The sequence below is a fragment of the Nannobrachium achirus genome, assembly GCF_963921795.1.
Source record: "Nannobrachium achirus genome assembly, chromosome: 6".
Classification (NCBI taxonomy): domain Eukaryota; kingdom Metazoa; phylum Chordata; class Actinopteri; order Myctophiformes; family Myctophidae; genus Nannobrachium; species Nannobrachium achirus.
The window spans coordinates 71,605,150-71,749,328 of record NC_137815.1 but is presented as its reverse complement, the minus strand read 5'-3'; the positions used below and the strand labels follow the sequence as shown (position 1 = coordinate 71,749,328).

Here is a 144,179-nt window from a genome sequence, read left to right as displayed (position 1 = left end):
TGTGTCTTTCATTCCTCCATATTAATCTGGCCTATCCTGACCTTTAGGCTAGACAGACCAACAGACCAATAACTTATTTGCGTAATCACTATTGGTGGCCCTGAAACATAACAGACCGTAATGTTTCACATGGCTATCACTTGGGCAAGTTACTTTTTCACAGAGCACTTCCTGAATATGTCATTATAAATCATAACTTTAAGGTCTCTTTTCACTTCAAGTGAAAAATAACTTCAAGTTAGCACAATATTAAAAATGATGTGGGAAATATATTAATGTAATTACCTCTGATAGAAACCTTAAGGTATTAAAGCAGAATGATTATTTTCTTTTTATAAAGTGTCAAGATTTGTGCAAATGAAAAATGATTTAGGTGATAGTGAAATGTCCATTTTCTTTAGCCCACTTAAGCCCACATGCATTCTATATAACAAAAAAAGAGAACATACCTTCCCCAATCAATTATCCTGGTAGAAAACACACTTTAACGCCTCTAAAGTGGGTAAGGATTCTAACTGTTTAGCTGCCTTAGCATTAGTGTGGAAAGCCCTCTTTCCACAATCTGATGTGCAACACACTCTCCGACAGAAGTTACACGAAGGTGTGTGCAGTGCACTGCAAACTTATATTGTAAGTAAACACAGAATCTATAATCTGTCTCGTCGTCCGTTGCTGCTCGTCTAGTAGAGGTGGGACGTTCGCGTACGAATCGAGTCTTTTGAACGGCTCTTTGAAATGAACGATAGGATTCGGTTCGCAGTAGGGAGCCGTTCATTTTGTAAATGAACAGTTGTGGAATTTACGTAAGTAAACATTCTTTACTTATGTAAAAGTATCAATACTGCAACGTGGAAATACTCTGCCACAAGTAGAAGTTTGGAATTAAAATGTAGGCCTACTTGAGTAAAAGTACAAAAGTATAGGTATCAAAATGCACTTAAAATACCAATAGTAGTAGAAAATAGTCATTATGCAGAATGTCCCATTTCACAGTTTTTCCAATGTAGAAACGTAGACAAAAATAATTTGAAAATAGCAGATCTACAAGCTCAGCATTGTGAGCTTGTAGATCGGCTATTTTCAAATGGCAGAAATGTAGCCTAATATATATGGCTGAAATGTATAGGGTTGAAGTGAATTTGTAATTATAATGAAAATCTACAAAGTAACCTGTAACTAGAATGAGCCAGTCTTTTGAACGGCTCTTTGAAAGGAACGGATGCCAGAGATCCGGCTCACTTCAAAGAACCATAAATCCCATCTGTGTTTCACCCCGGAAGAGAAAGAAGGACGGAAACGGCACTCGGCCGTCTATTTTGTCCGGCTTGAAACACACACTGCTTCCGCAGTTCCCCGCATACTGTAAGTACATTTCCAGACTTTTACTTGTAACAGAGTGTTGCTACTTTTGAAATGTCTGTACTTTTCCCACGACTGGTGTCTCACTCCTCAGTGTGCAGGGGCGTCACACCAAATTCTGGGCCCTGGGTACAAGGATTCACTGCGGGCCCCCCATGAATGTTAATATTGAAAAATAGCAGATCTACAAGCTCACAGCACGGCACCAAGTGCCGCGTTACGAGATTGTAGATCTGCTATTTTTGAAATTTTTTGAACATGTGTGCAAGAAACCTTTGTTACTTTCCATATCAGTGGTGCTCAAACTGTCAAGGACCCCCAAGATGATATGTATTTGGCCACGGACCCCCATCTCAAAATATTTAGCTCAGGGGACCCCCCGAAGCAAAATTTTAGTTACAAAATGTTCGCTTAAAAAATACACAGGGGCCTATATTCAATATTTGCACACATTTTCACAACTTTTCAAAAATAGCAGATCTACAAGCTCGCAGCGTGGCACTCAGTGCCGCGCTGTGAGCTTTTATATTTGCTATTTTTCAATAGCTAAAGTTACTAGGGCCCCTCCACCTTGGGCCCTAGTAAGTAAGCATTTGTTTTGCACAAAAAACATTCCTTGGGCTATAAGTGGCCCAAGAAAACCCCCACAAAACGGTGAAAAGTGATGACTCACTTTTCATCACTAAACCATCGTTTTCTGGGGCCAAACTGATGGGGAGATGGAGCAGGGACCCCCTATCTCGTAGGGTGGGGCTACAACACTGTCAAGTCCCCACAGTTTTAGCTCCAAATGACAGAGAACTCAATTTTTCAACTCATTCAACTTCTTTATTTTCCAACTTTTCATTTCATTGTTGGCTTTGTTGAGAGTTGATTATCGTCAGGTTGTAAACCTTCGAACAGAGAAACAAAGAAAGGTTAACAACATTGTATTTCAACAAATAAAGCATCTCTAACTCACTATTTTTAAACAATGATTCAAAGTAAGCGTCTTCAAATAAGTAAGCTTTTAAACGGTAAGTATTCAAAAGGTAAGTAATTTAAGGTTTTAAAGGTAAGTAAAGTATTTAAGGTAAGTATTTAAAGTAAGTCATTTATTTAAAGGTAAGTAAAGTATTTAAAGTAAGTAATTTATTTAAAAGTAAGTAAATGTTGTAAAACATTAACTCAATTCAATGTTTTCAGGCAAATGTTTTCAAACATTAAAGCAACAAACTGTTTTATAAACTGTTTTCAAATCACTTAAATGTTTAGACTAAATAATAACAGTTGACTAAATCAATCAAATGTTTAAACATTCATGATTAAACATTTTAAGTTATATCAGCCATTTCAGCCCTTTAAATTGAACATAGGAAAAGCCCTTTAAATGGAGCAGAAAAAATCTTAAGAGAAAAAGATAGCTGATCTGAGCTGATCTGAGCTTAAAGATCAGACTTTGTCAATGACATTTACTAACTTAACTTACATTTTAAATGTTAAACGTTTTAACTTTTTACCCTTTAAACTGTAAATATAGTTGAACCCCATGAAATGTGTTACATTCTAGTAGTTCTTTAAATATTTAACATTTTTCTTTTAACTTTGCCAAACTTAAATTAGGCTTTTAACTTAAGAATATGTGTCCCAATCTCCCTGAGAGCCAGTCATTGCAATTTTTTTCATTTTCATGTTTTCATTTCATTTGAAAGCTGGGGATCATAGCTACAAAATGATATATTGGTTGTGGAGATTGACCCAACAGTTTTGAAGATATGGCTTATAGAATGATGCCATGCTGAAATAGTACTTTTGAGATATTCAAGTTTTAAATAAATTTCTAACCTGCAATGACCTGACTCCGCCACATGGGGAGCAATCTTCAATTCAATCTTCAATTCAAAGAAGCTTTATTGGCATGAGAACACAAACGTTTACACAGTGGTGGAAAAAGTACCAACATTTTATAATAAAGTAAAGTATCAATTCTGCAATGTAGAATCACTCTGTTACAAGTAAAAGTCCAGAATAAAAAATGTACTTGAGTAAAAGTACAAAAGTATTGGTATCCAAATGTACTTAAAGTACCAAAAGTAAAAAATGTTTGAAAATAGCAGATCTACAAGCTCACAACGCGTCGCACCGCAATGCGTTGTGAGCTTGTAGATCGTCTATTTTCAAATAGCCTTGGTATAACATAGGGCTAAAGTGGTTTATGTATGTTTTAAACTTTAGTTATTGCTCTCTAAAAAGATAATGCCACAACAGCATCTCAAGCATTATTGGGCTAAATGTAAAGACGCTACAGTGCGCCAACCGTGAAGCAGTTTAACCAATTTGCTACATACGTCTACACAAACGGTCAGATTACAAAGATAAATTGCTTAGTGAAGGCTCACAGATGTCACCATAGGGTACGCTCCAGCAGAATGTCCCGTAATGATCGTATTATTTAATGAGGAGCATTTTAATCCGATCGGTCGTCGTTTCCTTAAAAAGGTATTAATGTATCTAAGTGCAGTACACCTTGCAACCGATGGGGTCGCATGGCTGAAAAACAACAGAAAATGGCATCTGATCGGATTAAAATGCAGTTTATTAAACAATACGAAAGATACGGGTAATTCTGCTTGAGCGTACCATACTGTGACATCTGTGAGACTTCAGTAAGCACGTTATCTTTGAAATATGAAGGTTTTTGTAGACGTACGTAGCAAATAGGATTAACTGCTCAACACGAGGTTGAAGTGAATTTATTACGTGTGCAACAGGGCTAACTGTGCTAAATGTAGCATAATCAGTGTTTGTGTAACTTCAGTCAGGATTATTTGACCTGATAATAAAACACAATCTACAGGCTTAACCGCCTCGCGTTGTGAGCTTGTAGAAGAGAGCAACAATAGAGTTGGGTCACGTTTTATTTGTTTATAGCCTGCAGCTAGCGCTGCAGCTAGCGCTAGCTAGCGTTAGCCGTTAGCCACTCATAGCCAGTCAACCAGAATAGTCTACTCTAAAGTCAACTTTCCGACGGCGAGTGAACGATTGCATTCCATCCATGTTTTCTTGGCTGTCAATTTATTGTCCAAAAAAACAAACACCCTGAACGTTAGAATTAGATAGTTTAGGACGACACTGATCTATTCAATGCTAAGCTAACTCAGTGACAAAGGAAGCTTCCGCACCGGAGCTTCACAGAAGACAAACGCATACGTCACAGACGCCTCCAGGCAGGAACGGATCATTTCACCAGCGTAGAAGAAGAAACAGCGGAAGAACGGCGGAAGAATAATAAATAATAATACACAAAATCATACATTAAGTGGTTAATAATTGTTCATTTGGAACACACGTGGCATTAAATTAATGGGATAAATACTGTGGGTTGCATCGCTAAGTAATGGAGTCCCGATATTACCGCATTTGGCTACAAACGGCTAACAAAGGCTGGCTAGTTAGCATTTTAGCTAATATAAACTGGGAGGACTAACAGAATTATGTACCGATCTCTCACATTAATTAAAAAAAGTCTTATTTACATGCAGAGTTAAGCTCTGGCGTTTAAGTGAAATGTAGCCTAGATATTATGAGATGCTGTTGTGGCATTAAAAAAAAAAGAGCAAAAAAAAAAAAAAATCATTTTGGCTGCAGGGAATAATGACAGTCCCCGAGATGACTGGCTCTCAGGGGTGCTGGGACACATATGTCAATGGCTTTTACAAATAAAGCAGTCAAACAAATAACTTCAATTCCAGAACTTAGTTAACAGGTGTTAACACTTGTTGGCTGCAGTGATTACTAAAGCCAAAGTTTTAACTTTTTAACCATAATATAAACAACGCATTAAGCAGCTTTTTAAACACATTAAATAAATAAACATTTACAGACCATTGGTGCCTTGGAAACTAATTCAGTTGGTGTGGAACTTGGATCAGCAGTTGTTCTGGAGCTTCTCCTCTTGGTGTTGTTAGCTCACTGACTGAATGAGCAGCACCATTCCTTTTCAGGTGAATTCAACTGCAAATCAGCCAACGCCCAAACGAGCAGCCATCTTTGCTAGCTGCTGCATTTTGGGAAATGCAGTTCTTTCCTCAGAGTGGTTGAGCTGACCATACTGTGTACAGAGCTGAGATTTGAGCTGAGATTTGGGATTTGACCCAACAAACACATAGGACCTATTGTATATTTATGTATACAATTGTGTTTCATGTGCAAACATACCATGTTATTGTGTATTCAAGACTGCTATTAAAATAATAGATTCATATATTCATGCTTTTATTTTAAACTTGCATGTACAAGTGGTCGTACTACTGCCATTTATAAACATACCTTCAACTGAGAACCAATGTCAATCTATCTATTAAACCAGCAAACTCACACTCTAACGCTCCAGCCAACACTCTAACTCACTCACGCTCTAACGCTCACGCTTATCTACGTTTATCTATTCACTCGCTTCAGCAACTGATCCCAAAGTTCACATGGTATTGGCCATTAGCATTATACCAACAGTGACGGAGCCCGAATTTAATTTCTCCCAAATTAAAGCTGTTTATTAGCGTTTTCTTAGCCTGTTGTCAGGGTTACGGTCCGTTCCTCCTGGCCATGGGATCTGTAGCCCCACACACACACACACACACACACACACACACACACAAACACACACACACACACACACACACACACACACACACACACACACACACACACACACACACACACACACACACACACACACACACACAATTGCAGGCCAAGTGCAGGCCATATGGAGATGTAGTGTATCGCAGGGGTGGGTGCACCCCTCTCATCTCTGCAGGCGTTTGAGTGTTTGCAGGGATGGGAGGGGTGTACTCACTCCTGTGAGGCACGTCAGTAAGGTACTCACTTCTGTGAGATACTGTATTTGTATTAAGCTGTTGGTGGAATGCACACTGGAATGTTGTTTTGTTGGTTATACGTACAGTATGTATTTGATGTGTCTGATAATCCCATGTGGGATGGGTCAAATATTGTCCAGACACGAAAATAAAATATTCATTCATTCATTCATTCACACACACACACACACACACACACACACACACACACACACACACACACACACACACACACACACACACACACACACACACACACACCTCTCTCTCAGTTAGGAATGTGCATTCTCTCTCTCTCTCTCTATCTCTCTCTCTCTCTCTCTCTCTCTCTCTCTCTCTCTCTCTCTCTCTCTCTCTCTCTCTCTCTCTCTCCCCCTCTCTCTCTCTCTTTCTCTCTCTCTCTTCTCTCGCTTTCACCAGGTGTGTTGATGTGTCTTCCAACGGGTATGAAAAAACTATGTGGAGCAAGCGCATTCATCCCCATACTTCTATTCACCTAAATTTGCTGTTAAATTATGACAAATTATATATATTCTTTTCTTTTTTTCCCTTTTTCTCAAACAATTTCGGGGACCCCCTGCTGTATCCCCGCGGACCCCCTGTTGAAGACCCCTGCGCTAGACCCCTGGGAAATGGATTGCTGAGGTGGAGCCACACCTACAGTACCATCAGGTCCCAGTATTTGCTGCACAACTTGCTGTACCCAAACCGTGCTTGACTTAAGCTTTCTTGTGGTGTTTATCCTTTTAGATTACCTTGTACTAGTGAACTGTAGGCCTACTGTCATGTACCTTTTTCCTATGCAAACCTAGAATAAAGTCTTCTATCAATCAATGTTTAAATTCAACAGTCTTTATCGCCCTCGTGTGGACAACATGAACAAATGCAAGTGGACGTTGTCAACAAATCCAGTTTTCACTCAGTCAATAAAGTAAGAACAAGAAGATGATTCATTATGGCGCTAGTTTCTTCAAAATCTACAAGCTCACAGTGAGACGCGTTGTGAACTTGTAGATCTGCTATTTTCAGCGAGGGACACCTTCATAGAACAGACTACAGAGCATTATGTTGACATGCTGGCTAGATCAAAGGTATTTCCTAATACAGGTTGATGTGATTGTATTGGGAAATACTTTAGGAACTTACAAATGCTCTACTGCAGGGGTTCCCAAACCTTTTTGTCTCAGGGCACCCCATGAATATTTTTTAATCCGAGGCACCCCTGGGCTCTACATTATAATTTTCACTCCCAGTACTTTATATTTATAGCATATCGTCGTTGTCGATAGAGTGGAAACCTTGTACCGGTATGTCCAAAACCGTTAGTTTTGTATTTATCATCTATCAAATGTACTAAACTAGTGAAAACAGCAGATCTCCAAGCACACAACGCCTCGCGATGCAAGGCGTTGTGTGCTTGTAGATCTGCTGTTTTTACTAGTTTTATGCGACAGTCTTGTATGATGAAGCAGGGCTTTGCTTTAACAAAAGACGTACACATTTGAAACTTGGAGATACGAGGTTTCTGCCGGAAAGTGACGATATTTTAGTGATTATGTTGCGAGGAAAAACGTTGAGATAACAGAGCATGTCAACATGATGCTCTGTAGTCTGTTCTATGAAGGTGTCCCTCACTGAAAATAGCAGATCTACAAGTTCACAACGCTTCTCACTTTGAGCTTGTAGATTTTGGAGAAACTAGCGCCATAATGTGTCATCTTCTTGTTCTTACTTTATTGACTGAGTGAAAACTGGATTTGTTAACAACGTCCACTTGCATTTGTTCATGTTGTCCACACGAGGGCGACAAAGACTGTTGAATTTAAACATTGATTGATTGAAGACTTTATTCTAGTTTTGCATAGAAAAGGGTACATGACAGTAGGCCTACAGTTCACTAGTACAAGGCAACACCCTAAAACAAACTCACCCTCCGGCACGGAAATCTCACCCTAGAAATGTAGGAAATCTCACCGCCAGTCGTGGAAATCTAACCCTCATTATAATAGCCACACTGGTTTTACTTTTATTTGTTTTTGTTTGTATTACCAATTATTCCATGAATACAATGATTGTTGTCAGTTTCCCAGCTAATGAGTATAAGAATATAGCCTAATGTTTATATTCGGTATGTTGGTATTAAGTGAATGATTGCAAGATTATATTGATCTGAGCAGCTGTAATAACTACTGTATATTTCATTATTACCAACAACTCTGATAGTAGGGCCTATACAAATGTAACCAAAGGAACCCAAACGTTTAAGAAACACAATAGCATGTTTATACACACAACCAACTTGTTAAGATACACAACCAACTTGTTAAGATACTAACAGTAAGATACTTTTAGAGAATATTGTTGTACTGTATTATTGTACTATATTGTATTATATTGTATTGGAAAGGACCATAATGGAAATAAGCCTACCAGCTTTCTTATGTTCATCCTTTTGGCTATTTGTATGCTTATATGCTAATATGTCAATAAAGAAATCAATCAATCAATTATACGGTACTCGTACAACATTAAATGAAAGACAAATGAAAAGCAGTGCTATGCAGAAAATATCAGAAGACAGTCAGAAAACTAAATAACAAATAAATGGTATTTACAGTAGAAAGGTCAGGGGGAGGTAAGGATAGGCTTTGTCTTTTTTACCAGTTTCGAGTTGCAGCCGCCTGTAAGTGGCTTTTCAAAGCGGTTTTAAAGGAGGGTAAGGATTTACGCTGCTTTAAGGCCGTTGGTAGGGCGTTCCACATTTTTGTTTGCATGGGTTGGATTTGTGGAGCTGCCTCTGGTGTTGTAATTGTGAACACCTTTTTGATGTTTTGGAAGTATTTTGTCAGGTACATGGGTATCTTATAGTGGTGTAGGGTATCTTGTACACCAGGCCCATTGCAGGATGTTGTTTTGGGCTGTTTGGAGCCTTGTTTGTTTATAGGGCTTTTGAGGCGTTGCGATACCATACGTGGACCCCAAGTCACCCCATAGTCAAAGTGGCTCTTGCTAGAGCAGGGGTGGGCAACTGGGCCACAATGCCTATAGGCCTACAGTCAAAAATAGCAGATCTACAAGCTCAAAAGGTGTCGCAGCTATTTTTGCTATTTCTTTTTATTAGAATCCTGAAAAGTAATTTTCAAATGCATGTACAGGTTCTTAACTTCTTAAGTAACTTAGTTCTTACTTTATGAACTTATATACAAAGTTATTGGACATAAGAAAAGACTAGTAGTAGGATATCAAGATACTAATATACAGTAGACTGAAATAATTAAAGCTGGTCATGTTAGTACGTTTGGAATTATAACAGCTGAAACCAATAATATGTCAGTATTCCTGCGGGCCGCATTAAGTGAAGATGGGGGGCCGCATGTGGCCCCCGGGCCGCCAGTTGCCCATGTATGTGCTAGAGTCTTTTGTGTATTTTTACTGACCAGAGGGGCGATCCTCTGTAAAAAATAAAACAAACAAAAAAACAAGTTTGTTGGTTTGTTTTTTTGATTACCTTAGTATTTTCATTATCATTATTTTCATATATATTTCTTTCACTGGAAGGATTAGCCTCAAAGGATGCAACCCAAGTAAGTATTTTCTTCCTTGTCACCCACTTTGACTGTGAAGTGATGGACCTGGCTGAGGGTTAGGATTTGACCCAAAGAGGATGGATTCAGCCGCGGTCAACATAAATAAATATATTAATAGATAAATGAATACATGGTGATTCTCAGGTCGTAATCTGAGTTTTCTATTCTCTATTCAAAACACAAGAACATAAATTGGAAAATTAGTCCTTTTCCTTCATTTAAAATTTTCCATTCTGAATGGATTTTTGAAAAAATACAGTGAATTATTTCTGGTAGCATTCAGAACCAGAAAATGAAAAATATACTAAATGAAAAATAGACATTGGGGCTCCAAAATGCCTTACATTTTCTTTCTCTTTTTTAATATTGAAAAAGGGCCATTTTTAGACTGTTCAGTTAATCTCATTAAAATACTAGAAAAGAAAATTTCTAAGAAATTTTAAGTGTGCCTGCAGCTCGCTAAGTCTGTGCAACCTTGTGTGAGAGAAAAAAAAATTGAGAAAAAAAAAATTTGAGAAAAAAGAAATTGAGAGAAAAAAAAATTGAGAAAAAAAAACTTTTTGAGAAAAAAGAATTTTGAGAAAAAAAATGTTGAGGAAAAAAAAATTGAGAAAAAAAATTTGAGAAAAAAAAAATTGAGAAAAAAAATGTTTGAGAAAAAAATATTTTGAGAAAAAAAAAATTTTGAGAAAAAAAAAAATTGAGAAAAAAAAATTGAGAAAAAAGAAATTGAGAAAAAAAAATTGAGAAAAAAATTTTTTGAGAAAAAAAAATTTTTAGAAAAAAAAATATTTAAAAAAAAAATTTTTTTGAGAAAAAAAAATTGAGAAAAAAAATTGAGAAAAAAAAATTTGAAAAAAAAAAATTGAGAAAAAAAAATTTGAGAAAAAAAAATTTGAGAAAAAAAAATTTGAGAAAAAAAAATTGAGAAAAAAAAATTTGAGAAAAAAAAATTATGACACCAGCCGCGAGTCTGTACGATAAACGGTTCATGAGATGTAGAGGCACTTCCTGTTTGGCAAAGGGCACTTCCTGTTATAGTGGGGGCGGGGCTTAATCAATTACAGCTCATCCCTATTGGCTGGAAAAAGACCAAAGTTGTGTGTGCATTTTAAAGTTTAAATCACGTTGCTAGGCAAAAGTATGGCAGAGTTATGTGGCGCCAAAGTTTCTAGTTTTTTTTCAGAGTCCCCCATTCTAAGTCAATGGGGTTTTTGGGCGTCGTTTTTTGCGAATTACATCGCAATCGTATCGCGGATCGGAAAGAAAAGTAATAGCACACCATTCCCGGCCGAGCCGCACATTTTGATGTATATATTGCGGGGGTGGCGTAAATCGTGCGGCAGTTATTACGTGCCGAAATTTCCCCCATTCTAAGTGAATGGGGTTTTTTGGCGTCGTTTTTTGCGAATTACGTCGCAATGGTAACGCGGATCGGAAAGAAAAGTAATAGCACACCATTCCCGGCCGAGCCGCACGTTTTGATGTATATATTGCGGCGGTGGCGTAAATTGTGCGGCAGTTATTACGGCTCCAAATTTGTGGCGTGATTATCATTAAGTATGGCGGATTACAACTAGAAGAGAAAATTTCTAAGAAATTTTAAGTGTGCCTGCAGCTCGCTAAGTCTGGAGCCTTACCTGATTGCAGGCCACGGCACGGGGCGGAGTGACCGCGGCAAGGGGCGTAGTGAACGCGGCGGTTATCGTGGGCTTCGGTGACGTGTGCAGTGGGGCAACGGTGAGATTCGAACTAGTGATCTCTGGCACTCAAGTCGGCGACGCTATCCATTCAGCCATCAATGCTGATGTTTATCGTGGGCTTGCCCAGGCCTTACGGCCTGGGCATAAATATAACGATTGCATTCACCACGGCTTCGTAACTCGCGCGGCGCTCCGCCGGCCGCGCGGCCCTGGCCCGCTCTTCGCGGCCACTCGCGCCTGCGGCGCTCGGGGGCGAAGAGCAGGACCAAGGTCCGCTGGCCTGCGCGCCGCTTGCAGTGTCGTGGACAATAATCAAACGCCTCCGCCCCTTGCCGCGTTCACTACGCCCCTTGCCGCGTTCACTCCCCTTGCCGCGTTCACTCCGCCCCGTGCTCCGGTCTGCAATCAGGTATACTACTAAGTCTGTGCAACCTTGTGTAGCGGTTGGTGTTAGCATTAGCGTTATTTCATTTGACGCAACCCGCGTGTCTGTATGACAAACGGTTCACGAGATCAAGGGTCACTTCCTGTTTGGTGAGGGGCACTTCCTGTTTGGCGAAATAGGCCCCAATTAAGGTCATGGACGATTAATGAATTAAAGCTGCAAGCAGCGATGACCAGGCCCTCGCAGCTCTACCCACGTCACAAGGCCAGCAGCCAATCAGAAACCAAACAGGAAGTCAGCCATTTCGACTAATTAGTGGCGTTTTGGAGCATTTTTGGCCGTTATCACGGGTCGCACTTTAACGACAGTTTTTTGAGAAAAAATTGTTTTGTGAGAAAAAAAATTTGAGAAAAAAACTTTTGAGAAAAAGACATTTTGAAAAAAAAAATTGAGAAAAAAAAATTTTGAGAAAAAAAAAATTGAGAAAAAATTTTTTTGAGAAAAAAAAATTTTGAGAAAAAAAAATTTTGAGAAAAAAATTTTGAGAAAAAAAATTTTTTGAGAAAAAAAAATTTGAGAAAAAAAATTTGAGAAAAAAAAATTTTGAGAAAAAAAATTTGAGAAAAAAAAATTTTTGAGAAAAAAAAAATTTGAGAAAAAAAATTTTTGAGAAAAAAAAATTTTGAGAAAAAAAAATTTGAGAAAAAAAAAAATTGAGAAAAAAAAATTTGAGAAAAAAGAATTTGAGAAAAAAAGAAAAGGTATGACACCAGCCGCAAGTCTGTACGACAAACGGTTCATGAGTTATAGAGGCACTTCCTGTTTGGTGAAGGGCACTTCCTGTTAAAGAGGGGGCGAGGCTTAATCAATTACAGCTCATCCCTATTGGTCGGAAAAAGACCAAAGTTGTGTGAGCTTTTTACATTTTAAATGACGTTGCTAGGCAAAAGTATGGCAGAGTTATGTCGCGCCAAAGTTTCTGGTTTTTTTTCGGAGTCCCCCATTCAAAGTCAATGGAGTTTTTGGGCGTTGTTTTTTGCGAATTACATTGCAATCGTAAAGCGGATCGGAAAGAAAAGTAATAGCACACCATTCCCGGCCGAGCCGCACATTTTGATGTATATATTGCGGGGGTGGCGTAAATCGTGCGGCAGTTATTACGTGCCGAAGTTTCCCCCATTCTAAGTCAATGGGGTTTTTTGGCGTCGTTTTTTGCGAATTACGTCGCAATGGTAACGCGGATCGGAAAGAAAAGTAATAGCACACCATTCCCGGCCGAGCCGCACGTTTTGATGTATATATTGCGGCGGTGGCGTAAATTGTGCGGCAGTTATTACGTGCAGAAATTCGTGGCGAAAGACTTAATTAATTAAGTATGGCGGATTACAATAAGTGTTTTGCCATTGCATTGCATGGCAGGCACACTTAATAAGTGTTTTGCCATTGCTTTGCATGGGCACACTTAAAAAAGGCTCTGAACTTTAGTACACAGATTCTTGCTGAACAGAAGTCAGCAATTAGGCAAGCAGACATTTTTTCAGTCTCTGAGTCTGAAATGTGTCCAGGATCCAGCTCAACTAGTACTTTTTGGAACATCTCAAGACCATATCTGAGGTTCTTGGGGTATCTCAGATTAAAGGCATAGAACAGTCCCAAAAGATAGCAGCAGATCCCAAAGATTGTTGAGGGCAGTGATGCCCTTAATCACAATACCCTTAATCACAATACCTACATCAGTAGGTTCATTCATTGAGTCCTCTTGGTTCTGCAGCAGGTAGATCTTCATCACCTCCTCTGTCAACTTCTCTTCTACTCTGACAGGTGCACCAGCAGCTTCCTGCACACATTGTGAAGATAATTGTTTAGAGCTCACTTTCAGGCTAAATGTCACAAGACACACAGACACACATTGAGCAATCCTAGCAGTTTCCACACATGCAGCCCTGGGCATAATCTTGAATCAGTTGGACCAGACATCCAATGGATGCAACAGCCAACAGCTGATTCTCTGGACATCACTATGCTGTTCCTTTGCATGTGATGGTCTCATCCATGATGACATTAAAACGTCAAAACAACATTTATTTTACTAACTTGAAAGTCCTTGATCATGACACTATCTTCTCCCAGCTGGTTGATGAGAGACATCGGATGATGACCTCTCGTGTTGGTTGATTGGGGATTCCTCTCTGCAGAATAGAAACATAATTATTTGAACAATAAAGAAAAAGTATGACTGCACTTTCAAGAATTTGTTTTACTTGAATTAACATAGACTTTGGCAATACAATTGTTTCCACAACCCAGTTTTAGCAACGGAAGCTGGGAGACCGTCCTTAGTAGCTATTAAGACATACATTTAGTTTAGAAAGGAATAAGCAGGAGAGCGAGTTGCAGGGGATAAAGATGAGTTTAGCATAAATTAATATAGTAATTATTGTCATTAGCCAGGTGAAATTATAACTAGAAAAGAAAATTTCTAAGAAATTTTAAGTGTGCCTGCAGCTCGCTAAGTCTGTGCAACCTTGTGTAGCGGTTGGTGTTAGCATTAGCGTTATTAACATTAGCATTTTTGTGCATAAACTTTAACATTATTGTTCTTCATATGACACCACCCACATGTCTGTACGACAAATGGTTCACGAGAAAACGGGTCACTTCCTGTTTGGTGAGGGGCACTTCCTGAAAAAAAAATTGAGAAAAAAATTTTTTTTGAGAAAAAAAAATTGTGAGAAAAAAAATATTGTGAGAAAAAAAAATTTTGAAAAAAAATTTTGAAAAAAAAAAATTGAGAAAAAAAAAATTTGTGAAAAATAAAATTTGAGGAAAAAAAAAATGTTTTAGAAAAAAAAAATTGAGAAAAAAAAATGAGAAAAAAAAATTTGAGAAAAGAAATTTGGGAAAAAAAAATTTGAGAAAAAAATTTTTTTTAGAAAAAAAAATTTGAGAAAAAAAAAATTTGAGAAAAAAAAATTTTGAGAAAAAAAATTTGTGAGAAAAAAAAATTGAGAAAAAAAAAATTGAGAAAAAAAAATTTGAGAAAAAAAAAAATTTGAGAAAAAAAAATTTTGAGAAAAAAAATTTGTGAGAAAAAAAATTTGAGAAAAAAAAATTTGAGAAAAAAAAAATTGAGAAAAAAAAATTGAGAAAAATGACACCAGCCGCGAGTCTGTACGACAAACGGTTCATGAGTTATAGAGGCACTTCCTGTTTGGCGAAGGACACTTCCTGTTACAGAGGGGGCGGGGCTTAATCAATCATCCCTATTGGCCGGAAAAAGACCAAAGTTGTGTGTGCATTTTAAAGTTTAAATCACGTTGCTAGGCAAAAGAATGGCAGAGTTATGGAGATATGTGGCGCCAAAGTTTCTGGGTTTTTTTTCGGAGTCCCCCATTCTAAGTCAATGGGGTTTTTGGGCGTCGTTTTTTGCGAATTACGTCGCAATGGTAACGCGGATCGGAAAGAAAAGTAATAGCACACCATTCCCGGCCGAGCCGCACGTTTTGATGTATATATTGCGGCGGTGGCGTAAATCGTGCGGCAGTTATTACGTGCCGAAATTTCCCCCATTCTAAGTGAATGGGGTTTTTTGGCGTTGTTTTTTGCGAATTACGTCGCAATGGTAACGCGGATCGGAAAGAAAAGTAATAGCACACCATTCCCGGCCGAGCCGCACGTTTTGATGTATATATTGCGGCGGTGGCGTAAATTGTGCGGCACTTATTACGTGCCGAAATTTGTGGGATCATTATTATTATTATTATTATTATTAAGTATGGCGGATTACAATAAGTGTTTTGCTATTGCATAGCAGGCACACTTAATTAAAGCAGTTGGAGTAAATGAAAGTTTCATACATGAAGTAGAATTTGTGCTAGACTGCCCTTCTTGGACTGGAACGGGATTCTGTATTATATGTATTAACTAGAAAAGAAAATTTCTAAGAAATTTTAAGTGTGCCTGCAGCTCGCTAAGTCTGTGCAACCTTGTGTAGCGGTTGGTGTTAGCATTAGCGTTATTAACATTAGCATTTTTGTGCATAAACTTTAACATTATTGTTCTTCATATGACACCACCCACATGTCTGTACGACAAACGGTTCACGAGAAAACGGGTCACTTCCTGTTTGGTGAGGGGCACTTCCTGAAAAAAAAAATTGAGAAAAAAAAATTGAGAAAAAAAAAATTGAGAAAAAAAATATTGTGAGAAAAAAAATATTGTGAGAAAAAAAAATTGAGAAAAAAAAAATGAAAAAAAAAAATTGAGGAAAAAAAAATTGGAGAAAAAATTTTTTTTGAGAAAAAAAAAAAATTTTAGAAAAAAAAAATTGAGAAAAAAAAAATTCGAGAAAAAAAAATTTGAGAAAAAAAATTTGAGAAAAAAAATTTGGGAAAAAAAAATTTGAGAAAAAAAATTTTTTAGAAAAAAAAATTTGAGAAAAAAAAATTTGAGAAAAAAAAATTTTGAGAAAAAAAATTTGAGAAAAAAAAAATTGAGAAAAAAAAATTTGAGAAAAAAAAATTGAGAAAAAGAAATTTTGAGAAAAAAAATTTGAGAAAAAAAAATTGAGAAAAAAAAAATTTGAGAAAAAAAAATTGAGAAAAATGACACCAGCCGCGAGTCTGTACGACAAACGGTTCATGAGTTATAGAGGCACTTCCTGTTTGGCGAAGGACACTTCCTGTTACAGAGGGGGCGGGGCTTAATCAATCATCCCTATTGGCCGGAAAAAGACCAAAGTTGTGTGTGCATTTTAAAGTTTAAATCACGTTGCTAGGCAAAAGAATGGCAGAGTTATGTGGCGCCAAAGTTTCTGTTTTTTTTTCGGAGTCCCCCATTCTAAGTCAATGGGGTTTTTGGGCATCGTTTTTTGCGAATTACGTCGCAATGGTAACGCGGATCGGAAAGAAAAGTAATAGCACACCATTCCCGGCCGAGCCGCACGTTTTGATGTATATATTGCGGCGGTGGCGTAAATCGTGCGGCAGTTATTACGTGCCGAAATTTCCCCCATTCTAAGTGAATGGGGTTTTTTGGCGTCGTTTTTTGCGAATTACGTCGCAATGGTAACGCGGATCGGAAAGAAAAGTAATAGCACACCATTCCCGGCCGAGCCGCACGTTTTGATGTATATATTGCGGCGGTGGCGTAAATTGTGCGGCACTTATTACGTGCCGAAATTTGTGGGATCATTATTATTATTATTATTATTATTAAGTATGGCGGATTACAATAAGTGTTTTGCTATTGCATAGCAGGCACACTTAAATATACATTCAGAAAACAGTCCAAAGCGGCCCCATTTCTGAATACTGTTTGGAAGTGGGAAAACAAAACATGCGGATGGGCCTATGGAACATATGATGACTCCATAGATCTATAGAACATGCGGATGGCCCCCCTGTAGGCCTGAAAACATATGGATGACTCCATAGATCTATAGGACACGGGGATGGGCATGTAGATCTGTAAAACATATGGTTGACTCCATAGATCTATAGAATGTATGGGTAAATCTGTAGATCTGTAGGATATAGTGATGGGCCATAGTGTGGGGATTTAAGGGGAGCAAATGCTAATTTCGTGCAAATTTGTCTTAAAGGTGATACAAAAAGTATTTATGTCATATTGTTTATGTCCCAAAAACGTTTTTCAAAAGGTTTGAGGCTAAATTACCACTCTTGAATAGAGAGCCTCTCTCATTTTTGAATGGCTCTCAGAGCATTTTCAGCTGCAGTACCACCTTTGGCCTGAACTGCGCCACCCCCCAAAAAAATCTTTTTGAAAAAAAATCTTAAAAAAAAAAAAAAATCTTTTTGAAAAACCTTTTTTTTGGAAAAAAAAGTTTTTTTCTTCAAAAACGGCCGTCGATGACATCATCGACGGCAGCAAATCTGGACAGCCTGTTTTGAGAACCCGTGGGATGCTTTTAACCTCCACCTTCCCAAAACCAGAGAAAGACACAACGGTCTGAAATGGGACTTTGTGAGGATAGAAGGTGCTAGTGGGACCCCAAAAAAAGGTTTTAAAATAGGAAAAGTGAAATTTCATGGTGTAGGCCTATCACCTTTAAAGCGCAAAATTTTGCACAGATGTAGCCCAGGGCTTTCTCTAATGATTTTGCTAGGTCGCCTGAGCAGACGACCTTCGGCGTCGCCACAGCGGCCAAATCAAGTTGGGCTCCCATTGACTTTCTATCCACGAGTTTCCAACGCCCCATAGTGCATTGCGCAAACGTCTGCATCGAGGTTCCGCCGCCGATTTACAAGCTCACAACGGGTTGCATCTGCGACGCGACGTGAGCTTGTATGTCTGCTGTTAAACCCGGAAGTTTGGTCCTGATAGTCTCCAGTAAACCCCCGGGGAAACTTGTGGATACAGGAGGAAAATAACCAGAAAAAAAAAACTATTTTCTGGGTATTTAAGTAGGATCTGAGGGGTCTAACTAGGGGTTTGTCATGATGCTGAATCCATTGCAGGCATTTGTAATGCACAAAAAACATTCCTTGGGCTAGAAATGGCCTCAGAAAACGATGCATGTATGGGTGAGCATTCATGTTAGTCGGAGGCCTTAGGGTTTTTTTTTTTTGTCTAAAAGTGCAGAATTTTGCACAGATGTAGCTCAGGGCATGCTCTAACGATTTAGCTAGGGCGCCCGAGTCTGCCACAGATAGTTGGCAGAATGTTCCAGTAGAATTTTCCCATGAACCCTTTTTTTCCCACGGCACGAACCCTTGTGTACACTTTTGAATCTTAGTCATATCTACAAAATTTTTTATGTTGTTGTCAGAGATGAAAGAATATTGAGTTGGAATGAATAATAATTAAGGGTCTTTTTAAATTGATCCAAGTACTCCATACTCAAATATTATGAAGGAAAATTACCAAAACACATTGAGTATAATTCATGAATAAAATCAGTTGGTCAAATACTAATTTATTCTCACGAAATTAACTCAAATAATATAAGTACATCTAACCCAAGACGAACAGTTGGATTTCTACTCATTTAGTTTGGTGTGACCTACTCAAACAAGAGCCCAGGATTACATTAGATGTGTCCCAGCAGTCATTGGATTTTTATTCATTTTCATGTTTTCATTTCAAAAATACTACTTCTGAGATATTTACCTTTTAAATATAATTCTAACCTGCAATGACGTGACTCCGCCACATGGGGAAGTAGAGAGGCACAATTCAATTCAAAAAGCTTTATTGGCATGAGAACACAAACGTTTACATACACTCTAACTTAGAGAACTTGGCTATTTCTACTTTACTTTAGTAAATCCAATTTCCAATACTTTTACTTCTACTCCACTACATCTCGGTTCCAAATATTGTACTTTTACTCCACTACAATTTTTGAAAACTTTAGTTACTAATTACTTTGCAGATATAAATTATTATATTATAAAACATGCACGGACCACTTTAGCCCTATTTTATACCTTGGTAATTTGAAAATAGCAGATCTACAAGCTCAAAACGTGTCGCGATGCGACGCGTTGTGAGCATGTAGATCGGCTATTTTTTCCACCACTGGTATATCAATAAACGAGGCGCTCTATCCTCGGTATTAAAACTACTATTCTATCTCTCTCATAATGCCCAAATGTAATCCTTTGTTCTGCTGTCATAACCCCACGTTTGCCAATAGTCTTCAGGTGTTAATGGTCAGTTACGAAATAATTCACACACAGTTACTGCGTGTGAATTATTTCGTAACCGTAGCCCTTTGTAGCCAAATGCGGTAATATCGGAACTCCATTACTTAGCGATGCAAACCACAGTATTTATCCCGTTCATTCAATGCCACGTGTGTTCCAAATGAACAATTATTAACCACGTAATGTTGTTATACATCTAACATCTAACAATAGATAACTGTAGCTATGCTAATTGCTACCGGAAGTGACACAACATTCTATAGGGCACCCAGTCCCACGTTGCTCTGTGGGAATGCGCTTCTATATACGTGTGCGACACCAGAACTCGTGCCCTATCGAAATTGTTCATCTAACTAAGCTAACTAAGTGCTTCATGTTACATGAGTGTTTGTGTAACTTCAGTCAGAAGGATAATCTGACCTGATAATAAAACACAATCTACAGGCTTAACCGCCTCGCGTTGTGAGCTTGTAGAAGAGCAACAATAGAGTTGGGTCACGTTTTATTTGTTTATACGATGCCTGCGTTAGCCTGCAGCTAGCGCTAGCTAACGCTAGCTAGCGTTAGCCGTTAGCCACTCATAGCCAGTCATCCAGAATAGTCTACTCTAAAGTCAACTTTCCGACGGCGAGTGAACGATTGCATTCCATCCATGTTTTCTTGGCTGTCAATTTATTGTCAAAAAAAAAACAAACGCTCTGAACGTTAAAACTAGATAGTTTACGGCGACATGTTCTATTCAATGCTAAGCTAACTCAGTGACAAAGGGTTAGGATACATCGCATACGTCACAGACGCCTCCAGGCAGGAACGGATCATTTTCACCCGCGTAGAAGAAGAAACAGCGGAAGTGAACGGCGGAAGAATAATAATTAAAATAATACACTAAATCATTATAACAACATTACGTGGTTAATAATTGTTCATTTGGAACACACGTGGCATTAAATGAATGGGATAAATACTGTGGTTTGCATCGCTAAGTAATGGAGTCCCGATATTACCGCATTTGGCTATAAACGGCTAACAAAAGCTGGCTAGTTAGCATTTTAGCTAATATCAACTGGGAGGACTCTCACATGAATTAAAAAAAGTCTTATTTACATGCAGAGTTAAGGGGATTCCAGACGGTACGCGGTCACCGCCTGCTAGTAATTCATTTTCAATGAGAGGCGGGCGGCTATTTCGTCCGCGCAGCGAAGTTTAGAGGCGGCGAGGCGAGCGGGCGCAGTCCCGTGAAAATCCCCGCGAGCGTGCTCGTTTGTGCATGCGTACGCGGGCGGTGAGAGATGGATTGTGTTCATCTTTGTGAAATACCGCGCAGCGTTTACTCAAAGAGCGAGTGTGTTTGTGTATCACCGCGGCGTGTTCCTCGCAGATCCAAGCGGGAGCCCCGGCGGCAACCGCTGTCCGTCTGTAGAGCGCCTTAAGCTCTGGCGTTTAAGTGAAATGTAGCCTAGATATTATGAGATGCTGTTGTGGCATTATCTTTTTAGAGAGAAAAAAATCACACCCGTGTGAACTGAGCGGTGGGGGGGGGGGGGGGGGGCTGTGTGTGTGTGTGTGTGTGTGTGTGTGTGTGTGTGTGTGTGTGTGTGTGTGTGTGTGTATTGCAGTTGATGCACAGGCCAGGCTAGACTCAACAGCACCTCTCTGGTCACCCAGGGTACTACTCAGGCTACATACACCAGAGGCTACATACAGACAGACACACACACAGACAGACACGGATACACACACGGCCACGCTATGGAGACGGTGTGACCACCGCTCAAAAAAAAAAACGTCATATTGGCTGTAGGGAATAATGACACTTCCCGAAATGACTGGCTCCCAGCCAAATTGGGACATAGATAATTGACACCGGGTGAAAACATGGGTTACAAAAATGGTGGGATAAAAAATCTATAAAGGAAAAAAAGTGTAGGCTTTATCAAACATATAATTATCCAAATGTCTGTCTGAGTTCAGTCACAACGTTTCTCTTCGGTGGCTGGAACAATTGATCTGAATCACATCACCATTAGCATAATGAACACACCTGACATAACTGCAAAGACCTTTTGGTGTATCTATTCTGCATCTAGCATGAGGCACTCTAACCTAACGCGGACAGTTTAGTGTAGGCAGATGGGCGGGCGCGGTGAGTCTCTCCGCAAGTCTCCAGCCAATAGCATGTGTTCTCCTCCCCCCACTCCCCTCTGCTCCTCTGCTCAGCGCAGAGAACGCTGTTGCGTCATGACGTCAACACATTTGGTGCGACGCTCTCTGCACTCTGATTGGTTAGGGAAATTCTACACTTCCTACAACAGTGATCATAACGCGATCGCCCGGGCTTCTTTTTCTTCCGATCGCCTAAAGAAGTCTGGGTTTCCGAGGCTAGGGTGTGAGGGATGTCAGGAGGGGGCACACCTGCTGGACTGTAACTGTAGGAGAGAGAAGAGGATTCTGAAGCTGGAGCTGGCTTTCATGATGTCCATGAAGACCAGGCGGCCTCCTGGCCAGAAGGCTTCAGTCCTGATGGTGGCTAGAGCAGTATTTGGAATCTTCAGGGTGTTTCTCTTCATCACATTCTCCTCAGCCATGGTCTCAGCTGTAGCTTCAGTGTTCTGTTCCTGCAGCAAGAGCTCTGCCTCAGCACCCCTCCTGTCATCTAACTCCTTCTGGTGTTCCTTTTCCTTCTCTGCAGTAGCCTTCTTTATCTTGTCAGCCTTTTCTTTCCGTTCATTTTGCCTCTTAGTCTCCTTTATATCAGGTCCCACCATCATCATGGAAGCCTTCTGGCTCTGAGCAGGGGAGGATCTCATGACTACAGGAGGCGATGTTGAAGAGGGAGTCCAGATTGTCTAGGAAGTTCTTCCTGTCCTCCTCTCTCTTCATGCCCCCTCTGTTCCAGGCGAAGTTCTCCAGAGCAGTCCAGGCCACCGTTCTATGGAGCTGTCTTTGAATATGACTGGGGGTCTGAACTGAGCATTGGCCCTCTGCCAGCAGCTCACCACCTCCATCATGACATCCATACTCAGCTGCTTGATGCTGTAGTTCCTCCTATTCACCCCTTCCTCCAACAGCTTCTTCTCCTGCAGGTAGATGCCGTGCCTCAGGACGCCCCAGAGGGTAGGTAGCTCGGTCTGTGCCATGGGTTCTCCTGGACCTGACACATCAGCAAGCTAGTCCCAGCCTCATGCCTGGTCTTGGGACCCATCCTAATGTGTGAGTTGCCTCAATTTAATTCAAATAGCAGGTTGTGAAAGGTGAGAAACCAGTCCAGTGTACAGAGTGTACTCTCAATCAGTTGTGATGGCTGGTAGCAACTTGTTGGCTGTCGTCTTTGCAGGTCAGAAGATTAAAGGCTTTATTGGAAAGTAAATAAAGGTTTTATTTTTAAAATGACCATTTCCAAGTGCTGTAAATATTTGGTTTTGAATGGTGATAATAAAAATTGCCAAACAAATTACAAATAAGAACAATTTTGATTTAGGCGGAAATGGTCAAAATCCACCAAAAACGCCTAAAAATGCAATTTTTCAATCAAAAAAGGGGGTAGGTAAATAAAGTCAAACTCACTTTTTTGCTTTTGATTATGGTTCATTATATCATAATACAACTTGAAACCATAGGTAAAACCCTGATTTCTCAATTTTTCATTTCATGACACACCCTACTGCTCACTCCTCATGCATTGAAGGAAGCATGAGCTCAGTTCGGGGCCCTCCCCAGGTTGGCAGAGGGAGAGTAGAGCCCAGGATCACAGCTTAGGCAATTGGCACCGGGTGAAAAAATGGGCTACAAAAATCATGGGATAAAAATTTAAACAAAAAAAAAAAAAAAAGAAAAAAAAAAAAAAGAAAAAGAAATGAATAGCGAACACGACTAATAGATTTATACGACTATGAAAAGCTGACACCAGGAAAACATTTATATGACTATGAATAGCTGACATCTCTAAACAACAATAAACGGCTAAAAAAATATGACAGATAAATTCTCACTCACCAACCAAATGGAACTCTGATGATCTCCGCAATGGGTCCCTGACAACCATCTCAGCGTGCCTTATTGCGACCGTCAGGTCGCATTTACTACCAAAACCTCCACCGGCTGTCCGTCCGTCCGTCCCTGAGTCAGTCAGTCAGTCACACGTCACACGTCACACTTTTGCCCTGCTCATATCTCCACAACCGTTGCCCCCATCCATGCCAAATTTTGCACACACACTCCTTACCTGCCAAACTACAACCTCCAAGGACCCCCACAGCTCCAGGGACCCCCAGGTCCCTGGGGGACCCCCAGGTGTAAAAAAATGTCCGTCCGTGACTCACACATCACACGTCACACTTTTGCCCTGCTCATATCTCCACAACCGTTGCCCCCATCCATGCCACATTTTGCACACACACTCCTTACCTGCCAAACTACAACCTCCAAGGACCCCCGGAGCTCCAGGGACCCCCAGGTCCCTGGGGAACGGATGCAAAAGTGGTGGCGCCCCCAGTGGAGGACCCCCTGCCACTGCAGCGCACATAAAATGCCGTAACTCGGGCTAGGAGCCACCGGGAGAGCCGGGGCCGGTACCTATTCGTCCGCCTCGGCGGCGCGGAGACCCCACCCCTCATTTCTCACATGGCCCTCTTCTAGCGCCACCATGAGGCCGATTCTTGCAAAACACATTTTTGGACACTGCTCCTACAATTTTTGCCCTAAAATCACTGACATCGCTACACAGTATGTCTACACTCATGTCATCAACATGGATCTGTCCCATATAGCGCCACCTTCAGGCCGATTTTTTAAAACACATTTTTGGACACTGCTCCTACAACTTTTGCCCTAAAATCACACAAATCGGTACACAGTATGTCTACACTCATCTCATCAATATGGATGTCCCATATAGCGCCACCATCAGGCCGATCTTTTTCAACCACATTTTTGGACACTGCTCCTACACATTTTGCCCTAAAATCACGCTGCGACCTGACGGTCGCTTATCTCCCGATTAGGGAGTCTTACTGGTATTAGGTGTTCTTTGCATGCTATGCAGAAAGTAAAAGTAGGAACTGCCTTTCAAGGTCCTTTAATTCCTGTTGACATTGCAATAGTATCAACATGGTAATGCTTCTTGGCTAAGTGTTTTATGTCCTGTCCAGGCCAGTGCCATGGTATAAAAATAGTACAAATGGCAGGGTTATTTACTTGTATGCTACTTCTTACTCCACACCATTTGAGGAGAATCACTTCACTAAATCTGACACTTCACTAAATCTGACAGCTTTAGTTACGTCTTGGGCAGAGATGGGTGAAAATACAATAAAAAAGTATTTGAAATACAAATTAAAAATACAATGTGAAATACTTACAAGGATATCCTGGTGACACTATCCTGGTCAGTATTTGACCATGTGCTGACCAAGTATTTAGATTTTATTTATTTATTTATTTGAAATACCTTTTATGTATTTTTGCCCATCTCTGTTTTTTTGGGGGGTTGGACTTTAGTCATGTCACAGTTGAGATGTTTATGAATAGTCTGGCACTGGTTGTCTCCACCGTCCGTCCGTCCGTCCGTCCGTCCGTCCGTGCGTCCTCGCAGTTTGTGAGCACCTAATCTCAGTCGCCGTTGGCCCGGTCGCTGCCAAAGTGAGCACACACATTCCCTGGATGCCAATCTAGAACCTCTGCCCTAAATTTTTCAAATGGGCCTTTTCTAGCGCCACCTAGTGGCCGATGTTCGCAAAACACATTTCTGTGCACTACTCTTACAGATTTTGTCCAAAAATCCTACAAATCGGTAGGCAGTATCTCGACAGTCATGTGATCGACACGGATCTGTCCGATTTTGCATATTCCATCCTGATTGGCTAAGATTGGCTTCCAAAGTTTGTAGGATTGAGCCGTTTTGAACAAAATGCCTCAAATCACAAACGCAAAGTGCAATTATCATGAAATCGCGCACACACGTTCCCACTAGGCCGAGGAAGAAATGCCACTTAATTATTTTTAAATCAGCCTCATGGTGGCGCTATAACAGGCCGATTTGTGGTTTTACCTATAACTCCACCGATCAGTTTCAAACTTTGTAAGCGCACTCCCTAGAAGCTAAGGATAAACCTTTGCCCTGCATTTTTCCACATAAGCCTTTTATAGCGCCACCTTTGGGCCGACTTATGTAAAACACATTTTTGGATATTACTCCTTGAGATTTTATCCAAAAATCACGCAAATCGGTACACAGTATCTCTATAGTCATGTGATCAAGTCCGATCCGTCTGATATTTCATATGCCATCCTGATTGGCTAATATTAGCTTCCAAAGTTTGCAGGATTGCACCACCAGGACGCACAGCCTGGTGGAGACCTGTGCTCGGAAGAGCACTGCTTCTAGTTTAACATGGAATGACTTTCCTGTGGGGACACTACTGTCTCTTAATCCTTGACTGGCCCATAAAAAAGTGTATCTCCTAACGTTATTTCCATTCCTTGTACAGTACAAGGAATGGAAATGCTGAAATGAAATGTGATGAGTACAAGTTGTACTCATCACATTTCATTTCAGCATTACATTTCACTATAAATACATTCATTAACAGACTCTGTAATGTAAAAATTGCACACACAAGCTGATACAGTCCAAGGTTTGCTGTCACAGCACAGGCAAGCGAGCCCTACTGCCAAGGGGTAGTTAACCCCAAAACAACCCTGATCCAATATTCCAGGGCAGCAGTGGCAGTGGCCGCTTAGGAACCAAAAGGTTCCCTTTTTAATCCCGGGGTCCCCCAGAGTTAGTGTCGAAGTGTCCTTGAGCAAGACGCTGAACCCCTAATCGCTCCCGATAAGCAGGTTGGTGCCTTGCATGGGTGAATGTAATGTGAATACATTTTGGATTATTGGTCAATGGATCAGAAATGCAACAAAAACAAATTCTCCCTGATTTTATGGGGTGAGCAATTGATAGAAGAAAAATAGGGAGTGTTTCGCTGTTTCTATGTGTCATATTTTCAACACCCAAACCTAACCCTTACCCTAACCCTAACCTCCGTGGGGTGACTCGCTAACCCTCCCGATACTCGGTTGTCGAAATGATGGTCGTTCGAAAGAGCGAGATTTCACTGAAAAATATGTGGGTGACCTACCTCTTAAAGCTGGCTTCAGGTTTTATCTGCCTTTATTGATAGACGAACAGTAGACTGAGAGGATACGGGGAGAGATATGGGGGGGTAACACGCAGCAAAGGTCGTCGGGTTCGGAACTCGAACCCGCAACACCAGCCTATACTATAGGTGCCCAGATGGCTACACCAGCCGCCCGGGCAAGGAGTTTTACATTCCTAATACATTTGGAAATCTTTTTGCCTCACACACTACAGGAAAAAACGTATCAGATTATTTTATAGGATTAATGCAAGCACAGCACCTCCGCATAAACAACGCACGCACCGACACACACGCTGTGTGTGTGTGTGTGTGTGTGTGTGTGTGTGTGCCTGCCCCACCATAGATTAGACATAGAAAGGTATAGATGCCTCCTCCGGCTCTGGGGCGTTTGTAAAAAAGTATTGGCAATTTTTAAGGCAAGCTTCTGGAATTCTGAAGCACGATTCCGCGTGCCGCACAGAAGGGGACGTTCGGTAGGCCAATCAGAGGCGGTACTCCCTCTGTCCCAGAGGCACTTGCTTTGGAAATGTAAACATTTGTTTTCTCATGCTAATAAACAGTGTTGCAGTGCTGATTCAATGTTTGGGGGTACGCGGTTTTCAAGAAGTCACGCGCACGTCGCTTAACACCTACTATACAGGTCTATTGATATGCATACTGGCTTGTTTCTTTGTTAAAACACCCTGTTGTGACAATAAAGCTTTCGTTGTTGTGGTGTGAACTTGGGGGTTTTTGGCATCAATGCATGTCCGTTTGCGTGAGAGGCGTGACCCTAGGGTGACCATATTCTGAAAATCCAAAAAGAGGACACTCTACCCCGCGCATATATATATATATATGTATATATATATATATATATATATATATATATATATATATATATATATATATATATGTATATATATATATATATATATATATATATATATATATATATATATGTCACAGTTAGTTTGAGATTCAGTTAGATTGAGAACAGGAGCGCCCGGACTATTTCAACACTGCCAATGACGCTCTTTTGAATTGAATTGAAGTCCCGGAAAAGATGTTCTGTGATTGGCCATCAGTCACTTTGAGTGGCAGCGTGCTTTCCACACTTCCACACTTAAACGCCAATATTTTTTTACAGGTCGTGCCATTGAAATGAGGTATCTAGCTTTTAATATCTATGTGCCCCACCTGGTCAGAATTTGTATCCCTGTCTGTGGCAGACAGACAGGGCAAGACATTTTTTGCCAGGTTCTGTGTATATTCTTCTGTCATTTAATGTCACTATGAATTGAGTACAAAAGGACCCCAATGTAAACAAGCCATTGTGCTTTCTTGGGTCTAAATCCTATTATTGTGGGCTCGCCTATAAGGCGAGCACACTTTAGATATTGTCATTATTGTGGGCTCGCCTATAAGGCGAGCACACTCTAGATATTGTCATTATTTATTGTGGGCTCGCCTGTAAGGCGAGCACACTTTAGATATTGTCATTATTTATTAGTGTGGTTGCCCTTACAGGGCAACACACTATAGTTCTAGGGAAACTTTATTTTTTTTCTTCTTCTTCTTATAGATAAACTTTATTTTGACGCGTTTCACCGCCCACAGTTTTTGCGCCAGACACTCGCGCCATATGTCAAATCGACCGGCTTCATCGGGAATCGTGTGCTATTATTTCGCTAAGAGAAAAGTTGTATCGTTTAATTGATATTAATTTATTAGTGAATTAAATTTCCCCATTGACTTATAATGGGAATTGCAAAAACTCACATTCAATTATTTTTCTCTCGCAAACCATAGGGGCTACAGTTTCAAGACTTGGAGGGAAGGTTCATAATGCAAACAAGGATTAACTGAAAAATAATTACATCATTCGGCCTCATGGTGGCGCTATAACAGCCCACTTTACCTTTCGGCCTGTAACTCTTGAACCGTAGGTCGGAAAATTAAAATTCTTTTTTCCCTGGATTCCTTGGGTCATGACACATCTCCCCATATAGGCCACGCCCATTTGCGTCAGGATAGATTTTCCGCCATTTTGAATTTTCTTCAAAACACACTTTTTGCTCCTTTTCCCACATATTTTCTCCAAATGTCACAAAAATCGGTACAGATGATCTCTGGACCCATGCGATAAACATATTCAAGCGATATTTCGATAGTCCATACCGTTCGTCCGTAACAGGCTTCCAAATTTAGCGGGAGGGGCCCGTTTTGCAAAAATCAGCCATAAATCACAAACGAAACATCCAGTCAACACAAAAAACACAAAAAGTCGCGGGTGGGATATTCAACAAATCCCCAAAAGCATTTCCACTTCGACCCATAGGGGGCGGCAGGGCAGGCAACCACACTCGCAATTTCCCAAATTGCACATTTTCTAGTTGTGGGCTCGCCTATAAGGCGAGCACACTTTAGATATTGTCATTATTGTGGGCTCGCCTGTAAGGCGAGCACACTTTAGATATTGTCATTATTAAGTGTGCCTGCCATGCAATGCAATGGCAAAACACTTATTGTAATCCGCCATACTTAATTAATTAAGTCTTTCGCCACGAATTTCTGCACGTAGTAACTGCCGCACAATTTACGCCACCGCCGCAATATATACATCAAAACGTGCGGCTCGGCCGGGAATGGTGTGCTATTACTTTTCTTTCCGATCCGCGTTACCATTGCGACGTAATTCGCAAAAAACGACGCCAAAAAACCCCATTGACTTAGAATGGGGGAAACTTCGGCACGTAATAACTGCCGCACGATTTACGCCACCCCCGCAATATATACATCAAAATGTGCGGCTCGGCCGGGAATGGTGTGCTATTACTTTTCTTTCCGATCCGCTTTCCGATTGCGATGTAATTCGCAAAAAACAACGCCCAAAAACTCCATTGACTTTGAATGGGGGACTCCGAAAAAAAAACCAGAAACTTTGGCGCCACATAACTCTGCCATACTTTTGCCTAGCAACGTCATTTAAAATGTAAAATGCTCACACAACTTTGGTCTTTTTCCGACCAATAGGGATGAGCTGTAATTGATTAAGCCTCGCCCCCTCTTTAACAGGAAGTGCCCTTCACCAAACAGGAAGTGCCTCTATAACTCATGAACCGTTTGTCGTACAGACTTGCGGCTGGTGTCATACCTTTTCTTTTTTTCTCAATTTTTTTTTTCTCAATTTTTTTTTTCTCAAATTTTTTTTTCTCAAATTTTTTTTTCTCAAAAATTTTTTTTTCTCAAAAATTTTTTTTCTCAAATTTTTTTTTCTCAAATTTTTTTTTTCTCAAATTTTTTTTCTCAAAAATTTTTTTTTCTCAAATTTTTTTTTTCTCAAATTTTTTTTTCTCAAATTTTTTTTTTCTCAAATTTTTTTTCTCAAAAATTTTTTTTTCTCAAATTTTTTTTTTCTCAAATTTTTTTTTTCTCAAATTTTTTTTCTCAAATTTTTTTTTTCTCAATTTTTTTCTCAAAATTTTTTTTTTCTCAAAAATTTTTTTTTCTCAATTTTTTTCTCTAATTTTTTTTTCTCAAAAAAATTTTTTCTCAATTTTTTTTTTCTCAAAATTTTTTTTTCGCAAAATTGTTTTCTCAAAATTATTTTTTTCTCAAAATCTTTTTTTCTCACATTTTTTTTTCTCAAGATTTTTTTTTCTCACAATTTTTTTTTCAAAATTTCTTTTTCTCAAAAAAGTTTTTTTCTCAAATTTTTTTTCTCACAAAACAATTTTTTCTCAAAAAACTGTCGTTAAAGTGCGACCCGTGATAACGGCCAAAAATGCTCCAAAACGCCACTAATTAGTCGAAATGGCTGACTTCCTGTTTGGTTTCTGATTGGCTGCTGGCCTTGTGACGTGGGTAGAGCTGCGAGGGCCTGGTCATCGCTGCTTGCAGCTTTAATTCATTAATCGTCCATGACCTTAATTGGGGCCTATTTCGCCAAACAGGAAGTGCCCCTCACCAAACAGGAAGTGACCCTTGATCTCGTGAACCGTTTGTCATACAGACACGCGGGTTGCGTCAAATGAAATAACGCTAATGCTAACACCAACCGCTACACAAGGCTGCACAGACTTAGCGAGCTGCAGGCACACTTAAAATTTCTTAGAAATTTTCTCTTCTAGTTTATCTATCAGTCAACAGTAGACGGGAACTTTGTCCGCTAACAACTCCTACATACTTAGTGAGAAAATGAAAATAAAAACATCAATGTGTTCAGCTTACTGTGGCGACGTGTGCTATTACTTTTTACAGCAATCGGCCAAATGGTGGCGCTGCAGGAAGCCTTCGAAAGTGCGAACTTTGAACAGGTATAGCTCATGCTGTGTTATACATACAGCCATGAAACCTGTATACACTTATGCGTCTCCTCATGCCAAACAACTTTTACCCTCTAACTGTTGACCTCTGACCTTTAGGTCTCCCACAATTCGGAATAATATGAAAAACAGTAAAAATCTATCTCCTCCTGGGTTTTTTTCGTTACGCGCACGAAACTTTTTTCACATGAACTTTGGACCAATACGGTCAAACTAGTCTCGGCGGATTTCTTTTAAAGTGAAATATAATTTTTTAATAATTCAATCAATATTGCGGTTTTATGCAAATTATTCTTCGGCCTCTAAATCATACATACAAAGTTACACGTTCATGGCATTTGGCAAAGATGTGGAGGGTTAGTCAAAGTATCACTGAAACCAATTTTATTCCAATCGGCCAAAGGGGGGCGCTATACGAAGCGTTTGAAAATTCAAACTTCAAACGGGCATAAGTCATGACTCGTTTCGTTTGAAGACATGCAACTTGTTACACGCGTGCTTTGACTCAAGCGGAAGACATCTGTGTCGTTGTTAAGTAAGCTCCGCCCTTCGATTTTCCGCCATATTGAGCAGTTTGTAAAACGCGTAAACCCGCTTTTATTCTGGAATTTTCGCTCCACGTGCACAAAACTTTTTTTACGTGAACTTTGGACCGATATCTAAAGATCTGTCAGATCGGATTTCTTTAACATTGAAACATGCTTTTTTAAATAATTCAAACAATATTGCATTTTTATGCAAATTATTCTTCTGCCTCTAAAACATACATGCAAAGTCACATTTTCATGACAAAATAGTGTAGAGGGTTAGTTCAAATATCACTGAAACCAATCTTACCCCAAATGGCCAAAGGGGGGGCTCACACAACTTTGGTCTTTTTCCGACCAATAGGGATTGATTAAGCCTCGCCCCCTCTTTAACAGGAAGTGCCCTTCACCAAACAGGAAGTGCCTCTATAACTCATGAACCGTTTGTCGAAAAGACTTGCGGCTGGTGTCATACCTTTTCTTTTTTTCTCAATTTTTTTTTTCTCAATTTTTTTTTTCTCAATTTTTTTTTTCAAAAAATTTTTTTTTCTCAAAAATTTTTTTTTCTCAAAAATTTTTTTTCTCAATTTTTTTTTCTCAAATTTTTTTTTTCTCAAATTTTTTTTCTCAAAATTTTTTTTTTCTCAAAATTTTTTTTTCTCAAATTTTTTTTTTTCTCAAATTTTTTTTTTCTCAATTTTTTTCTCAAAATTTTTTTTTTCTCAAAAATTTTTTTTTCTCAATTTTTTTCTCTAATTTTTTTTCTCAAAAAAAATTTTTCTCAATTTTTTTTTTCTCAAAAATTTTTTTTCTCAAAATTGTTTTCTCAAAATTATTTTTTTCTCAAAAAATTTTTTTCTCACATTTTTTTTTCTCAAGATTTTTTTTTCTCACAATTTTTTTTTCAAAATTTCTTTTTCTCAAAAAAGTTTTTTTCTCAAATTTTTTTTCTCACAAAACAATTTTTTCTCAAAAAACTGTCGTTAAAGTGCGACCCGTGATAACGGCCAAAAATGCTCCAAAACGCCACTAATTAGTCGAAATGGCTGACTTCCTGTTTGGTTTCTGATTGGCTGCTGGCCTTGTGACGTGGGTAGAGCTGCGAGGGCCTGGTCATCGCTGCTTGCAGCTTTAATTCATTAATCGTCCATGACCTTAATTGGGGCCTATTTCGCCAAACAGGAAGTGCCCCTCACCAAACAGGAAGTGACCCTTGATCTCGTGAACCGTTTGTCATACAGACACGCGGGTTGCGTCAAATGAAATAACGCTAATGCTAACACCAACCGCTACACAAGGCTGCACAGACTTAGCGAGCTGCAGGCACACTTAAAATTTCTTAGAAATTTTCTCTTCTAGTTTATCTATCAGTCAACAGTAGACGGGAACTTTGTCCGCTAACAACTCCTACATACTTAGTGAGAAAATGAAAATAAAAACATCAATGTGTTCAGCTTACTGTGGCGACGTGTGCTATTACTTTTTACAGCAATCGGCCAAATGGTGGCGCTGCAGGAAGCCTTCGAAAGTGCGAACTTTGAACAGGTATAGCTCATGCTGTGTTATACATACAGCCATGAAACCTGTATACACTTATGCGTCTCCTCATGCCAAACAACTTTTACCCTCTAACTGTTGACCTCTGACCTTTAGGTCTCCCACAATTCGGAATAATATGAAAAACAGTAAAAATCTATCTCCTCCTGGGTTTTTTTCGTTACGCGCACGAAACTTTTTTCACATGAACTTTGGACCAATACGGTCAAACTAGTCTCGGCGGATTTCTTTTAAAGTGAAATATATTTTTTTAATAATTCAATCAATATTGCGGTTTTATGCAAATTATTCTTCGGCCTCTAAATCATACATACAAAGTTACACGTTCATGGCATTTGGCAAAGATGTGGAGGGTTAGTCAAAGTATCACTGAAACCAATTTTATTCCAATCGGCCAAAGGGGGGCGCTATACGAAGCGTTTGAAAATTCAAACTTCAAACGGGCATAAGTCATGACTCGTTTCGTTTGAAGACATGCAACTTGTTACACGCGTGCTTTGACTCAAGCGGAAGACATCTGTGTCGTTGTTAAGTAAGCTCCGCCCTTCGATTTTCCGCCATATTGAGCAGTTTGTAAAACGCGTAAACCCGCTTTTATTCTGGAATTTTCGCTCCACGTGCACAAAACTTTTTTTACGTGAACTTTGGACCGATATCTAAAGATCTGTCAGATCGGATTTCTTTAACATTGAAACATGCTTTTTTAAATAATTCAAACAATATTGCATTTTTATGCAAATTATTCTTCTGCCTCTAAAACATACATGCAAAGTCACATTTTCATGACAAAATAGTGTAGAGGGTTAGTTCAAATATCACTGAAACCAATCTTACCCCAAATGGCCAAAGGGGGGCGCTATATAATTTTGAGCAGTTTGTAAAACGCTTAAACCCGTTTTTATTCTAGGATGTTTTTTGCAATTTGCATGAAACATTCTACACGCAATCTAAGGACCTTTATCTAACATGCCTATGAAGTGCACACAAAAAAATTATAAAATAATAATAATAAATATAGCTGCAAGCAGCGATAAAGTGTCCAAAGCCAAAAACACCTCAAATCATGAACACAGCCTGGGATGTGCGTGAAATCTTGCAAGCACATTCCCAATAGGTCAAGGAACAGATACCAACCTTCTCACATTGGCCTGTTATAGCGCCACCAGCGGGTCAACTTTTGCATAACACATTTTTGGAACAAAATGGACCAATCTTTGACGTCAGTAACGTCAAAGAGAGCACTGCCTGCGATCTTGACATTTTGTGCTTTTATAGCCATTGTTTTCTGGCTTGAAGCGAGCCCACAATTGTTTCGAAGGAACAATATTTTCTAGTTGTGGGCTCGCCTATAAGGCGAGCACACTTTAGATATTGTCATTATTTATTCCTATACTATATCAAGTTCTCCTCAAAACTTCGGTTCCTTTCTACTCCTACATACTTAGTGAGAAAATGAAAATAAAAACATCAATGTGTTCAGCTTACTGTGGCGACGCGTGCTATTACTTTTTATAGCAATCGGCCAAATGGTGGCGCTGTAGGAAGCCTTCGAAAGTGCGATCTTTGAACAGGTATAGCTCATGCTGTGTTATACATACAGCCATGAAACCTGTATACACTTATGCGTCTCCTCATGCCGAACAACTTTTACCCTCTAACTTTTGACCTCTGACCTTTAGGTCTCCCACAATTCGGAATTATATGAAAAACAGTAACAATCTATCTCCTCCTGGGTTTTTTTTGATACGCGCACGAAACTTTTTTCACATGAACTTTGGACCAATACGGTCAAACTAGTCTCGGCGGATTTCTTTTAAAGTGAAATATAATTTTTTAATAATTCAATCAATATTGCGGTTTTATGCAAATTATTCTTCGGCCTCTAAATCATACATGCAAAGTTACACGTTCATGGCATTTGGCAAAGATGTGGAGGGTTAGTCAAAGTATCACTGAAACCAATTTTATTCCAATCGGCCAAAGGGGGGCGCTATACGAAGCGTTTGAAAATTCAAACTTCAAACGGGCATAAGTCTTGACTCATTTCGTTTGAAGACATGCAACTTGTTACACCCGTGCTTTGACTCAAGCGGAAGACATCTGTGTCGTTGTTAAGTAAGCTCCGCCCTTAGATTTTCTGCCAATTTGAGCAGTTTGTAAAACGCGTAAACCCGCTTTTATTCTGAAATTTTCGCGTCACGTGCACAAAACTTTTTTTACGTGAACTTTGGACCGATATCTAAAGATCTGTCAGATCGGATTTCTTTAAAATTGAAACATGCTTTTTTAAATAATTCAATGAATATTGCATTTTTATGCAAATTATTCTTCTGCCTCTAAATCATACATACAACGTAGCATGTTCATGGCATTTGGCAAAGATGTAGAGTGTTATTCCAAATATCACTAAAACCAATCATACCCCAATTGGCCAAAGGGGGGCGCTATATCATTTTGAGCAGTTTGTGAAACGCTTAAAACCGTTTTTATTCTAGGATTTCTTTTTAGCAATTTGCATGAAACATTCTACACGCAATCTAAGGACCTTTATCTAACATGCCTATGAAGTGCATACAATAAAATAATAAAATAATAATAATAAATATAGCTGCAAGCAGCGATAAAGTGGCCAAAGCCAAAAACACCTCAAATCATGAACACAGCCTGGGATGTGCGTGAAATCTTGCAAACACATTCCCAATAGGTCAAGGAACAGATACCACCCTTCTATCATTGGCCTGTTATAGCGCCACCAGCGGGTCAACTTTTGCATAACATTTTTGGAAAAAATGGACCAATCTTTGACGTCAGTAACGTCAAAGAGAGCACTGCCTGCGATCTTGACATTTTGTACTTTTATAGCCATTGTTTTCTGGCTAGAAGCGAGCCCACAATTGTTTCGAAGGAACAATATTTTTCTAGTTTCTATACTATATCAAGTATCAAAAAAACTTCGGTTCCTTTCTACTCCTACATACTTAGTGAGAAACTGAAAATAAAAACATCAATGTGTTCAGTTTACAGTGGCGAAGTGTGCTATTATTTTTTATAGCAATCGGCCAAATGGTGGCGCTGTAGGAAGCCTTCGAAAGTGCGATCTTTGAACAGGTATAGCTCATGCTGTGTTATACATACAGCCATGAAACCTGTATACACTTATGCGTCTCCTCATGCCGAACAACTTTTACCCTCTAACTTTTAACCTCTGACCTTTAGGTCTCCCACAATTTGGAATTATATGAAAAACAGTAAAAATCTATCTCCTCCTGGGATTTTCGCGTCAAGTGCACAAAACTTTTTTCACATGAACGTTGGACCAATACGGTCAAACTAGTCTCGGCGGATTTCTTTTAAAGTGAAATATATATTTTTTTAATAATTCAATCAATATTGCGGTTTTATGCAAATTATTCTTCGGCCTCTAAATCATACATGCAAAGTTACACGTTCATGGCATTTGGCAAAGATGTGGAGGGTTAGTCAAAGTATCACTGAAACCAATTTCATTCCAATCGGCCAAAGGGGGGCGCTATACGAAGCGTTTGAAAATTCAAACTTCAAACGGGCATAAGTCATGACTCGTTTCGTTTGAAGACATGCAACTTGTTACACGCGTGCTTTGACTCAAGCGGAAGACATCTGTGTCGTTGTTAAGTAAGCTCCGCCCTTCGATTTTCCGCCATTTTGAGCAGTTTGTAAAACGCGTAAACCCGCTTTTATTCTGGAATTTACGCTCCACGTGCACAAAACTTTTTTTACGTGAACTTTGGACCGATATCTAAAGATCTGTCAGATCGGATTTCTTTAAAATTGAAACATGCTTTTTAAAATAAATTCAATGAATATTGCAGTTTTATGCAAATTATTCTTCTGCCTCTAAATCATCCATGCAAAGTAACATGTTCATGGCATTTGGCAAAGATGTAGAGTGTTAGTCCAAATATCACTAAAACCAATCTTACCCCAATTGGCCAAAGGGGGGCGCTATATCATTTTGAGCAGTTTGTGAAACGCTTAAACCCGTTAGGATTGTTTTTTGCAATTTGCATGAAACATTCTACACACAATCTAAGGACCTTTATCTAATATGCCTATGAAGTGCACACACACAAAAAATAATAATAATGAATATAGCTGCAAGCAGCGATAAAGTGGCCAAAGCCAAAAACACCTCAAATCATGAAAACAGCCTGCAATGTGCGTGCAATCTTGCAAGCACATTCCCAATAGGTCAAGGAACAGATACCACCCTTCTCACATTGGCCTGTTATAGCGCCACCAGCGGGTCAACTTTTGCACAACACATTTTTGGAAGAAAATGGACCAATCTTTGACGTCAGTAACGTCAAAGAGAGCACCGCCTGCGAACTTGAAATTTGGTACTTTTATAGCCATTGTTTTCTGGCTTGAAGCGAGCCCACAATTGTTTCGAAGGAACAATATTTTTCTAGTTTATCTATCAGGCAGTCATACTATATCAAGTATCAAAAAACTTCGGTTCCTTTCTACTCCTACATACTTAGTGAGAAAATGAAAATAAAAACATCAATGTGTTCAGTTTACAGTGGCGAAGTGTGCTATTATTTTTTATAGCAATCGGCCAAATGGTGGCGCTGTAGGAAGCCTTCGAAAGTGCGATCTTTGAACAGGTATAGCTCATGCTGTGTTATACATACAGCCATGAAACCTGTATACACTTATGTGTCTCCTCATGCCGAACAACTTTTACCCTCTAACTTTTGACCTCTGACCTTTAGGTCTCCCACAATTCCGAATTATATGAAAAACAGTAAAAATCTATCTCCTCCTGGGATTTTCGCGTCAAGTGCACAAAACTTTTTTCACATGAACGTTGAACCTATATCTACACAGGCTATGTGGTGAGAAGTTTGTACGTTAAATAATGATTTTTTAATAATTCAATATATATTGCGGTTTTATGCAAATTATTCTTCGGCCTCTAAATCATACATGCAAAGTTACACGTTCATGGCATTTGGCAAAGATGTGGAGGGTTAGTCAAAGTATCACTGAAACCAATTTTATTCCAATCGGCCAAAGGGGGGCGCTATACGAAGCGTCTGAAAATTCAAACTTCAAACGGGCATAAGTCATGACTCGTTTCGTTTGAAGACATGCAACTTGTTACACGCGTGCTTTGACTCAAGCGGAAGACATCTGTGTCGCTGTTAAGTAAGCTCCGCCCTTCGATTTTCCGCCATTTTGAGCAGTTTGTAAAACGCGTAAACCCGCTTTTATTCTGGAATTTTCGCGTCACGTGCACAAAACCTTTTTTACGTGAACTTTGGACCGATATCTAAAGATCTGTCAGATTGGATTTCTTTAACATTGAAACATGCTTTTTTAAATAATTCAAACAATATTGCATTTTTATGCAAATTATTCTTCTGCCTCTAAAACATACATGCAAAGTCACATTTTCATGACAAAATAGTGTAGAGGGTTAGTTCAAATATCACTGAAACCAATCTTACCCCAAATGGCCAAAGGGGGGCGCTATATAATTTTGAGCAGTTTGTAAAACGCTTAAACCCGTTTTTATTCTAGGATTTTTTTTGCAATTTGCATGAAACATTCTACACGCAATCTAAGGACCTTTATCTAACATGCCTATGAAGTGCACACAAAACAATTATAAAATAATAATAATAAATATAGCTGCAAGCAGCGATAAAGTGTCCAAAGCCAAAAACACCTCAAATCATGAACACAGCCTGGGATGTGCATGAAATCTTGCAAGCACATTCCCAATAGGTCAAGGAACAGATACCAACCTTCTCACATTGGCCTGTTATAGCGCCACCAGCGGGTCAACTTTTGCATAACACATTTTTGGAACAAAATGGACCAATCTTTGACGTCAGTAACGTCAAAGAGAGCACTGCCTGCGATCTTGACATTTTGTGCTTTTATAGCCATTGTTTTCTGGCTTGAAGCGAGCCCACAATTGTTTCGAAGGAACAATATTTTTCTAGTTTATCTATCAGTCAGTCATATAGTAGACGGGAACTTCGGTTCCTTTCTACTCCTACATACTTAGTGAGAAAATGAAAATAAAAACATCAATGTGTTCAGTTTACAGTGGCGAAGTGTGCTATTATTTTCTATAGCAATCGGCCAAATGGTGGCGCTGTAGGAAGCCTTCGAAAGTGCGAACTTTGAACAGGTATAGCTCATGCTGTGTTTGAGGTACAGGCATGAAACCTGTATACACGTATGCGTCTCCTCATGCCGAACAACTTTTAGCCTCTGACTTTTGACCTCTGACCTTTAGATCTCCCACAATTTGGAATTATATGATAAACAGTAAAAATCTATCTCCTCCTGGAATTTTTGCGTTAAGCGTACAAAACTTTTTTCACATGAAATTTGAACCTATATCTACACAGGCTATGTGGTGAGAAGTTTGTACGTTAAATAAGGATTTTTTAATAATTCAATCAATATTGCGGTTTAATGCAAATTATTCTTCGGCCTCTAAATCATACATGCAAAGTTACACGTTCATGGCATTTGGCAAAGATGTGGAGGGTTAGTCAAAGTATCACTGAAACCAATTTTATTCCAATCGGCCAAAGGGGGGCGCTATACGAAGCGTTTGAAAATTCAAACTTCAAACGGGCATAAGTCATGACTCGTTTCGTTTGAAGACATGCAACTTGTTACACGCGTGCTTTGACTCAAGCGGAAGACATCTGTGTCATTGTTAAGTAAGCTCCGCCCTTCGATTTTCCGCCATTTTGAGCAGTTTGTAAAACGCGTAAACCCGCTTTTATTCTGGAATGTTCGCGTCACGTGCACAAAACTTTTTTTATGTGAACTTTGGACCGATATCTAAAGATCTGTCAGATCGGATTTTTTTTAAATTGAAACATGCTTTTTTAATAAATTAAATCAATATTGCAGTTTTATGCAAATTATTCTTCTGCCTCTAAATCATCTATGCAAAGTAACATATTCATGTCATTTGGCAAAGATGTAGAGTGTTATTCCAAATATCACTAAAACCAATCTTACCCCAATTGGCCAAAGGGGGGGTGCTATATTTGCAGAGGTCAAAAGTCAGAGGCTAAAAGTTGTTCGGCATGAGGAGACGCATACGTGTATACTGGTTTCATGCCTGTACCTCAAACACAGCATGAGCTATACCTGTTCAAAGTTCGCACTTTCGAAGGCTTCCTACAGTGCCACCATTTGGCCATTTGGCCATTTTTGGAACAAAATGGACCAATCTTTGACGTTACTGACGTCAACTGTTTTAATTTCAAGAGCACTGCCTGCGATCTTGACATTTTGTACTTTTATAACCATTGTTTTCTGGCTTGAAGCGAGCCCACAATTGTTTCGAAGGAACAATATTTTCTAGTTTATCTATCAGTCAGTCAGTCAGTCAGACAGTAGACGGGAACTTCGGTTCCTTTCTACTCCTACATACTTAGTGAGAAAATGAAAATAAAAACATCAATGTGTTCAGCCTACAGTGGCGAAGTGTGCTATTATTTTTTACAGCAATCGGCCAAATGGTGGCGCTGTAGGAAGCCTTCGAAAGTGCGAACTTTGAACAGGTATAGCTCATGCTGTGTTTTAGGTACAGCCATGAAACCTGTATACACGTATGCGTCTCCTCATGCCGAACAACTTTTACGCTCTGACTTTTGACCTCTGACCTTTAGGTCTCCCACAATTTGGAATTATATGAAAAACAGTAAAAATCTATCTCCTCCTGGGATTTTCGCGTTACGCGCATGAAACTTTTTTCACATGAAATTTGAACCTATATATTCACAGTCTATGTGGTGAGAAGTTTGTAGGTTAAATAAAGATTTTTTTAATAATTCAATGTATATTGCGGTTTTATGGAAATTATTCTTCTGCCTCTAAATCATACATGCAAAGTTACACATTCATGGCATTTGGCAAAGATGTAGAGGGTTAGTCAAAGTATCACTGAAACCAATTTTATTCCAATCGGCCAAAGGGGGGCGCTATACGAAGCATTTGAAAATTCAAACTTCAAACGGGCATAAGTCATGACTCGTTTCGTTTGAAGACATGCAACTTGTTACACGCGTGCTTTGACTCAAGCAGAAGACATCTGTGTTGTTAAGTAAGCTCCGCCCTAAGATTTTCCGCCATTTTGAGCAGTTTGTAAAACGCGTAAACCCACTTTTATTCTGGAATTGTCGCGTCACGTGCACAAAACTTTTTTTACGTGAACTTTGGACGGATATCTAAAGATCTGTCTGATCGGATTTCTTTAAAATTGAAACATGCTTTTTTAATAATTCAATCAATATTGCATTTTTATGCAAATTATTCTTCTGCCTCTAAATCATACTTGCAAAGTAACATGTTCATGGCATTTGGCAAAGATGTAGAGTGTTGGTCCAAATATCACTAAAACCAATCTTACCCCAATTGGCCAAAGGGGGGCGCAATATCATTTTGAGCATTTGTGAAACGCTTAAACCCGTTTTTATTCTAGGATTTATTTTTAGCAATTTGCATGAAACATTCTACACGCAATCTAAGGACCTTTATCTAACATGCCTATGAAGTGCACACAAAAAATAATAATAATAATAATAATAATAATAATAAATATAGCTGCAAGCAGCGATAAAGTGGCCAAAAACACCTCAAATCATGAACACAGCCTGCGATGTGCGTGAAATCTTGCAAGCACATTCCCACTAGGTCAAGGAACAGATGCCACCCTTCTCACATTGGCCTGTTATAGCGCCACCAGCGGGTCAACTTTTGCATAACACATTTTTGGAACAAAATGCCTCAAATCATGCATGCAGCGTCCGATTGCGTCAGTAACGTCAAAGAGAGCACTGCTTGCGATCTTGACATTTTGTCCTTTTATAGCCATTGTTTTCTGGCTTGAAGCGAGCCCACAATTTTTTCGAAGGAACAATATTTTCTAGTTAGACCTTGTATCTGAACTGTACTGTCTTGTGCTTTTCCTATGCAAACTTCTAATAAAGTATTCAATCAATCAATCAATCAATCAATCAGACAGACAGACAGACAGACAGACAGACAGACAGACAGACAGACAGACAGACAGACAGACAGACAGACAGACAGACAGACAGACAAGTATTTGCCTTACTGTTTCCCTTATATATTTTAATTAAAAACATGCATGTTCCAGAAAGCATTACTGTAACCTTTTCTTTGTTTTGTTACCTTTTACTCATTTGTATAAGGTCACTTTATTTTCACTTCTCTTTGTGAAAATCTTGTTTTTTGTCCCATTCTGTCCCAAGTTTGTGCAGCACTTTGTCTAGAAATGTCTAGAAAGGTGCTGTATAAATAAAGATATTATTATTATTATCCTGCATTGCACTGTACTGTACAGTCATAAAAGCACCCACAAATAGGAGCAGGTCATCCTCGGTCACGATAGAGTGTGTGTGTGTGTGTGTGTGTGTGTGTGTGTGTGTGTGTGTGTGTGTGTGTGTGTGTGTGTGTGTGTGGGGACAGGGATTTACTACTTTGTGGGGACCCCATGTCCCCACAAAGATAGTACAGTCGGAGGAAAAAACCTTGTGGGGACAAATTAATAGGTCCCCACAAGGTGTTTAGGGGCTAGGTTAAGGGTTAGGGTTAGGGTTAGGGTTAAAAATGAATGGAATGTCCCCACAAATATAGTAGACTATTTGTAATGTCCCCACAAAGTAGTAATTGCAAACCTGTGTGTGTGTGTGTGTGTGTGTGTGTGTGTGTGTGTGTGTGTGTGTGTGAATTCAATCTTTACACACATACACACACACACACACACACACACACACACACACACACACACACACACACACACACACACACACACACACGCACACCTCAGAGACTATAAGGTTTCAGATAAATCATTTGCCTCCTGGTGCGGCCAATAAAGATAACATGACAAGGAAAGCAGGTGGGGAGGGAGGTTATCTCTGCACTAATAGTCCTCCAGGTTGGCCAGGGGGGGGGGGGGGGGGGCTGTACTATTCAGTTGGGACAGGAACTAGTCTAGGAGGAGTGAGATCCTACACACTGAGTTAATATGTTAGTTAATAAGTTTGTCCCAGACTAGCACACACTGCTGCTGACTGCTGAGACACTCTTCATTACATCCAGACTGGACTACTGCAATAGCCTCCTATATAGTGTCACTAGCCTCACATAGCCAGACAGATCGAGAAGCTAACCGCTGCAGCCTGCGGGAAGTCTGCATGCAGCATGTCTGCAGACGTGGGTCTGAAGACACGGGTTTGCAGACCCCATACTACTTGACTGCCCCCTAGTGCTTCGGTGACTGTGCAGACATTGTAGTCACTTGGACAGGGCGTTTATCGTGGGCTTGCCCAGGCCTTACGGCCTGGGCATAAATAGAACGATTGCATTCACCACGGCTTCGTAACTCGCGCGGCGCTCCGCCGGCCGCGCGGCCCTGGCCCGCTCTTCGCGGCCACTCGCGCCTGCGGCGCTCGGGGGCGAAGAGCAGGACCAAGGTCCGCTGGCCTTCGCGCCGCTTGCAATGTCGTGGACAATCGAGCGGCTCCGCCTGGAGCTAAGGCTGCCACTGGGAGCAGTAGAGAGGTTGACCTGGGTCTGCAGTGCTGGGTCTGCAAACAGGTCTGCACTGCAGACCTGTTTGCAGACCCAGGTCTCGCAGACGCCTTCCCGCAGGTTGCCAAGTAGTAACGGCTGCAGCCTGCGGGAAGGCGTCTGCGAGTCTGCAGACCTGGCGTCTGCGAGTCTGCAGACCTGTTTGCAGACCCAGCACTGCAGACCCAGGTCAACCTCTCTACTGCTCCCAGTGGCAGCCAGGCGGAGCCGCTCGATTGTCCACGACATTGCAAGCGGCGCGAAGGCCAGCGGACCTTGGTCCTGCTCTTCGCCCCCGAGCGCCGCAGGCGCGAGTGGCCGCGAAGAGCGGGCCAGGGCCGCGCGGCCGGCGGAGCGCCGCGCGAGTTACGAAGCCGTGGTGAATGCAATCGTTCTATTTATGCCCAGGCCGTAAGGCCTGGGCAAGCCCACGATAAACATCAGCATTGATGGCTGAATGGATAGCGTCGCCGACTTGAGTGCCAGAGATCACTAGATCGAATCTCACCGTCGCCCCACGACGCCCTGTCCAAGTCACTAAGTAGTATGGGGTCTGCACCCGGGTCTGCAGACGCGGGTCTGCAGGTCTGCAGACCCGGGTGCGGTGCAGACTTCCCGCAGGCTGCAGCGGTTAGCTTCTCCAGGTTGCAGCAGTTACTACTTGGACAGATCTGCCCTTAGAGGATTAGGTCTGGCAAGTTGTGAGGAACTGCAAATATAAGGCGGTCATATCACCTTTAGCGACTCTGATTGGTTGTAGGTTTGAATATTTTTTAAACCGCCCGTTGGAGAAAAAAAGAGGACACCAACCACGGCCCAGTATGCAAATATGGGGTGGGTGTATCACCTTTGCGCTACTCTGATTGGTTGTAGGTCTAACTCCTAGAGGTCTGTTTGATATATAAACTTTATTACAGGCTCAGGGCCCACAGGGTAAAGACAACACATTACAAAGATAATAAAATAAAATAAAAGAGTACATTCACCAAGCCCACACCGGAGCTACAAGAGGCACTCATACTGTCAATGTTCACCGAGCCCCACCGGAGCTAAAGAGGCACTCATGCCAGTGTCCTCTAATGGAAGACGTGTACCTGACAGAGCTACGTCCAGGGTCTGTCATCTGCCCAATTAATCCATTCAAGGAGCGATCCAGTCTGCAAATGAACTTGTAAGTCAGGTTCCTCAACAGAGCCATGAAGGTGGTAAGACCCAAAGTAACAAAGAGCTCACTGGCTCTTGTGCTCCTGGGTTTCTTCAACAGTATACGAAGGCAGTCATTGTAGGCTATACTTGCAGCTTCCGTAAGCTCTCTCTCTTATACTTCACCCACAGAGGGGCTGTATATAGAGGGGTGCAGTAAGCTCTAAACAGGTTTACTTTAACCTCTGTAGTACAATGGTGAAATTTACGAACCAACATGTTTGCTTGTACATAAAGCATTCTCCTCTGTCTTGACATATCCTCATCATCCTCTATGGTGTCTGTAATGTTATATATATTATATAATATGCCCAAGATATTTTGTACTTTTTGAAACACACATTGTTTGGCCAGACAGGTAAAAGGCAGGAAACTTGATTTTTTGAAGTCATCCTTAGTTCTACAGATCAGGACCATGCTCTTCTTAGCATTATACTTAATATCAAAGTCAATCCCATAATTGCGACCGTAGGTCGCAGTTTAGTATCAAAACCTCCACCGGCCGTCCGTCGGTCGGTCGGTCGGTCGGTCACACGTCACACGTCACACCTTTGCCCTGCTCATATCTCCGCATCAGTATGACATCACACCACATGTGTACACAAACCTTTGTGTACGTTGCTGTGGCAACAGTCTGTTGTTGCTGGTCTGTTAGTGTACGTTAGCAACCACCTTAGCAACCATGGTTTTACCCTAGCAAACAACTGTTTACCCTAGCAACCAACTGTTTACCATAGCAACCATTTTTTTTACCCTAGCAACCAACTGTTTACCATAGCAACCATTTTTTTTACCCTAGCAACCAACTGTTTACCATAGCAACCATTTTTTTTACCTTAGCAACCAACTGTTTACCATAGCAACCATGTTTTTTACCCTACATCCCTCCATATATGGAGATAACCGACGAATCTCACTAAGTCTGACCTCACAAGCCCCATATTTGGACACGAACAACATATAACTCCATATATAGAGACATAGCTGCTGACATCAGTATGACGGGCTCGTTTGTGTATTGTATGACATCACGCCACATCATCGGCTGAGGACTGTGTGATGTCATCATATCTCCATATATGGAGACATAAGTTGCTCATGCCCAAATATGGGCTGGTGAGGTCAGACTTAGTGTGATGCGTAGGTTATCTCCATATATGGAGATTCAACTTCAATGAGTATATAAGACCGGCATTATCTACCGACAGCTGCTATAAGCCAACCCTGGCGATAAGGTCTGAGTCGAAGAAATGCTTCTTTCCCGGCAAGAATTGCCCCTTTATACTGTAGGGCTCGTTTGTGTATTGTATGACATCACGCCACATCATCGGCTGAGGACTGTGTGATGTCATCATATCTCCATATATGGAGAAATAAGTTGCTCATGCCCAAATATGGGCTGGTGAGGTCAGACTTAGTGTGATGCGTAGGTTATCTCCATATATGGAGATTCAAATTCAATGAGTAACCATGGCAAACTGTCAACTGCCCGTATGTCTTGATAATTGGTAAAACAAACTTTTGGCCTATTTGTGGAGATAAGCGACCAACGGTCGCTTATCTCCCGATTAGGGAGTCTTACTGGTTAGTACAGATATTGAGCAGCTGTTGGAACCCATGCTACTCGGGGAAAGTATAGTTAGGTCGTCAGCATACATAAAATGATTTATAAGGGTTTCTCCGACCAAACAACCTGTACTGCACCCTCCCAGCTGTTTAGACAGGTCGTCCATATATAAGTTAAAGAGGGCAGGGCTTAAAATCCCCCCCTGTCGGACTCCATTACCCACCTGAAAGGGGGTGGATAAGGTGCTTCCCCATTTGACTTGCATTTTCTGGTGAGAATACCAATAAACAAGAATTAGAAATAAGCAGCTAGGCACACCCCTAAGCTTGAGCTTATTAAAAAGCTTATAGTGATGGATACAATACAAAGCTCTGGATGCATCAATATATCCAACAAGCATTGTAGAGCCCTGCCTTCTATAGGTCTCCACTGCTTCTTTCAGAGCGTAAATACATAAGTCTGTACTATGCTTAGGCTTAAAGCCAAACTGATTGTCAGTCGTAGTTATATATACACTTAATCTGTCCAGGAGTAGTTTTTCAAAAACCTTGGACAGTATACTAGCTAAAGCTATGGGTCTGTAGTTGTCTTTACTTCCTACTTTCCCAGCCTTGTCTTTTATTACAGGGACCAGAACTACACTCAGCATGGAGTCAGGTAAAGTACCATGAGTCAACATCCCTGTGAAACAGAGAGACAGCAACACTGCCAATCTGGGACCAGCTAACTTTAAGTGCTCAGCTGTTAAATTATCCAGACCACAGGATTTTCTGTCATCAAGTTGCTCTATGACTTTAAAAACCTCATGGATATTAAAAACAGTGCTTTGTTCTTCCATTATGCCTACATAGTAAGGCTCACCTTTGACACTATTGAACAGCGTTTCATAATGCTGTCTCCAGAGGTCAGCGATGCCAACTGGATCTGTTACCCCCTCTATGTTACATGGGAGAGCTGCTTTTGCCCTGTTTAGGGACTTTACCTCTTTCCAAAAATTAGTGATATCATTATTAAGCAGATTGTCAGCCATAGAGTGAGCACACAGAGCCTGCTCTTGCTTAGTTGTTGTACCGTAATGCATATTTGTACTTTGCATTGGTTTTCTTTTTATGTTCTAGGACCGGTCCCGGTCTGGGCCTACCAGCTATTACCCACCATAGTTTTAATCTTTTTGTACCCACTAAACAATGTCCGTCTATTATACGTCTAGGCTAAATTCATACCGAATTTTGCCCTGCTATTTTTTTATTTTATTTTTTTTAACAATATGTTTATTTTTGTTTTTCATTTTTTAAGAGACATACAAAACAACATATACAGGACAATAATATGCTACATAAAGATGAAACAAGCAAAAAAGAAAATACAACAACATACAGAGAAAAAAAAACCCCAAAAAAACCTGACACTAACACGACACATAAGAGTATTAAATAATTATAAAGAGCACATATACTATTTACACTATTTACACCCAGAGTCCTATGCCGTATGGCCGGACAAATGACTGCAGAGGAAATGCAGCTACCCCACACCTGGTTCCTCCATTAAATAAGAGAGATCATTGCCCTTGACATACTGGATAAAGTTTCCCCATATTTTCTCAAATAGCTCTTGTTTGTTTTTGAGAGTGTATGTGATTCTCTCTAATGGAAGTCACAGACAGTTCCTTAAACCACTGAGCGATGCTAGGTTTCCCTGTCTTTTTCCATGAAAGGGCGATAACCCTTTTGGCTTGTAGGAACCCAAGATCCAGAAGTTTTATCTCGTTGTTTGGCTATTTTTTGTATATTTTTAGACCGAATCTAGACCTTTGAATTTTAAAACATTATTCACTAAATATTGATTGCGACCGTAGGTCGCATTTACTACAGAAACCTCCACCGGCTGTCTGTCTGTCTGTCTGTCTGTCTGTCTGTCTGTCTGTCTGTCTGTCTGTCTCTCCGTCACACGTCACACGTCACACTTTTGCCCTGCTCATATCTCCACAACCGTTGCCCCCATCCATGCCAAATTTTGCACACACACTCCTTACCTGCCAAACTACAACCTCCAAGGACCCCCGGAGCTTCAGGGACCCCCAGGTCCCTGGGGGACCCCCAGGTGTAAAAAATGACCAAATGTGCAAAAATGACCAAATGACCACCCCAACAGGGCTGCTCACGGGGAATTCCTGGGGACCACCCACTCCTGGTGCTCCAGAACGGATGTGGTGGTGGCGCCCCCTTTGGAGGACCCCCTCCACTGCAGATCACATAAAATGCCGTAACTCGGGCTAGGAGCGTCCGGGAGAGCCGGGGCCGGTACCTATTCGTCCGCCAAGGCAACGCGGAGACCCCACCCCTCATTTCTCACATGGCCCTCTTCTAGCGCCACCTTCAGGCCGATTTTTAAAACACATTTTTGGACACTGCTCCTACAGTTTTTGCCCTAAAATCACGCAAATCACTACACAGCATGTCTACACTCATGTCATCAACATGGATCAGGAAGTTTTGGGAAAAACACATTTTTGCCCTATTTGTGGAGATAATCTCCCGATTAGGGAGTCTTACTGGTTAATAAAACAATTGTACGTTACATATATGATCTCCAACTGTCGGATTAAACAAATTAATATAGCCATTGATACATGTACACTGTAGTTTATATTTAGACGTCTACGCGTGGGCGCCTGGTTCGAGTCCGAGACCCCTACGGCAGTGGAGCTGCGGTCGGCGAAAGCCTGGAGCTCGGAGCATGTTCAACCGCTACACTTAGGCTCATTTTCCCACGTTTAGAATTTTTAACATTTTCTCCTGGGGCCTGCGAACGGCGTGGCGGGGCCCCGGCGCTCCATGGGCGGCCAGGGACCCCCGGGGGACCCCCCCTGAGAAGCGGACCCCTCCCCGGCCGGACCACGCCGCGTGGAGTGGAGCATTGGCTTGTAGATCGGCTACTTCTGGCTATTTTTCCATATTTTTTTCCAGGGGGTCCCCGGAACTCCGGGGTCCCGGCTGTGGCCCTGCCCCCGGGGACCCCCTGGGAGTCGAGCAGCGAAGGCCTCTCAAATCCCACTCATGTTGTCAATGATAATGTCATATTCAAATAGGACGAAACACTAAGTTTAGACGTCTAAAAAACGTGCATATCTATACCTCTGGTAGACCATTTTTTATACATATAAACTTAGACGTCTAGTATAAGTTTAGACGTATATTAGACGTCTAATATACCTAAAAATGTTTGCTGGGTAACCACCCCTTGGTAAATAAAATTACACTGAGAAGAACCAGACTAATATCCACACAGTGATATTGTCTGGCTATGCGAGGCTATGGCGTCACCAGGAAGGTTCTCAAGAAACTACAGTATGTACCAGCAAGACGCCCTAAGGGCGAGAACCGAGAAGAAGTACTCGCTCAGAGCCAGGTAGACCATCCTGTCATACTCTGTGATGACCGGGTCCACCGCACTGTTCACCAGAGGGGACTGCTGTTCAGACAGCTCGAAAAACATACCCTACACACACACACACACACACACACACACACACACACACACACACACACACACACACACACACACACACACACACACACACACACACACACACACACACACACACACACACACACACACACACACACGTATCCACGCATGCACGCACGCACTGTTACGTTAAGTTACGCCCCAGGCTAGGGGTCCTTAGGTGTAACGTAACAAAAATGGACTCCCTCCTTCCCAGTCCCCAAACAGCCAGGCCACACAGGTTTGAAAATCCTCAAACTTAAGGATTTATTATAGATAAAAGTCATACATGTTACCTCAGGGTGGGATCATAAAATTCTAGATACAAAACTGGTTCTAATAACAAGGGGGTCACCCACCCCTACATACAGAACTCTAACAAAACACAATGCTAAAAGACAACAGGCTGGTGCTTGGAGGCTGGTTAGGAGAGAGACCTTGGCGTGCTGTTGGCAGCCATCTTTATAGTTGAGCCCATCATCACCGGAGCCAATCACCATTCTGGTTCCACCTACTAGTTAGCCACACAGCCAGGCACCACTCAGTCACCATTCACACCATCTGGTTGTCAATCAGCCACTCACAATCAGCACCACTCAGTCACATACATCAGTGAGGGAAGAAAACACTACACAGGAAAAATATACGCAATAATGACCCAGGGTCATTACACCTCCCCCCTTAAAAATCAAACATTTCAAAGAAATTTTGATTCCCAACTACCAAGAATATAGCATCATAACACCTCCCCCCCTTAAGATCAAAGATTTTAAAATACGTTTTGCTTTCACAAAATCACAAACTCAAGGACAAGCCAAATTCCCTCTTTTCTCAGGTTGATTTAGATCCACAAAAACCTCCCCCCTTAAAATCAAACATTTCTCCCCTAAGAAATTTGGATATTCACCAAAACTCAGAACCCACAATTTCAGATTCACAGGACTCAAAAGAACAGGACTCAAAAGAACTCAATTTCAGATCCAGACGACACAACTCATAATTTCAGATCCACAGATCTCACAAAACTTAACTCAGATTCAAAGAACTCAAGACTCAATTTCACAGTTATTTCTTTCCTAACCTCACTCAGCGAACCCCCTCAATCCTAGTGTCTCCACAGAGACCTCTTCCTCTGTCTCCACTGAGACCCTTCCTCCTAATGTCTAATGACCTCACTCAGCCGACCCCCTCACTCCTAACATCTCCACTGAGATCTCACTCAACTTCCTGAACTGCATGAAAATCACAAAAACCACTCACTGAATAAACACTCAAAACTACTAAAGTACACACTTAATCTGAAACTTACAGAAACACCATAGACAGTTTAACAAATCCAAACATTTCTGGTTGACAAAATATTCTCCAGATACTCGAGCTTATTCGTACACTTTAGTCAAATTCAAGCATTGTTTGTTTAGGGTGGCACCAGTGAAGCAATCATGGGGACAGTGTTCTTGTTCTCTAGGGAACCTGCAGTTACTGGGGACCAGGGTGGCCTTACAGCCTTGAGGTTTGTACCCCATTACATCTCACCCCTTACTCCCCACTTTTCACCTCCATTACTGGAGTCAGAAACCCAGTTATAGGCTAATATGGCAGGCTCTATGGGAGCAAATATGAGGCAGAGCACCTGCATCATGGCAGGACTGAGCTGGAACCCAGCTTCCCCACATCCCCCTGCAGTGACCATGGCCCACAAACACACTTCTACCCCAGCTTCTCCACCCCCCCTTAAATTCAATGCTTATTCAAGATTCAGTTTACCAATCACAACAATTTCAGCAGAATGTAACTATAAAACTGTCAACCAGAAATCATGGACTTACCAAACTTACCAAAAGAATGTTGGACAAAGTTTTAGACGAGCCCCCATGTTACGTTAAGTTACGTCCCTAGGTGAAATGTAACAAAAATGGACTCCCTCCTTCCCAGTCCCCAAACAGCCAGGCCACACAGGTTTGAAAATCCTCAAACTTAAGGATTTATTATAGATAAAAGTCATACATGTTACCTCAGGGTGGGATCATAAAATTCTAGATACAAAACTGGTTCTAATAACAAGGGGGTCACCCACCCCTACATACAGAACTCTAACAAAACACAATGCTAAAAGACAACAGGCTGGTGCTTGGAGGCTGGTTAGGAGAGAGACCTCGGCGTGCTGTTGGCAGCCATCTTTATAGTTGAGCCCATCATCACCGGAGCCAATCACCATTCTGGTTCCACCTACTAGTTAGCCACACAGCCAGGCACCACTCAGTCACCATTCACACCATCTGGTTGTCAATCAGCCACTCACAATCAGCACCACTCAGTCACATACATCAGTGAGGGAAGAAAACACTACACAGGAAAAATATACGCAATAATGACCCAGGGTCATTACACGCACACACACACACACACACACACACACACACCGACGTTGTGTTTGCCAACGAGGCTAAAGACTTTGACCTGCACGTATATATATACGCTGTTTGGTAGGATATGTGCCACTTTTGACCCCAAGTTCTTGGGTTAGATCCTGGGCACCGCTAATTCAGCGTATGAGTATCAAAACTTGGGTGTGACAAGTCATGCGATAAGTACATGGAAGCTGATGATAGCTGTTGCGGTCCACCTCAGCAATCCATCTCCCAGAGGTCTGGTGTGTTGTGAAATGGCAACACGTTCTCACCCCCAAGGCGTCAGATGCCTGACTCCCTATCAAGTCCCCTCAGAAGAGGGAGAGAGGAGCACTCGTCAACAAACACAGTTCCAATACTTGTCTTGTGTGCATGGCTCAGGGAACGAATGTACTTTACAAACGAGATGCCAGCACTCACTTTAGAATGACTTCTTTCATTTTATTTCATTTTTGCCCCAGCAGCTACAACAAGTGGACGTTTCGACCCTGCCGGGTCTTCCTCAGAGTCCTATGAGCAGACCCCAGAGAGTTGTTGTCTGCTTCGCATTACTGCTATAATACACCCCATACTTCCAGAGTACTGGCAGCAGTATGGCACTGGTGAGAATCTGCACATGCTTCCACTTCATCAAGCAGTCTCTCATCTTGGAGCACCACATCAAGACAGTGATCAAGGCACATATGCCTTGGAGACTGAAGATGACTGCATGGGCCAGGTGGGGATTAAACATGCAGTTATGGCTTCTGACCAATTACAATATCTAACAAACTTTGGAGAGCAAAAGACCTTGACAGAACAAGACACAGCATTGGTAGTAGAGAAGTACAACTGCTGAGACCAATAAGGCACCTTTACAGTGTATTTCTTGCCACCTGCTTGCAACAGCCAAGGAACCTGAGGAAAGACTAGAACCAATGGAACATGGATGGATGGAAGGAACACTTCGACTTTAGTCCACTCCATGCCATGTCTGAAGCATGACCCTTTCGATAGCTGCCTTGCTGATTGAGTTGTGCATCATATTTTGCCATGGAACAAATGGAGCAAAATCCATCCTGTAATACCCATCATACTAACGTGCATGAACACAATCACAATATGGTGCAATTTGAGGGAAATTGTTATTTAATTTTGTTGTTGTGATTTTATTTGTCACTTTTATTCTTTAATAGTCTTTTGTTCATTTAAACACCCATTTAAAATCCCCATTTAAAGTTAAATGGGGATGTTTACTTGTTGTATAAAGTTGGATTTTCATCATTGTGCCATTCATGCAGGCAAGCACCTCTGTGATTTTTCAGTCAGTAGGTCTAGGGACCCACTGACTTCAGGTGAGAAACCTCCCTCACACCAAATTGCAAACGGAAATATAGGCCAGGTACTGGACTAAGGGAAAATCTGCACATGCAGTTCCAGAAACAATTAGTACAACTAGAAGCTTGGCCGCCCGAACCTGGCCAACTCGGGAACGATGTAAATAGGGAATGAATGCCCCGCCCTTTAATGCAATCCCCATTATACCTGTTTTCATAGGACCCGTTTTGACCATCTGTTTGCCTGTGTCCATGTATGCCCATATATATGGAGATATCTGTCTGACTGCGTCCATGTTATGCCCATATATGGAGATCTCTGTATCTGCCTGACAGTCGGCCGAGCGTCTAGTCGAGGACCGGCCTACTCGGGAACGATGTAAATAGGGAATGAATGCCCCACCCTTTAATGCAAACTCAATTATACCTGTTGTCATAACCTGTTTTGACCATCTGTTTGCCTGAGTCCATTTATGCCCATATATGGAGATATCTGTATCTGTCTGTCTGCGTCCATTTTATGACCATTTATGGAGATCTCTGCAAACACAGTATCGGTTCCGGAAGACCCTGATGTCAGACAACATCTCCGCATACGGAGAATCCAAACCTTTCGCGCTGGGTTCCGAAAAATCGCGTATCGGGTCAGGTCGAGGCCGAATTTTTCTATTAAAGCTCATAGTTCGGCACCGAATGGCGTGCTACAGGCTCGTAGATCTGCTATTTTTGCAAATCTTTGTAGCGAAGGATTATTATGGGTGTCTTATATCACCTCCAGGGGTCGGAATGTCCTTAAAGAGTCTAGTCACTTACTATAGTCATCCCACGTCTTCTCTCACCTTGAGTCTTGGATCTCTTTGGATCCTATAGGCTTATTCACTACCTTTTGATTCACTTTCTTTCTTACAACTGAGAACTAGCGGCCGGACAACTTGAATTGTAAAGTCATCCTTCTTATAGCTCCTAGTGTGACACCGCATTGTGACATCATATTGTGTCGTCATGCAGCATCATCCAAATAAGGCTGTTTCCTTTTCTACAAAGCTTCCCCCGTGAAACCGTTTTTTTGTCCAAAAGGTAAAAGTGCTGAATTCGATTCACAATTTCTTCTGGAATCTTATTGATTCTCTTCTTGATGATGGCTGTGGACAATGCATTGTGAGCTTGTAGATCGGTTTTCAAAGATTGTGTATACATTTGAATACTTGTGCATAATGAGTACTTTCTACTTTGCCACTTACAGTATAGCGTACATTTTAAAACCAATACCTGTGTACTTTTTAATTGCGGACTTTTACTTGAAAAATAGTATGTTTTACATTGCTGTATTGATACATTTACTTGAGTACAAAATGTGAGTATTTTTCACACTTTCTTGTGATACCCACCCATTTAGACTGTGAAGTCTGGCCTTGCAGAGGTTAATCCTGGACCCCAAAAGAATGGATTCAGTTTAAAAATCACAATTCATATGACCACCCACAGTCCTTAAGATAATTGTCCTTATAACATATGTATTTTATTTTGTTTATAAAATGGTATAGTGGAACCAGAATACGCTGACAATAAAAAATGATTGACAAAGTAAATAGACACAATATTCTTTTGTTGCCACCTTTATTGAATACAATGGGTCATATTTTATGACCTTTTGAATACGATGGGTCATATTTTATGACTCTTTACGGTGACTTGAGTTGGAGAACCTATTCAGCAGCATCTTTTCCCTGTAAAGATAGGAATATACAATTAGATATTCTTCATTAGTCTTCAGTTAAATGTTAAAGATAATCATCTTAATTAACCTTTCATATTGAACAGGTATTTACCTTGGAGTCACGAGTCTTAGTTCTCATCTTGTTGACCTGGGATTCAGCGATGTCGGCACGCTCCTCAGCCTCCTCCAGCTCATGCTGAACCTTTCTGCACTTGGACAGGTGAGTGTTGGCTGCCTCCTCCTAAAATGTGATAGAGCGTCAAGATTTGAAAAGAGCAATTATGGTCCAAACAAGACATTTTGGGACCACATGAAGTTCTCATTGGAATCGCACAACCGTGGCTGTGCTCTTGATATTGTTCGGCAGCCTGAGCCTGAAATTACAGCTTACACAATCAATTGGTTTCTGCAGTCCATTTTGGATTATGCACTGTTACCATTATTCCTTTAAACTGCCTGCGTCTGCAGCTGTGTGCATGTCATACTGCAGAAGCATGGCAAACGATGGACACTGAAAAATGGACTGATGTTGGTCATATTCACTGATTCCTATCGCTATTATTTCTTTAGTTATTCCATATGACTACAACACTATGCCCATGGCGACAACTAAACATGTATGAATACATATATGTCTTACCGCTTCCTCCGCCTGCCTCTTGTAGCCCTTCACCTTCATCTGCAGTTTGTCCACCAGTTCCTGAAGCTTGGCCATATTCTTCTTGTCCTCTTCAGTCTGTCGATCAGAGTGAATACATAACCTCAGTTCATGCATTCTATTAATTTTCTCAGAGGCATGATGGTCATTTGAGTGAATATGATATACAGTACCTGGTATGTCAGCTCCTTCACCCTCCTCTCGTACTTGCGCACACCTTTAATAGCGTCTCCTCCGGCTCTCTGTGCGTTTTCAACCTCTGCCTCCAGTTCACGCACCTTCACAATTGAATAATATATTATTATCAAATGATGTATTCTTATTTCATTGACTATGCGCCCTGTTGAAGTGAAGGATATCTTACCCTGCCCTCCAATTTCTGGAGCTGCTTCTTGCCTCCCTTCATGGCCAGGTTCTCAGCCTCGTCCAGACGGTGCTGCAGGTCCTTGACGGAGACTTCCAGGTTCTTCTTCATCCTCTCCAGGTGAGAGCTGGTGTCCTGCTCTTTCTTCAGCTCCTCGGCCATCATAGCAGCCTGGAAAGTAGTTTTTGTGTAAGATCAAATATACTTTGTTGTCCCGCAAAGAACAAAAAATATGCCGCTGCATCACACACGCTGTGGAGATCATCCTAACTTACATCAGTGATGGCCTTCTTGGCCTTCTCCTCAGCATTCCTTGCTTCTTGAACACTGTCGTCCACTTCGCCTTGGACCTGGATCAGGTCAGCTTCAAGTTTCTTCTTGGTGTTCACAAGGCTTGTGTTCTAAAACAAAGATTCAGTTTAGGTACGCAGGTATGCATGATACTGTATGTATGTTAAACTGAAAAGAAATAAGGCCATTCGACGCGACTAACGACATGATTATCTCAGTAGACAGAACAACGTTCAGGAGAAAGGAGTATGTTAAATATGTTGATGTGGATGTACCTGGGAGTGCAACAGGCCACCGCGCTCACTGGCATCCACCAGTTCCTGCTCGGCTGCTTTGCGGCCTCTCTCTGTCTGTTCCAGAGCCACTCTCAGCTCCTCGATCTCAGCCACCATGAGGCCATTCCTACGCTCCACCATGGCAGCCTGTTCCTTCACGTCCTCCTGTCCTCTGACAGCGTCGTCAAGGTGCAGTTGGGCATCCTAAAACAAATCACATTCGAGGTGGTCGTGTTAAAGAGAAACATCAGAACGTGACTGTAGTTCAGAGCAGTTTCATTGTTTGAATATACCGGTATGTCTATGGTCTCTGTTTAACTACCTTGTGTTTGAATATGTGTCTATTGTCTACTGTCTAACTACTATGTATTCTGCACCTTGAGCTGTCCCTGGACATTCCTCAGCTGCTTCTGGGCCTCAGCAGCCTGGCGGTTGGCGTGGCTCAGCTGAACCTCCATCTCGTTCAGGTCTCCCTCCATCTTCTTCTTGATCCTCAGGGCATCATTCCTGCTCCTGACCTCAGAGTCCAGAGTGCTCTGCATGGAGTCAATCACCCTCTGGCTGTTCCTCTTGATCTGCTCCATCTCCTCGTCCTTCTCTGCCAGCTTCCTGTCAACCTCACCCTTGATCTGGTTGAGCTCCAGCTGCACACGAAGAATCTTGGACTCTTCGTGCTCCAGAGTACCCTGAAATGTAACACGGGAGCAAAAGGTTGTAGGACCTTTTAATGTAACATCCATCATATACTGCTACACTGTTTGAATATAAAATGTATTGAAAGAAATCTAAGATAGAGACATCTAGTTTTACCTCAGCTTCCTCCAGGGCTGTCTGGATCTCTGACTTCTCTGTCTCCACCTGTTTCTTGGATTTCTCCAGCTCGTGGATGCTCTTTCCAGTCTCACCGATCTGTTCAGTCAGGTCTGAGATCTCCTCTGAAGTTGTTTGTAAATAATGAATGAGGATCTTTCCAATAAGCAACTGGATTTGTATTTGCATTTGAATAAAGTTGCAGCCTGAACCACAATTAATCTTGAACATTTAATGTTTTCTTTTCTTTTCTTTTTTTGTACGTTATTAAAAGAAGGATGTACTGTAGAGAAGACTTACGTTGCAGGTTCTTGTTCTCACGCTTCATGGTCTCCAGTTGGTCCAGAGACTCCTCGTAGGAGTTCTTCATCTTGAACACCTCAGTGCTGAGAGAACGAGCCTCTTTCTGAGCTCCCTCCAGTTCAGCCTGACCCTCTTCAAACTTCTGCTTCCATTCTGCCAGGACCTGCACAGCATTTGAGATGAAATGTGTCATTTATAGGCATGTAACGATTAAAAAAAATAAAATTGGGGGGGCTAATGAATTAGGGTGTGTCTGATATGAAATGTGAGTTTAACTTAATCATATTAAATGGTATTCAATGGCTTTTGGAGAGCGATTAGTTCAGAGCACTGCTGGGGGAGGTCTGTGTGTCTGTGACCAGGTTGACGCATCATTAATGCATCAAGGAAGGCAATTATGTTTCTGCACTGTCACATAGGTCAACTTCTATTCTAATATAGTGTAATGATGCGTGGAAGCGGGGATTGAACCCGGGACTCCCACTCGCCAATCCAACGTACGACCAGTCGTGCTAATAGGGCTGAACCCAATTAACAGGGCTCTTGTCGCTGATTCATGGCTGGTACTAACTGTGGGGGCTACAATCACCCCCCCGATCTTTGGAGCGCGCCCTCGTGCTCCACACTTCACGCCGTGGACCGCCGCACACGACGTGGACCTGTCCCTCACGCGAGGATATCACGCCCCTCGTCCTGCCGACTACGCCAGATTGTAGTGATGTATGGAAGCGGGGATTGAACCCGGGACTCCCACTCGCCAGTCCAACGCACAACCAGTCGTGCTAATAGGGCTGAGCCCGAATAGCAGGGCTGTTGTCGCTGGTTCATGGCTGGTACTAACTGTGGGGGCTACAATAGCATCAAAAATAACGTTTTTTTACATGTTAACCCTGTAGCTAGGTTCTAAACAATAAGAAAGTATGTTTACAGTTGTTGCACAGACATTGAGCACTTTTACTTTTGAGTACATGGAAAGTATGCTACTTTGGAAATGTAGTTAAATAAATGGTATGAAAATGTAGTACATACATACTGTATGAGATTAATAGCTGGGGGGGGGGGTTAGAGAAAAAAAATCGTGACATTGTAAATCGTGAACCTTGAATCGTATCGTTTACCCCACTTTAAGGACCTGCACAGAATATGTAATAGAATGTGTCATTTACACCACTTTAAGGAGGAAATTAATTTGTTTTAAAATAATGTCTGTCAAAGCACCTTATCGAAGTTCCTCTGTTTCTTGTCAAGGTTGGCGGCCAAACCGTTGGCCCTCTCCACATCAATCATGAGGTCTTCCACTTCACCCTGGAGTCTCTGCTTGGTCTTCTCCAAAGAGGCGCACTTGCTATTTACAGCCTCGATTTGCTCCTCGGCCTCCTGAAGACGCTGGGCGAGCTTCTTCCTGTTGATCAGTGTCGAATGGAATCAAGTTATCGTGAGCAATATTTTGTACAGTGAGCGGTACCTGATGATTGTAAAAACACTGATGACTTACTTAGCTTCCTCCAGCTCCTCAGTGCGTTGGACAGCATCAGTCTCATACTTGGCCCTCCACTGAGACACTTCACCGTTGGCCTTGGACATTCCTCTCTGGAGTTCTGCCTTAGCTTCCTGTTCCTCCTCAAACTGCTCCCTCAGGAGGTCACAGTCATGGCGAGCTGATTGCACAGCATGGGCAAGGGCATTCTTTGCCTGTCGAAAGAAAGATGACAAAATAATGTCAACTGGATGAAATTACAGACAGATGTTATTAGGCCTATTCATAAGAAAAAGTGAAGAAACGCCTATTCCTTACCTTAACCTCCTCTTCAACGTGTCTCTTCAACTCCTCAATCTGTTGGACGAAGGCCTGCTTGCCTCTGGTGAGCTGAGAGACGAGAGCTTCTTTCTCTTCAAGTTGACGAGCAAACTCGCCTAGTTAGAAATTTGAATATTAGTTCCAAACATTTACATAATCTTTGTTGAATACATGGGATAACTGCCAATCAAAGCATTGTCTCTAATTTCGGAATTTGCTCAAATACCATTGAAAACCCATGTAGGTTTTACAGTGAACATTTACCATTTTCAGTCAACAGTCTCGCTTTCTGAGCTCCAATGTCATTTAACTGGCGAACGTTCTCATCACTCTTGGACTTGATTTCACTGAGTTGGTCCTCAAGGGTGCGGCACATCTTCTCAAGATTTCCCTGTTGAATAACATTGGATCCAATCACTGAAGTAAGCTGCAATGTATACCCTCGTTTTTCCCCCCATGATCTGTTTGTTGAACAAGTGTTTTGACAAGAATTACACACAAGCATTCTCTTCTACCTTTGCCTTAGCGACAGCCTCCATGTTGCTGGACAGGTCATCGATCTCCATCTTGTACTCGCTTTTCTCCTTCTCAAGTTTCTGCTTGACTCTCTGGAGGTTGTCGATCTGCTCACCCAGTTCAGCCACGCTGTCAGCCTGCTTCTTACGGAGACCGGAGGCGGTGGCCTCGTGCTGCAGGGTGGACTCCTCAAGGTCACGACGCAGCTTCTGGAACTCCGCCTCACGCTTCTTGTTCATCTCGATCTGAGCGGCGGTGGCTCCACCAGCCTCCTCCAGCCTCTCGCTGATCTCCTCCAGTTCCCTGGAGAGGTCGGCTCTCTGCTTCTCCACCTTGGCACGAGCGGCCCTCTCTGCCTCGATCTCCTCCTCCAGCTCTTCAATACGAGCCTTTCAAATGAATGATGTCAGATTAACATCTGAAAATAAAAATGCACCCTTACTTATTATAATAATTCATTAATTACAGCTGGGAAAATACCTGAAGTTCTTTGATCTTCTTCTGCAGCTGGGCGCCCAGAGACTGCTCATCCTCAATCTTACTCAGAAGCTGGGCGATTTCAAAGTCCTTCCTGTGGAATACAGTACGTCATATTTTAGTGGTAGCTTTTCTCCATGGCATTTCATATAGTTGATATTATTGCAACCATAGGTCGCAGTTCACTATGAAAACTGGCACATCCTGTCCATCAGTCCGTCCGTCCGTCCGTCCGTCCGTCCGTCCGTCCGTCCGTCCGTCCGTCCGTCCGTCCGCTCGTCCGTAACGCCTCAAAGCTGTTCTGACATCACATTGTTGACTGTCAAGACTGCTGACTATCATCACCTGGATGTCCATGCCCATATATGGAGATCCCTGATGTCATCAATAATAAGCCCCTATCTGGGAATGCCCATATATTAAGCCCATATTGGCAATGCCCCTATATGGATCCATATATGGAGCTGGTCAATAACTCTACATCTGACCTCACAGACTCCATATATGGATATAGCTGACCTGTTCTGACATCACAGTGATGACTCGACCAGCTCAGCAGAAGGGTGCCAAAGCACCCATGTGCACACACCCATGTGTGTGACCTCGCCTTCTCTCCCTTAGGGTGTCTTACTGGTTATTATTAATAATGATATTCATATTGTGATCCACATTACTTCTTTATCTTCTCGTCAGACTGCTGCTTGTCATTCTCCAGGTCCATGATGGATTCCTGGGCCAGTTTCAGGTCACCCTCCAGCTTTCTCTTGGCTCTCTCCAGGTCCATGCGGAGCTTCTTCTCTTGCTCCAGAGAACCCTCCAGCTGCACAACGATAAACAATTTGCACATCATCATTCAGTGAAACAATAAACATAATGTATTCAAAACATGTGCTTGACTTTGGTAAAACTTACATCGTCAACTTGCTGCTCCAGCTTGGTCTTGGCCTTGGTCAGAGTGTTGACTTTGTCTTCCTCTGCCTGCAGGTCATCCAGGGTCTGCTGGTGGGCCTCTTGGAGGGCCTTCTTCTCCTTGGTCAGCTTAGCAAGACCTTCATCCTGAGAGGCCATCTCCTCGGTCAGGTTCTTCACCTAAATAACATGAAAGAATGGATCACTATTGTTCTATAACTTGATAAGATGGCTAGAGTGTATAATCTTGAATGGATCATTGTTGTTCCATAACTTTACAGCTAGAGAGTATAATGTCGAACCTTGTTTTCAGTGGCGTGTTTTTCCTTCTCCACTTTGGCCAAGGTGAGCTCCAGGTCATCGATGTCCTTCTTGAGCTCAGAGCATTCATCTTCCAGCTTCCTCTTCTTGGCAGTCAGCTCAGCATTGATTTCCTCCTCATCCTCCAGTCTCTCAGAAGTCTCTTTGAGCTTGGCCTCCAACTGGATCTTACTTTTAATAAGACCCTCGCATCTCTCCTCTGCATCGTTCAGTGCCTCGTCACCCTGGTTGTCAATGGAAAGGATGAGTGAGGGAACATGCCAGCGTTTGTTCTTGGTAGAGATATATGCATTTTGCAGCTGCTTCCTTGGGCGGGTACATTAACACAAGCGACATTAACAGACTGAACAAGTTGTCTCTATCATTGTTAGAGCTGGGACAGTACGGAGGCAGTGGCGGAGGTGAGGACAAGGAAGAAGCTGGGGGACATCGACCACCTCCAGAAGGATATATATTACAGTATACAAGTGTAGCAAGTGTAGCTACTTACTGATGCCGCTGCGGTCGAAAGGTTATTTTTCTCTTGCGTTACAGCGATCAGCTTCTCCTCCAGGGTCTTCTTGGAGGCCAGCGCAGCAGCCAGGTCAACCTTCATCTTCTCATAGTTCTCCTTCATGTTCTGCAGTTCTTTCTCTGTCTCAGCGCTCTGCAGGAGAGGCTTGATCTTGTAGTAGACCATCATCCATGGCCAGTGTTTCACATTCACGAATGAGCGCATGTTGAACTGGATGGTGTAAATGGCCTCTCTGTGGAAAACAGTTAGTGTGAAGTGAGTGGAAGTTAATTTCATTAAGTGTCCCGCGAAGCTAGGCCAATGTGACCCTGGGCGTACAACAAACTTTGAGCGCTTTGTGCCAACATGTAGGCCACGCTTGAGCTTAGATCCTTCCAGGAGCACCGCCCAAAAACTCTAAACCCACTCTAAACTTTTCCCAGCGGATTCCTCGTATCCCGCGCGCCAGTGTAACCACACTTCTAATTATTACTGCTATTATCGCGTCATTATAGTTGTTACTGTTGTCGTTGTTGTTATTGCTGTTGGTATTCTTCTCCATTTAACACATGGGAAGCCAAGGTTTCTAACATTTCTAGCTGTTGCTGCTGCCGTCGTTCACTTACGCTTTAATTTTGAAGAGCCTCGGAAGCTTCGTGCGTGTGCACGTGAGTGTCCACTGACTATTGAGGAGGATAATCCATTTGTTTACAAACACTCGCGAAACTAAACTCCAAACCGGGGCCGACCATCGCGGTAAAGTGTCACTGTGAAAACAATCAGATTTCTGCTTCCCTGGCGTTCTTTGCACCTTATTCATAGATAAAGCCCTTTTTATGTTTCAGTAGAGAATAGAAATCAATGCAGCCTAGATGCGCCATTTTGTCTCTCTGCGAGCTACGTTATGACGTATGGACCATCCATCAGTCTTTCACTGACAACACAGGATGCATGCAGCTCCATGTAACCAAGTTAACCCTTTGTGTTGTTCCTGAACGAGACAACTCCTTTTGGCACAGCGACCTCAAGTGGCCGTATCTCGTTACTGAACGAGTTTGGCGTACAAATTGTTAAGGGGAGTTTTTTTACCTTGTCACCATCACCAAAAGCTTGCTTGGCAATGTTTGCTATTTTATTGACGCTTTACATTTGTTTTATTGAGCAATGGCAATGTTTACTTACAAATTGTACTCAATATTGAATTGATGTTTTCAAAGTACCTCCTAGCCATCATCTTGACAAACTCCTTCCTCATGACGTAACCTCTTGCAAGAGCCTGAGTCATGGTGACTAGAATAAACAGCTTCTCATCTCGCATCTCCTCCAGGACACCCAGCAGACCAGCTTTGAAGAACACCTGAATGCAATGTCACAAACACTGTAACTAAACAAACTGAGGAACACCTGAATGCAATGTCACAAACACTGTAACTAAACAAACTGAGGAACACCTGAATGCAATGTCACAAACACTGTAACTAAACATCCTGAAGAACACCTGAATGCAATGTCACAAACACTGTAACTAAACATCCTGACGAACACCTGAATGCAATGTCAACAAACACTGTAACTAAACATCCTGAAGAGTACCTGAATGCAATGGCACAAACACTGTAACTAAACAACCTGAAGAACACCTGAATGCAATGTCACAAACAATGTAACTAAACATCCTGACGAACACCTGAATGCAATGTCACAAACACTGTAACTAAACATCCTGAAGAACACCTGAATGCAATGTCACAAACACTTTAACTAAACATCCTGAAGAACACCTGAATGCAATGTCACAAACACTGTAACTAAACATCCTGACGAACACCTGAATGCAATGTCACAAACACTGTAACTAAACATCCTGACGAACACCTGAATGCAATGTCAACAAACACTGTAACTAAACATCCTGAAGAGTACCTGAATGCAATGGCACAAACACTGTAACTAAACAACCTGAAGAACACCTGAATGCAATGTCACAAACACTGTAACTAAACAACCGTAAAATCTACTTTTAGTCCTCTCTGGATAATGTTGGGAGTGTGTTTACCTTGGTATGTCCAAACTTGTACTCATCTTGAGGTACGTCAATGGAGCCAAGCAGCTTCTCAGAGGCTTTCTTGTTGTCCATAAACGCGCCTTCGGGGCATGCGCTGGCATTCAGTACTTTGTACCTGATTTGTAAAAGTTCATGGTCATTTTCCGCTGACGTTCAGTACTCTGTACCCGTTTTGTAAAAGTGGGTAATTTTGCATGAATATGAATGGAACTAAAAAAGTAAGGAATAATAAATACCTCTGCTTGAAGTCAGCATAAGGGATTCTGCTGGGGAAGCCCTTTCTGCAGATCCTGATGCCCTCCAGCACACCGTTACACCTCAACTGGTGGATGACCAGGAAGTTCTCCATCAGCCCTGTAAACATGTTGCTTCATTATTACCAGTAAGACTCCCTAGTCGCTTATCTCCACAAATAGGCAAACAAAAAAGTCTTTCCAAAATCGTCCTGATGGTGGCGCTAGATGGGACAGATGCGTTTTGATTACATGACTGTAGAGATACTGTGCGATTTGCGTGATTTTAGGGCAAAAATTGTAGGAGCAGTGTCCAAAAATGTGTTTTAAAAAATCGGCCTGAAGGTGGTGCTAAATGGGACAGATCCATGTTGATGAGATGAGTGTAGACGTACTGTTTACAGATTTGCGTGATTTTAGGGCAAAATCTGTAGGAGCAGTGTCCAAAAATGTGTTTGAAAAAATCGGCCTGATGGTGGCGCTATATGGGACAGATCCATGTTGATGACATGAGTGTAGACATACTGTGTAGCGATTTGCGTGATTTTAGGGCAAAAATTGTAGGAGCAGTGTCCAAAAATGTGTTTTAAAAAATCGGCCTGAAGGTGACGCTATATGGGACAGATCCATGTTGATGAGATGAGTGTAGACATACTGTGTACCGATTTGCGTGATTTTAGGGCAAAAATTGTAGGAGCAGTGTCCAAAAATGTGTTTTGCAAGAATCGGCCTCATGGTGTCGCTAGAAGAGGGCCATGTGAGAAATGAGGGGTGGGGTCTCCGCGCCGCCGAAGTGGACGAATAGGTACCGTCCCCGGCTCTCCCGGTCGCTCCTAGCCCGAGTTACGGCATTTTATGTGCGCTGCAGTGGAGGGGGTCCTCCACTGGGGGCGCCACCACTTTTGCATCCGTTCTGGAGCACCAGGTGTCGGTGGTCCCCGGGAATTCCCCGTGTGGAGCCCCGTTGGGGTGGTCATTTGGTCTTTTTTGCACATTTGGTCATTTTTTACACCTGGGGGTCCCCCAGGGACCTGGGGGTCCCTGGAGCTCCGGGGGTCCTTGGAGGTTGTAGTTTGGCAGGCAAGGAGTTTGTGTGGAAATTTTGGCATGGATCGGGCCAACGGTGGCGGAGATATGAGTAGGGGGAAAGTGTGACGTGTGACGAGTGACCTGATGGACAGACGGACTGACGGACTGACAGCCGGTGGAGGTTTGGATAGTATAGAAGTAACTGCGACCTACGGTCGCAATCAGTACAAAATAGTTACTGTACACACTGGCCAAAGTTGCGTTAAATGACTATCACTGTTTAAATGTTTATTTTCTGTTTACCTGGAGTCTTGGACTCGTTGGGAATCAGGCAACGCACAAAGTGAGGATGAGTGCGATGCAAGTTGGTCATCAGCAACGCCAAGTTTGCCTGTTGAGACATAATGAGACAATTAAGCTTATTATTAGTAGAAACTCATACGACATTGTACTTTTTCCCTAAACTACTACTACTTATTTGAACTCATTAGATACTAGTTACTCTCCAGATTATTTCCCCCCTGAAACATAAATTAACCACTTTAAGCCCCATTTTAAAGCAGAGTTACAAGCTTACAACATGTGATACAGAAATAGTTTAATTTCAACATGAAAATACCTGCATATTTCATACATGGATATAATGTTGATAATAATAATGCTTCATTCTTACAATAATGTAATGTTGGAAAAAAATTATAATAAATATTCGTACAGGAATTTAAAGTTGATAATGAATACATATTCTTACCCTGAAAGCACTTGACACAGTCTGCATAGAGCCACCCTTCTTCTTGCCTCCTTTCTTTGTAGTATCTGTTTACATGTTACAATCATGAGTTATCATTAGTTAAACACAATAAAAATGCCTCTCTTCTTGTCAGAGTGTTTATAGTATATTAATATAATAGTAACTTCAGGCCCAGGTGGATGATTTGTTTAAATTGCCTAGAAGTTGTTTGGTCGGGTGGGTGGGCATACAAACGTAACATGCAGCACCGTTGCCCACCAAACTTGGTCAGGGGTCTGCCGTCAGAATAGCCACACCAGAGACCTGCGCACACCATTGCTCTGCCACTGCCCCCCCCCCCCCCCCTCTCTGTGTTCCTATTGGCCCGGGGTTTAAACAGCCATAACTCTAGTTCCCAGCACGCTAAAGGCCCGCTAAAGGTTGGAATTGTGCTCTGTGTGTCCCAGTCCCAGAACACACTATATTCTATGAATAAACATACCTTCAGGCTCAGGTGGGGGATACAGTACACCCAGCATTTTAACTGAACACATTTTATTCTATGAATAAACTTACCTTCAGGCTCAGGTGCGGGATAAAGTGTTGCAAGCAGTTTAACTGAAGACTTGGTGAACAGCTGCACCACAGAGTCATTAAGTGGATCCTTGTTCTTCTCCAGCCAGCCTGTGATGCTGTAGTCCACGGTTCCAGCGTAGTGGACCAGGGAGAAGTGGGCTTCACCTTTGCCTTTCCCTGGTTTGGGTTTCTCAAAGGCCTTGTTCTTCCCAAGATGCTGGTCAATCAACTTCTCGGCGAAGGATTTGTCCGTAGCCTTCGGGAACATGCACTGCTCCTCAAGGATGGAGAAGACGCCCAAGGGCTTTTGTAGAGGAGACAAAAGAGACAAATCAACAAAAAACAAACTAAAAAAAATATTAAAATCATGTCCATTAAAGCACAAAATAATTGTTTACCTTCTCAAGGAAGCTATATGTTACTCCGTAAACTCCAGCTGATAACAATAGTATACGACACTAACTAGAAAGATGCAATGTTGGGAAATTGCAAGTGTGGTTCTCCGTTTTTGTATTTTCCCATTCAAGTCAATGGGGTTATTTGTCAGAGGGACAAACCCATAGCACCACAGTGTCAGGCGTGACAGACAGACAGAGATACATACGGACAGGATGTGACCGTTCACATACTAAACTGCAACCTATGGTCGCAATAATGATACCTTCTCAATGAGCTCAATGCAGATAGCCAAGTCCAAGATAATACATGCAAATATAATAATAATTGTATACCTTCTCAATGAGCTCAATGCAGACAGCCAAGTCCATGCCGAAGTCAACGAGATCCCAGGGAATTCCCTCCTTCAGGTACTCCTCTTGCTCCAGAACAAACATTGTGTGGTTGAAAAACTGTTGCAGTTTCTCATTGACGAAGTTGATGCACAGTTGCTCCAGAGTGTTGAACTGTAAGTTGAAATATCATTAGCCTGTTAGTCCCTAACTTTGTGACAAAAAATAATGAGTATCCCACTTAAAACAAGTCAATTCTTACATCAAAGATTTCAAAACCAGCGATGTCCAGCACACCAATGTAGTAGTTTCTCTGAGCTGGTGTGCTCAGCTGCTCGTTGATCCTAATGACCATCCACAAGAACAGCTTCTCATAGATGGACTTGGCCAAGGCACCAACTGAGTTCATGACCTAAGGAAATAGGAACGTTATTTAGTAGCGGTATTGAAATACACAATTCAGAATGTAGAATTAAAGATTTAGCCACTCTTAATCCAGACCAATTTACAGTAAGCAAGGAAAACACAAGGTAATATATCATATCAAATCTAGTCTTAAGTAAATAATAACTAGTTTAATGACTATAGAGATACTACTACCGATTAATCCTGCAAAAATACATTAGAGTTCTTGTGCTGCGTTGAGAATGTAAGGTGCGTATGAAATCAGATATCATACATACAAAAATGTCAAGTTACTCACCTGTGGCACAGTTTGTCCCTTAGTGACGTACTCATTTCCCACTTTGACTCTGGGGTAGCAGTATGCCTTAAGCAAATCTGCTGAGTTCATGCCCAAAAGGTAGCAAATCTTGTCTGCCACTGAAATGTTCACACAATTTGCAATTTAGGTATTTAACAGTAAGCAAGGTAAACACAAGGTAATACGTCAATTGCAAAGAGATAGTAAACTAGAATAGTAGGTAAACCCAATAACCATCCTTCTAACAGAGTCTCTGCAGCAGTGCTGTTGCAACTTCAATAGACTCCGCGGCTTGTGCAATTTGCATGGGAAGTTCACAGAGTATAGTAGCTAAATATGGACCCGGTCATCAAAATAGCTTAGGAATGCAACAAACTAAACTAAACAATCTCCATGAATTCAAGGAATATATTGGCCTCCTGTGTTAACTGTGCATAGCTGAATAGGATGGGGTAGGTCTACACAACTGTATTTATATCAGTTTTTATAGTGGTATAGAGACAGATCTTCTAGTGTAAAAGGGTTGAGAACCACTGGCTTAGTTCATTTAGAATATAACTAAATACAATCTTTGTGACAAAGCATTACAGCATTATTTTCATTCCTCTCACCCTCAGTGCCGTCTGGTTCTGCCTGTTCCTCGCGCTGCTTCTGTTTGAAGGTCAATTTACCATGGTGCATCACAGCGCCGGTGAACTTGTAGATGCCCTGTTTCTCCTCGAGACTGAAGCCCAGGATGTCAATAGCGTCCTGATGTCAACGAGCAGAGATGTATTCAAGAGATTGAAATTAAGCATTAGATCAACAAACATCCAATTAGAATTGTGTAGGCTACAACTCAACGGTAAACTAAATGTTCACTGACATCAGTAGCTTCGAGTTCCAGTTTGTCATCGATGCTGGCCACAGCGATCACACCCATGCTGATCAGGGGGAAGTCGTAGGGGTTGGCGGTGATCAGACACTGCTCTGAAAAGGGATTAAAAAAGGTGAGAACATGTGTTTTTTATTCATTCATTGATGTTCTCACTGCTAATCTTATAGGAAGAGGGGAAGTCCGCACACTGTTGTGCGACAATTTTATTGAGAAGATACAACGTTTCGACCCTGGTGGGTCGTCTCCTGATGAAGACGCACCGGGGTCAAAACGTTGTTTCTCCTCAATAAAATTGTCGCTGGAGCTACAGAACAGTGTGCGGACTTCCCTTCTTCCTATGGTGTGTATTTTTGGTTCAGCACCTGAAACATCTTTTGGAGATGTGCGTGCTTCCCTCTCTGCTCTCACTGCTATACTATATGAGATACTTTAATGGTTTCCTGTGGAAATAAGCTTAGTCTTTTCATGGATCTCCTTTTAGTAGACCTTGTACCAGTGAACTGTACCGTCATGAAACTGTACCTTTTCCTATGCAAACTTCTAATAAAGTCTTCAATCAATCAACCAATGCTAATCTCACTCAGTGGTATTGAGTTCACAAGTTCACAATACTTTGTGAACTTAAAGGACAACTCTGCCCTAAATCACTTCTAGGCTCATTTTCCTACTTATATTGATCCAAAAAGACTGTCCATGGGGTCTATTAGGCACAAATGCCCATGTTGTCCAGTTTCCCCAGCAGAACCCTGCAGCTCTCATAGCATAGAGTGGAGCCTATAAGCCTATCGCTTTTACACTATTTGTTGTGGTTAAAAGTTTTTATTTTTCATGAATGTGTTACTAGTTGTCATTACAAACACATCCATGCCATCGTTGTCCCACAAAAGTCATGACACTCTGCTAAACAGATGTTATGCTTTTATGTGTTTTGCCAAGTCCCGGAAAAGACACACTGTGATTGGCCAATACAGTCACTTTGATTGGCAGTTGTGCCGAATGCTCACCCCAAAACATGATTTTTGCCATTGTGGTGGCTTGTGTGGTGCAATCAAGGCATGGATGTGTTTGTAATGACAACTAGTAACACAGTCATGAAAAAATAAATCACTTTTGACCGCAACAAATAGTGTAAAAGCGATAGGCTTATAAGCTCCACTCTATGCTATGAGAGCTGCTTGGTTCTGCAGGGGGAAATGGACAACAGGGGCATTTGTGCCTAATAGACCCCATGGACAGTCTTTTTGGATCAATATAAGTAGGAAAATGAGCCTAGAAGTGATTTAGGGCGGAGTTGTCCTTTAACTTGTGAACTCAATTCCACCGCCATCTGGTCGGAGTCGGGTTATCTCACTGCATCAGCATCAGTAATTCCATTTAACAACTAGAAACAGCGCTCTCCGCCAAGTCAGGTAGGTTATTGTGGCCTCCTGGTGGCGCTACAATAGGCCAATGTGAAAAGGGTGCCATGTGTTCTTGGGCCTTTCATGGCATTCAGACGCTGCATGCATGATTTGAGGCATTTTGTTCCAAAAATGTGTTTAGCAAAAGTTGACCTGCTGGTGACGCTATAATAAGGCAATGTGAAAAGGGTGGCATTTGTTCCTTGGCCTAGTGGGAATGTGTGCGCAACATTCCACGCAAATCACAGGCTGCGTTCATGATTTGAGGCATTTTGTTCAAAACGGACCAATCCTGAAACCCAATGTTAGCCAATCAGGATAGAATATGAAATATCAGAAAAATCTGTCTTGATCACATCACTATAGATAGTGATCACTACACAGTGTGTAGTGATATGCATAATCTTTGGATAAAATCTGAAGGACTAATATCAAAGAATATGTTTTGCATAAGTCGGCCTCCTGGTGGTGCTATAAAAGGCAGATGTGAAAAATGCAGGGCAAATGTTTTTTCCTTGGCCGCTAGGGAGTGCGCATAGATAGTTTTAAACTGATCGGTGGAGTTATAGGAAACAATCGTCCTTTTGGGAAGTGGGGATGTGTGTGCCAATTTCATGAAAACTGCACGCTGCGTGTTCATGATTTGAGGCATTTTGTTCATAACAGAGCAATCCTGCAAACTTTGGAAGCCAATCTTAGCCAAACGGGATGGAATATGATAAATTGGACAGATTCACGTTGATCACATGACTGTAGAGATACTGTCTACCGATTTGCATGATCTTTGGACAAAATCTGTAGGAGTTGTTAAAAGTTTTGTAAAAATCTGACTCATGGTGGCGCTAGAACAGGCCCATGTGAAAAATGTGGGGCAGAGGTTCTGAATTGGCATCCAGGAAGTGTATGTGTGCACAGTTTGGCACCGGGCCAACGGCGTCAGAGATTAGCTGCACAGACAGACAGACAGACAGACAGACAGGGTGCAACAGTCTCTCGACCATGCCTTTCGGCCTGGCGGAGACAATAATCTATAATAATAATAAACTATAATAGTAATTCCACTTACCAATGATCTCAGGTTTGTGGTTGGTCATCATCTGGAAGAAGATGTGGTAGCCTCTCTCAGCAGGAAGCTGGAAGGTCACTCTGGACTTCTCCAGCAGATCTATATGGGTTGTACATAAGTCAAAATGTAATCCTCACATAAAGGGATATATCATTTACCATCTGTGAACTTCATACTTACATGTCTCAATATCAGCACTGGCCAGTTTACCGGTTGTGCCAAAATGGATTCTGATGAATTTACCCTGTTTGATAGAGCACACTTTGTTTCATCTCTCTACATTGTGGAATTGTTGCGGGTATTCTCATAAAATGACATTATTTTTAAACTTACAAAGCGAGAGGAGTTGTCATTCCTAATGGTCTTGGCATTACCATAGGCCTCCAGCAAGGGGTTGGCTGCAATAATCTGATCCTCCAGTGACCCCTATGGAATGTTTCAGACATCGCCCAGTTTAACATTTGGTCAGATTTTTTTCAAATTTTCAAAATGTTCAAAAACATTTATTTGTTAAAGTTAAAACCTGTATATACCTTGATTTTAGTGGCACCACCCTCTCCACCAGAACTAGCTGTTGCAAAGTACTGGATGACACGCTTGGTGTTCACAGTCTTTCCAGCACCGGATTCTCCACTGGTTATAAATGCATACATTCAGAGAAATGCAGTTAGTCAATTTGTGTACAATGTTCTTGTTTTTAATGCCTAGTTAGTAGATGACAGAAACTTACGTGATCAGGACAGACTGGTTCTCTTTGTCTGTAAAATGTAAATCAAACCTTTAGTCACAAATACGGCACAAGACCGTTATAGTTATGTATGTTTTACATTATCCTCACTAGGACAGTACGTACCCATCAGCATAAACTGATAGGCGTTGTCAGAGACGGAGAAGATGTGAGGTGGGGCCTCAATACGCTTCTTGCCTCTGTAGGCATTCACAACCTCCTGGTCGTACACTGGGAGCCACTTGTAGGGGTTCACAGTCGCACAGAACAAGCCAGAGTAGGTCTGAAGGAAGGGGAGAAGAGAAAGAACATTAACTTGCTCACCCTTGTCTCCTCAAGGCTTTGACTACTGTCTGCAACGCACTTCTCATCGGGGTCCCTAACATGAGCATCCAGAAGCTCCAGTACATTCAGAACTAGAAAGATAAAATTCTGGGAAATTGCGAGTGTGGTTGCCTATTTATAGTCTGAGTAGCTAGAATGTCATGTGCTGCTATATAGGATCCTGATGATGAGAGAGAACATATCACAGCCATACTACATTCTCTACACTAGCTTCCCATCTCCTTCAGGATGGAGTAACCTTCAAGGATCTGCCTTCTTACCCATCAGTGGATCCACAGCAATACCCCCTCCTATCTAAAGAAACTCATTGGACCCCCTACTTCCACCCGCTCCCTTCCGCTCTGGAAAACTCACTCAAAGGCAAAAAGACTGATCTCCGCTGGGATTAATGTTACGAGTTAGAAGAGGCAACTAAATGAACAAGTTAACTTTTGTTAACAAAAAAAAAAAAAAAAAAAACGAACTAAAAGTTTGTTATTTACATACTGTTGTTTTCTCTATGGGTTTCACTTGATGATATAAATTGTACTGTGTATTTTTCTCTCTTTCCTATCGACAGGTGCAACAACCATGAACTGTTCTCAGCATGTAGAAAATAGGGCATTAGCGAAAAAGTCAACAAGTCGACTCAGTCGACTTCATTACACAAGTCGACTCCCACCAGAGAAAGTCGAAAGTCGAAGTTCTATCCTCTATCATTATGTTTGCTCCATGTGTGCGTCTGTACAGCATTCAAACAGTAGGATTGCTTATTGCCAAGGACGGAATGATCCAATATTACAGTGCTACATTACATTTGGTATAACATGGTTCTATTGTGAAAATAGCAGATCTACATGCTCACAACGCCTCGCAATGCGAGGCGTTGTGAGCATGTAGGTCGGCTATTTTCACAATTTCTGCCTCTATATATCTGACAATTTGGACAATGTTTAATTAGTCTAATTAATTTAGAGGTATTAAAAAGTCCTTAAATTCGCACATTAGAAATGTGAAGATACCCTCTACTGTATGTCTATATACTTAAACGTTGTTGGTTTGTTTACAGTTGAGTGAGAAAACAATGTTGCACATTAAGTTAATCATCTGGGCCCCCCCCCCCCCCCACCCAACATAATTGGGGGGTCGTGTGTGATGTGATGACGTCATCGAAGGGTAAAGTCGACTTCAACTCAACTTTTTACTGAGTCGAGTCGACCCGCAAAAATCACAAGTCTAAAACCTTACGTAGATCATCCATGCTGCATAACGCTCTTTGAGGTTATACAGGACGGTGGCTTCAGTGAGGTGGGTCATCATGGCCATGTCCTCAATCTTGTCATACTTGGGAGGGTTCATGGGGGTGACGTCAGCCTCAGGCACAGTTCTTTCCTAGAAAAATATATTAATAATCGTGATTAGGGCCTGCATCAGTGGTGGAAAAAGTACTCCATTTTTTTTACGTGAATAAAAGTATCATTACTGCAATGTAGAAGTACTCCGTTACAAGTAAAATACAACGAAAATATTGGCATCAAAATGTACCGTACTTAAAGTACCAAAAGTAAAAGTACAAAATGTTTGAAAATAGCTGATCTACAAGCTCACAACGCGTCACTTGGCGACGCGTTGTGAGCTTGTAGGCTATTTTCAAATGCCTATAGGCATAAAATAGGGCTAAAGTGGTTAATGTATCTTTTATAATATTATAATTTATATCCGCAAAGTAAATAGTAACTAAAGTTTTCAAATAAATGTAGTGGAGTAAAAGTAACATTTTCTGGATCTAGAATGTAGTGGAGTAGAAGTAATTGGAAATACTCCAGTAAAGTAAAAGTACCTCAAAACCGTACTTAGCACTTACTGTAAGTAAAAGTACTTAGTTACTTTACACCACTGGCCTGCATGTAGGCCTACTCCACTTTTAGAGTTAAATTTGGTCCTGGGTGTCACAACATGTCGGCAGCACCCCCCCCCCCTCCCCCCCCCCCCAAAAATATCATTTTTCTCAAACAGTGACTTATAGGCCATCCTGACTACTAATTGATGCCGAGGCCGAATTGGCCCGAATCACATGAAAGAGGTCTCACAGCACATGGTTGGTTCTACAGACTCCAACTTTCGCACGCAGAGTAGCCCAGATCTTTGCCTACATACTTAGCTACTTCCCCTGCCGTTACTGTACTTACATGATGCACAGTTGTACAAAACGTAATTTTTCAGTAGAACCGCCGATCCAACGAATATGCCCATAAAAGGGGACAAGGACTGAGAGATACAGAGATCCCATATATGGAGATCTTTCGCACACGGATAGCTCAGATCTTTGTGTGGGCAGCACAGGCTTGGCGGCACCAGAACCTGGAGGTTGTTAGGACAGCTCATTCAAGTTAGTTTATTAAGGTGACGATATTGTAGTTTGAACAGAGCCGAACCGATTTAAAGTGGGCTCTAAAAGTGGAGTATACATCGGCCCTTACAGTGGTACTTGATTTTAGATAAACCTTTACCTCCTTCTTGTCCCCAAGCAGTTCCACCTTGATTTTGGCACCGTCCTTCCCTACGATTTTACACTTGAGGTACATCCCGGCTTTGTCGGCCACATATGCTGCCGTTTTGGCATCAAAGGGCGTAGCTTGAGCCTCCATTCTCTCCTTCTCTGGCTTACGGAGATAAATGGCGGCCTTGCCATACTGCTTCATCTCTTCGTCCGTACTCATGGTGGCGGCTTTCTGTAGACGGACAAATAGATGGTGTTAATTATATTAATGTTGCTTCTGGGTGGTCCCTGGAACTAAATATTTTGAGATGGGGGTCCGTGGCCAAATACATATCATTTTGGGGGTCCTTCACATGAAAAGGTTTGAGAACCACTGACATAGTAGTCTGTCAAGAACAGAATAACGGAGCTCCAGTTAAGTGAAAAGGACCTTTTCTTTGACGATGGCTGGCCAGATTGCTGACATAGAAACATAGTTTTTTTTTCAAAAAACCTTAGAAGGATTCAAAAGACACTTATAGAATCGGGTCAAAATTCAAATGTTCACGATTTTTCAAAAATAGCAGATCTACAAGCTCGCAGCGCGGCACTCGGTGCCGCGCTGTGAGCTTGTATATCTGCTATTGTTCAATAGTTAAAGCATAAAATAATGATACACAATAAGGTGTACCCGTTCGTGTAATTAATATTTTATTATGAAGGCGGACAAATAGATTTATGCAATTGCTGACTTGAGATCTGAGTAGATAATTGTAGGACTATTCTTATGGTTATAGCTAATTGTAGATTTATTAGGAAAATTATGAACACTCACTTTTCTCCTCTACCAGTAGCGGTGGAATCTTGTGTGCAGCCTTTAGTGTGGAGAAAACACATCATTTTGAGGACATTGAATGATTCAATACAATTTATAATCATGAATCAAACTGGATTATATTAATTATATGAATCCTAATGTTCATTCTTGCCACACAACACTTTGCACCAGAGACATTTTAACATTTCTCATCAGTTCCAGATTTGAAAAGAGTTATTTCAATATTAGTTACATGCAATGAAATTAAATGTAACTTGCCCATTATGTTTTATTCCTTTGTTTGTTTGTTTGTTGGTGTTTCGCTTATGCTTAATTCCACCAAATTATCTTAAGTCATCACAGCCATGCTTCTAGATTCTTTTTATTTTATTTGTACTGAAGCAATGCTAGATTTCTTTCTCACACTTTTATTCCAGTGTATGAATTAAGGTTACAGGTCACCTGTCTGCCCACTGTAAGCCACTGTACAGTGGCTGTACTGTATCTGTACTGTATCTGCCCACCTGGTGGGAAGACTAGCCAAACTGTAAAATAAAATAAATAAACTAATGTTGTTACTTTAAACTAATAATAACTCCATAGATGTAAAGGTACTCTTCCAAATAATTACTTGATTAAGAGTACAAAAGTATCTGGTGAAACAACAAATTATTATTTAAATAATCATAACATAATTGAAACGTCCAAATAAAAATGAAATATCAAAATCTAATTCCAATCTGGCCGAAACCATATCATTATAAACTAAATAATTATAAACCTGTTCATCAATATAACATATTATTCTGTGAACTTAACATTCAGTGTCTGTAATAATGTCCGCAGCTATGTGGCACTATGTACGGAGTCATGTTAGAAATGAATAACAGGACTAATAGATTTATTCGACTATTAAAAGCTGCCACCAGGATATGACTATGATTAGCAGACATCTCTAAAACATGTATACGACTATGAAGCCATGAAAACATCACAGATGGAAAGTCTCACTCACCGACCAAATGGAACTCTGATGATCTCGGTCCCTGACAGCCATCTCAGCATGCCTTATATTAGGTGTTATTTGCATGCTACGCAGAAAGTAAAAGTAGGGACTGCCTTTCAAGGTCCTCTCATTCCTGTTGACCATTTATATTTATTCACTCACATGATACTTGGTACTAGTGCTCCTTGGCTATGTGTTTAATGTCCATGCCAGTGCCATGGTACAAAAATAGTAGTCTATTGGCAGGGTGTGCTTGTTAATTACTTGATATGCTACTTCATACTCCGCTCCTTTTGAGGAGGAATCACTAAATTTGACAGCTTCCCAGCAAAGCACGTCAGGACCCGGACCATTCAGTGACGTCTCGATTGGGGTCAGATCAAATCAAATCAAATCAAATCAAATCAAATGAAACTTTATTTATAAAGCACATTTAAAACAACCTGAATTGACCAAAGTGCTGTACAGAGAAAGAGCAAACAATAAAAGCATGAGCATATACTGTATACGGTACATATAACAAGTGTCAACAAGAAAACACAACACATATATATGCGGTATAAAAGCAAAACATTTAAAAGACCTCAGGTGAGATTACAAGCTAGAGAAAATAGGTGAGTTCTAACCTGAGATTTAAAAACAGTTATAGATGGAGCAGACCTAATCGAAAGGGGCAGGTTGTTCCATAGCCTGGGGGCTGCAGGCTGCAGCCGCGAAAGCGCGGGCCCCTCTGGTTTTTTTTTTAGGAATCAGATCAAGTCAAACCATAATCAGATCTGGCCTAGAATATCACCTGATTTCAACCAACATGCAGTTGTGTGTTGACAAATTTGTTCATTAGTGTAACCACCGTTCCTTTGACTTAGAACTTCAACTATGCTCAAAACTGTACTTTTTGGAACATTCAGTGTCTTTGCAATTGTTTTATATCCTTTTCCCTTTTTTTTTTACAAAGCACACACACACACACACACACACACACACACACACACACACACACACACACACACACACACACACACGTATCCACGCACGCACGCACGCACGCACGCACGCACGCACGCACGCACGCACGCACGCACGCACGCACGCACGCACGCACACACGCACGCACGCACGCACGCACGCACGCACACACACACACACACACACACACACACACACACACACACACACACACACACACACACACACCAACGTTGTGTTTGCCAACGAGGCTAAAGACTTTGACCTGCACGTATATATATACGCTGTTTGGTAGGAAATGTGCCACTTTTGACCCCAAGTTCTTGGGTTAGATCCTGGGCACCGTTAATTCAGCGTATGAGTATCAAAACTTGGGTGTGACAAGTCATGTGATAAGTACATGGAAGCTGATGATAGCTGTTGCGGTCCACCTCAGCAATCCATCTCCCAGAGGTCTGGTGTGTTGTGAAATGGCAACACGTTCTCACCCCCAAGGCGTCAGATGCCTGACTCCCTATCAAGTCCCCTCAGAAGAGGGAGAGAGGAGCACTCGTCAACAAACACAGTTCCAATACTTGTCTTGTGTGCATGGCTCAGGGAACGAATGTACTTTACAAACGAGATGCCAGCACTCACTTTAGAATGACTTCTTTCATTTTATTTCATTTTTGCCCCAGCAGCTACAACAAGTGGACGTTTCGACCCTGCCGGGTCTTCCTCAGAGTCCTATGAGCAGACCCCAGAGAGTTGTTGTCTGCTTCGCATTACTGCTATAATACACCCCATACTTCCAGAGTACTGGCAGCAGTATGGCACTGGTGAGAATCTGCACATGCTTCCACTTCATCAAGCAGTCTCTCATCTTGGAGCACCACATCAAGACAGTGATCAAGGCACATATGCCTTGGAGACTGAAGATGACTGCATGGGCCAGGTGGGGATTAAACATGCAGTTATGGCTTCTGACCAATTACAATATCTAACAAACTTTGGAGAGCAAAAGACCTTGACAGAACAAGACACAGCATTGGTAGTAGAGAAGTACAACTGCTGAGACCAATAAGGCACCTTTCCAGTGTATTTCTTGCCACCTGCTTGCAACAGCCAAGGAACCTGAGGAAAGACTAGAACCAATGGAACATGGATGGATGGAAGGAACACTTCGACTTTAGTCCACTCCATGCCATGTCTGAAGCATGACCCTTTCGATAGCTGCCTTGCTGATTGAGTTGTGCATCATATTTTGCCATGGAACAAATGGAGCAAAATCCATCCTGTAATACCCATCATACTAACGTGCATGAACACAATCACAATATGGTGCACTTTGAGGGAAATTGTTATTAGTGGCCAAGGCCACGAAGTGGCAAAAGGCCACTCATTGATATTGGACTTCATCTTCTTCCGCCACTTTTTCACTTGTGGCTTGACCGTGCAGTCGCTTTTTACGAAACTCTGCAGTATGGCAGAGGACCATGCCAAACGGCTAAAACGCGAAGTTCGCAACAATCGGCCAAAGGGTGGCGCTGTAGGAAGCCTTCGAAAGTGCAAACTTTGAACTGGGGTAGCTCATGCCCTGTTTCAGGTACAGCAATGAAACCTGTATACACTTATGCGTCTCCTCATGCCGAACAACTTTTACGCTCTGACTTTTGACCTCTGACCTTTACCTCTCCCACAATTTTGAATTATATGAAAAACAGTCAAAATCTATCTCCTCCTGGGACTTTCGCGTAACGTGCGCGAAACTTTTTTTACATGAACTTTGGACCAACACGGTCATCGCACAGCGGCCGGATTTTCTTTAAAGCGAAACATTATTTTTTAATAATTCACTCAATGTTGCAGTTTTATGCAAATTATTCTTCTGCCTCTAAATCATACATGCAAAGTGACACGTTCATGGCATTTGGCAAATATGTCGAGGGTTAGTCCAAATATCACTGAAAGCAATCTTACTCGAATTGGCCAAAGGGGGGCGCTATACGAAGCGTTTGAAAACTCAAACTTTAAAGGGGCATAAGTCATGCCTCGTTTCGTTTGAAGACATGCAACTTGCTTACACGCGTGCCTTGACTCAAGCTGAAGACATCTGTGTCTTTGTTAAGTAAGCTCTGCCCTTCAATTTTCCGCCTTTTGGAGCAGTTCGTAAAACACTTAAACCCGCTTTTATTCCGGAACTTTCGCGTCACGTGCACAGAACTTTTTTTACATGAACTTTGGACCAATATCTAAAGATCTGTCAGATCGGATTTTTTAAAAATTGAAACATGCTTTTTTAATAATTCAATTCATAATTACGGTTTTATGCAAATTATTCTTCTGCCTCTAAAACAAACATTCAAAGTAATATTTTCTCACTGTGCAGAGCTGTGCATAGTTCACATGGTAAGGCCTTTGTCTATCATTCCAGAAGTCTCCTGTTCAAGCCTTACCTCATGCATTTAAAATACATTTTACAACATTTTGCCGTGAAAACCCTGGTATTGCAACTAAACATGGCAACCCGACCAAACATGGCAACCCTATTAAGCAAGAGAGTATAAATAACGGTTGAGGTGAGGCCACTTCCTCCTCACTCAGTTTGTTTGGAAGCCGCATGCTGCTGCTGGATGCTGCTGGATACTCCATTCTGCGCCCATCTACTCAGCGGTGAGTTGTGGCTTGGGTGGTTAGTTTTGCTAAAGTGTGTTGAAATGTGTCTGCTAGTTGTTTGGTGATTTAGCAAAAAGGCTAACTTTAACATGGGATTTAACATGGAACATAAGCTCAAACCGATTATTTTATTCAACAAAATGGAGAACAGTACAAGTATAGTCAATACAATAGTAATTGTAACCCAGGGTTCAGATTGTATATTTTCATTTTATTTTTAAATGGAATGTTTTCTTCATTTCCACATGCAATGTTTTGGTCCCGGTCAGGGGCGTCACACCAAATTCTGGGCCCTGGGTACAAGGATTCACAGCGGGCCCCCCATGAATGTTAACTATTGAAAAATAGCAGATATACAAGCTCACAGCTTGTAGATCTGCTATTTTTGAAAAAAATGTGAAAATGTGTGCAAGAAACATATGTTTCCATGTCCGTGATGCTCAAACTTTTTCATGTGAAGGACCCCCAAAATTATATGTATTTAGCCACGGACCCCCATCTCAAAATATTTAGTTCCAGGGACACCCCAGAAGCAAAATTTGAGTTACAAATGTTCGCTTAAAAAAAACATATATTCAAAGATTTGCACACATTTTCACGACTTTTCAAAAATAGCAGATCTACAAGCTCGCAGCGCGGCACCGACGCGCTGTGAGCTTGTATATCTGCTATTTTTCAATAGCTAAAGTTACTAGGGCCCCTCCAACTTGGGCCCTAGTAACTCAGTCCCACTTTCCTACCCCTTGTGACGCCCCTGGTCCCGGTACCCAAGTCACAATCAGTCACACAGCTTCCCTTTAATTGACAATCATCACCACACCCAGTATAAAACTGTCAGTCTGCAGTTTGCTCAGTGAGGTGCACATCACTGGAGCTGCTGCAGATCTGTACTGTTCATTATTTCAACAACTATTCCTATTTCTAACTGTTTTAATTCATTCATTCAGTTTAATTCATTCACCTCAGCTCACCTCACCTCATTTTTCTCTCCCTCCCCCACCTAGACTGGCTGGAAGATAAATTGGTAAGTGAACATGTGGCTCAGAAATGTTTGTTTCTGGTTTTGGGATTGGAATGTAAAAAGATTCATTTCGGGAATGTAATTATTGCTTGTAGATAAGCTGCTAAGTTGATTATTGATGTGTTTTGAGTTCAATGGCAAGCTTGTAGATCAGCAGATTTGTCGACTTTATTTTGTTTTAAGCTTGTAGATCGGCTGATTAGTTTTTTTTTTTAGTTTTTTTGCCTGTGAACTGAATCTAGTTGTTTGGTTTTCAGAAAAACTACATTTCCCAGAATGCAGCAGCTAAGATGGTTGCTTGTTGGGCGTCGGCCGATTGAATCCATCTGAACAGTTTGCGCAAAACACTGCTGAGTTGAGGAGGCTGTGTGCTTCTCTGTTAACCGGTAAGACTGTTTGCTTGTGTTTTGTATGGTCTCTTTTACCGTTTTACTGTGTTATTTTGGTTCTATGGTTTACAGTGAGAATGTGTTTTATATTGTCAGGAGTGTTTAGTTGTGGATGATTGCCTGTGTCCACTATTGTTTGGGGTGTGGCCTCATCTCTTTCTTTAATGTAAGCATTTAACTAAAGAGATGTGAGTATTATTGCGACTGTTAGGTCGCAGTTACTATCGAAACCTCCACCGGCTGTCACTGTCCGTGTGACATCATACTTTTGCCCTATTCATATCTCCGCTACCATTGCCCTTATCCATGCCAAACTTTGCACACACTCCTTGGCTGCCTGATTTCTCATATGGCCCTCCAGCGCCACCATGAGGCCGATTCTTGCAAAACATTTTTCAACACTGCTCCTACAGATTTTGGCCTAAAATCACGCAAATTGGATGGCAAATCACAACCTCCAAATCAGCAGATCTGTTGACTTTATTTTGTTTTAACCTTGTAGATCGGCTGATAAGTTGATTTTTTTTTTTTTTTATCCAGGCCCTGTTTTTTGCATGTGAACTGAATCTAACTGATGGCTTTGTTTGGTTTTCAGAAAAACTACATTTCCCAGAATGCAGCAGCTAAGATGGCTGCTTGTTGCAATCAGTTTGATTTGTCAGCACCTGGCCGCAACACAGCTTCTCCGAGTCGGGCAATCCAAATGTTTTTGCTCTTAACCACCGAGCTCTGCTTCACTGTGTAGCTGGCTCTCGAAGGGACTCTTCCATCGAGCAGTAAGCAAAACTCCACTATGTTCTCCTCTGTCGCACATTTGCTCTGTATTTTGCCACATTGCTAATGGTGGTTCTATCTGTTCCCATTGTAGGCAAATTAGGAGCTGCATCTGAATCTTGGAAGAGAAATGGCATGTGTTAATGGAAGCAACGGCATACTGTGAAACATGTGTTTCGAATGTAACCCCTGTTAAGTTCTGGAAAGAAGCATATTTTGAGTTAAAAGCCCCGGTTTTGGGAAGAACTTTATTTCATGTTTTAGGGGAACGCCCCATTGAATAAAACAACGCTTATTGCGTTTTCACCTTGAGAACTGTTTCCGTGTGCTGGTTTGGGTTCAGACTTCACAATACTTAATGTTTAAAAACTTTATTTGAAGACGTTTACTACTTGAATTATTTGAAAACATTGTGATTTAAAAGACATGCCTGAAAATGGCTAGGTTGTTAACCCTCTGTTTTGAAGGTTTACAACCTGATCACCAACTCTTCAACAACAAAGACAACTAATGAAAAAGTTGGAAAATAAAGATATTGAGTTAAAACCTTGAGGAGTTCTTTGGAACTATTTTATGTCTGTTGCATATAGTCTTTTGCATACATGTTGTGTAGAGGTCAATTTGTGCTTTTACCAATAACTATGCCGATTAGTGTAAAATCGGCAGAGTCTGTCATTTATAGCGCCACCAGAAGGCCGAAAACACTCTTCGATATTACTCCTTCAGATTTTATCCGATAATCACAGAAATGGGTACACAGTATCTCTACAGTGATGTAATCATGACGGATTTGTCCGATATCATATTCTATCTAATTGGCTAACATTGAATTCCAAGGTTTGCAGGATTGCTCCTTTTTGAACAAAATGTCTCAAACGCAGCCTGCTATTTGTGTGAGATTTTGCACACACATTCCCACTAGGCCAAGGAACAGATGCCACCCTTCTCACATTGGCCTGTTATAGCGCCACCAGCGGGTCAATTTTTGCAAAACAAATTTTTGGAACAAAATGCTTCAAATCCCGCATGCAGCGTCCGATTGCCGTGAAAGGCCCAAGAACACGTGGTACCCTTTTCACTTTGGCCTATTATAGTCACCACTAGGCCAAAAAAAAAAAAAAAAAAAAAAAACACCTGAACTGCCGGAGACCTGTTCGGAAGAACACTGCTTCCAGTTTTTCTTTGATTTGTTCTTTGCTTTCCCTTGATGCCTTTTTGCTTTCCTGCTTTTTATGCCTTGGCCACTTTATCGCTGCTTGCAGCTATATTTTAATTTTGTTGTTGTGATTTTATTTGTCACTTTTATTCTTTAATAGTCTTATTTGTTCATTTAAACACCCATTTAAAATCCCCATTTAAAGTTAAATGGGGATGTTTACTTATAAAGTTGGATTTTCATCATTGTGCCATTCATGCAGGCAAGCACCTCTGTGATTTTTCAGTCAATAGGTCTAGGGACCCACTGACTTCAGGTGAGAAACCTCCCTCACACCAAATTGCAAACGGAAATATAGGCCAGGTACTGGACTAAGGGAAAATCTGCACATGCAGTTCCAGAAACAATTAGTACAACTAGAAGCTTGGCCGCCCGAACCTGGCCAACTCGGGAACGATGTAAATATGGAATGAATGCCCCGCCCTTTAATGCAATCCCCATTATACCTGTTTTCATAGGACCCGTTTTGACCATCTGTTTGCCTGTGTCCATGTATGCCCATATATATGGAGATATCTGTCTGACTGCGTCCATGTTATGCCCATATATGGAGATCTCTGTATCTGCCTGACAGTCAGCCGAGCGTCTAGTCGAGGACCGGCCTACTCGGGAACGATGTAAATAGGGAATGAATGCCCCACCCTTTAATGCAAACTCAATTATACCTGTTGTCATAACCTGTTTTGACCATCTGTTTGCCTGAGTCCATTTATGCCCATATATGGAGATATCTGTATCTGTCTGTCTGCGTCCATTTTATGCCCATATATGGAGATCTCTGCAGACACAGTGTCGGTTCCGGAAGACCCTGATGTCAGACAACATCTCCGCATACGGAGAATCCGAACCTTTCGCGCTGGGTTCCGAAAAATCGCGTATCGGGTCAGGTCGAGGCCGAATTTTTCTATTAAAGCTCATAGTTCGGCACCGAATGCCGTGCTACAGGCTCGTAGATCTGCTATTTTTGCAAATCTTTGTAGCGAAGGATTCTATATGGGTGTCTTATATCACCTCCAGGGGTCGGAATGTCCTTAAAGAGTCTAGTCACTTACTATAGTCATCCCACGTCTTCTCTCACCTTGAGTCTTGGATCTCTTTGGATCCTATAGGCTTATTCACTACCTTTTGATTCACTTTCTTTCTTACAACTGAGAACTAGCGGCCGGACAACTTGAATTGTAAAGTCATCCTTCTTATAGCTCCTAGTGTGACACCGCATTGTGACATCATATTGTGTCGTCATGCAGCATCATCCAAATAAGGCTGTTTCCTTTTCTACAAAGCTTCCCCCGTGAAACCGTTTTTTTGTCCAAAAGGTAAAAGTGCTGAATTCGATTCACAATTTCTTCTGGAATCTTATTGATTCTCTTCTTGATGATGGCTGGACAATGCATTGTGAGCTTGTAGATCGGGTTTCAAAGATTGTGTATACATTTGAATACTTGTGCATAATGAGTACTTTCTACTTTGCCACTTATAGCGTACATTTTAAAACCAATACCTGTGTACTTTTTAATTGCGGACTTTTACTTGAAAAATAGTATGTTTTACATTGCTGTATTGATACATTTACTTGAGTACAAAATGTGAGTATTTTTCCCACTTTCTTGTGATACCCACCCATTTAGACCGTGAAGTCTGGCCTTGCAGAGGTTAATCCTGGACCCCAAAAGAATGGATTCAGTTTAAAAATCACAATTCATATGACCACCCACAGTCCTTAAGATAATTGTCCTTATAACATATGTATTTTATTTTGTTTATAAAATGGTATAGTGGAACCAGAATACGCTGACAATAAAAAATGATTGACAAAGTAAATAGACACAATATTCTTTTGTTGCCACCTTTATTGAATACAATGGGTCATATTTTATGACCTTTTGAATACGATGGGTCATATTTTATGACTCTTTACGGTGACTTGAGTTGGAGAACCTATTCAGCAGCATCTTTTCCCTGTAAAGATAGGAATATACAATTAGATATTCTTCATTAGTCTTCAGTTAAATGTTAAAGATAATCATCTTAATTAACCTTTCATATTGAACAGGTATTTACCTTGGAGTCACGAGTCTTAGTTCTCATCTTGTTGACCTGGGATTCAGCGATGTCGGCACGCTCCTCAGCCTCCTCCAGCTCATGCTGAACCTTTCTGCACTTGGACAGGTGAGTGTTGGCTGCCTCCTCCTAAAATGTGATAGAGCGTCAAGATTTGAAAAGAGCAATTATGGTCCAAACAAGACATTTTGGGACCACATGAAGTTCTCATTGGAATCGCACAACCGTGGCTGTGCTCTTGATATTGTTCGGCAGCCTGAGCCTGAAATTACAGCTTACACAATCAATTGGTTTCTGCAGTCCATTTTGGATTATGCACTGTTACCATTATTCCTTTAAACTGCCTGCGTCTGCAGCTGTGTGCATGTCATACTGCAGAAGCATGGCAAACGATGGACACTGAAAAATGGACTGATGTTGGTCATATTCACTGATTACTATCGCTATTATTTCTTTAGTTATTCCATATGACTACAACACTATGCCCATGGCGACAACTAAACATGTATGAATACATATATGTCTTACCGCTTCCTCCGCCTGCCTCTTGTAGCCCTTCACCTTCATCTGCAGTTTGTCCACCAGATCCTGAAGCTTGGCCCCATTCTTCTTGTCCTCTTCAGTCTGTCGATCAGAGTGAATACATAACCTCAGTTCATGCATTCTATTAATTTTCTCAGAGGCATGATGGTCATTTGAGTGAACAGTACCTGGTATGTCAGCTCCTTCACCCTCCTCTCGTACTTGCGCACACCTTTAATAGCGTCTCCTCCGGCTCTCTGTGCGTTTTCAACCTCTGCCTCCAGTTCACGCACCTTCACAATTGAATAATATATTATTATCAAATGATGTATTCTTATTTCATTGACTATGCGCCCTGTTGAAGTGAAGGATATCTTACCCTGCCCTCCAATTTCTGGAGCTGCTTCTTGCCTCCCTTCATGGCCAGGTTCTCAGCCTCGTCCAGACGGTGCTGCAGGTCCTTGACGGAGACTTCCAGGTTCTTCTTCATCCTCTCCAGGTGAGAGCTGGTGTCCTGCTCTTTCTTCAGCTCCTCGGCCATCATAGCAGCCTGGAAAGTAGTTTTTGTGTAAGATCAAATATACTTTGTTGTCCCGCAAAGAACAAAAATTATGCCGCTGCATCACACACGCTGTGGAGATCATCCTAACTTACATCAGTGATGGCCTTCTTGGCCTTCTCCTCAGCATTCCTTGCTTCTTGAACACTGTCGTCCACTTCGCCTTGGACCTGGATCAGGTCAGCTTCAAGTTTCTTCTTGGTGTTCACAAGGCTTGTGTTCTAAAACAAAGATTCAGTTTAGGTACGCAGGTATGCATGATACTGTATATATGTTAAACTGAAAAGAAATAAGGCCATTCGACGCGACTAACGACATGATTATCTCAGTACACAGAACAACGTTCAGGAGAAAGGAGTATGTTAAATATGTTGATGTGGATGTACCTGGGAGTGCAACAGGCCACCGCGCTCACTGGCATCCACCAGTTCCCCCTCGGCTGCTTTGCGGCCTCTCTCTGTCTGTTCCAGAGCCACTCTCAGCTCCTCGATCTCAGCCACCATGAGGCCATTCCTACGCTCCACCATGGCAGCCTGTTCCTTCACGTCCTCCTGTCCTCTGACAGCGTCGTCAAGGTGCAGTTGGGCATCCTAAAACAAATCACATTCGAGGTGGTCGTGTTAAAGAGAAACATCAGAACGTGACTGTAGTTCAGAGCAGTTTCATTGTTTGAATATACCGGTATGTCTATGGTCTCTGTTTAACTACCTTGTGTTTGAATATGTGTCTATTGTCTACTGTCTAACTACTATGTATTCTGCACCTTGAGCTGTCCCTGGACATTCCTCAGCTGCTTCTGGGCCTCAGCAGCCTGGCGGTTGGCGTGGCTCAGCTGAACCTCCATCTCGTTCAGGTCTCCCTCCATCTTCTTCTTGATCCTCAGGGCATCGTTCCTGCTCCTGACCTCAGAGTCCAGAGTGCTCTGCATGGAGTCAATCACCCTCTGGCTGTTCCTCTTGATCTGCTCCATCTCCTCGTCCTTCTCTGCCAGCTTCCTGTCAACCTCACCCTTGATCTGGTTGAGCTCCAGCTGCACACGAAGAATCTTGGACTCCTCGTGCTCCAGAGTACCCTGAAATGTAACACGGGAGCAAAAGGTTATAGGACCTTTTAATGTAACATCCATCATATACTGCTACACTGTTTGAATATAAAATGTATTGAAAGAAATCTAAGATAGAGACATCTAGTTTTACCTCAGCTTCCTCCAGGGCTGTCTGGATCTCTGACTTCTCTGTCTCCACCTGTTTCTTGGATTTCTCCAGCTCATGGATGCTCTTTCCAGTCTCACCGATCTGTTCAGTCAGGTCTGAGATCTCCTCTGAAGTTGTTTGTAAATAATGAATGAGGATCTTTCCAATAAGCAACTGGATTTGTATTTGCATTTGAATAAAGTTGCAGCCTGAACCACAATTGATCTTGAACATTTAATGTTTTCTTTTCTTTTCTTTTTTTGTACGTTATTAAAAGAAGGATGTACTGTAGAAAAGACTTACGTTGCAGGTTCTTGTTCTCACGCTTCATGGTCTCCAGTTGGTCCAGAGACTCCTCGTAGGAGTTCTTCATCTTGAACACCTCAGTGCTGAGAGAACGAGCCTCTTTCTGAGCTCCCTCCAGTTCGGCCTGACCCTCTTCAAACTTCTGCTTCCATTCTGCCAGGACCTGCACAGCATTTGAGATGAAATGTGTCATTTATAGGCATGTAACGATTAAAAAAATAAAATTGGGGGGGCTAATGAATTAGGGTGTGTCTGATATGAAATGTGAGTTTAACTTAATCATATTAAATCGTATTCAATGGCTTTTGGAGAGCGATTAGTTCAGAGCACTGCTGGGGGAGGTCTGTGTGTCTGTGACCAGGTTGACGCATCATTAATGCATCAAGGAAGGCAATTATGTTTCTGCACATAGGTCAACTTCTATTCTAATATAGTGTAATGATGCGTGGAAGCGGGGATTGAACCCGGGACTCCCACTCGCCAATCCAACGTACAACCAGTCGTGCTAATAGGGCTGAACCCGATTAACAGGGCTCTTGTCGCTGATTCATGGCTGGTACTAACTGTGGGGGCTACAATCACCCCCCCGATCTTTGGAGCGCGCCCTCGTGCTCCACACTTCACGCCGTGGACCGCCGCACACGACGTGGACCTGTCCCTCACGCGAGGATATCACGCTCCTCGTCCTGCCGACTACGCCAGATTGTAGTGATGTATGGAAGCGGGGATTGAACCCGGGACTCCCACTCGCCAGTCCAACGCACAACCAGTCGTGCTAATAGGGCTGAGCCCGAATAGCAGGGCTGTTGTCGCTGGTTCATGGCTGGTACTAACTGTGGGGGCTACAATAGCATTAAAAATAACGTTTTTTTACATGTTAACCCTGTAGCTAGGTTCTAAACAATAAGAAAGTATGTTTACAGTTGTTGCACAGACATTGAGTACTTTTACTTTTGAGTACATGGAAAGTATGCTACTTTGGAAATGTAGTTAAATAAATGGTATGAAAATGTAGTACATACATACTGTATGAGATTAATAGCTGGGGGGGGGGGGGGTTAGAGAAAAAAAATCGTGAAATTGTAAATCGTGAACCTTGCATCGTATCGTTTACCCCACTTTAAGGACCTGCACAGAATATGTAAGAGAATGTGTCATTTACACCACTTTAAGGAGGAAATTAATTTGTTTTAAAATAATGTCTGTCAAAGCACCTTATCGAAGTTCCTCTGTTTCTTGTCAAGGTTGGCGGCCAAACCGTTGGCCCTCTCCACATCAATCATGAGGTCTTCCACTTCACCCTGGAGTCTCTGCTTGGTCTTCTCCAAAGAGGCGCACTTGCTATTTACAGCCTCGATTTGCTCCTCGGCCTCCTGAAGACGCTGGGCGAGCTTCTTCCTGTTGATCAGTGTCGAATGGAATCAAGTTATCGTGAGCAATATTTTGTACAGTGAGCGGTACCTGATGATTGTAAAAACACTGATGACTTACTTAGCTTCCTCCAGCTCCTCAGTGCGTTGGACAGCATCAGTCTCATACTTGGCCCTCCACTGAGACACTTCACCGTTGGCCTTGGACATTCCTCTCTGGAGTTCTGCCTTAGCTTCCTGTTCCTCCTCAAACTGCTCCCTCAGGAGGTCACAGTCATGGCGAGCTGATTGCACAGCATGGGCAAGGGCATTCTTTGCCTGTCGAAAGAAAGATGACAAAATAATGTCAACTGGATGAAATTACAGACAGATGTTATTAGGCCTATTCATAAGAAAAAGTGAAGAAACGCCTGTTCCTTACCTTAACCTCCTCTTCAACGTGTCTCTTCAACTCCTCAATCTGTTGGACGAAGGCCTGCTTGCCTCTGGTGAGCTGAGAGACGAGAGCTTCTTTCTCTTCAAGTTGACGAGCAAACTCGCCTAGTTAGAAATTTGAATATTAGTTCCAAACATTTACATAATCTTTGTTGAATACATGGGATAACTGCCAATCAAAGCATTGTCTCTAATTTCGGAATTTGCTCAAATACCATTGAAAACCCATGTAGGTTTTACAGAGAACATTTACCATTTTCAGTCAACAGTCTCGCTTTCTGAGCTCCAATGTCATTTAACTGGCGAACGTTCTCATCACTCTTGGACTTGATTTCACTGAGTTGGTCCTCAAGGGTGCGGCACATCTTCTCAAGATTTCCCTGTTGAATAACATTGGATCCAATCACTGAAGTAAGCTGCAATGTATACCCTCGTTTTTCCCCCCATGATCTGTTTGTTGAACAAGTGTTTTGACAAGAATTACACACAAGCATTCTCTTCTACCTTTGCCTTAGCGACAGCCTCCATGTTGCTGGACAGGTCATCGATCTCCATCTTGTACTCGCTTTTCTCCTTCTCAAGTTTCTGCTTGACTCTCTGGAGGTTGTCGATCTGCTCACCCAGTTCAGACACGCTGTCAGCCTGCTTCTTACGGAGACCGGAGGCGGTGGCCTCGTGCTGCAGGGTGGACTCCTCAAGGTCACGACGCAGCTTCTGGAACTCCGCCTCACGCTTCTTGTTCATCTCGATCTGAGCGGCCGTGGCTCCACCAGCCTCCTCCAGCCTCTCGCTGATCTCCTCCAGTTCCCTGGAGAGGTCGGCTCTCTGCTTCTCCACCTTGGCACGAGCGGCCCTCTCTGCCTCGATCTCCTCCTCCAGCTCTTCAATACGAGCCTTTCAAATGAATGATGTCAGATTAACATCTGAAAATAAAAATGCACCCTTACTTATTATAATTCATTAATTACAGCTGGGAAAATACCTGAAGTTCTTTGATCTTCTTCTGCAGCTGGGCGCCCAGAGACTGCTCATCCTCAATCTTACTCAGAAGCTGGGCGATTTCAAAGTCCTTCCTGTGGAATACAGTACGTCATATTTTAGTGGTAGCTTTTCTCCATGGCATTTCATATAGTTGATATTATTGCAACCATAGGTCGCAGTTCACTATGAAAACTGGCACATCCTGTCCATCAGTCCGTCCGTCCGTCCGTCCGTCCGTCCGTCCGTCCGTCCGTCCGTCCATCCGCTCGTCCGTAACGCCTCAAAGCTGTTCTGACATCACATTGTTGACTGTCAAGACTGCTGACTATCATCACCTGGATATCCATGCCCATATATGGAGATCCCTGATGTCATCAATAATAAGCCACTATCTGGGAATGCCCATATATTAAGCCCATATTGGCAATGCCCCTATATGGATCCATATATGGAGCTGGTCAATAACTCTACATCTGACCTCACAGACTCCATATATGGATATAGCTGACCTGTTCTGACATCACAGTGATGACTCGACCAGCTCAGCAGAAGGGTGCCAAAGCACCCATGTGCACACACCCATGTGTGTGACCTCGCCTTCTCTCCCTTAGGGTGTCTTACTGGTTATTATTAATAATGATATTCATATTGTGATCCACATTACTTCTTTATCTTCTCGTCAGACTGCTGCTTGTCATTCTCCAGGTCCATGATGGATTCCTGGGCCAGTTTCAGGTCACCCTCCAGCTTTCTCTTGGCTCTCTCCAGGTCCATGCGGAGCTTCTTCTCTTGCTCCAGAGAACCCTCCAGCTGCACAACGATAAACAATTTGCACATCATCATTCAGTGAAACAATAAACATAATGTATTCAAAACATGTGCTTGACTTTGGTAAAACTTACATCGTCAACTTGCTGCTCCAGCTTGGTCTTGGCCTTGGTCAGAGTGTTGACTTTGTCTTCCTCTGCCTGCAGGTCATCCAGGGTCTGCTGGTGGGCCTCTTGGAGGGCCTTCTTCTCCTTGGTCAGCTTAGCAAGACCTTCATCCTGAGAGGCCATCTCCTCGGTCAGGTTCTTCACCTAAATAACATGAAAGAATGGATCACTATTGTTCTATAACTTGATAAGATGGCTAGAGTGTATAATCTTGAATGGATCATTGTTGTTCCATAACTTTACAGCTAGAGAGTATAATGTCGAACCTTGTTTTCAGTGGCGTGTTTTTCCTTCTCCACTTTGGCCAAGGTGAGCTCCAGGTCATCGATGTCCTTCTTGAGCTCAGAGCATTCATCTTCCAGCTTCCTCTTCTTGGCAGTCAGCTCAGCATTGATTTCCTCCTCATCCTCCAGTCTCTCAGAAGTCTCTTTGAGCTTGGCCTCCAACTGGATCTTACTTTTAATAAGACCCTCGCATCTCTCCTCTGCATCGTTCAGTGCCTCGTCACCCTGGTTGTCAATGGAAAGGATGAGTGAGGGAACATGCCAGCGTTTGTTCTTGGTAGAGATATATGCATTTTGCAGCTGCTTCCTTGGGCGGGTACATTAACACAAGCGACATTAACAGACTGAACAAGTTGTCTCTATCATTGTTAGAGCTGGGACAGTACGGAGGCAGTGGCGGAGGTGAGGACAAGGAAGAAGCTGGGGGACATCGACCACCTCCAGAAGGATATATATTACAGTATACAAGTGTAGCAAGTGTAGCTACTTACTGATGCCGCTGCGGTCGAAAGGTTATTTTTCTCTTGCGTTACAGCGATCAGCTTCTCCTCCAGGGTCTTCTTGGAGGCCAGCGCAGCAGCCAGGTCAACCTTCATCTTCTCATAGTTCTCCTTCATGTTCTGCAGTTCTTTCTCTGTCTCAGCGCTCTGCAGGAGAGGCTTGATCTTGTAGTAGACCATCATCCATGGCCAGTGTTTCACATTCACGAATGAGCGCATGTTGAACTGGATGGTGTAAATGGCCTCTCTGTGGAAAACAGTTAGTGTGAAGTGAGTGGAAGTTAATTTCATTAAGTGTCCCGCGAAGCTAGGCCAATGTGACCCTGGGCGTACAACAAACTTTGAGCGCTTTGTGCCAACATGTAGGCCACGCTTGAGCTTAGATCCTTCCAGGAGCACCGCCCAAAAACTCTAAACCCACTCTAAACTTTTCCCAGCGGATTCCTCGTATCCCGCGCGCCAGTGTAACCACACTTCTAATTATTACTGCTATTATCGCGTCATTATAGTTGTTACTGTTGTCGTTGTTGTTATTGCTGTTGGTATTCTTCTCCATTTAACACATGGGAAGCCAAGGTTTCTAACATTTCTAGCTGTTGCTGCTGCCGTCGTTCACTTACGCTTTAATTTTGAAGAGCCTCGGAAGCTTCGTGCGTGTGCACGTGAGTGTCCACTGACTATTGAGGAGGATAATCCATTTGTTTACAAACACTCGCGAAACTAAACTCCAAACCGGGGCCGACCATCGCGGTAAAGTGTCACTGTGAAAACAATCAGATTTCTGCTTCCCTGGCGTTCTTTGCACCTTATTCATAGATAAAGCCCTTTTTATGTTTCAGTAGAGAATAGAAATCAATGCAGCCTAGATGCGCCATTTTGTCTCTCTGCGAGCTACGTTATGACGTATGGACCATCCATCAGTCTTTCACTGACAACACAGGATGCATGCAGCTCCATGTAACCAAGTTAACCCTTTGTGTTGTTCCTGAACGAGACAACTCCTTTTGGCACAGCGACCTCAAGTGGCCGTATCTCGTTACTGAACGAGTTTGGCGTACAAATTGTTAAGGGGAGTTTTTTTTTATCTTGCCACCATCACCAAAAGCTTGCTTGGCAATGTTTGCTATTTTATTGACGCTTTACATTTGTTTTATTTAGCAATGGCAATGTTTACTTACAAATTGTACTCAATATTGAATTGATGTTTTCAAAGTACCTCCTAGCCATCATCTTGACAAACTCCTTCCTCATGACGTAACCTCTTGCAAGAGCCTGAGTCATGGTGACTAGAATAAACAGCTTCTCATCTCGCATCTCCTCCAGGACACCCAGCAGACCAGCTTTGAAGAACACCTGAATGCAATGTCACAAACACTGTAACTAAACAAACTGAGGAACACCTGAATGCAATGTCACAAACACTGTAACTAAACATCCTGAAGAACACCTGAATGCAATGTCACAAACACTTTAACTAAACATCCTGAAGAACACCTGAATGCAATGTCACAAACACTGTAACTAAACATCCTGACGAACACCTGAATGCAATGTCAACAAACACTGTAACTAAACATCCTGAAGAGTACCTGAATGCAATGGCACAAACACTGTAACTAAACAACCTGAAGAACACCTGAATGCAATGTCACAACCGTAAAATCTACTTTTAGTCCTCTCTGGATAATGTTAAACCAGATTGGGAGTGTGTTTACCTTGGTATGTCCAAACTTGTACTCATCTTGAGGTACGTCAATGGAGCCAAGCAGCTTCTCAGAGGCTTTCTTGTTGTCCATAAACGCGCCTTCGGGGCATGCGCTGGCATTCAGTACTTTGTACCTGATTTGTAAAAGTTCATGGTCATTTTCCGCTGACGTTCAGTACTCTGTACCCGTTTTGAAAAAGTGGGTAATTTTGCATGAATATGAATGGAACTAAAAAAATAAGGAATAATAAATACCTCTGCTTGAAGTCAGCATAAGGGATTCTGCTGGGGAAGCCCTTTCTGCAGATCCTGATGCCCTCCAGCACACCGTTACACCTCAACTGGTGGATGACCAGGAAGTTCTCCATCAGCCCTGTAAACATGTTGCTTCATTATTACCAGTAAGACTCCCTAGTCGCTTATCTCCACAAATAGGCAAACAAAAAAGTCTTTCCAAAATCGTCCTGATGGTGGCGCTAGATGGGACAGATGCGTTTTGATTACATGACTGTAGAGATACTGTGCGATTTGCGTGATTTTAGGGCAAAAATTGTAGGAGCAGTGTCCAAAAATGTGTTTTAAAAAATCGGCCTGAAGGTGGTGCTAAATGGGACAGATCCATGTTGATGAGATGAGTGTAGACGTACTGTTTACCGATTTGCGTGATTTTAGGGCAAAATCTGTAGGAGCAGTGTCCAAAAATGTGTTTGAAAAAATCGGCCTGATGGTGGCGCTATATGGGACAGATCCATGTTGATGACATGAGTGTAGACATACTGTGTAGCGATTTGCGTGATTTTAGGGCAAAAATTGTAGGAGCAGTGTCCAAAAATGTGTTTTAAAAAATCGGCCTGAAGGTGACGCTATATGGGACAGAGCAATGTTGATGAGATGAGTGTAGACATACTGTGTAGCGATTTGCGTGATTTTAGGGCAAAAATTGTAGGAGCAGTGTCCAAAAATGTGTTTTAAAAAATCGGCCTGAAGGTGGCGCTATATGGGACAGATCCAAGTTGATGACATGAGTGTAGACATACTGTGTACCGATTTGCGTGATTTTAGGGCAAAAATTGTAGGAACAGTGTCCAAAAATGTGTTTTGCAAGAATCGGCCTCATGGTGGCGCTAGAAGAGGGCCATGTGAGAAATGAGGGGTGGGGTCTCCGCGCCGCCGAAGTGGACGAATAGGTACCGGCCCCGGCTCTCCCGGTCGCTCCTAGCCCGAGTTACGGCATTTCATGTGCGCTGCGCCACCACTTTTGCATCCGTTCTGGAGCACCAGGTGTCGGTGGTCCCCGGGAATTCCCCGTGTGGAGCCCCGTTGGGGTGGTCATTTGGTCTTTTTTGCACATTTGGTCATTTTTTACACCTGGGGGTCCCCCAGGGACCTGGGAGTCCCTGGAGCTCCGGGGGTCCTTGGAGGTTGTAGTTTGGCAGGCAAGGAGTTTGTGTGGACATTTTGGCATGGATCGGGCCAACGGTGGCGGAGATATGAGTAGGGGGAAAGTGTGACGTGTGACGAGTGACGTGATGGACAGACGGACTGACGGACTGACAGCCGGTGGAGGTTTGGATAGTATAGAAGTAACTGCGACCTACGGTCGCAATCAGTACAAAATAGTTACTGTACACACTGGCCAAAGTTGCGTTAAATGACTATCACTGTTTAAATGTTTATTTTCTGTTTACCTGGAGTCTTGGACTCGTTGGGAATCAGGCAACGCACAAAGTGAGGATGAGTGCGATGCAAGTTGGTCATCAGCAACGCCAAGTTTGCCTGTTGAGACATAATGAGACAATTAAGCTTATTATTAGTAGAAACTCATACGACATTGTACTTTTTCCCTAAACTACTACTACTTATTTGAACTCATTAGATACTAGTTACTCTCCAGATTATTTCCCCCCTAAAACATAAATTAACCACTTTAAGCCCCATTTTAAAGCAGAGTTACAAGCTTACAACATGTGATACAGAAATAGTTTAATTTCAACATGAAAATACCTGCATATTTCATACATGGATATAATGTTGATAATAATAATGCTTCATTCTTACAATAATGTAATGTTGGAAAAAAATTATAATAAATATTCGTACAGGAATTTAAAGTTGATAATAATGAATACATATTCTTACCCTGAAAGCACTTGACACAGTCTGCATAGAGCCACCCTTCTTCTTGCCTCCTTTCTTTGTAGTATCTGTTTACATGTTACAATCATGAGTTATCATTAGTTAAACACAATAAAAATGCCTCTCTTCTTGTCAGAGTGTTTATGGTATATTAATATAATAGTAACTTCAGGCCCAGGTGGATGATTTGTTTAAATTGCCTAGAAGTTGTTGGGTCGGGTGGGTGGGCATAAAAACGTAACATGCAGCACCGTTGCCCACCAAACTTGGTCAGGGGTCTGCCGTCAGAATAGCCACACCAGAGACCTGCGCACACCATTGCTCTGCCACTGCCCCCCCCCCCCTCTCTGTGTTCCTATTGGCCCGGGGTTTAAACAGCCATAACTGTAGTTCCCAGCACGCTAAAGGCCCAACCTTGGTAGGTGCTCTTATACAGCCAAGAGGGAAAGGTTGGAATTGTGCTCTGTGTGTCCCAGTCCCAGAACACACTATATTCTATGAATAAACATACCTTCAGGCTCAGGTGGGGGATACAGTACACCCAGCATTTTAACTGAACACATTTTATTCTATGAATAAACTTACCTTCAGGCTCAGGTGCGGGATAAAGTGTTGCAAGCAGTTTAACTGAAGACTTGGTGAACAGCTGCACCACAGAGTCATTAAGTGGATCCTTGTTCTTCTCCAGCCAGCCTGTGATGCTGTAGTCCACGGTTCCAGCGTAGTGGACCAGGGAGAAGTGGGCTTCACCTTTGCCTTTCCCTGGTTTGGGTTTCTCAAAGGCCTTGTTCTTCCCAAGATGCTGGTCAATCAACTTCTCGGCGAAGGATTTGTCCGTAGCCTTCGGGAACATGCACTGCTCCTCAAGGATGGAGAAGACGCCCAAGGGCTTTTGTAGAGGAGACAAAAGAGACAAATCAACAAAAAACAAACTAAAAAAAATATTAAAATCATGTCCATTAAAGCACAAAATAATTGTTTACCTTCTCAATGAAGCTATATGTTACTCCGTAAACTCCAGCTGATAACAATAGAATACGACACTAACTAGAAAGATGCAATGTTGGGAAATTGCAAGTGTGGTTCTCCGTTTTTGTATTTTCCCATTCAAGTCAATGGGGTTATTTGTCAGAGGGACAAACCCATAGCACCACAGTGTCAGGCGTGACAGACAGACAGAGATACATATGGACAGGATGTGACCGTTCACATACTAAACTGCAACCTATGGTCGCAATAATGATACCTTCTCAATGAGCTCAATGCAGATAGCCAAGTCCAAGATAATACATGCAAATATAATAATAATTGTATACCTTCTCAATGAGCTCAATGCAGACAGCCAAGTCCATGCCGAAGTCAACGAGATCCCAGGGAATTCCCTCCTTCAGGTACTCCTCTTGCTCCAGAACAAACATTGTGTGGTTGAAAAACTGTTGCAGTTTCTCATTGACGAAGTTGATGCACAGTTGCTCCAGGGTGTTGAACTGTAAGTTGAAATATCATTAGCCTGTTAGTCCCTAACTTTGTGACAAAAAATAATGAGTATCCCACTTAAAACAAGTCAATTCTTACATCAAAGATTTCAAAACCAGCGATGTCCAGCACACCAATGTAGTAGTTTCTCTGAGCTGGTGTGCTCAGCTGCTCGTTGATCCTAATGACCATCCACAAGAACAGCTTCTCATAGATGGACTTGGCCAAGGCACCAACTGAGTTCATGACCTAAGGAAATAGGAACGTTATTTAGTAGCGGTATTGAAATACACAATTCAGAATGTAGAATTAAAGATTTAGCCACTCTTAATCCAGACCAATTTACAGTAAGCAAGGAAAACACAAGGTAATATATCATATCAAATCTAGTCTTAAGTAAATAATAACTAGTTTAATGACTATAGAGATACTACTACCGATTAATCCTGCAAAAATACATTAGAGTTCTTGTGCTGCGTTGAGAATGTAAGGTGCGTATGAAATCAGATATCATACATACAAAAATGTCAAGTTACTCACCTGTGGCACAGTTTGTCCCTTAGTGACGTACTCATTTCCCACTTTGACTCTGGGGTAGCAGTATGCCTTAAGCATATCTGCTGAGTTCATGCCCAAAAGGTAGCAAATCTTGTCTGCCACTGAAATGTTCACACAATTTGCAATTTAGGTATTTATCAGACGCTTTAACAGTAAGCAAGGTAAACACAAGGTAATACGTCAATTGCAAAGAGATAGTAATCTAGAATAGTAGGTAAACCCAATAACCATCCTTCTAACAGAGTCTCTGCAGCAGTGCTGTTGCAACTTCAATAGACTCCGCGGCTTGTGCAATTTGCATGGGAAGTTCACAGAGTATAGTAGCTAAATATGGACCCGGTCATCAAATTATTAGCTTAGGAATGCAACAAACTAAACTAAACAATCTCCATGAATTCAAGGAATATATTGGCCTCCTGTGTTAACTGTGCATAGCTGAATAGGATGGGGTAGGTCTACACAACTGTATTTATATCAGTTTTTATAGTGGTATAGAGACAGATCTTCTAGTGTAAAAGGGTTGAGAACCACTGGCTTAGTTCATTTAGAATATAACTAAATACAATCTTTGTGACAAAGCATTACAGCATTATTTTCATTCCTCTCACCCTCAGTGCCGTCTGGTTCTGCCTGTTCCTCGCGCTGCTTCTGTTTGAAGGTCAATTTACCATGGTGCATCACAGCGCCGGTGAACTTGTAGATGCCCTGTTTCTCCTCGAGACTGAAGCCCAGGATGTCAATAGCGTCCTGATGTCAACGAGCAGAGATGTATTCAAGAGATTGAAATTAAGCATTAGATCAACAAACATCCAATTAGAATTGTGTAGGCTACAACTCAACGGTAAACTAAATGTTCACTGACATCAGTAGCTTCGAGTTCCAGTTTGTCATCGATGCTGGCCACAGCGATCACACCCATGCTGATCAGGGGGAAGTCGTAGGGGTTGGCGGTGATCAGACACTGCTCTGAAAAGGGATTAAAAAAGGTGAGAACATGTGTTTTTTATTCATTCATTGATGTTCTCACTGCTAATCTTATAGGAAGAGGGGAAGTCCGCACACTGTTGTGCGACAATTTTATTGAGAAGATACAACGTTTCGACCCTGGTGGGTCGTCTCCTGATGAAGACGCACCGGGGTCAAAACGTTGTTTCTCCTCAATAAAATTGTCGCTGGAGCTACAGAACAGTGTGCGGACTTCCCTTCTTCCTATGGTGTGTATTTTTGGTTCAGCACCTGAAACATCTTTTGGAGATGTGCGTGCTTCCCTCTCTGCTCTCACTGCTATACTATATGAGATACTTTAATGGTTTCCTGTGGAAATAAGCTTAGTCTTTTCATGGATCTCCTTTTAGTAGACCTTGTACCAGTGAACTGTACCGTCATGAAACTGTACCTTTTCCTATGCAAACTTCTAATAAAGTCTTCAATCAATCAACCAATGCTAATCTCACTCAGTGGTATTGAGTTCACAAGTTCACAATACTTTGTGAACTTAAAGGACAACTCCGCCCTAAATCACTTCTAGGCTCATTTTCCTACTTATATTGATCCAAAAAGACTGTCCATGGGGTCTATTAGGCACAAATGCCCATGTTGTCCAGTTTCCCCAGCAGAACCCTGCAGCTCTCATAGCATAGAGTGGAGCCTATAAGCCTATCGCTTTTACACTATTTGTTGTGGTTAAAAGTTTTTATTTTTCATGAATGTGTTACTAGTTGTCATTACAAACACATCCATGCCATCGTTGTCCCACAAAAGTCATGACACTCTGCTAAACAGATGTTATGCTTTTATGTGTTTTGCCAAGTCCCGGAAAAGACACACTGTGATTGGCCAATACAGTCACTTTGATTGGCAGTTGTGCCGAATGCTCACCCCAAAACATGATTTTTGCCATTGTGGTGGCTTGTGTGGTGCAATCAAGGCATGGATGTGTTTGTAATGACAACTAGTAACACAGTCATGAAAAAATAAATCACTTTTGACCGCAACAAATAGTGTAAAAGCGATAGGCTTATAAGCTCCACTCTATGCTATGAGAGCTGCTTGGTTCTGCAGGGGAAAATGGACAACAGGGGCATTTGTGCCTAATAGACCCCATGGACAGTCTTTTTGGATCAATATAAGTAGGAAAATGAGCCTAGAAGTGATTTAGGGCGGAGTTGTCCTTTAACTTGTGAACTCAATTCCACCGCCATCTGGTCGGAGTCGGGTTATCTCACTGCATCAGCATCAGTAATTCCATTTAACAACTAGAAACAGCGCTCTCCGCCAAGTCAGGTAGGTTATTGTGGCCTCCTGGTGGCGCTACAATAGGCCAATGTGAAAAGGGTGCCATGTGTTCTTGGGCCTTTCATGGCATTCAGACGCTGCATGCATGATTTGAGGCATTTTGTTCCAAAAATGTGTTTAGCAAAAGTTGACCTGCTGGTGACGCTATAATAAGGCAATGTGAAAAGGGTGGCATTTGTTCCTTGGCCTAGTGGGAATGTGTGCGCAACATTCCACGCAAATCACAGGCTGCATTCATGATTTGAGGCATTTTGTTCAAAACGGACCAATCCTGAAACCCAATGTTAGCCAATCAGGATAGAATATGAAATATCAGAAAAATCTGTCTTGATCACATCACTATAGATATACTGTGTACTACACAGTATATCTATAGTGATCACTACACAGTGTGTAGTGATATGCATAATCTTTGGATAAAATCTGAAGGACTAATATCAAAGAATATGTTTTGCATAAGTCGGCCTCCTGGTGGTGCTATAAAAGGCAGATGTGAAAAATGCAGGGCAAATGTTTTTTCCTTGGCCGCTAGGGAGAGCGCATAGATAGTTTTAAACTGATCGGTGGAGTTATAGGAAAAAATCGTCCTTTTGGGAAGTGGGGATGTGTGTGCCAATTTCATGAAAACTGCACGCTGCGTGTTCATGATTTGAGGCATTTTGTTCATAACAGAGCAATCCTGCAAACTTTGGAAGCCAATCTTAGCCAAACGGGATGGAATATGGTAAATTGGACAGATTCACGTTGATCACATGACTGTAGAGATACTGTCTACCGATTTGCATGATCTTTGGACAAAATCTGTAGGAGTTGTTAAAAGTTTTGTAAAAATCTGACTCATGGTGGCGCTAGAACAGGCCCATCTGAAAAATGTGGGGCAGAGGTTCTGAATTGGCATCCAGGAAGTGTATGTGTGCACAGTTTGGCACCGGGCCAACGGCGTCAGAGATTAGCTGCACAGACAGACAGACAGACAGACAGACAGACAGGGTGCAACAGTCTCTCGACCATGCCTTTCGGCCTGGCGGAGACAATAATCTATAATAATAATAAACTATAATAGTAATTCCACTTACCAATGATCTCAGGTTTGTGGTTGGTCATCATCTGGAAGAAGATGTGGTAGCCTCTCTCAGCAGGAAGCTGGAAGGTCACTCTGGACTTCTCCAGCAGATCTATATGAGTTGTACATAAGTCAAAATGTAATCCTCACATAAAGGGATATATCATTTACCATCTGTGAACTTCATACTTACATGTCTCAATATCAGCACTGGCCAGTTTACCGGTTGTGCCAAAATGGATTCTGATGAATTTACCCTGTTTGATAGAGCACACTTTGTTTCATCTCTCTACATTGTGGAATTGTTGCGGGTATTCTCATAAAATGACATTATTTTTAAACTTACAAAGCGAGAGGAGTTGTCATTCCTAATGGTCTTGGCATTACCATAGGCCTCCAGCAAGGGGTTGGCTGCAATAATCTGATCCTCCAGTGACCCCTATGGAATGTTTCAGACATCGCCCAGTTTAACATTTGGTCAGATTTTTTTCAAATTTTCAAAATGTTCAAAAACATTTATTTGTTAAAGTTAAAACCTGTATATACCTTGATTTTAGTGGCACCACCCTCTCCACCAGAACTAGCTGTTGCAAAGTACTGGATGACACGCTTGGTGTTCACAGTCTTTCCAGCACCGGATTCTCCACTGGTTATAAATGCATACATTCAGAGAAATGCATTTAGTCAATTTGTGTACAATGTTCTTGTTTTTAATGCCTAGTTAGTAGATGACAGAAACTTACGTGATCAGGACAGACTGGTTCTCTTTGTCTGTAAAATGTAAATCAAACCTTTAGTCACAAATACGGCACAAGACCGTTATGTATGTTTTACATTATCCTCACTAGGACAGTACGTACCCATCAGCATGAACTGATAGGCGTTGTCAGAGACGGAGAAGATGTGAGGTGGGGCCTCAATACGCTTCTTGCCTCTGTAGGCATTCACAACCTCCTGGTCGTACACTGGGAGCCACTTGTAGGGGTTCACAGTCGCACAGAACAAGCCAGAGTAGGTCTGAAGGAAGGGGAGAAGAGAAAGAACATTAACTTGCTCACCCTTGTCTCCTCAAGGCTTTGACTACTGTCTGCAACGCACTTCTCATCGGGGTCCCTAACATGAGCATCCAGAAGCTCCAGTACATTCAGAACTAGAAAGATAAAATTCTGGGAAATTGCGAGTGTGGTTGCCTATTTATAGTCTGAGTAGCTAGAATGTCATGTGCTGCTATATAGGATCCTGATGATGAGAGAGAACATATCACAGCCATACTCCATTCTCTACACTAGCTTCCCATCTCCTTCAGGATGGAGTAACCTTCAAGGATCTGCCTTCTTACCCATCAGTGGATCCACAGCAATACCCCCTCCTATCTAAAGAAACTCATTGGACCCCCTACTTCCACCCGCTCCCTTCCGCTCTGGAAAACTCACTCAAAGGCAAAAAGACTGATCTCCGCTGGGATTAATGTTACGAGTTAGAAGAGGCATCAACTAAATGAACAAGTTAACTTTTGTTAACAAAAAAAAAAAAAAAAAAAAAAACGAACTAAAAGTTTGTTATTTACATACTGTTGTTTTCTCTATGGGTTTCACTTGATGATATAAATTGTACTGTGTATTTTTCTCTCTTTCCTATCGACAGGTGCAACAACCATGAACTGTTCTCAGCATGTAGAAAATAGGGCATTAGCGAAAAAGTGATTTTTCATTACACAAGTCGACTCCCACCAACTCCCACCAGAGAAAGTCGAAAGTCGAAGTTCTATCCTCTATCATTATGTTTGCTCCATGTGTGCGTCTGTACAGCATTCAAACAGTAGGATTGCTTATTGCCAAGGACGGAATGATCCAATATTACAGTGCTACATTACATTTGGTATAACATGGTTCTATTGTGAAAATAGCAGATCTACATGCTCACAACGCCTCGCAATGCGAGGCGTTGTGAGCATGTAGGTCGGCTATTTTCACAATTTCTGCCTCTATATATCTGACAATTTGGACAATGTTTAATTAGTCTAATTAATTTAGAGGTATTAAAAAGTCCTTAAATTGGCACTTTAGAAATGTGAAGATACCCTCTACTGTATGTCTATATACTTAAACGTTGTTGGTTTGTTTACAGTTGAGTCAGAAAACAATGTTGCACATTAAGTTAATCGTCTGGGGGGCCCCCCCCCCCCCAACATAATTGGGGGGTCGTGTGTGATGTGATGACGTCATCGAAGGGTAAAGTCGACTTCAACTCAACTTTTTACTGAGTCGAGTCGACCCGCAAAAATCACAAGTCTAAAACCTTACGTAGATCATCCATGCTGCATAACGCTCTTTGAGGTTATACAGGACGGTGGCTTCAGTGAGGTGGGTCATCATGGCCATGTCCTCAATCTTGTCATACTTGGGAGGGTTCATGGGGGTGACGTCAGCCTCAGGCACAGTTCTTTCCTAGAAAAATATAATAATAATCGTGATTAGGGCCTGCATCAGTGGTGGAAAAAGTACTCCATTTTTTTTACGTGAATAAAAGTATCATTACTGCAATGTAGAAGTACTCCGTTACAAGTAAAATACAACGAAAATATTGGCATCAAAATGTACCGTACTTAAAGTACCAAAAGTAAAAGTACAAAATGTTTGAAAATAGCTGATCTACAAGCTCACAACGCGTCACTTGGCGACGCGTTGTGAGCTTGTAGGCTATTTTCAAATGCCTATAGGCATAAAATAGGGCTAAAGTGGTTAATGTATCTTTTATAATATTATAATTTATATCCGCAAAGTAAATAGTAACTAAAGTTTTCAAATAAATGTAGTGGAGTAAAAGTAACATTTTCTGGATCTAGAATGTAGTGGAGTAGAAGTAATTGGAAATACTCCAGTAAAGTAAAAGTACCTCAAAACCGTACTTAGCACTTACTGTAAGTAAAAGTACTTAGTTACTTTACACCACTGGCCTGCATGTAGGCCTACTCCACTTTTAGAGTTAAATTTGGTCCTGGGTGTCACAACATGTCGGCAGCACCCCCCCCCCAAAAATATCATTTTTCTCAAACAGTGACTTATAGGCCATCCTGACTACTAATTGATGCTGAGGCAGAATTGGCCCGAATCACATGAAAGAGGTCTCACAGCACATGGTTGGTTCTACAGACTCCAACTTTCGCACGCAGAGTAGCCCAGATCTTTGCCTACATACTTAGCTACTTCCCCTGCCGTTACTGTACTTACATGATGCACAGTTGTACAAAACGTAATTTTTCAGTAGAACCGCCGATCCAACGAATATGCCCATAAAAGGGGACAAGGACTGAGAGATACAGAGATCCCATATATGGTGATCTTTCGCACACGGATAGCTCAGATCTTTGTGTGGGCAGCACAGGCTTGGCGGCACCAGAACCTGGAGGTTGTTAAGACAGCTCATTCAAGTTAGTTTATTAAGGTGACGATATTGTAGTTTGAACAGAGCCGAACCGATTTAAAGTGGGCTCTAAAAGTGGAGTATACATCGGCCCTTACAGTGGTACTTGATTTTAGATAAACCTTTACCTCCTTCTTGTCCCCAAGCAGTTCCACCTTGATTTTGGCACCGTCCTTCCCTACGATTTTACACTTGAGGTACATCCCGGCTTTGTCGGCCACATATGCTGCCGTTTTGGCATCAAAGGGCGTAGCTTGAGCCTCCATTCTCTCCTTCTCTGGCTTACGGAGATAGATGGCGGCCTTGCCATACTGCTTCATCTCTTCGTCCGTACTCATGGTGGCGGCTTTCTGTAGACGGACAAATAGATGGTGTTAATTATATTAATGTTGCTTCTGGGTGGTCCCTGGAACTAAATATTTTGAGATGGGGGTCCGTGGCCAAATACATATCATTTTGGGGGTCCTTCACATGAAAAGGTTTGAGAACCACTGACATAGTAGTCTGTCAAGAACAGAATAACGGAGCTCCAGTTAAGTGAAAAGGACCTTTTCTTTGACGATGGCTGGCCAGATTGCTGACATAGAAACATAGTTTTTTTTTCAAAAAACCTTAGAAGGATTCAAAAGACACTTATAGAATCGGGTCAAAATTCAAATGTTCACGATTTTTCAAAAATAGCAGATCTACAAGCTCGCAGCGCGGCACTCGGTGCCGCGCTGTGAGCTTGTATATCTGCTATTGTTCAATAGTTAAAGCATAAAATAATGATACACAATAAGGTGTACCCGTTCGTGTTAATTAATATTTTATTATGAAGGCGGACAAATAGATTTATGCAATTGCTGACTTGAGATCTGAGTAGATAATTGTAGGACTATTCTTATGGTTATAGCTAATTGTAGATTTATTAGGAAAATTATGAACACTCACTTTTCTCCTCTACCAGTAGCGGTGGAATCTTGTGTGCAGCCTTTAGTGTGGAGAAAACACATCATTTTGAGGACATTAACAGGAGTTGAATGATTCAATACAATTTATAATCATGAATCAAACTGGATTATATTAATGATATGAATCCTAATGTTCATTCTTGCCACACAACACTTTGCACCAGAGACATTTTAACATTTCTCATCAGTTCCAGATTTGAAAAGAGTTATTTCAATATTAGTTACATGCAATGAAATTAAATGTAACTTGCCCATTATGTTTTATTCCTTTGTTTGTTTGTTTGTTGGTGTTTCGCTTATGCTTAATTCCACCAAATTATCTTAAGTCATCACAGCCATGCTTCTAGATTTTTTTTATTTTATTTGTACTGAAGCAATGCTAGATTTCTTTCTCACACTTTTATTCCAGTGTATGAATTAAGGTTACAGGTCACCTGTCTGCCCACTGTAAGCCACTGTACAGTGGCTGTACTGTATCTGTACTGTATCTGCCCACCTGGTGGGAAGACTAGCCAAACTGTAAAATAAAATAAATAAACTAATGTTGTTACTTTAAACTAATAATAACTCCATAGATGTAAAGGTACTCTTCCAAATAATTACTTGATTAAGAGTACAAAAGTATCTGGTGAAACAACAAATTATTATTTAAATAATCATAACATAATTGAAACGTCCAAATAAAAATGAAATATCAAAATCTAATTCCAATCTGGCCGAAACCATATCATTATAAACTAAATAATTATAAACCTGTTCATCAATATAACATATTATTCTGTGAACTTAACATTCAGTGTCTGTAATAATGTCCGCAGCTATGTGGCACTATGTACGGAGTCATGTTAGAAATGAATAACAGGACTAATAGATTTATTCGACTATTAAAAGCTGCCACCAGGATATGACTATGATTAGCAGACATCTCTAAAACATGTATACGACTATGAAGCCATGAAAACATCACAGATGGAAAGTCTCACTCACCGACCAAATGGAACTCTGATGATCTCGGTCCCTGACAGCCATCTCAGCATGCCTTATATTAGGTGTTATTTGCATGCTACGCAGAAAGTAAAAGTAGAGACTGCCTTTCAAGGTCCTCTCATTCCTGTTGACCATTTATATTTATTCACTCACATGATACTTGGTACTAGTGCTCCTTGGCTATGTGTTTAATGTCCATGCCAGTGCCATGGTACAAAAATAGTAGTCTATTGGCAGGGTGTGCTTGTTAATTACTTGATATGCTACTTCATACTCCGCTCCTTTTGAGGAGGAATCACTAAATTTGACAGCTTCCCAGCAAAGCACGTCAGGACCCGGACCATTCAGTGACGTCTCGATTGGGGTCAGATCAAATCAAATCAAATCAAATCAAATCAAATGAAACTTTATTTATAAAGCACATTTAAAACAACCTGAATTGACCAAAGTGCTGTACAGAGAAAGAGCAAACAATAAAAGCATGAGCATATACTGTATACGGTACCTATAACAAGTGTCAACAAGAAAACACAACACATATATATGCGGTATAAAAGCAAAACATTTAAAAGACCTCAGGTGAGATTACAAGCTAGAGAAAATAGGTGAGTTTTAACCTGAGATTTAAAAACAGTTATAGATGGAGCAGACCTAATCGAAAGGGGCAGGTTGTTCCATAGCCTGGGGGCTGCAGGCTGCAGCCGCGAAAGCGCGGGCCCCTCTAGTTGTTTTTTTTAGGAATCAGATCAAGTCAAACCATAATCAGATCTGGCCTAGAATATCACCTGATTTCAACCAACATGCAGTTGTGTGTTGACAAATTTGTTCATTAGTGTAACCACCGTTCCTTTGACTTAGAACTTCAACTATGCTCAAAACTGTACTTTTTGGAACATTCAGTGTCTTTGCAATTGTTTTATATCCTTTTCCCTTTTTTTTTTTACAAAGCAATAATCTATTCTCTGAACTTTTCTGACCATTCCTTAAAGCCATGTTTCTAACCACTCTAATCACAGTCAACAAACTTCTAGTCAGGCCAGATTGCACATCTGATGCAGCTATTTAAGCCCTTGATTAGTCGATTGCAGTTGATTACAGATGTTTTCAGGAGTAATTAAGAGTTGAATAATTGAAAGTGAAAGTGGCGTTAAAAGTGTCATTTAAAAAAAAAAACACGACAAATGTTACATTGTTCTTGTATGATTTATTTAGTTAATTCAGTTGTCAGTTTGTGAATTTTGCTAATAAAACAGATTTGCAGAGAGGGGGGGTTGAATAATTTTTAACACAACCGTAAATCCTGCCCACAAAAACGGACGTCCTGGATTAATCAGAGAGGGTCCGATCATAACTAGTCAGATATGTCCCAGAATATGACCTTACATGCTCATATTTCAATTAACATTACAAACAATAACAATAATACATAAGTCCATATGACGTCCTGTTAATGACGTCAGGTTCATCCCCATGTGACCTGGTCAAGTTCTGAACGTCACCGGAGTCACCGGAGGACGTTATCATGACGTCATCATGACATCATTTGGCTTGCAGGGAATTTAGTGACTTTTTGGGCAGAGTTTGGCGAAAATACAATAAAAAACAAATTTGAAATACACATTAGTCTTGTCCAGTGTTGTTTTTGACAGCAAATTTTGAGTTTGGTTTTCTTTTAGTCATAGTTTTTTGAATAAAATGTAATTTAGTTTTAGTCATAATTTAGTCACATGAAAAGTTTTAGTTTTAGTCAAATTTTAGTCGACTAAATATAAGATTTTAGTTGACTAAATCTGCAGTTGATTTAGTCAACTGAAATCTTGGCAAGCCTTGATGGCATCATAATCACTGATTTTACACTTGGTTTCATGCTGAAAATAGCAGATCTGCGACGCGTTGTGAGCTTGTAGATCTGCTATTTTCAACACGCAACACCTGAGAGCAACCAAACATAAAATGACTCTTCTCCACTAGTCCCTCCGGCACTGGCTTAAAATGGAATGACTTTAGTGTTTGGACACTACTGTCACTTAATATCCTTGACTGGCCCATAAAAAGTGTCCCCCCCCCCCCCCCCCCCCCAATGTTGTTTCCATTCCTGTCTGTCTGTCTGTCTGTCTGTCTGTCTGTCTGTCTGTCTGCCTGCCTGCCTGCCTGCCTGCCTGCCTAATTGATTGATGTATTGATTGAATACTTTATTAGAAGTTTGCATTGGAAAAGCAGATTAAAAAATGGAACCTTTTGATCCTAAGCGGCCACTGCCACTGCCACTGCCGCCCTGGAATCTTGGATCAGAGTTGTTTTGGGGTCAACTACCCCTTGTTGGCAGCATGGCTCGGCTTGGCTGCTTGATGTGATGCAATCAAGCAGCTGCATGTGCTGTGACAGCAACCCTTGGACTGTATATCAGCTTGTGTGTGCAATTATTACATTACACATGTCTGTTAATGCATGTATTCATGGTGAAATGTAATGCTGAGATGAAATGTGATGAGTACAGACAGACAGACAGACAGACAGACAGACAGACAGACAGACAGACAGACAGACAGACAGACAGACAGACAGACAGACAGACAGACAATTCTTTGCCTCACTGTCTGATTCCCTCATATCTTTTAAAGGACAACTTTGTTTTTTTACTACAAGGATTCATATTTTAGATGTAATTAAAGAATATAAAAGATGAGTGTAAATTGATTTCATTTACTTATTTCTATTGTTTTAGAGATTCTTATTTCAGTGGTTGGGGGCATGCGTACAAGTGGCTAAATATGTCATTTTACACAGAATAAGCCCATTCCCAAGATACAACGCAACCTTTCATGGTTGGATCATTTGGAAGTGACTTATGGGGGCTAGAAGTGTTACTAATTACTTCTGTAATTATCAGAAAGAAACTGCTGGCTTATTGTGTCTAAAAAAAAAAATGTTAGCCACTTGTACGCATGCCCCCATGCGTACGCATGCCACACATTTTAGCACGGTAAACACGCTAAAACAATAGAACGAAGCAAATTAAAACATTTTAACACTCACTTTTTCTTTTCTTTAATTACAATCTAAAATATGAACCCTTGTTGTAAAAAAACGTTGTCCTTTAATTAAAAACATGCATGTTCCCGAAAGCATTCCTGCAAATAACCTTTTATCTGTTTCTTTACCTTTTAATTACTGTATTTGTGTAAGGTCACTTTATTTTCACTTCTTTTTGCTAAATTCATGATTGTGCAGCACTTTGTCTAGACATGTCTAGAAAGGAGCTGTATAAATAAAGTTGTAATTATTATTATCCCGCATTGTACTGTACGGTACCAATGTTGTTTTTGAAGCACATTTTGATTTAGTTTTAGTCATAGTCTTCACTTTCAATTATTCAACTCTTAATTACTCCTGAAAACATCTGTAATCAACTGCAATCGACTAATCAAGGGCTTAAATAGCTGCATCAGATGTGCAATCTGGCCTGACTAGAAGTTTGTTGACTGTGATTAGAGTGGTTAGAAACATGGCTTTAAGGAATGGTCAGAAAAGTTCAGAGAATAGATTATTGCTTTGTAAAAAAAAAGGGAAAAGGATAAAACAATTGCAAAGACACTGAATGTTCCAAAAAGTACAGTTTTGAGCATAGTTGAAGTTCTAAGTCAAAGGAACGGTGGTTACACTAATGAACAAATTTGTCAACACACAACTGCATGTTGGTTGAAATCAGGTGATATTCTAGGCCAGATCTGATTATGGTTTGACTTGATCTGATTCCTAAAAAAACAACTAGAGGGGCCCGCGCTTTCGTGGCTGCAGCCTGCAGCCCCAGGCTATGGAACAACCTGCCCCTTTCGATTAGGTCTGCTCCATCTATAACTGTTTTTAAATCTCAGGTTAAAACTCACCTATTTTCTCTAGCTTGTAATCTCACCTGAGGTCTCTTAAATGTTTTGCTTTTATACCGCATATATATGTGTTGTGTTTTCTTGTTGACACTTGTTATATATACCGTATACAGTATATGCTCATGCTTTTATTGTTTGCTCTTTCTCTGTACAGCACTTTGGTCAATTCAGGTTGTTTTAAATGTGCTTTATAAATAAAGTTTCATTTGATTTGATTTGATTTGATTTGATCTGACCCCAATCGAGACGTCACTGAATGGTCCGGGTCCTGACGTGCTTTGCTGGGAAGCTGTCAAATTTAGTGATTCCTCCTCAAAAGGAGCGGAGTATGAAGTAGCATATCAAGTAATTAACAAGCACACCCTGCCAATAGACTACTATTTTTGTACCATGGCACTGGCATGGACATTAAACACATAGCCAAGGAGCACTAGTACCAAGTATCATGTGAGTGAATAAATATAAATGGTCAACAGGAATGAGAGGACCTTGAAAGGCAGTCCCTACTTTTACTTTCTGCGTAGCATGCAAATAACACCTAATATAAGGCATGCTGAGATGGCTGTCAGGGACCGAGATCATCAGAGTTCCATTTGGTCGGTGAGTGAGACTTTCCATCTGTGATGTTTTCATGGCTTCATAGTCGTATACATGTTTTAGAGATGTCTGCTAATCATAGTCATATCCTGGTGGCAGCTTTTAATAGTCGAATAAATCTATTAGTCCTGTTATTCATTTCTAACATGACTCCGTACATAGTGCCACATAGCTGCGGACATTATTACAGACACTGAATGTTAAGTTCACAGAATAATATGTTATATTGATGAACAGGTTTATAATTATTTAGTTTATAATGATATGGTTTCGGCCAGATTGGAATTAGATTTTGATATTTCATTTTTATTTGGACGTTTCAATTATGATTATTTAAATAATAATTTGTTGTTTCACCAGATACTTTTGTACTCTTAATCAAGTAATTATTTGGAAGAGTACCTTTACATCTATGGAGTTATTATTAGTTTAAAGTAACAACATTAGTTTATTTATTTTATTTTACAGTTTGGCTAGTCTTCCCACCAGGTGGGCAGATACAGTACAGATACAGTACAGCCACTGTACAGTGGCTTACAGTGGGCAGACAGGTGACCTGTAACCTTAATTCATACACTGGAATAAAAGTGTGAGAAAGAAATCTAGCATTGCTTCAGTACAAATAAAATAAAAAGAATCTAGAAGCATGGCTGTGATGACTTAAGATAATTTGGTGGAATTAAGCATAAGCGAAACACCAACAAACAAACAAACAAAGGAATAAAACATAATGGGCAAGTTACATTTAATTTCATTGCATGTAACTAATATTGAAATAACTCTTTTCAAATCTGGAACTGATGAGAAATGTTAAAATGTCTCTGGTGCAAAGTGTTGTGTGGCAAGAATGAACATTAGGATTCATATAATTAATATAATCCAGTTTGATTCATGATTATAAATTGTATTGAATCATTCAACTCCTGTTAATGTCCTCAAAATGATGTGTTTTCTCCACACTAAAGGCTGCACACAAGATTCCACCGCTACTGGTAGAGGAGAAAAGTGAGTGTTCATAATTTTCCTAATAAATCTACAATTAGCTATAACCATAAGAATAGTCCTACAATTATCTACTCAGATCTCAAGTCAGCAATTGCATAAATCTATTTGTCCGCCTTCATAATAAAATATTAATTAACACGAACGGGTACACCTTATTGTGTATCATTATTTTATGCTTTAACTATTGAACAATAGCAGATATACAAGCTCACAGCGCGGCACCGAGTGCCGCGCTGCGAGCTTGTAGATCTGCTATTTTTGAAAAATCGTGAACATTTGAATTTTGACCCGATTCTATAAGTGTCTTTTGAATCCTTCTAAGGTTTTTTGAAAAAAAAACTATGTTTCTATGTCAGCAATCTGGCCAGCCATCGTCAAAGAAAAGGTCCTTTTCACACTTAACTGGAGCTCCGTTATTCTGTTCTTGACAGACTACTATGTCAGTGGTTCTCAAACCTTTTCATGTGAAGGACCCCCAAAATGATATGTATTTGGCCACGGACCCCCATCTCAAAATATTTAGTTCCAGGGACCACCCAGAAGCAACATTAATATAATTAACACCATCTATTTGTCCGTCTACAGAAAGCCGCCACCATGAGTACGGACGAAGAGATGAAGCAGTATGGCAAGGCCGCCATTTATCTCCGTAAGCCAGAGAAGGAGAGAATGGAGGCTCAGGCTACGCCCTTTGATGCCAAAACGGCAGCATATGTGGCCGACAAAGCCGGGATGTACCTCAAGTGTAAAATCGTAGGGAAGGACGGTGCCAAAATCAAGGTGGAACTGCTTGGGGACAAGAAGGAGGTAAAGGTTTATCTAAAATCAAGTACCACTGTAAGGGCCGATGTATACTCCACTTTTAGAGCCCACTTTAAATCGGTTCGGCTCTGTTCAAACTACAATATCGTCACCTTAATAAACTAACTTGAATGAGCTGTCCTAACAACCTCCAGGTTCTGGTGCCGCCAAGCCTGTGCTGCCCACACAAAGATCTGAGCTATCCGTGTGCGAAAGATCTCCATATATGGGATCTCTGTATCTCTCAGTCCTTGTCCCCTTTTATGGGCATATTCGTTGGATCGGCGGTTCTACTGAAAAATTACGTTTTGTACAACTGTGCATCATGTAAGTACAGTAACGGCAGGGGAAGTAGCTAAGTATGTAGGCAAAGATCTGGGCTACTCTGCGTGCGAAAGTTGGAGTCTGTAGAACCAACCATGTGCTGTGAGACCTCTTTCATGTGATTTGGGCCAATTCGGCCTCGGCATCAATTAGTAGTCAGGATGGCCTATAAGTCACTGTTTGAGAAAAATGATATTTTGGGGGGGGGGGGGGGGGGGGGGGTGCTGCCGACATGTTGTGACACCCAGGACCAAATTTAACTCTAAAAGTGGAGTAGGCCTACATGCAGGCCAGTGGTGTAAAGTAACTAAGTACTTTTACTTACAGTAAGTGCTAAGTACGGTTTTGAGGTACTTTTACTTTACTGGAGTATTTCCAATTACTTCTACTCCACTACATTCTAGATCCAGAAAATGTTACTTTTACTCCACTACATTTATTTGAAAACTTTAGTTACTATTTACTTTGCGGATATAAATTATAATATTATAAAAGATACATTAACCACTTTAGCCCTATTTTATGCCTATAGGCATTTCAAAATAGCCTACAAGCTCACAACGCATCGCCAAGTGATACGTTGTGAGCTTGTAGATCAGCTATTTTCAAACATTTTGTACTTTTACTTTTGGTACTTTAAGTACGGTACATTTTGATGCCAATATTTTCGTTGTATTTTACTTGTAACGGAGTACTTCTACATTGCAGTAATGATACTTTTATTCACGTAAAAAAAATGGAGTACCTTTTCCACCACTGATGCAGGCCCTAATCACGATTATTATTATATTTTTCTAGGAAAGAACTGTGCCTGAGGCTGACGTCACCCCCATGAACCCTCCCAAGTATGACAAGATTGAGGACATGGCCATGATGACCCACCTCACTGAAGCCACCGTCCTGTATAACCTCAAAGAGCGTTATGCAGCATGGATGATCTACGTAAGGTTTTAGACTTGTGATTTTTGCGGGTCGACTCGACTCAGTAAAAAGTTGAGTTGAAGTCGACTTTACCCTTCGATGACGTCATCACATCACACACGGCCCCCCAGACGATTAACTTAATGTGCAACATTGTTTTCTCACTCAACTGTAAACAAACCAACAACGTTTAAGTATATAGACATACAGTAGAGGGTATCTTCACATTTCTAAAGTGCCAATTTAAGGACTTTTTAATACCTCTAAATTAATTAGACTAATTAAACATTGTCCAAATTGTCAGATATATAGAGGCAGAAATTGTGAAAATAGCCGACCTACATGCTCACAACGCCTCGCAATGCGAGGCGTTGTGAGCATGTAGATCTGCTATTTTCACAATAGAACCATGTTATACCAAATGTAATGTAGCACTGTAATATTGGATCATTCCGTCCTTGGCAATAAGCAATCCTACTGTTTGAATGCTGTACAGACGCACACATGGAGCAAACATAATGATAGAGGATAGAACTTCGACTTTCGACTTTCTCTGGTGGGAGTCGACTTGTGTAATGAAGTCGACTGAGTCGACTTGTTGACTTTTTCGCTAATGCCCTATTTTCTACATGCTGAGAACAGTTCATGGTTGTTGCACCTGTCGATAGGAAAGAGAGAAAAATACACAGTACAATTTATATCATCAAGTGAAACCCATAGAGAAAACAACAGTATGTAAATAACAAACTTTTAGTTTTTTTTTTTTTTTTTTTTTTTTTGTTAACAAAAGTTAACTTGTTCATTTAGTTGATGCCTCTTCTAACTCGTAACATTAATCCCAGCGGAGATCAGTCTTTTTGCCTTTGAGTGAGTTTTCCAGAGCGGAAGGGAGCGGGTGGAAGTAGGGGGTCCAATGAGTTTCTTTAGATAGGAGGGGGTATTGCTGTGGATCCACTGATGGGTAAGAAGGCAGATCCTTGAAGGTTACTCCATCCTGAAGGAGATGGGAAGCTAGTGTAGAGAATGTAGTATGGCTGTGATATGTTCTCTCTCATCATCAGGATCCTATATAGCAGCACATGACATTCTAGCTAATCAGACTATAAATAGGCAACCACACTCGCAATTTCCCAGAATTTTATCTTTCTAGTTCTGAATGTACTGGAGCTTCTGGATGCTCATGTTAGGGACCCCGATGAGAAGTGCGTTGCAGACAGTAGTCAAAGCCTTGAGGAGACAAGGGTGAGCAAGTTAATGTTCTTTCTCTTCTCCCCTTCCTTCAGACCTACTCTGGCTTGTTCTGTGCGACTGTGAACCCCTACAAGTGGCTCCCAGTGTACGACCAGGAGGTTGTGAATGCCTACAGAGGCAAGAAGCGTATTGAGGCCCCACCTCACATCTTCTCCGTCTCTGACAACGCCTATCAGTTCATGCTGATGGGTACGTACTGTCCTAGTGAGGATAATGTAAAACATACATAACTATAACGGTCTTGTGCCGTATTTGTGACTAAAGGTTTGATTTACATTTTACAGACAAAGAGAACCAGTCTGTCCTGATCACGTAAGTTTCTGTCATCTACTAACTAGGCATTAAAAACAAGAACATTGTACACAAATTGACTAACTGCATTTCTCTGAATGTATGCATTTATAACCAGTGGAGAATCCGGTGCTGGAAAGACTGTGAACACCAAGCGTGTCATCCAGTACTTTGCAACAGCTAGTTCTGGTGGAGAGGGTGGTGCCACTAAAATCAAGGTATATACAGGTTTTAACTTTAACAAATAAATGTTTTTGAACATTTTGAAAATTTGAAAAAAATCTGACCAAATGTTAAACTGGGCGATGTCTGAAACATTCCATAGGGGTCACTGGAGGATCAGATTATTGCAGCCAACCCCTTGCTGGAGGCCTATGGTAATGCCAAGACCATTAGGAATGACAACTCCTCTCGCTTTGTAAGTTTAAAAATAATGTCATTTTATGAGAATACCCGCAACAATTCCACAATGTAGAGAGATGAAACAAAGTGTGCTCTATCAAACAGGGTAAATTCATCAGAATCCATTTTGGCACAACCGGTAAACTGGCCAGTGCTGATATTGAGACATGTAAGTATGAAGTTCACAGATGGTAAATGATATATCCCTTTATGTGAGGATTACATTTTGACTTATGTACAACTCATATAGATCTGCTGGAGAAGTCCAGAGTGACCTTCCAGCTTCCTGCTGAGAGAGGCTACCACATCTTCTTCCAGATGATGACCAACCACAAACCTGAGATCATTGGTAAGTGGAATTACTATTATAGTTTATTATTATTATAGATTATTGTCTCCGCCAGGCCGAAAGGCATGGTCGAGAGACTGTTGCACCCTGTCTGTCTGTCTGTCTGTCTGTCTGTCTGTCTGTCTGTGCAGCTAATCTCTGACGCCGTTGGCCCGGTGCCAAACTGTGCACACATACACTTCCTGGATGCCAATTCAGAACCTCTGCCCCACATTTTTCACATGGGCCTGTTCTAGCGCCACCATGAGTCAGATTTTTACAAAACTTTTAACAACTCCTACAGATTTTGTCCAAAGATCATGCAAATCGGTAGACAGTATCTCTACAGTCATGTGATCAACGTGAATCTGTCCAATTTACCATATTCCATCCCGTTTGGCTAAGATTGGCTTCCAAAGTTTGCAGGATTGCTCTGCTATGAACAAAATGCCTCAAATCATGAACACGCAGCGTGCAGTTTTCATGAAATTGGCACACACATCCCCACTTCCCAAAAGGACGATTTTTTCCTATAACTCCACCGATCAGTTTAAAACTATCTATGCGCACTCCCTAGCGGCCAAGGAAAAAACATTTGCCCTGCATTTTTCACATCTGCCTTTTATAGCACCACCAGGAGGCCGACTTATGCAAAACATATTCTTTGATATTAGTCCTTCAGATTTTATCCAAAGATTATGCATATCACTACACACTGTGTAGTGATCACTATAGATATACTGTGTAGTACACAGTATATCTATAGTGATGTGATCAAGACAGATTTTTCTGATATTTCATATTCTATCCTGATTGGCTAACATTGGGTTTCAGGATTGGTCCGTTTTGAACAAAATGCCTCAAATCATGAACGCAGCCTGTGATTTGCGTGGAATGTTGCGCACACATTCCCACTAGGCCAAGGAACAAATGCCACCCTTTTCACATTGCCTTATTATAGCGTCACCAGCAGGTCAACTTTTGCTAAACACATTTTTGGAACAAAATGCCTCAAATCATGCATGCAGCGTCTGAATGCCATGAAAGGCCCAAGAACACATGGCACCCTTTTCACATTGGCCTATTGTAGCGCCACCAGGAGGCCACAATAACCTACCTGACTTGGCGGAGAGCGCTGTTTCTAGTTGTTAAATGGAATTACTGATGCTGATGCAGTGAGATAACCCGACTCCGACCAGATGGCGGTGGAATTGAGTTCACAAGTTAAAGGACAACTCCGTTTGTGCCTAATAGACCCCATGGACAGTCTTTTTGGATCAATATAAGTAGGAAAATGAGCCTAGAAGTGATTTAGGGCGGAGTTGTCCTTTAAGTTCACAAAGTATTGTGAACTTGTGAACTCAATACCACTGAGTGAGATTAGCATTGGTTGATTGATTGAAGACTTTATTAGAAGTTTGCATAGGAAAAGGTACAGTTTCATGACGGTACAGTTCACTGGTACAAGGTCTACTAAAAGGAGATCCATGAAAAGACTAAGCTTATTTCCACAGGAAACCATTAAAGTATCTCATATAGTATATAGCAGTGAGAGCAGAGAGGGAAGCACGCACATCTCCAAAAGATGTTTCAGGTGCTGAACCAAAAATACACACCATAGGAAGAAGGGAAGTCCGCACACTGTTCTGTAGCTCCAGCGACAATTTTATTGAGGAGAAACAACGTTTTGACCCCGGTGCGTCTTCATCAGGAGACGACCCACCAGGGTCGAAACGTTGTATCTTCTCAATAAAATTGTCGCACAACAGTGTGCGGACTTCCCCTCTTCCTATAAGATTAGCAGTGAGAACATCAATGAATGAATAAAAAACACATGTTCTCACCTTTTTTAATCCCTTTTCAGAGCAGTGTCTGATCACCGCCAACCCCTACGACTTCCCCCTGATCAGCATGGGTGTGATCGCTGTGGCCAGCATCGATGACAAACTGGAACTCGAAGCTACTGATGTCAGTGAACATTTAGTTTACCGTTGAGTTGTAGCCTACACAATTCTAATTGGATGTTTGTTGATCTAATGCTTAATTTCAATCTCTTGAATATATCTCTGCTCGTTGACATCAGGACGCTATTGACATCCTGGGCTTCAGTCTCGAGGAGAAACAGGGCATCTACAAGTTCACCGGCGCTGTGATGCACCATGGTAAATTGACCTTCAAACAGAAGCAGCGCGAGGAACAGGCAGAACCAGACGGCACTGAGGGTGAGAGGAATGAAAATAATGCTGTAATGCTTTGTCACAAAGATTGTATTTAGTTATATTCTAAATGAACTAAGCCAGTTGTTCTCAACCCTTTTACACTAGAAGATCTGTCTCTATACCACTATAAAAACTGATATAAATACAGTTGTGTAGACCTACCCCATCCTATTCAGCTATGCACAGTTAACACAGGAGGCCAATATATTCCTTGAATTCATGGAGTTTGTTTAGTTTAGTTTGTTGCATTCCTAAGCTAATAATTTGATGACCGGGTCCATATTTAGCTACTATACTCTGTGAACTTCCCATGCAAATTGCACAAGCCGCGGAGTCTATTGAAGTTGCAACAGCACTGCTGCAGAGACTCTGTTAGAAGGATGGTTATTGGGTTTACCTACTATTCTAGATTACTATCTCTTTGCAATTGACGTATTACCTTGTGTTTACCTTGCTTACTGTTAAAGCGTCTGATAAATACCTAAATTGCAAATTGTGTGAACATTTCAGTGGCAGACAAGATTTGCTACCTTTTGGGCATGAACTCAGCAGATATGCTTAAGGCATACTGCTACCCCAGAGTCAAAGTGGGAAATGAGTACGTCACTAAGGGACAAACTGTGCCACAGGTGAGTAACTTGACATTTTTGTATGTATGATATCTGATTTCATACGCACCTTACATTCTCAACGCAGCACAAGAACTCTAATGTATTTTTGCAGGATTAATCGGTAGTAGTATCTCTATAGTCATTAAACTAGTTATTATTTACTTAAGACTAGATTTGATATGATATATTACCTTGTGTTTTCCTTGCTTACTGTAAATTGGTCTGGATTAAGAGTGGCTAAATCTTTAATTCTACATTCTGAATTGTGTATTTCAATACCGCTACTAAATAACGTTCCTATTTCCTTAGGTCATGAACTCAGTTGGTGCCTTGGCCAAGTCCATCTATGAGAAGCTGTTCTTGTGGATGGTCATTAGGATCAACGAGCAGCTGAGCACACCAGCTCAGAGAAACTACTACATTGGTGTGCTGGACATCGCTGGTTTTGAAATCTTTGATGTAAGAATTGACTTGTTTTAAGTGGGATACTCATTATTTTTTGTCACAAAGTTAGGGACTAACAGGCTAATGATATTTCAACTTACAGTTCAACACCCTGGAGCAACTGTGCATCAACTTCGTCAATGAGAAACTGCAACAGTTTTTCAACCACACAATGTTTGTTCTGGAGCAAGAGGAGTACCTGAAGGAGGGAATTCCCTGGGATCTCGTTGACTTCGGCATGGACTTGGCTGTCTGCATTGAGCTCATTGAGAAGGTATACAATTATTATTATATTTGCATGTATTATCTTGGACTTGGCTATCTGCATTGAGCTCATTGAGAAGGTATCATTATTGCGACCATAGGTTGCAGTTTAGTATGTGAACGGTCACATCCTGTCCGTATGTATCTCTGTCTGTCTGTCACACCTGACACTGTGGTGCTATGGGTTTGTCCCTCTGACAAATAACCCCATTGACTTGAATGGGAAAATACAAAAACGGAGAACCACACTTGCAATTTCCCAACATTGCATCTTTCTAGTTAGTGTCGTATACTATTGTTATCAGCTGGAGTTTACGGAGTAACATATAGCTTCATTGAGAAGGTAAACAATTATTTTGTGCTTTAATGGACATGATTTTAATATTTTTTTGAGTTTGTTTTTTGTTGATTTGTCTCTTTTGTCTCCTCTACAAAAGCCCTTGGGCGTCTTCTCCATCCTTGAGGAGCAGTGCATGTTCCCGAAGGCTACGGACAAATCCTTCGCTGAGAAGTTGATTGACCAGCATCTTGGGAAGAACAAGGCCTTTGAGAAACCCAAACCAGGGAAAGGCAAAGGTGAAGCCCACTTCTCCCTGGTCCACTACGCTGGAACCGTGGACTACAGCATCACAGGCTGGCTGGAGAAGAACAAGGATCCACTTAATGACTCTGTGGTGCAGCTGTTCACCAAGTCTTCAGTTAAACTGCTTGCAACACTGTATCCCGCACCTGAGCCTGAAGGTAAGTTTATTCATAGAATAAAATGTGTTCAGTTAAAATGCTGGGTGTACTGTATCCCCCACCTGAGCCTGAAGGTATGTTTATTCATAGAATATAGTGTGTTCTGGGACTGGGACACACAGAGCACAATTCACCCTTTGTTAGGCTCCTGGTTGGTCCCTGACTGACCAACCAGCAGGCTCTATCTGCCTTGTCCCGCCCTGGTTCCGCCTTTTTTATGTTGAATTAGCTAAAACATAATTTTTTGAGAAATAAAAACATTTAAAGGCATGCTGATTCACTATGCTGCCACTGAGCAGCTCCAATTGACTGAAACAAAGTTTGAAATTAGAATTGAGCACACAGAATAACAATATGAAGCAACTGAATTAACATGGCAGTGGATGGAATGTCCCACTGTATGTCCCTCCAAGACACAGCAACCAATGGGTGTGGAGAGGGGAAGGACAATGGGCGGGACTTGACAAAGGGTGAATTCCAACCTTTCCCTCTTGGCTGTATAAGAGCACCTACCAAGGTTGGGCCTTTAGCGTGCTGGGAACTAGAGTTATGGCTGTTTAAACCCCGGGCCAATAGGAACACAGAGAGGGGGGGGGGGCAGTGGCAGAGCAATGGTGTGCGCAGGTCTCTGGTGTGGCTATTCTGACGGCAGACCCCTGACCAAGTTTGGTGGGCAACGGTGCTGCATGTTACGTTTGTATGCCCACCGACCCGACCAAACAACTTCTAGGCAATTTAAACAAATCATCCACCTGGGCCTGAAGTTACTATTATATTAATATACCATAAACACTCTGACAAGAAGAGAGGCATTTTTATTGTGTTTAACTAATGATAACTCATGATTGTAACATGTAAACAGATACTACAAAGAAAGGAGGCAAGAAGAAGGGTGGCTCTATGCAGACTGTGTCAAGTGCTTTCAGGGTAAGAATATGTATTCATTATTATCAACTTTAAATTCCTGTACGAATATTTATTATAATTTTTTTCCAACATTACATTATTGTAAGAATGAAGCATTATTATTATCAACATTATATCCATGTATGAAATATGCAGGTATTTTCATGTTGAAATTAAACTATTTCTGTATCACATGTTGTAAGCTTGTAACTCTGCTTTAAAATGGGGCTTAAAGTGGTTAATTTATGTTTTAGGGGGGAAATAATCTGGAGAGTAACTAGTATCTAATGAGTTCAAATAAGTAGTAGTAGTTTAGGGAAAAAGTACAATGTCGTATGAGTTTCTACTAATAATAAGCTTAATTGTCTCATTATGTCTCAACAGGCAAACTTGGCGTTGCTGATGACCAACTTGCATCGCACTCATCCTCACTTTGTGCGTTGCCTGATTCCCAACGAGTCCAAGACTCCAGGTAAACAGAAAATAAACATTTAAACAGTGATAGTCATTTAACGCAACTTTGGCCAGTGTGTACAGTAACTATTTTGTACTGATTGCGACCGTAGGTCGCAGTTACTTCTATACTATCCAAACCTCCACCGGCTGTCAGTCCGTCAGTCCGTCTGTCCATCACGTCACTCGTCACACGTCACACTTTCCCCCTACTCATATCTCCGCCACCGTTGGCCCGATCCATGCCAAAATTTCCACACAAACTCCTTGCCTGCCAAACTACAACCTCCAAGGACCCCCGGAGCTCCAGGGACTCCCAGGTCCCTGGGGACCCCCAGGTGTAAAAAATGACCAAATGTGCAAAAAAGACCAAATGACCACCCCAACGGGGCTCCACACGGGGAATTCCCGGGGACCACCGACACCTGGTGCTCCAGAACGGATGCAAAAGTGGTGGCGCAGCGCACATGAAATGCCGTAACTCGGGCTAGGAGCGACCGGGAGAGCCGGGGCCGGTACCTATTCGTCCACTTCGGCGGCGCGGAGACCCCACCCCTCATTTCTCACATGGCCCTCTTCTAGCGCCACCATGAGGCCGATTCTTGCAAAACACATTTTTGGACACTGTTCCTACAATTTTTGCCCTAAAATCACGCAAATCGGTACACAGTATGTCTACACTCATGTCATCAACTTGGATCTGTCCCATATAGCGCCACCTTCAGGCCGATTTTTTAAAACACATTTTTGGACACTGCTCCTACAATTTTTGCCCTAAAATCACGCAAATCGCTACACAGTATGTCTACACTCATGTCATCAACATTGCTCTGTCCCATATAGCGTCACCTTCAGGCCGATTTTTTAAAACACATTTTTGGACACTGCTCCTACAATTTTTGCCCTAAAATCACGCAAATCGCTACACAGTATGTCTACACTCATGTCATCAACATGGATCTGTCCCATATAGCGCCACCATCAGGCCGATTTTTTCAAACACATTTTTGGACACTGCTCCTACAGATTTTGCCCTAAAATCACGCAAATCGGTAAACAGTACGTCTACACTCATCTCATCAACATGGATCTATCCCATTTAGCACCACCTTCAGGCCGATTTTTTAAAACACATTTTTGGACACTGCTCCTACAATTTCAAAATCACGCAAATCGCACAGTATCTCTACAGTCATGAAATCAAAACGCATCTGTCCCATCTAGCGCCACCATCAGGACGATTTTGGAAAGACTTTTTTGTTTGCCTATTTGTGGAGATAAGCGACTAGGGAGTCTTACTGGTAATAATGAAGCAACATGTTTACAGGGCTGATGGAGAACTTCCTGGTCATCCACCAGTTGAGGTGTAACGGTGTGCTGGAGGGCATCAGGATCTGCAGAAAGGGCTTCCCCAGCAGAATCCCTTATGCTGACTTCAAGCAGAGGTATTTATTATTCCTTATTTTTTTAGTTCCATTCATATTCATGCAAAATTACCCACTTTTTCAAAACGGGTACTGAACGTCAGCGGAAAATGACCATGAACTTTTACAAATCAGGTACAAAGTACTGAATGCCAGCGCATGCCCCGAAGGCGCGTTTATGGACAACAAGAAAGCCTCTGAGAAGCTGCTTGGCTCCATTGACGTACCTCAAGATGAGTACAAGTTTGGACATACCAAGGTAAACACACTCCCAATCTGGTTTAACATTATCCAGAGAGGACTAAAAGTAGATTTTACGGTTGTGACATTGCATTCAAGTGTTCTTCAGGTTGTTTAGTTACAGTGTTTGTGCCATTGCATTCAGGTACTCTTCAGGATGTTTAGTTACAGTGTTTGTTGACATTGCATTCAGGTGTTCGTCAGGATGTTTAGTTACAGTGTTTGTGACATTGCATTCAGGTGTTCTTCAGGATGTTTAGTTAAAGTGTTTGTGACATTGCATTCAGGTGTTCTTCAGGATGTTTAGTTACAGTGTTTGTGACATTGCATTCAGGTGTTCCTCAGTTTGTTTAGTTACAGTGTTTGTGACATTGCATTCAGGTGTTCTTCAAAGCTGGTCTGCTGGGTGTCCTGGAGGAGATGCGAGATGAGAAGCTGTTTATTCTAGTCACCATGACTCAGGCTCTTGCAAGAGGTTACGTCATGAGGAAGGAGTTTGTCAAGATGATGGCTAGGAGGTACTTTGAAAACATCAATTCAATATTGAGTACAATTTGTAAGTAAACATTGCCATTGCTCAATAAAACAAATGTAAAGCGTCAATAAAATAGCAAACATTGCCAAGCAAGCTTTTGGTGATGGTGGCAAGGTAAAAAAACTCCCCTTAACAATTTGTACGCCAAACTCGTTCAGTAACGAGATACGGCCACTTGAGGTCGCTGTGCCAAAAGGAGTTGTCTCGTTCAGGAACAACACAAAGGGTTAACTTGGTTACATGGAGCTGCATGCATCCTGTGTTGTCAGTGAAAGACTGATGGATGGTCCATACGTCATAACGTAGCTCGCAGAGAGACAAAATGGCGCATCTAGGCTGCATTGATTTCTATTCTCTACTGAAACATAAAAAGGGCTTTATCTATGAATAAGGTGCAAAGAACGCCAGGGAAGCAGAAATCTGATTGTTTTCAAAGTGACACTTTAACGCGATGGTCGGCCCCGGTTTGGAGTTTAGTTTCGCGAGTGTTTGTAAACAAATGGATTATCCTCCTCAATAGTCAGTGGACACTCACGTGCACACGCACGAAGCTTCCGAGGCTCTTCAAAATTAAAGCGTAAGTGAACGACGGCAGCAGCAACAGCTAGAAATGTTAGAAACCTTGGCTTCCCATGTGTTAAATGGAGAAGAATACCAACAGCAATAACAACAACGACAACAGTAACAACTATAATGACGCGATAATAGCAGTAATAATTAGAAGTGTGGTTACACTGGCGCGCGGGATACGAGGAATCCGCTGGGAAAAGTTTAGAGTGGGTTTAGAGTTTTTGGGCGGTGCTCCTGGAAGGATCTAAGCTCAAGCGTGGCCTACATGTTGGCACAAAGCGCTCAAAGTTTGTTGTACGCCCAGGGTCACATTGGCCTAGCTTCGCGGGACACTTAATGAAATTAACTTCCACTCACTTCACACTAACTGTTTTCCACAGAGAGGCCATTTACACCATCCAGTTCAACATGCGCTCATTCGTGAATGTGAAACACTGGCCATGGATGATGGTCTACTACAAGATCAAGCCTCTCCTGCAGAGCGCTGAGACAGAGAAAGAACTGCAGAACATGAAGGAGAACTATGAGAAGATGAAGGTTGACCTGGCTGCTGCGCTGGCCTCCAAGAAGACCCTGGAGGAGAAGCTGATCGCTGTAACGCAAGAGAAAAATAACCTTTCGACCGCAGCGGCATCAGTAAGTAGCTACACTTGCTACACTTGTATACTGTAATATATATCCTTCTGGAGGTGGTCGATGTCCCCCAGCTTCTTCCTTGTCCTCACCTCCGCCACTGCCTCCGTACTGTCCCAGCTCTAACAATGATAGAGACAACTTGTTCAGTCTGTTAATGTCGCTTGTGTTAATGTACCCGCCCAAGGAAGCAGCTGCAAAATGCATATATCTCTACCAAGAACAAACGCTGGCATGTTCCCTCACTCATCCTTTCCATTGACAACCAGGGTGACGAGGCACTGAACGATGCAGAGGAGAGATGCGAGGGTCTTATTAAAAGTAAGATCCAGTTGGAGGCCAAGCTCAAAGAGACTTCTGAGAGACTGGAGGATGAGGAGGAAATCAATGCTGAGCTGACTGCCAAGAAGAGGAAGCTGGAAGATGAATGCTCTGAGCTCAAGAAGGACATCGATGACCTGGAGCTCACCTTGGCCAAAGTGGAGAAGGAAAAACACGCCACTGAAAACAAGGTTCGACATTATACTCTCTAGCTGTAAAGTTATGGAACAACAATGATCCATTCAAGATTATACACTCTAGCCATCTTATCAAGTTATAGAACAATAGTGATCCATTCTTTCATGTTATTTAGGTGAAGAACCTGACCGAGGAGATGGCCTCTCAGGATGAAGGTCTTGCTAAGCTGACCAAGGAGAAGAAGGCCCTCCAAGAGGCCCACCAGCAGACCCTGGATGACCTGCAGGCAGAGGAAGACAAAGTCAACACTCTGACCAAGGCCAAGACCAAGCTGGAGCAGCAAGTTGACGATGTAAGTTTTACCAAAGTCAAGCACATGTTTTGAATACATTATGTTTATTGTTTCACTGAATGATGATGTGCAAATTGTTTATCGTTGTGCAGCTGGAGGGTTCTCTGGAGCAAGAGAAGAAGCTCCGCATGGACCTGGAGAGAGCCAAGAGAAAGCTGGAGGGTGACCTGAAACTGGCCCAGGAATCCATCATGGACCTGGAGAATGACAAGCAGCAGTCTGACGAGAAGATAAAGAAGTAATGTGGATCACAATATGAATATCATTATTAATAATAACCAGTAAGACACCCTAAGGGAGAGAAGGCGAGGTCACACACATGGGTGTGTGCACATGGGTGCTTTGGCACCCTTCTGCTGAGCTGGTCGAGTCATCACTGTGATGTCAGAACAGGTCAGCTATATCCATATATGGAGTCTGTGAGGTCAGATGTAGAGTTATTGACCAGCTCCATATATGGATCCATATAGGGGCATTGCCAATATGGGCTTAATATATGGGCATTCCCAGATAGTGGCTTATTATTGATGACATCAGGGATCTCCATATATGGGCATGGATATCCAGGTGATGATAGTCAGCAGTCTTGACAGTCAACAATGTGATGTCAGAACAGCTTTGAGGCGTTACGGACGAGCGGACGGACGGACGGACGGACGGACGGACGGACGGACGGACGGACGGACGGACTGATGGACAGGATGTGCCAGTTTTCATAGTGAACTGCGACCTATGGTTGCAATAATATCAACTATATGAAATGCCATGGAGAAAAGCTACCACTAAAATATGACGTACTGTATTCCACAGGAAGGACTTTGAAATCGCCCAGCTTCTGAGTAAGATTGAGGATGAGCAGTCTCTGGGCGCCCAGCTGCAGAAGAAGATCAAAGAACTTCAGGTATTTTCCCAGCTGTAATTAATGAATTATAATAAGTAAGGGTGCATTTTTATTTTCAGATGTTAATCTGACATCATTCATTTGAAAGGCTCGTATTGAAGAGCTGGAGGAGGAGATCGAGGCAGAGAGGGCCGCTCGTGCCAAGGTGGAGAAGCAGAGAGCCGACCTCTCCAGGGAACTGGAGGAGATCAGCGAGAGGCTGGAGGAGGCTGGTGGAGCCACGGCCGCTCAGATCGAGATGAACAAGAAGCGTGAGGCGGAGTTCCAGAAGCTGCGTCGTGACCTTGAGGAGTCCACCCTGCAGCACGAGGCCACCGCCTCCGGTCTCCGTAAGAAGCAGGCTGACAGCGTGTCTGAACTGGGTGAGCAGATCGACAACCTCCAGAGAGTCAAGCAGAAACTTGAGAAGGAGAAAAGCGAGTACAAGATGGAGATCGATGACCTGTCCAGCAACATGGAGGCTGTCGCTAAGGCAAAGGTAGAAGAGAATGCTTGTGTGTAATTCTTGTCAAAACACTTGTTCAACAAACAGATCATGGGGGGAAAAACGAGGGTATACATTGCAGCTTACTTCAGTGATTGGATCCAATGTTATTCAACAGGGAAATCTTGAGAAGATGTGCCGCACCCTTGAGGACCAACTCAGTGAAATCAAGTCCAAGAGTGATGAGAACGTTCGCCAGTTAAATGACATTGGAGCTCAGAAAGCGAGACTGTTGACTGAAAATGGTAAATGTTCACTGTAAAACCTACATGGGTTTTCAATGGTATTTGAGCAAATTCCGAAATTAGAGACAATGCTTTGATTGGCAGTTATCCCATGTATTCAACAAAGATTATGTAAATGTTTGGAACTAATATTCAAATTTCTAACTAGGCGAGTTTGCTCGTCAACTTGAAGAGAAAGAAGCTCTCGTCTCTCAGCTCACCAGAGGCAAGCAGGCCTTCGTCCAACAGATTGAGGAGTTGAAGAGACACGTTGAAGAGGAGGTTAAGGTAAGGAACAGGCGTTTCTTCACTTTTTCTTATGAATAGGCCTAATAACATCTGTCTGTAATTTCATCCAGTTGACATTATTTTGTCATCTTTCTTTCGACAGGCAAAGAATGCCCTTGCCCATGCTGTGCAATCAGCTCGCCATGACTGTGACCTCCTGAGGGAGCAGTTTGAGGAGGAACAGGAAGCTAAGGCAGAACTCCAGAGAGGAATGTCCAAGGCCAACGGTGAAGTGTCTCAGTGGAGGGCCAAGTATGAGACTGATGCTGTCCAACGCACTGAGGAGCTGGAGGAAGCTAAGTAAGTCATCAGTGTTTTTACAATCATCAGGTACCGCTCACTGTACAAAATATTGCTCACGATAACTTGATTCCATTCGACACTGATCAACAGGAAGAAGCTCGCCCAGCGTCTTCAGGAGGCCGAGGAGCAAATCGAGGCTGTAAATAGCAAGTGCGCCTCTTTGGAGAAGACCAAGCAGAGACTCCAGGGTGAAGTGGAAGACCTCATGATTGATGTGGAGAGGGCCAACGGTTTGGCCGCCAACCTTGACAAGAAACAGAGGAACTTCGATAAGGTGCTTTGACAGACATTATTTTAAAACAAATTAATTTCCTCCTTAAAGTGGTGTAAATGACACATTCTCTTACATATTCTGTGCAGGTCCTTAAAGTGGGGTAAACGATACGATGCAAGGTTCACGATTTACAATTTCACGATTTTTTTTCTCTAACCCCCCCCCCCCCCCCCCAGCTATTAATCTCATACAGTATGTATGTACTACATTTTCATACCATTTATTTAACTACATTTCCAAAGTAGCATACTTTCCATGTACTCAAAAGTAAAAGTACTCAATGTCTGTGCAACAACTGTAAACATACTTTCTTATTGTTTAGAACCTAGCTACAGGGTTAACATGTAAAAAAACGTTATTTTTAATGCTATTGTAGCCCCCACAGTTAGTACCAGCCATGAACCAGCGACAACAGCCCTGCTATTCGGGCTCAGCCCTATTAGCACGACTGGTTGTGCGTTTGGACTGGCGAGTGGGAGTCCCGGGTTCAATCCCCGCTTCCATACATCACTACAATCTGGCGTAGTCGGCAGGACGAGGAGCGTGATATCCTCGCGTGAGGGACAGGTCCACGTCGTGTGCGGCGGTCCACGGCGTGAAGTGTGGAGCACGAGGGCGCGCTCCAAAGATCGGGGGGGTGATTGTAGCCCCCACAGTTAGTACCAGCCATGAATCAGCGACAACAGCCCTGTTAATCGGGTTCAGCCCTATTAGCACGACTGGTTGTACGTTGGATTGGCGAGTGGGAGTCCCGGGTTCAATCCCCGCTTCCACGCATCATTACACTATATTAGAATAGAAGTTGACCTATGTGACAGTGCAGAAACATAATTGCCTTCCTTGATGCATTAATGATGCGTCAACCTGGTCACAGACACACAGACCTCCCCCAGCAGTGCTCTGAACTAATCGCTCTCCAAAAGCCATTGAATACCATTTAATATGATTAAGTTAAACTCACATTTCATATCAGACACACCCTAATTCATTAGCCCCCCCAATTTTATTTTTTTAATCGTTACATGCCTATAAATGACACATTTCATCTCAAATGCTGTGCAGGTCCTGGCAGAATGGAAGCAGAAGTTTGAAGAGGGTCAGGCCGAACTGGAGGGAGCTCAGAAAGAGGCTCGTTCTCTCAGCACTGAGGTGTTCAAGATGAAGAACTCCTACGAGGAGTCTCTGGACCAACTGGAGACCATGAAGCGTGAGAACAAGAACCTGCAACGTAAGTCTTTTCTACAGTACATCCTTCTTTTAATAACGTACAAAAAAAGAAAAGAAAAGAAAACATTAAATGTTCAAGATCAATTGTGGTTCAGGCTGCAACTTTATTCAAATGCAAATACAAATCCAGTTGCTTATTGGAAAGATCCTCATTCATTATTTACAAACAACTTCAGAGGAGATCTCAGACCTGACTGAACAGATCGGTGAGACTGGAAAGAGCATCCATGAGCTGGAGAAATCCAAGAAACAGGTGGAGACAGAGAAGTCAGAGATCCAGACAGCCCTGGAGGAAGCTGAGGTAAAACTAGATGTCTCTATCTTAGATTTCTTTCAATACATTTTATATTCAAACAGTGTAGCAGTATATGATGGATGTTACATTAAAAGGTCCTATAACCTTTTGCTCCCGTGTTACATTTCAGGGTACTCTGGAGCACGAGGAGTCCAAGATTCTTCGTGTGCAGCTGGAGCTCAACCAGATCAAGGGTGAGGTTGACAGGAAGCTGGCAGAGAAGGACGAGGAGATGGAGCAGATCAAGAGGAACAGCCAGAGGGTGATTGACTCCATGCAGAGCACTCTGGACTCTGAGGTCAGGAGCAGGAACGATGCCCTGAGGATCAAGAAGAAGATGGAGGGAGACCTGAACGAGATGGAGGTTCAGCTGAGCCACGCCAACCGCCAGGCTGCTGAGGCCCAGAAGCAGCTGAGGAATGTCCAGGGACAGCTCAAGGTGCAGAATACATAGTAGTTAGACAGTAGACAATAGACACATATTCAAACACAAGGTAGTTAAACAGAGACCATAGACATACCGGTATATTCAAACAATGAAACTGCTCTGAACTACAGTCACGTTCTGATGTTTCTCTTTAACACGACCACCTCGAATGTGATTTGTTTTAGGATGCCCAACTGCACCTTGACGACGCTGTCAGAGGACAGGAGGACGTGAAGGAACAGGCTGCCATGGTGGAGCGTAGGAATGGCCTCATGGTGGCTGAGATCGAGGAGCTGAGAGTGGCTCTGGAACAGACAGAGAGAGGCCGCAAAGCAGCCGAGGGGGAACTGGTGGATGCCAGTGAGCGCGGTGGCCTGTTGCACTCCCAGGTACATCCACATCAACATATTTAACATACTCCTTTCTCCTGAACGTTGTTCTGTGTACTGAGATAATCATGTCGTTAGTCGCGTCGAATGGCCTTATTTCTTTTCAGTTTAACATATATACAGTATCATGCATACCTGCGTACCTAAACTGAATCTTTGTTTTAGAACACAAGCCTTGTGAACACCAAGAAGAAACTTGAAGCTGACCTGATCCAGGTCCAAGGCGAAGTGGACGACAGTGTTCAAGAAGCAAGGAATGCTGAGGAGAAGGCCAAGAAGGCCATCACTGATGTAAGTTAGGATGATCTCCACAGCGTGTGTGATGCAGCGGCATAATTTTTGTTCTTTGCGGGACAACAAAGTATATTTGATCTTACACAAAAACTACTTTCCAGGCTGCTATGATGGCCGAGGAGCTGAAGAAAGAGCAGGACACCAGCTCTCACCTGGAGAGGATGAAGAAGAACCTGGAAGTCTCCGTCAAGGACCTGCAGCACCGTCTGGACGAGGCTGAGAACCTGGCCATGAAGGGAGGCAAGAAGCAGCTCCAGAAATTGGAGGGCAGGGTAAGATATCCTTCACTTCAACAGGGCGCATAGTCAATGAAATAAGAATACATCATTTGATAATAATATATTATTCAATTGTGAAGGTGCGTGAACTGGAGGCAGAGGTTGAAAACGCACAGAGAGCCGGAGGAGACGCTATTAAAGGTGTGCGCAAGTACGAGAGGAGGGTGAAGGAGCTGACATACCAGGTACTGTTCACTCAAATGACCATCATGCCTCTGAGAAAATTAATAGAATGCATGAACTGAGGTTATGTATTCACTCTGATCGACAGACTGAAGAGGACAAGAAGAATGGGGCCAAGCTTCAGGATCTGGTGGACAAACTGCAGATGAAGGTGAAGGGCTACAAGAGGCAGGCGGAGGAAGCGGTAAGACATATATGTATTCATACATGTTTAGTTGTCGCCATGGGCATAGTGTTGTAGTCATATGGAATAACTAAAGAAATAATAGCGATAGGAATCAGTGAATATGACCAACATCAGTCCATTTTTCAGTGTCCATCGTTTGCCATGCTTCTGCAGTATGACATGCACACAGCTGCAGACGCAGGCAGTTTAAAGGAATAATGGTAACAGTGCATAATCCAAAATGGACTGCAGAAACCAATTGATTGTGTAAGCTGTAATTTCAGGCTCAGGCTGCCGAACAATATCAAGAGCACAGCCACGGTTGTGCGATTCCAATGAGAACTTCATGTGGTCCCAAAATGTCTTGTTTGGACCATAATTGCTCTTTTCAAATCTTGACGCTCTATCACATTTTAGGAGGAGGCAGCCAACACTCACCTGTCCAAGTGCAGAAAGGTTCAGCATGAGCTGGAGGAGGCTGAGGAGCGTGCCGACATCGCTGAATCCCAGGTCAACAAGATGAGAACTAAGACTCGTGACTCCAAGGTAAATACCTGTTCAATATGAAAGGTTAATTAAGATGATTATCTTTAACATTTAACTGAAGACTAATGAAGAATATCTAATTGTATATTCCTATCTTTACAGGGAAAAGATGCTGCTGAATAGGTTCTCCAACTCAAGTCACCGTAAAGAGTCATAAAATATGACCCATCGTATTCAAAAGGTCATAAAATATGACCCATTGTATTCAATAAAGGTGGCAACAAAAGAATATTGTGTCTATTTACTTTGTCAATCATTTTTTATTGTCAGCGTATTCTGGTTCCACTATACCATTTTATAAACAAAATAAAATACATATGTTATAAGGACAATTATCTTAAGGACTGTGGGTGGTCATATGAATTGTGCTTTTTAAACTGAATCCATTCTTTTGGGGTCCAGGATTAACCTCTGCAAGGCCAGACTTCACGGTCTAAATGGGTGGGTATCACAAGAAAGTGGGAAAAATACTCACATTTTGTACTCAAGTAAATGTATCAATACAGCAATGTAAAAACATACTAAAAGTAAAAGTAAAAGTCCGCAATTAAAAAGTACACAGGTATTGGTTTTAAAATGTACGCTATAAGTGGCAAAGTAGAAAGTACTCATTATGCACAAGTATTCAAATGTATACACAATCTTTGAAACCCGATCTACAAGCTCACAATGCATTGTCCACAGCCATCATCAAGAAGAGAATCAATAAGATTCCAGAAGAAATTGTGAATCGAATTCAGCACTTTTACCTTTTGGACAAAAAAACGGTTTCACGGGGGAAGCTTTGTAGAAAAGGAAACAGCCTTATTTGGATGATGCTGCATGACGACACAATATGATGTCACAATGCGGTGTCACACTAGGAGCTATAAGAAGGATGACTTTACAATTCAAGTTGTCCGGCCGCTAGTTCTCAGTTGTAAGAAAGAAAGTGAATCAAAAGGTAGTGAATAAGCCTATAGGATCCAAAGAGATCCAAGACTCAAGGTGAGAGAAGACGTGGGATGACTATAGTAAGTGACTAGACTCTTTAAGGACATTCCGACCCCTGGAGGTGATATAAGACACCCATATAGAATCCTTCGCTACAAAGATTTGCAAAAATAGCAGATCTACGAGCCTGTAGCACGGCATTCGGTGCCGAACTATGAGCTTTAATAGAAAAATTCGGCCTCGACCTGACCCGATACGCGATTTTTCGGAACCCAGCGCGAAAGGTTCGGATTCTCCGTATGCGGATATGTTGTCTGACATCAGGGTCTTCCGGAACCGACACTGTGTCTGCAGAGATCTCCATATATGGGCATAAAATGGACGCAGACAGACAGATACAGATATCTCCATATATGGGCATACATGGACTCAGGCAAACAGATGGTCAAAACAGGTTATGACAACAGGTATAATTGAGTTTGCATTAAAGGGTGGGGCATTCATTCCCTATTTACATCGTTCCCGAGTAGGCCGGTCCTCGACTAGACGCTCGGCTGACTGTCAGGCAGATACAGAGATCTCCATATATGGGCATAACATGGACGCAGTCAGACAGATATCTCCATATATATGGGCATACATGGACACAGGCAAACAGATGGTCAAAACGGGTCCTATGAAAACAGGTATAATGGGGATTGCATTAAAGGGCGGGGCATTCATTCCATATTTACATCGTTCCCGAGTTGGCCAGGTTCGGGCGGCCAAGCTTCTAGTTGTACTAATTGTTTCTGGAACTGCATGTGCAGATTTTCCCTTAGTCCAGTACCTGGCCTATATTTCCGTTTGCAATTTGGTGTGAGGGAGGTTTCTCACCTGAAGTCAGTGGGTCCCTAGACCTACTGACTGAAAAATCACAGAGGTGCTTGCCTGCATGAATGGCACAATGATGAAAATACAACTTTATAAGTAAACATCCCCATTTAACTTTAAATGGGGATTTTAAATGGGTGTTTAAATGAACAAATAAGACTATTAAAGAATAAAAGTGACAAATAAAATCACAACAACAAAATTAAAATATAGCTGCAAGCAGCGATAAAGTGGCCAAGGCATAAAAAGCAGGAAAGCAAAAAGGCATCAAGGGAAAGCAAAGAACAAATCAAAGAAAAACTGGAAGCAGTGTTCTTCCGAACAGGTCTCCGGCAGTTCAGGTGTTTTTTTTTTTTTTTTTTTTTTTTTGGCCTAGTGGTGACTATAATAGGCCAAAGTGAAAAGGGTACCACGTGTTCTTGGGCCTTTCACGGCAATCGGACGCTGCATGCGGGATTTGAAGCATTTTGTTCCAAAAATTTGTTTTGCAAAAATTGACCCGCTGGTGGCGCTATAACAGGCCAATGTGAGAAGGGTGGCATCTGTTCCTTGGCCTAGTGGGAATGTGTGTGCAAAATCTCACACAAATAGCAGGCTGCGTTTGAGACATTTTGTTCAAAAAGGAGCAATCCTGCAAACCTTGGAATTCAATGTTAGCCAATTAGATAGAAAAAATATGATATCGGACAAATCCGTCATGATTACATCACTGTAGAGATACTGTGTACCCATTTCTGTGATTATCGGATAAAATCTGAAGGAGTAATATCGAAGAGTGTTTTCGGCCTTCTGGTGGCGCTATAAATGACAGACTCTGCCGATTTTACACTAATCGGCATAGTTATTGGTAAAAGCACAAATTGACCTCTACACAACATGTATGCAAAAGACTATATGCAACAGACATAAAATAGTTCCAAAGAACTCCTCAAGGTTTTAACTCAATATCTTTATTTTCCAACTTTTTCATTAGTTGTCTTTGTTGTTGAAGAGTTGGTGATCAGGTTGTAAACCTTCAAAACAGAGGGTTAACAACCTAGCCATTTTCAGGCATGTCTTTTAAATCACAATGTTTTCAAATAATTCAAGTAGTAAACGTCTTCAAATAAAGTTTTTAAACATTAAGTATTGTGAAGTCTGAACCCAAACCAGCACACGGAAACAGTTCTCAAGGTGAAAACGCAATAAGCGTTGTTTTATTCAATGGGGCGTTCCCCTAAAACATGAAATAAAGTTCTTCCCAAAACCGGGGCTTTTAACTCAAAATATGCTTCTTTCCAGAACTTAACAGGGGTTACATTCGAAACACATGTTTCACAGTATGCCGTTGCTTCCATTAACACATGCCATTTCTCTTCCAAGATTCAGATGCAGCTCCTAATTTGCCTACAATGGGAACAGATAGAACCACCATTAGCAATGTGGCAAAATACAGAGCAAATGTGCGACAGAGGAGAACATAGTGGAGTTTTGCTTACTGCTCGATGGAAGAGTCCCTTCGAGAGCCAGCTACACAGTGAAGCAGAGCTCGGTGGTTAAGAGCAAAAACATTTGGATTGCCCGACTCGGAGAAGCTGTGTTGCGGCCAGGTGCTGACAAATCAAACTGATTGCAACAAGCAGCCATCTTAGCTGCTGCATTCTGGGAAATGTAGTTTTTCTGAAAACCAAACAAAGCCATCAGTTAGATTCAGTTCACATGCAAAAAACAGGGCCTGGATAAAAAAGAAAAGAAAAATCAACTTATCAGCCGATCTACAAGGTTAAAACAAAATAAAGTCAACAGATCTGCTGATTTGGAGGTTGTGATTTGCCATCCAATTTGCGTGATTTTAGGCCAAAATCTGTAGGAGCAGTGTTGAAAAATGTTTTGCAAGAATCGGCCTCATGGTGGCGCTGGAGGGCCATATGAGAAATCAGGCAGCCAAGGAGTGTGTGCAAAGTTTGGCATGGATAAGGGCAATGGTAGCGGAGATATGAATAGGGCAAAAGTATGATGTCACACGGACAGTGACAGCCGGTGGAGGTTTCGATAGTAACTGCGACCTAACAGTCGCAATAATACTCACATCTCTTTAGTTAAATGCTTACATTAAAGAAAGAGATGAGGCCACACCCCAAACAATAGTGGACACAGGCAATCATCCACAACTAAACACTCCTGACAATATAAAACACATTCTCACTGTAAACCATAGAACCAAAATAACACAGTAAAACGGTAAAAGAGACCATGGTAAAAGAGACCATACAAAACACAAGCAAACAGTCTTACCGGTTAACAGAGAAGCACACAGCCTCCTCAACTCAGCAGTGTTTTGCGCAAACTGTTCAGATGGATTCAATCGGCCGACGCCCAACAAGCAACCATCTTAGCTGCTGCATTCTGGGAAATGTAGTTTTTCTGAAAACCAAACAACTAGATTCAGTTCACAGGCAAAAAAACAAAACAAAAAAAACTAATCAGCCGATCTACAAGCTTAAAACAAAATAAAGTCGACAAATCTGCTGATCTACAAGCTTGCCATTGAACTCAAAACACATCAATAATCAACTTAGCAGCTTATCTACAAGCAATAATTACATTCCCGAAATGAATCTTTTTACATTCCAATCCCAAAACCAGAAACAAACATTTCTGAGCCACATGTTCACTTACCAATTTATCTTCCAGCCAGTCTAGGTGGGGGAGGGAGAGAAAAATGAGGTGAGGTGAGCTGAGGTGAATGAATTAAACTGAATGAATGAATTAAAACAGTTAGAAATAGGAATAGTTGTTGAAATAATGAACAGTACAGATCTGCAGCAGCTCCAGTGATGTGCACCTCACTGAGCAAACTGCAGACTGACAGTTTTATACTGGGTGTGGTGATGATTGTCAATTAACACTTTGACCGCCACGGAGGTCATATGACGTCAAGCTTTTACACCCCCCGCGCTGCCACCGGCGTCATATGACGCCAGAATGTCTTTTTTTTAATTAACACAAGATTAGGAGCATATGTATTACTGACGCTTGGATTCAGCCGTCCTGGGCCCTGGAATGACTAAAATCACCATGGTTACCATTGTGTGGCCAATCAGCTTGTGTTACCTTGTGTTACCATGGTGATTTGGTACATGACCGTCCTCCCCAGGCCTGGGATTGCTGGATGGACGGCAACTTTGGCAAGAAGCAGCAGCCATGTGTTTGGGGGGGGGGTTTAGTTTAGTGCTTTACTATACTACTGAGGACTACTTCTACAGCCGTATCTGAAAAGTTTTACTGGATCGTCATGGTTCATCGACCAGGCCACCAGGGACCACCGAGCCGCGGCGTCGCAGCGAAAAGAAGCAGTAGCCATGTGTTTGGGGGGGGGGGGTTTAGTTTAGTGCTTTACTATACTACTGAGGACTACTTCTACAGCCGTGGCCCGTTACATGTGATCTGAAAAGTTTTACTGGATCATCATGGTTCATCGACCAGGCCACCAGGGACCACCGAGCCGCGGCGTCGCAGCGAAAAGAACTGCTATATAAAGTAAGTGGTTGTTGCTAGATTGATTGATTGATACATACAGTGGTGTATTGGCGTGTTTGGGGGGTCGCGACGTCGCTCCGAGAGCAAGCATGAGATGAGAGATGATTATGCTCATCTCGGATCACAACAGGTGGTGACCACCGATCGAGCAGGGCGTTTAGCTCAGCGGCGTCAGTTCAGAAAAAGCTAAGTTATGGCAACTTGACTGGTGTCTTTCACGCGCGCGAGGCTCGCGTGCAAGACACCAGTCATGTTACATACCTTTACAACAGGCACGATTACAGTACATTTTATTATATTCCCCCTGTAGCCAAGGTATGGCAGCTGCCATAGCTTGCCATACCCAATTGACGCCTCTTTAGCTTAGCTTGGTGAGAAAGGAGGACAGATGCTCCATTTAGTGCAAAACAAACACATCCCAGCAAAATAACCACTATAAGTCACTCGCAAACGTCGCAGTCTGACCAATCCAGCGAGATGGATTGGTCAGACCTTGTACCAGTTCACTGGTACAAGGTCTACTAAAAGGAGATCATGAGATCCATGAAAAGACTAGGCTTATTTCCATAGTAAACCATTGCAGTATCTCATATAACATTGAATGACAGACGGATAGAACACTAATGCAGTAGATATAGTCAGGAAAAAAGGGGGAAATAAAAAACAGTATAAAAACATACAGTAGGTAAATACAAAGAAGGGATTGATTGATTGATTGATTGATTGAAGACTTTATTAGAAGTTTGCATAGGAAAAGGTACAGTTTCATGACGGTACAGTTCACTGGTACAAGGTCTACTAAAAGGAGAGCCATGAAAATACTAAGCTCATAGTGCCTTGCTGGGCTATGAGCTTGTAGATCGGCTATTAGGCATCATATGTAAATGGCAGATCTACAAGCTCATAGCGCGGTGCCGGGCTATGAGCTTGTAGATCTGCTATTTTGGAAATATATGTACCTGTGTATATAAAATGTATAGCAAATAATTATATATACCTTATGGTAATTATGTTTTTTTTTTTTTCATAATTACTCTTACTTGCAGTTGCCTGGTCTGGATTCTAACATGGTGAAGTTTGTCGCAGTTGGCTTGACTTTGTCAATACAAACATTTCCATATGAATGTACATCAATTTTTATTTAATTTGATGTATTATGACTTTGAATTGCTCAGGGTAGTTTGACCGTTTTAGTTTGAAGTGACTAAAATGATGATTGCAATGGAACACATCTACAACTATACTGAAGTGAAACAGCAATGTAAAGTTTTTTTTTGTTATCTTTATCAGAGTTTTTATCTTTATTTTTGAGATGTCTGATGTCTAACTGAAGGCTTGAATAAAAAATCCCAGGTCAAAACACAGTGGATTCTACTCTGTCTCTCCTTCATCCTGGGAAGATGAAAAAAGAGCCTCTGTCAGTCTCCTGGCTTCTTCCACTTTCCTGCCTTATAACTAGACCACGGTACAACTTTTTTTAACTTTTTTTTTTACATTATTATGGCCTGCACCCTGTTCTTCATTTAGAGGTACTGTGTGTTCTTGTACCATTTACCAATTTGTTTCTAGGGCTTCTGAAAGTTTTTTTCCTTTGACCTCAATTATCTCAGAAAGTAAATTTCTGATGCTCCTTTTTCATCTGTACAGCTTTCGCTCTCCCTCAGGTTTCTCCACAGCAGAACACCACAGCAGGACGACATTTTTATGGTGAAAGCTAAGGTTCCGACTCTATATTCTCTGAAATTTTTGTCAATTTTCGTACATCCTACCATTTTCAATTTATTCCGTCAAAAATGAATGGCCGTCTATGGTGGCAAGGGTTTTACCCTTAAAACCCTTAACATTGTGGCAGTCAAAGTGTTAAAGGGAAGCTGTGTGACTGATTGTGAATTGGGTACCGGGACCAGGGGCGTCACAAGGGGTAGGAAAGTGGGACTGAGTTACTAGGGCCCAAGTTGGAGGGGCCCTAGTAACTTTAGCTATTGAAAAATAGCAGATATACAAGCTCACAGCGCGTCGGTGCCGCGCTGCGAGCTTGTAGATCTGCTATTTTTGAAAAGTCGTGAAAATGTGTGCAAATCTTTGAATATATGTTTTTTTAAGCGAACATTTGTAACTCAAATTTTGCTTCTGGGGTGTCCCTGTAACTAAATATTTTGAGATGGGGGTCCGTGGCTAAATACATATAATTTTGGGGGTCCTTCACATGAAAAAGTTTGAGCATCACTGACATGGAAACATATGTTTCTTGCACACATTTTCACATTTTTTTCAAAAATAGCAGATCTACAAGCTGTGAGCTTGTATATCTGCTATTTTTCAATAGTTAACATTCATGGGGGGCCCGCTGTGAATCCTTGTACCCAGGGCCCAGAATTTGGTGTGACGCCCCTGACCGGGACCAAAACATTGCATGTGGAAATGAAGAAAACATTCCATTTAAAAATAAAATGAAAATATACAATCTGAACCCTGGGTTACAATTACTATTGTATTGACTATACTTGTACTGTTCTCCATTTTGTTGAATAAAATAATCGGTTTGAGCTTATGTTCCATGTTAAATCCCATGTTAAAGTTAGCCTTTTTGCTAAATCACCAAACAACTAGCAGACACATTTCAACACACTTTAGCAAAACTAACCACCCAAGCCACAACTCACCGCTGAGTAGATGGGCGCAGAATGGAGTATCCAGCAGCATCCAGCAGCAGCATGCGGCTTCCAAACAAACTGAGTGAGGAGGAAGTGGCCTCACCTCAACCGTTATTTATACTCTCTTGCTTAATAGGGTTGCCATGTTTGGTCGGGTTGCCATGTTTAGTTGCAATACCAGGGTTTTCACGGCAAAATGTTGTAAAATGTATTTTAAATGCATGAGGTAAGGCTTGAACAGGAGACTTCTGGAATGATAGACAAAGGCCTTACCATGTGAACTATGCACAGCTCTGCACAGTGAGAAAATATTACTTTGAATGTTTGTTTTAGAGGCAGAAGAATAATTTGCATAAAACCGTAATTATGAATTGAATTATTAAAAAAGCATGTTTCAATTTTTAAAAAATCCGATCTGACAGATCTTTAGATATTGGTCCAAAGTTCATGTAAAAAAAGTTCTGTGCACGTGACGCGAAAGTTCCGGAATAAAAGCGGGTTTAAGTGTTTTACAAACTGCTCCAAAAGGCGGAAAATCGAAGGGCGGAGCTTACTTAACAAAGACACAGATGTCTTCAGCTTGAGTCAAGGCACGCGTGTAAGCAAGTTGCATGTCTTCAAACGAAACGAGGCATGACTTATGCCCCTTTAAAGTTTGAGTTTTCAAACGCTTCGTATAGCGCCCCCCTTTGGCCAATTCGAGTAAGATTGCTTTCAGTGATATTTGGACTAACCCTCGACATATTTGCCAAATGCCATGAACGTGTCACTTTGCATGTATGATTTAGAGGCAGAAGAATAATTTGCATAAAACTGCAACATTGAGTGAATTATTAAAAAATAATGTTTCGCTTTAAAGAAAATCCGGCCGCTGTGCGATGACCGTGTTGGTCCAAAGTTCATGTAAAAAAAGTTTCGCGCACGTTACGCGAAAGTCCCAGGAGGAGATAGATTTTGACTGTTTTTCATATAATTCAAAATTGTGGGAGAGGTAAAGGTCAGAGGTCAAAAGTCAGAGCGTAAAAGTTGTTCGGCATGAGGAGACGCATAAGTGTATACAGGTTTCATTGCTGTACCTGAAACAGGGCATGAGCTACCCCAGTTCAAAGTTTGCACTTTCGAAGGCTTCCTACAGCGCCACCCTTTGGCCGATTGTTGCGAACTTCGCGTTTTAGCCGTTTGGCATGGTCCTCTGCCATACTGCAGAGTTTCGTAAAAAGCGACTGCACGGTCAAGCCACAAGTGAAAAAGTGGCGGAAGAAGATGAAGTCCAATATCAATGAGTGGCCTTTTGCCACTTCGTGGCCTTGGCCACTAATAACAATTTCCCTCAAAGTGCACCATATTGTGATTGTGTTCATGCACGTTAGTATGATGGGTATTACAGGATGGATTTTGCTCCATTTGTTCCATGGCAAAATATGATGCACAACTCAATCAGCAAGGCAGCTATCGAAAGGGTCATGCTTCAGACATGGCATGGAGTGGACTAAAGTCGAAGTGTTCCTTCCATCCATCCATGTTCCATTGGTTCTAGTCTTTCCTCAGGTTCCTTGGCTGTTGCAAGCAGGTGGCAAGAAATACACTGGAAAGGTGCCTTATTGGTCTCAGCAGTTGTACTTCTCTACTACCAATGCTGTGTCTTGTTCTGTCAAGGTCTTTTGCTCTCCAAAGTTTGTTGGATATTGTAATTGGTCAGAAGCCATAACTGCATGTTTAATCCCCACCTGGCCCATGCAGTCATCTTCAGTCTCCAAGGCATATGTGCCTTGATCACTGTCTTGATGTGGTGCTCCAAGATGAGAGACTGCTTGATGAAGTGGAAGCATGTGCAGATTCTCACCAGTGCCATACTGCTGCCAGTACTCTGGAAGTATGGGGTGTATTATAGCAGTAATGCGAAGCAGACAACAACTCTCTGGGGTCTGCTCATAGGACTCTGAGGAAGACCCGGCAGGGTCGAAACGTCCACTTGTTGTAGCTGCTGGGGCAAAAATGAAATAAAATGAAAGAAGTCATTCTAAAGTGAGTGCTGGCATCTCGTTTGTAAATTACATTCGTTCCCTGAGCCAT

At 41.8% G+C, this 144,179-nt stretch overlaps 3 protein-coding genes across 3 annotated transcripts; 1 reads left to right on the top strand and 2 right to left on the bottom strand.

Annotated features, from left to right (window-relative positions):
- Positions 1–55,441: 55,441 nt before the first annotated feature.
- On the bottom strand, positions 55,442–75,845 carry LOC308287618 (myosin heavy chain, fast skeletal muscle-like; the record flags this gene model as incomplete). The annotated part of the gene is made up of 39 exons (XM_080728845.1): positions 55,442–55,462; positions 55,565–55,693; positions 56,093–56,188; positions 56,284–56,388; positions 56,475–56,645; positions 56,750–56,875; positions 57,041–57,244; positions 57,418–57,726; positions 57,851–57,975; positions 58,151–58,316; positions 59,372–59,555; positions 59,649–59,845; positions 59,949–60,067; positions 60,216–60,342; positions 60,467–60,856; positions 60,948–61,038; positions 61,619–61,764; positions 61,857–62,033; positions 62,156–62,398; positions 62,665–62,920; positions 63,888–64,024; positions 64,724–64,847; positions 64,969–65,086; positions 66,298–66,385; positions 66,746–66,810; positions 67,301–67,604; positions 68,032–68,202; positions 68,291–68,440; positions 68,732–68,850; positions 69,343–69,481; positions 69,597–69,700; positions 72,075–72,173; positions 72,255–72,318; positions 72,408–72,500; positions 72,608–72,707; positions 72,805–72,832; positions 72,928–73,084; positions 74,374–74,517; positions 75,636–75,845. The coding sequence occupies 39 exons, from the start codon at positions 75,843–75,845 to the stop codon at positions 55,442–55,444; spliced, it is 5,796 nt and encodes a 1,931-aa protein (XP_080584971.1).
- Positions 75,846–86,386: 10,541 nt separating this feature from the next.
- LOC308287613 (myosin heavy chain, fast skeletal muscle-like) lies at positions 86,387–106,588 on the bottom strand (the record flags this gene model as incomplete). The annotated part of the gene is made up of 39 exons (XM_080728841.1): positions 86,387–86,407; positions 86,510–86,638; positions 87,038–87,133; positions 87,220–87,324; positions 87,411–87,581; positions 87,686–87,811; positions 87,977–88,180; positions 88,354–88,662; positions 88,787–88,911; positions 89,087–89,252; positions 90,304–90,487; positions 90,581–90,777; positions 90,881–90,999; positions 91,148–91,274; positions 91,399–91,788; positions 91,877–91,967; positions 92,540–92,685; positions 92,778–92,954; positions 93,077–93,319; positions 93,586–93,841; positions 94,811–94,947; positions 95,310–95,433; positions 95,555–95,672; positions 96,988–97,075; positions 97,439–97,503; positions 98,021–98,324; positions 98,752–98,922; positions 99,011–99,160; positions 99,452–99,570; positions 100,078–100,216; positions 100,332–100,435; positions 102,841–102,939; positions 103,021–103,084; positions 103,174–103,266; positions 103,374–103,473; positions 103,571–103,598; positions 103,688–103,844; positions 105,131–105,274; positions 106,379–106,588. The coding sequence occupies 39 exons, from the start codon at positions 106,586–106,588 to the stop codon at positions 86,387–86,389; spliced, it is 5,796 nt and encodes a 1,931-aa protein (XP_080584967.1).
- A 7,688-nt stretch (positions 106,589–114,276) lies between these two features.
- LOC308287615 (myosin heavy chain, fast skeletal muscle-like) lies at positions 114,277–134,250 on the top strand (the record flags this gene model as incomplete). The annotated part of the gene is made up of 39 exons (XM_080728843.1): positions 114,277–114,486; positions 115,603–115,746; positions 117,009–117,165; positions 117,261–117,288; positions 117,386–117,485; positions 117,593–117,685; positions 117,775–117,838; positions 117,920–118,018; positions 119,862–119,965; positions 120,081–120,219; positions 120,727–120,845; positions 121,137–121,286; positions 121,375–121,545; positions 121,973–122,276; positions 123,139–123,203; positions 123,567–123,654; positions 124,963–125,080; positions 125,195–125,318; positions 125,681–125,817; positions 126,785–127,040; positions 127,307–127,549; positions 127,672–127,848; positions 127,941–128,086; positions 128,659–128,749; positions 128,838–129,227; positions 129,352–129,478; positions 129,627–129,745; positions 129,849–130,045; positions 130,139–130,322; positions 131,385–131,550; positions 131,726–131,850; positions 131,975–132,283; positions 132,457–132,660; positions 132,826–132,951; positions 133,056–133,226; positions 133,313–133,417; positions 133,504–133,599; positions 133,999–134,127; positions 134,230–134,250. 39 exons carry the CDS (start codon positions 114,277–114,279, stop codon positions 134,248–134,250), a joined length of 5,796 nt encoding a protein of 1,931 aa, XP_080584969.1.
- Positions 134,251–144,179: the final 9,929 nt, after the last annotated feature.